General features: G+C 33.9%; 8 protein-coding genes, 2 long non-coding RNA genes and 1 other non-coding gene across 15 annotated transcripts in view; 6 read left to right on the top strand and 5 right to left on the bottom strand.

Moving 5' to 3' along the window:
- Nucleotides 1–26,907: 26,907 nt before the first annotated feature.
- Nucleotides 26,908–35,682, top strand: LOC113724179 (cellulose synthase A catalytic subunit 3 [UDP-forming]-like). Of its 2 annotated transcripts, XM_072075594.1 has the most exons (15): nt 26,908–27,459; nt 27,878–28,025; nt 28,266–28,461; nt 28,892–29,112; nt 29,198–29,315; nt 29,409–29,607; nt 29,968–30,234; nt 30,355–30,700; nt 30,788–30,925; nt 31,316–31,441; nt 31,525–31,737; nt 31,894–32,158; nt 33,070–33,272; nt 33,971–34,321; nt 34,723–35,682. In XM_072075594.1, the coding sequence occupies exons 2-15, from the start codon at nt 28,002–28,004 to the stop codon at nt 35,305–35,307; spliced, it is 3,252 nt and encodes a 1,083-aa protein (XP_071931695.1). In that variant the 5' UTR covers nt 26,908–27,459; nt 27,878–28,001; the 3' UTR covers nt 35,308–35,682. The 2 variants fall into 2 exon arrangements, with proteins under 2 accessions (XP_071931695.1, XP_071931694.1); XM_072075593.1 differs by having other exon boundaries at nt 26,924–27,459; nt 29,198–29,607.
- Nucleotides 35,683–36,124: 442 nt separating this feature from the next.
- Nucleotides 36,125–39,158, top strand: LOC140035283 (chaperonin-like RbcX protein 2, chloroplastic). 2 transcript variants are annotated; one of them, XM_072075596.1, is made up of 6 exons: nt 36,125–36,283; nt 36,395–36,726; nt 37,617–37,708; nt 38,201–38,258; nt 38,498–38,563; nt 38,792–39,158. In XM_072075596.1, the coding sequence occupies exons 2-6, from the start codon at nt 36,409–36,411 to the stop codon at nt 38,912–38,914; spliced, it is 657 nt and encodes a 218-aa protein (XP_071931697.1). In that variant the 5' UTR covers nt 36,125–36,283; nt 36,395–36,408; the 3' UTR covers nt 38,915–39,158. The 2 variants fall into 2 exon arrangements, with proteins under 2 accessions (XP_071931697.1, XP_071931698.1); XM_072075597.1 differs by having other exon boundaries at nt 36,126–36,283; nt 36,408–36,726.
- Nucleotides 39,159–39,956: 798 nt separating this feature from the next.
- LOC140035282 (disease resistance protein RGA2-like) lies at nt 39,957–44,161 on the bottom strand. Its single transcript, XM_072075595.1, has one exon. The coding sequence runs from the start codon at nt 43,156–43,158 to the stop codon at nt 40,342–40,344; it is 2,817 nt and encodes a 938-aa protein (XP_071931696.1). The 5' UTR covers nt 43,159–44,161; the 3' UTR covers nt 39,957–40,341.
- Nucleotides 44,162–55,607: 11,446 nt separating this feature from the next.
- LOC140035281 (NAD(P)H:quinone oxidoreductase-like) lies at nt 55,608–57,227 on the top strand. The gene is made up of 3 exons (XM_072075592.1): nt 55,608–55,828; nt 56,261–56,452; nt 56,781–57,227. Exons 1-3 carry the CDS (start codon nt 55,744–55,746, stop codon nt 57,080–57,082), a joined length of 579 nt encoding a protein of 192 aa, XP_071931693.1. The 5' UTR covers nt 55,608–55,743; the 3' UTR covers nt 57,083–57,227.
- A 1,481-nt stretch (nt 57,228–58,708) lies between these two features.
- LOC140035280 (uncharacterized) lies at nt 58,709–60,695 on the top strand. 2 transcript variants are annotated; one of them, XM_072075591.1, is made up of 3 exons: nt 58,709–58,938; nt 59,089–59,301; nt 60,419–60,695. In XM_072075591.1, the coding sequence occupies exons 1-3, from the start codon at nt 58,885–58,887 to the stop codon at nt 60,566–60,568; spliced, it is 417 nt and encodes a 138-aa protein (XP_071931692.1). In that variant the 5' UTR covers nt 58,709–58,884; the 3' UTR covers nt 60,569–60,695. The 2 variants fall into 2 exon arrangements, with proteins under 2 accessions (XP_071931692.1, XP_071931691.1); XM_072075590.1 differs by having other exon boundaries at nt 60,407–60,695.
- Nucleotides 60,696–88,031: 27,336 nt separating this feature from the next.
- On the top strand, nt 88,032–91,899 carry LOC140035279 (zinc finger CCCH domain-containing protein 30-like). Its single transcript, XM_072075589.1, has 2 exons — nt 88,032–88,553; nt 89,322–91,899. Exon 2 carries the CDS (start codon nt 89,334–89,336, stop codon nt 91,539–91,541), a length of 2,208 nt encoding a protein of 735 aa, XP_071931690.1. The 5' UTR covers nt 88,032–88,553; nt 89,322–89,333; the 3' UTR covers nt 91,542–91,899.
- Nucleotides 91,900–93,504: 1,605 nt separating this feature from the next.
- Nucleotides 93,505–95,658, bottom strand: LOC140035278 (uncharacterized). The gene is made up of 3 exons (XR_011839289.1): nt 95,293–95,658; nt 93,876–93,999; nt 93,505–93,771 (listed from the first exon to the last, which is right to left on the bottom strand). It is a non-coding gene; the product is annotated as an uncharacterized lncRNA (long non-coding RNA).
- A 3,804-nt stretch (nt 95,659–99,462) lies between these two features.
- LOC113728880 (protein DETOXIFICATION 43) lies at nt 99,463–113,767 on the bottom strand. 2 transcript variants are annotated; one of them, XM_072075587.1, is made up of 15 exons: nt 113,670–113,767; nt 112,971–113,105; nt 104,015–104,190; nt 103,671–103,792; nt 103,224–103,496; nt 102,895–103,088; nt 102,633–102,768; nt 102,198–102,294; nt 101,969–102,069; nt 101,099–101,262; nt 100,829–100,900; nt 100,419–100,535; nt 100,207–100,302; nt 99,970–100,091; nt 99,463–99,847 (listed from the first exon to the last, which is right to left on the bottom strand). In XM_072075587.1, exons 3-15 carry the CDS (start codon nt 104,089–104,091, stop codon nt 99,793–99,795), a joined length of 1,626 nt encoding a protein of 541 aa, XP_071931688.1. In that variant the 5' UTR covers nt 104,092–104,190; nt 112,971–113,105; nt 113,670–113,767; the 3' UTR covers nt 99,463–99,792. The 2 variants fall into 2 exon arrangements, with proteins under 2 accessions (XP_071931688.1, XP_071931689.1); XM_072075588.1 differs by having other exon boundaries at nt 104,015–104,157.
- A 7,509-nt stretch (nt 113,768–121,276) lies between these two features.
- On the bottom strand, nt 121,277–126,750 carry LOC140035898 (uncharacterized). The gene is made up of 3 exons (XM_072077269.1): nt 126,133–126,750; nt 122,264–122,449; nt 121,277–121,657 (listed from the first exon to the last, which is right to left on the bottom strand). The coding sequence occupies exons 1-3, from the start codon at nt 126,703–126,705 to the stop codon at nt 121,367–121,369; spliced, it is 1,050 nt and encodes a 349-aa protein (XP_071933370.1). The 5' UTR covers nt 126,706–126,750; the 3' UTR covers nt 121,277–121,366.
- Nucleotides 126,751–130,492: 3,742 nt separating this feature from the next.
- TRNAS-GCU (transfer RNA serine (anticodon GCU)) lies at nt 130,493–130,574 on the top strand. Its single transcript has one exon. It is a non-coding gene; the product is annotated as a tRNA-Ser (tRNA).
- Nucleotides 130,575–130,758: 184 nt separating this feature from the next.
- The window catches only part of LOC140035897 (uncharacterized), a 9,773-nt gene continuing 5,615 nt past the window's right edge, over nt 130,759–134,916 (bottom strand). The window contains exon 3 of the long non-coding RNA XR_011839796.1: nt 130,759–130,954. This is a non-coding gene — a long non-coding RNA (uncharacterized lncRNA). The remainder of the gene's footprint in view (nt 130,955–134,916) is intronic.

Here is a 134,916-nt window from a genome sequence, read left to right as displayed (position 1 = left end):
TTTGATGTTTCCTCCTGGCCCGTTTGCATAAGTTTGGTGAATCTCGTTTGTTTTTACCATTTTTTTATCCCAGAATCTGTTTCCCTCGCCCTTCAAAGTAGAGAGCTTGACTGGTATTCAGTGTTTGTAGAATAATATTTACATGGCCTTTATGTTGTGATATTCATGGGTCTCATGGGAGGAAGAGAGCCAGTTCTGATACTATCGAAAAGGGGCTTTGGATGATTTGATTTTTGTCAAAGTTTTGACCATGCTGCATTTCGTGTCTTTCTCGTTTTTTTTTTTTTTCGCTTGGTTCCTATTAGTTGGGATAGATGAGGGTAGGCATCCATGCTTAAGCTATGTTAAGATTTATGTTTGAAGTTTGTGTGTGCGTTAGTTTGATGAAGGATGAGTTTTTGTACAATGTTTTTCGGCTTTTCATCCATGCGAGTATGAAGCTGCAAAATTTGCAGCAGAGCAAAGGCTGCTGCATCTTCTTTGCTGTTTTGTTCTCCGCGACCACTCACCAAGCTTTGGCCATCCTAATTTGCTAGTTAATCTTGTGTGAAAAGGGGAAGTGGATGAGTGGTGTTGAGTTTGCATATTGGAGTCTCAAAAACACTTGAATCGTGTTCGATGCTTGCTGGAAAATCAACATCAGCTTGCCGAAAGTCTTATTTGGATGCATGTTGTAGTCTGGTTCTATCTCTTTTTGGCTCCAAGATCTAGTACTTTCTGTTTAGTTAAGAAATCAATCATTTCTTTTTTGTTTGCTTGCATGAATGCATTTTATTTAAGGAAATGGCATGAACATATGTTGCTGCTAAGTTTCTTTGCTGCATTCTTGTTATTCTTGTTGTTAGGTCTGAAATTTGCATTTGGAAATGAAAGTCGCAACTGGTTTTGTTGCCAAAAGGCTTCATCAGTTGCCAAAGCTTTCAATTGCAGCAATCTTCTTCCATCTTGCATAAAGGTTTCATAAGTATTTGCATAATTTCCTTCCATGTTTTGCTTGTTGGGATGTGGAATTTGTTTGTTTTGCTGCTTAATACAAAGTTTGGATAGATGAAAGGGTTTTTAGTCAAAGCTGCTTAGAATTTGCTTATGAAATGGAAATGCAACCGGCGGTCTTTTAGTTTCAGAAAGTGTTAATTGCAGAAATTCTTTTCTACGTATGCATGCATGCAAATACTTTTCAAAATTACCTTTTAACCCCCTCAAGTTTTCCCTTATGCCACTATGACCCAGAAAATTGGGAAAACTAATCAATTTGGTCCCTGTCATTTTGCAACAATGCTACAAAGACCTAATTAGGTTCTAATTTCTTGCAAATAGGTCTTAGAATAATTCCAATTTGAACAATTACTTGACCTTTTCTTGACCTTGGACCTTTAAAGTTCCTAAAATGTTTCAATTGGCCTTGATTGATTGATTAATGGTTGCTATTGGGTCTTTAGTCATTTTGCTATTTTAGAAATTTGATCAATGATTCACTTTGGCTTGGAAATTATGCATTATTTGATCATTTTTAAGTTGCAATTGAAGAAGGATTCGATGATTTTGTGGATTCAAATTGGCTTATTTACATTTTACCACTAAATTGGTGCATTAATTCTTTGTTTTGATGGTTTTTAGCCCAAGTTATCCCTTTCTTTGGTGACTTTAGCCCAAGTTAAGTCGTGTTTACTTTACTAACATCATAAACGGGGAGATATTATATTCCATATGGAGTTCAAAGTACCATGGATATTTTGCTGGAGTTTCAAAATTCATCAAGAGCTTGAAAAATCACTTCTAATGTCATTAGTCAGAGAATTCAAAATTAAATGGTGGACAGGATTCAATCAAGAATTCGGAGATCAAGTGAATGTTATCAAATTCCTAACTACCGGAGATAAACTCAAATGGACCAAACCAACATCTACTCCAACAACTTTTGTACCTATTACAACAAAGTCCACACCAACTCCAACCACTACGGCACCAACTCCAACCACTACTCCAATAAGGAAAGAGAAAGATACTCAAATGGTATCCGAGGCAACTTCAAATGACTTTTTGATGAAAAAGATGATACAAGATCCAAAGCTACTCAAAGAATATCTAAATTATTTACAAAAGGCAGAAAAGAAAGAAGAAGCCGACAAAATTGACGAGTCAGCAGAATCATCCGAATCAACTTTTAATCCATTCGAGGGACCATGCGGACAAGATCCAAACGACTTTTGAAAAAGAGATCGATTATTTTTGAAAAAGATGTCGGCCACAAATGAAAAGCAAATGAAACTCAAATGAAGATGAAATGAAATTCAAATGACGAAGTCCCGAACCTCTATAAATTGAAGAAAGATTGCAGAATAAAGGTATCGGCGAAAATTAGCAGACTAGTGCTTGTAAACCCTTAGAAAAATCTCTCAACCACTCTCTCTTATTTTCAACTTCATCTCAACCACTCTCAACCACCCTTGACTTCAAGAAATTGTAAGAAGATTCAATTTGTCAAAGCTTCCATGTGTAACTCAAGTTCAAAATATCATTGTAAGTCCATATCTTTAATTTCAATATAAATCCAACTCTTTTGCTTATTACAAGCTTATATCCTTATTGCAAACTATTGCATGCTTATTGTGTTGCCTGGGTAGAAGTGGTATTAGAGCCACACCCAAATATATATGCACCTGCATATTTAAGATTTTGAACTACTATTATTTGGTTTGAATTACATTTTATTTTGAATTTGCTAATTCATGCATTTATGTTTATATATTTATTGAAATTTTACTGAAAACGTTGGTAAGACCTGATGCCTTGTTAGACCGTTGGTAAGTCCAGGATAGGATGTTCCAGGCATAGTGCTCGGTTGTTCCCGTCTAAGTAAAAATTTAATTAAATATTAAACATGGCTGCATTTCTTAGACAATTTAAAATAGGATCTAATTCAAAACAAGCTAATATAGTACAAAGTCATGAATATCATATGCCTATAAATAATTCAGATTGGACTATTCCAGAAGAAAAAATAGAACATATTTATAGAATAGGCCCTTTAGATTTCAAAACAGCATTATCAGTTAAAACCCATGAAGAAACAATATCTATTCAAGAAGAATATCAATCAATTCCATTACTAAATCATAGTACAATTCAAAAATATTTAAGTAAAGGATATAGATATATTTATATAGGTTTAATACAAATTGCTGTAAAACCTTTATTCCATCTAGGAGTAGATGCTCCTATATATTTAGCATTAAGAGATACTAGACTCAAAAGATATAAAACTTCTTTACTTTCTATGATTCAAACTAATGTCTGTAATGGACCTATATATTTTAACTGTGCTCCAAATTTTTCAATAGATTTAACAGATCCACACATCTTGAATTCAGTCATACTAGATATTCATATGCAAGGAAATGAATTCGAAAAACATACAAAGAATTTTGCAATAATAAACAGAATATATTATAGACCTTTATCTTCACATTTAAATCCAAAATTTATAATGACTCCAACTCTTAAAGAAGAAACAACTTTATTACAAGTAGATGCAGATAGACCTACAACTTATACTCCAAAAAGATTAAAATGGAATGAAATAACCATACCAAGTGAATTTGAAATTAAAAATCCACAAATAGCAAGAAATATAGAACAAACTACTGCTGAAGATATTATAGAAAACCTGATGGAAACACTTTAATAAGATTTGCTTCATTAAGAGAAAGACCTAGTTCAAGTTATTCATGGTTACCAGCTAGACATTCTAATTATGAATCCACTGAAATAAATTTTCCTGTAGAAAATACTTCAACATTTAAATATAAAACTCCTGTTCCAGAAGTTATAAATCAAAATCAATCAGACTATTCCCCTACTCATTCACAAATGAAAGGAGAAATAAATGTAATAGATAGACCATATAAGATAAATCATAAATATTTACAAGAAGATTTTGATGATGAAGAAAATACTGAAAAAAGAATTTGGTTTTTTCAATTAGAATCACAATATAAAGAAAAATTAATTATAGAATGGAAAAATGAAATAGATAAACAAAAGTTTGATTTCCCTTTCTTTACATGGTTAACATTTTATACATCAAAATTAGGAATAAACAATGTATATAATACACCGCAAATAAATGTTCAAACTAATTTGTATAAAAAATGGTAATTAAAAGATGATCAAATATTAACCTCAATACATCCCCCATTACAAGAAGTAAAAATTAATATAGGACAAGGAGATATAATAGCCTCACCTTTTAAAAGGGGTAGAGAAGCTGAATCAAGTACAAATAATAATGTAAATTTAGATGATATTAAAAAAGTTTATCAACAAAATAATTATACAAATCAAATTCTTCATACAATATCTCAACATATGGAAGTACTAAATACTAAGATTGATACAATAAAGAAATCAGATTTAAAATTCCCAAATGATATTTCAGCAACTCATTTTAAACCTAGAAGCCTGACAAGAGAAAAAGAGCAAGATTTAGTACAAAATATTAATAGTCAAAAATAAATACTACAGATAATTTATTAAATAAAATATCTCAAGCCCTACAAAACTTAACCACAGAATCTAAACCTTCCACTCCAAAAATAAATACATTAGACAGAATAATAGAAGAAAACTCAACTGAAGAAATTGAAGATTTATCTGAAAAATCAACAGAATCCGAAAAAGAAGAAGATATAATTTTACCAATAGAAGACCAATTTGAAGAAACAGAAGGAAATCAGATAAATAGAATAAAAGGCAAAAATTATAATAAAAGAAATAATTGGAAAATGGTAAGTTCAAAAAATTATTATCCTAGACCAAGTCCTCCGGATATTCAATATGAGGAAAGATCAAAATTTAGAACTACTAAATATGATGGAGATTCAATATATGAATGGAATATAGATGGCAAAGCTGAATATGAAGTATTAAATAATTTGCAAGAAATGGGAATGGCTAGATTAGCTTACAAAATTAAAAACATTCAAGAAAGAAATATTGCAACATTATTAGTCTCAGATTTACTGGACAATTAAAAAATTGGTGGGATAATGCTTTAACATTACAAGATAAATTATCAATATTAGATCATACACAAGAAGCAGAAGACGATCAAGGAAATATCCAAATACAGTCAGATGCTGCAGAATTTTTAATTGTAACAATAGTCATGTATTTCATAGGAAATCCAAAAGAGGAATTAAATTCAAATAAAACATTCTTAACAAATTTAAGATGTCCAACATTATCAGACTTTAGATGGTATAAAGATATGTTTTTAACAAATGTATTAAGAAAATCAGATTGTAATGCTTCATTCTGGAAAGAAAGATTTATAACCGGATTACCAAACTTATTTTCACAAAGAATAATGGATAATTTACAAAAAGAAATGGGAATAGATGTCATTTCATTCGAGAATATTATTTTTGGATAATTATTTGCTTTTGTGAAAAAAGAAGGATTAATGTTATGTTCAGAATTAAGATTACAAATAAAATATGGATCAAAACAAAAAAAAGTATGATCATTTTGTGATGCATTTGGAATAAAAAGAATTAAATCACCCTCAGCATACAAAAAGAAAATTAAAAAATACTCTAAGAAAATAAAATATAAAAAACCTAAGGAAAATGAACCAACTAAAAGGAAGAAATTTATTAAAAAGAAAATTGTTTGTTATAAATGTGGGAAAATAGGACATAAAGCAAACAAATGTAGATTAAAAGAAAAAATTACAGAAATTTGTTCTAACGAAGAAGAAATTAAAAATAAACTAATAAACTTATTAATAAATGAAAAAGAACAAAGTACAGAAGATGATTATTACAATGATATTTCTAGTTCAGATAGTGAAGAAAATTGTAATTGTACTCCAAAATATATAAATGTTATAACTAAAAAAGAAGACAAAGAATTTTTATTAGATATAATAGATAAAATTGAAGACCCAATAGCTAAAAAGGAATATTTAGAAAGACTAAAAAGCTTAATTATTCAAGAAGATAAAATGCCAAAGATAATAGAACCTTTTAGCATTTCAAAATTAATAGATAAATATCCAAATATAAATATAATGAAAAAAGAAACTACTAAAGATCTTCAATCAGAAATTAATAATCTTAAAACACAAGTAAAACAATTACAACAGGAAATTATAGATTTAAAGACAAAAGACTTGGAAATAGAAGCTAAACTAACATTAATAAATAACAATCAACCTTCAACCTCTAATACCAAAACAAACGAAATATCAATAGCAGAAAACTCAGTAGAAGAAGACCAATATATAAATACTATAGAAAAAATGACTTTTCAAAAATGGTTTGCTTTAGTAACTATCACAGTAGAGGATTTCAAAGAAACATTTGTAGCTCTAATAGACAGTGGAGCTGATACAAGTTGTATTAAAGAAGGAATAATCCCCACTAAATATTGTAAAAGAACAAAAGAAAAACTAATGGCAGCAAATGGAGAAGATTTAAAAGTAAAATATAAATTTACAAAAGGATCAATATGTAATAATGAATATTGTATTAGACATAATTTCTAATTGTAAATAATATAAATCATGATGTAATATTAGGAACACCCTTTTTAATTCAAATATATCCATTTTTAGTAAGTCATGAAGGAATTTCAGTAAACATAATGGGAAAAATTATTACCTTTAAATTCTTAACTCCAATAAGACAGAAGGAATTACAAACATTACAAACATTTTCAATATACAAAACAATAAATACCATTACTAAAGTACAACAACAAATAAACTATATTAAAGAAGAAAAAGCTTATTTAAAAATTGAAGAACAATTAAATGATACTAAAATACAAAAAAGAATATCAGAACTAGAAGAATTATTTCAAAAAGAAATTTGTGCAGATATTCCTAATGCTTTTTGGAATAGAAAACAACATATGATAGAATTACCCTATGAAAAAGATTTTGAAGAAAAGAATATTCCAACAAAAGCTAGACCAATACAAATGAATTCTGAGTTACTAGAATTTTGTAAAAAGGAAATAAAAATATTAATAGATAAAGGATTAATAACCCCTTCAAAATCACCTTGGAGTTGTGCTGCATTTTATGTTATGAATCAAGCTGAAAAAGAAATAGGAGTTCCAAGATTAGTAATAAATTATAAACCTTTAAATAAAGTATTGCAAAGGATCAGATATCCTATTCCTAATAAAAAAGATTTACTCAATAGATTATTTAATGCCAAGATATTTTCAAAGTTTGATATGAAATCCGGATATTGGCAAATAATAATAGATCCAAAAGATAGATATAAAACAGCCTTTACAACACCTTTTGGACATTATGAATGGAAAGTTATGCCATTTGGATTAAAAAATGCACCATCAGAATTTCAAAATATAATGAATGATATTTTTAATCCTTACAGTTCATTTAGTATAGTCTATATAGATGATGTATTAATATTTTCAGAAACGATAGAACAACATTTTAAACATTTAAGTATATTTTTAAAAATAATTAAGAAAAATGGATTAGTTGTTTCTGCTCCAAAAATGAAATTATTTCAAACTAAAATAAGATTTTTAGGACACAATATATATCAAGGAACAATAAAACCAATTAATAGAGTTTTAGAATTTGCTATTAAATTTCCAAATGAAATAAAAAATAAAAATCAACTACAAAGATTTTTAGGATGCTTAAATTATATAGCAGATTTCTTTCCTAAATTAAGACAAGAATGTTCTATATTATATAATAGATTAAAGAAAAATCCAAAATCTTGGACAGAAGAACATACTCAAAAAATAAAATATTTAAAAGAAAAAATCGAATCTTTACCATGTCTATGTTTATCTCATCCTAAAGCATTCATGATAGTTGAAACAGATGCCTCAGAATTAGGATATGGTGGTATATTAAAACAAAGAATAGATAATTCAAAAGAAGAATTAGTTAGATTTCATTCAGGAACATGGTCTGATTCTCAAAAGAATTATTCAACTATTAAAAAAGAAATTTTATCCATCGTTTTGTGTGTATCAAAATTTCAAGATGACTTATACAATAAAAAAATTTTAATTAGAATAGATTGTAAATCTGCCAAAGAAATTTTACAAAAAGATGTTCAAAATATAGTTTCAAAACAAATATTTGCTAGATGGCAAGCTATTTTATCTGTATTTGATTTTGATATAGAATTTATCAAAGGAGAAAATAATTCTTTACCAGATTTTCTTACTAGAGAATTTCTACAAGGACATGGATCGTGAAATGATGGCTCAAAGAGAAGAACGAGAATACACCAATTATTTGAGAACTCAAAGGGATTCTCCCAAACTCCAAAACAAAGAAAAAGATATCCAATCTAGAGGATATCAATATTTTGCCCCAACCAGTTATGGCAAGCAATGTATTCCAACTCATCAAATTCCTAAATATGACACCATACACATTCGAAAAAGCCCTTACACCACCATTATTCCTCAAGAAAGAGCCTTCCTCATTCAAAGAGAGATTCAGAAAAATACCATTCGAATCAAAGTTATGAAAAGAATTGAGAGAAGTGAGGAATTTATTCAATATCACAGAAAGCAAAATAAGCAATTATCTGACCAACTTAAAGATATTGTTTATTAATATTGCAGGATTATGGATTCAAAAGCAGGAAATTCCAGGCCTAAGACTCCTCAAGATTATGAGATGAGTCTAACTCCTGTTACTCAAAACAGATTCCAACTTTTATTAGATTTTCCAGCATTGACTTATAGTCAAGCTGGTTGTACTCCAACTTCTTCTCAAATCCGACCACTTCAACAACTACCAAAATCCCCAGAAAAATCCATCGAAAATACCTATTTTACAAAGCCATTTACTCAACATATTACTTTGACCAAATTCCAAGAAGTACCTCTGTATTCTACACTCAATCAAATTACTCAAAGAATCTTTCCTCCAAAATGTTTTTGGCAACCAGATGATCCCTCAAAAAATTTGGATTATTATGAATTAATTCTTACAGATACTCAATCTGTAGAAATATTTCCAATTCCAGACAGAAAAAATACAAATATCATTAGCCACTCAAAATGTATAATAAAGAAAGTTTGTTCTCCAAATGAATAGACTTCTCTTTATTCTAAAAAATCCTTTTCAGTAAGATTCATTCCAGATGGATTCACTTATCAAGACTACAAAATGGCATGGTATCGTGCTTTCCTTTTTAGACCATTCAACCACTCATGGTTCTTCACATTCAAAGAAAATTGCAGCAGAGAATTTCCAATTTGGTTCAATCACTGGTGGAAATGGTTTGGACCACAATCAGAAATACTACCTCCAAATGTGCTTATGGGATTTCAAACATATCTAAAAAGAGCAAGAGGGGAAGAATATACAAGACCAATTATATTCCATATGGAGTTCAAAGTACCATGGATATTTTGCTGGAGTTTCAAAATTCATCAAGAGCTTGAAAAACCACTTCCAATGTCATTAGTCAGAGAATTCAAAATTAAATGGTGGACAGGATTCAATCAAGAATTCGGAAATCAAGTGAATGTTATCAAATTCCTAACTACCGGAGATAAACTCAAATGGACCAAACCAACATCTACTCCAACAACTTTTGTACCTATTACAACAAAGTCCACACCAACTCCAACCACTACGGCACCAACTCCAACCACTACTCCAATAAAGAAAGAGAAAGATACTGAAATGGTATCCGAGACAACTTCAAATGATTTTTTGATGAAAAAGATGATACAAGATCCAAAGCTACTCAAAGAATATCTAGATTATTTACAAAAGGCAGAAAAGAAAGAAGAAGCCGACAAAATTGACGAGTCAGCAGAATCATCCGAATCAACTTTTGATCCATTCGGGGGACCATGCGGACAAGATCCAAACGACTTTTGAAAAAGAGATCGATTATTTTTGAAAAAGATGTCGGCCACAAATGAAAAGCAAATGAAACTCAAATGAAGATGAAATGAAATTCAAATGACGAAGTCCCAAGCCTCTATAAATTGAAGAAAGATTGCAGAATAAAGGCATCGGCGAAAATTAGCAGACTAGTGCTTGTAAACCCTTAGAAAAATCTCTCAACCACTCTCTCTTATTTTCAACTTCATCTCAACCACTCTCAACCACCCTTGACTTCAAGAAATTGTAAGAAGATTCAATTTGTCAAAGCTTCCGTGTGTAACTCAAGTTCAAAATATCATTGTAAGTCCATATCTTTAATTTCAATATAAGTCCAACTCTTTTGCTTATTACAAGCTTATATCCTTATTGCCAACTATTGCATGCTCTATTGAAAAATTTGGAGCACAGTTAAAATATATAGGTCCATTACAGACATTAGTTTGAATCATAGAAAGTAAAGAAATTTTATATCTTTTGAGTCTAGTATCTTTTAATGCTAAATATATAGGAGCATCTACTCCTAGATGGAATAAAGGTTTTACAGCAATTTGTATTAAACCTATATGAATATATCTATATCCTTTACTTAAATATTTTTGAATTGTACTATGATTTAGTAATGGAATTGATTGATATTCTTCTTGAATAGATATTGTTTCTTCATGGATTTTAACTGATAATGCTGTTTTGAAATCTAAAGGACCTATTCTATAAATATGTTCTATTTTTTCTTCTGGAATAGTCCAATCTGAATTATTTATAGGCATATGATATTCATGACTTTGTACTATATTAGCTTGTTTTGAATTAGATCCTATTTTAAATTGTCTAAGAAATGCAGCCATGTTTAATATTTAATTAAATTTTTACTTAGACGGGAACAACCGAGCACTATGCCTGAAACATCCTATCTTGGACTTACCAACGGTCTAACAAGGCATCAGGTCTTACCAACGTTTTCAGTAAAATTTCAATAAATATATAAACATAAATGCATGAATTAGCAAATTCAAAATAAAATGTAATTCAAACCAAATAATAGTAGTTCAAAATCTTAAATATGCAGGTGCATATAAATTTGGGTGTGGCTCTGATACCACTTCTACCCAAGCAACACAATAAGCATGCAATAGTTGGCAATAAGGATATAAGCTTGTAATAAGCAAAAGAGTTGGACTTATATTGAAATTAAAGATATGGACTTACAATGATATTTTGAACTTGAGTTACACACGGAAGCTTTGACATCTATATTCCATTCATATATTGAATCTCCATCATATTTAGTAGTTCTAAATTTTGATCTTTCCTCATATTGAATATTCGGAGGACTTGGTCTAGGATAATAATTTTTTGAACTTACCATTTTCCAATTATTTCTTTTATTATAATTTTTCCCTTTTATTCTATTTATCTGATTTCCTTCTGTTTCTTCAAATTGGTCTTCTATTGGTAAAATTATATCTTCTTCTTTTTCGGATTCTGTTGATTTTTCAGATAAATCTTCCATTTCTTCAGTTGAGTTTTCTTCTATTATTCTGTCTAATGTATTTATTTTTGGAGTGGAAGGTTTAGATTCTGTGGTTAAGTTTTGTAGGGCTTGAGATATTTTATTTAATAAATTATCTGTAGTATTTATTTTTTGACTATTAATATTTTGTACTAAATCTTGCTCTTTTTCTCTTGTCAGGCTTCTAGGTTTAAAATGAGGTGTTGAAATATCATTTGAAAATTTTAAATCTGATTTCTTTATTGTATCAATCTTAGTATTTAGTACTTCCATATGTTGAGATATTGTATAAAGAATTTGATTTGTATAATTATTTTGTTGATAAACTTTTTTAATATCATCTAAATTTACATTATTATTTGTACTTGATTCAGCTTCTCTACCCCTTTTAAAAGGTGAGGCTATTATATCTCCTTGTCCTATATTAATTTTTACTTCTTGTAATGGGGGATGTATTGAGGTTAATATTTGATCATCTTTTAATTTCCATTATTTATACAAATTAGTTTGAACATTTATTTACGGTGTATTATATACATTGTTTATTCCTAATTTTGATGTATAAAATGTTAACCATGTAAAGAAAGGGAAATCAAACTTTTGTTTATCTATTTCATTTTTCCATTCTATAATTAATTTTTCTTTATATTGTGATTCTAATTGAAAAAATCAAATTCTTTTTTCAGTATTTTCTTCATCATCAAAATCTTCTTGTAAATATTTATGATTTATCTTATATGGTCTATCTATTACATTTATTTCTCCTTTCATTTGTGAATAAGTAGGGGAATAGTCTGATTGATTTTGATTTATAAATTCTGGAACAGGAGTTTTATATTTAAATGTTGAAGTATTTTCTACAGGAAAATTTATTTCAGTGGATTCATAATTACAATGTCTAGCTGGTAACCATGAATAACTTGAACTATGTCTTTCTCTTAATGAAGCAAATCTTATTAAAGTGTTTCCATCAGGTTTTTCTATAATATCTTCAGCAATAGTTTGTTCTATATTTCTTGCTATTTGTGGATTTCTAATTTCAAATTCACTTGGTATGGTTATTTCATTCCATTTTAATCTTTTTGGAGTATAAGTTGTAGGTCTATCTGCATCTACTTGTAATAAAGTTGTTTCTTCTTTAAGAGTTGGAGTCATTATAAATTTTGAATTTAAATGTGAAGATAAAGGTCTATAATATATTCTGTTTATTATTGCAAAATTCTTTGTATGTTTTTCGAATTCATTTCCTTGCATATGAATATCTAGTATGACTGAATTCAAGATGTGTGGATCTGTTAAATTTATTTAAAAATTGAAGAACAATTAAATGATACTAAAATACAAAAAAGAATATCAGAACTAGAAGAATTATTTCAAAAAGAAATTTGTGCAGATATTCCTAATACTTTTTGGAATAGAAAACAACATATGATAGAATTACCCTATGAAAACAACATATGATTTGATTTTTGTCAAAGTTTCGACCATGCTGCATTTCGTGTCTTTCTCGTTTTTTTTTTTTTTTTGGCTTGGTTCCTATCAGTTGGGATAGATGAGGGTAGGCATCCATGCTTAAGCTATGTTAAGATTTATGTTTGAAGTTTGTGTGTGTGTTAGTTTGATGAAAGATGAGTTTTTGTACAATGTTTTTCGGCTTTTCATCCATGCGAGTATGAAGCTGCAAAATTTGCAGCAGTGCAAAGGCTGCTGCATCTTCTTTGCTGTTTTGTTCTCCGCGACCACTCACCAAGATTTGCCCATCCTAATTTGCTAGTTAATCTTGTGTGAAAAGGGGAAGTGGATGAGTGGTGTTGAGTTTGCATATTGGAGTCTCAAAAACACTTGAATCGTGTTCGATGCTTGCTGGAAAATCAACATCAGCTTGCCGAAAGTCTTATTTGGATGCATGTTGTAGTCTGGTTCTATCTCTTTTTGGCTCCAAGATCTAGTACTTTCTGTTTAGTTAAGAAATCAATCATTTCTTTTTTGTTTGCTTGCATGAATGCATTTAATTTAAGGAAATGGCATGAACATATGTTGCTGCTAAGTTTCTTTGCTGCATTCTTGTTATTCTTGTTGTTAGGTCTGAAATTTGCATTTGGAAATGAAAGTCGCAACTGGTTTTGTTGCCAAAAGGCTTCATCAGTTGCCAAAGCTTTCAATTGCAGCAATCTTCTTCCATCTTGCATAAAGGTTTCATAAGTATTTGCATAATTTCCTTCCATGTTTTGCTTGTTGGGATGTGGAATTTGTTTGTTTTGCTGCTTAATACAAAGTTTGGATAGATGAAAGGGTTTTTAGTCAAAGCTGCTTAGAATTTGCTTATGAAATGGAAATGCAACCGGCGGTCTTTTAGTTTCAGAAAGTGTTAATTGCAGAAATTCTTTTCTACGTATGCATGCATGCAAATACTTTTCAAAATTACCTTTTAACCCCCTCAAGTTTTCCCTTATGCCACTATGACCCAGAAAATTGGGAAAACTAATCAATTTGGTCCCTGTCATTTTGCAACAATGCTACAAAGACCTAATTAGGTTCTAATTTCTTGCAAATAGGTCTTAGAATAATTCCAATTTGAACAATTACTTGACCTTTTCTTGACCTTGGACCTTTAAAGTTCCTAAAATGTTTCAATTGGCCTTGATTGATTGATTAATGGTTGCTATTGGGTCTTTAGTCATTTTGCTATTTTAGAAATTTGATCAATGATTCACTTTGGCTTGGAAATTATGCATTATTTGATCATTTTTAAGTTGCAATTGAAGAAGGATTCGATGATTTTGTGGATTCAAATTGGCTTATTTACATTTTACCACTAAATTGGTGCATTAATTCTTTGTTTTGATGGTTTTTAGCCCAAGTTATCCCTTTCTTTGGTGACTTTAGCCCAAGTTAAGTCGTGTTTACTTTACTAACATCATAAACGGGGAGATATAATTCCTTTTATCCCTTTTTTGTCTCTCTCCTATGTGATCCAACGTGCTAAGTGAGAATTGCATGTCTACTTTGCTTTCCTTGCCTTTCTTTAATTTCTCTCACTTATTTCATTTACTTTTATTTTTATTAAGTTATTCTTTTATGGGGTATGTGTACACCTCTTGGCTTGTAATAGATAGGGCTTGGAGAGCAATTTTATCCATTTTTTCCCTTCCCCTTTTGTTTTAGTTAGCAAATGTAATAGGTTCATTAGCTTGATTGCTTGCTTTTGTTGCTACGTGTTAATTTACTTTATTAGGCTCTTGCATTTAGTCGAGTATGCTAAGTGTTATGTGCTACGTGTTTATAGGTGATTGACATGTCTACTTGCTTTCCATAGTCATAGATGAATGTGATAGATGAATGCACGTCACCACACTAGTCCAACGCTAGTTGTGGCTCATTGTCCCGTTTTCCACTAGTCCAACGCTAGCAGGAATTCATAGATAAGGGTTAGTCCAATGCTAGACCCAATAGGCCGTCTCCTCTCGTTAATACATACTTGCATGTTTCACTACATTTCATGCATTTTTCTTAGTTTTCTATCATTTGGCATGCCCCTCCAACCCTTTCCCCTTCATTTTAGGTTTTTGCATTCTCATGCTAGTTATATGGTACATTTGCTTGAGAGTCCCCTTTCGATAAGGGAAACGAGCGAGTGTGGCTACAAAATAGCCTTAGCACGCTAGTCCTTCCTTCTAATCAAAGGAAAAATTAAAGTCGTGAAGTTAGGAGTCATTCCCGTACCCGACTTGATGCATTCCTCTAGATTCATACACTCTCATTTTTATCATATCACTTCCTTACCTTTTTTATCCACATTCTCTCACTACTTATATTTTTTTCAATTCACATGCAAGTTGCACTTATATGCATTTACTACCATTATACTATATTTTCATCCACTTGCACACAAACACCTTTATTTTCTCAATTGGCACACATGCACTTTTCTTACATTTGCACACATGCACTTTTCTTACATTTGCACACTTACACTCATACTTGAGTCTTCATTTGCATTATTCATGACCTCTATGAGGGCTTTCCTTACTGGCCATCACAATTCATGTGGTTGGAACCAAAAAGCCTCATAAGAGACATTTTAGATTTAGGATTGAATCTTTTTTATATCCATTAGTTACATCCAACATGCAACGCATATTTTGGGTAGAAGAATTATGAAAAGTGGGGCTAAGTCACGCAACTAGCTTTGGCTAGGGTAAGGGAGTGCTTTAAGCTTTGCCTTTGCCTTCTCCCTTATCAAATGTGACCCCCGATCCCTTTTTTTTGGTTACGTAGACCTAAAAATTCTTTAAAAAGGATTTTTACTTTTCTTTCCAAAAAACCACTTTTTGGGTGACTTGGTACACCTTAACTCTATACCAAGTGGCGACTCCGTTTTTATCTAAAACCCTTCGTTTGGCCAAACCGTCGCATTTCACAATCCCACGGCCTTTATTTTCACTTTCACACACGTTCACATACATATACCATACACTACTTTCACACCATTTCAAAAGTGGGGCGCGACACCCCAATCAAGAAATGGACTGATGCGCATTCGGCGACGGTAGAAACAAAAAAGTTTAGAGCCTTCCATGGTGAAATGGAAGAACATTGGGAAGGTGACTACAGTTTTGCAATTGAAGAACACCACTTGTTTGATGAAAGTTCAAAGCTTCATTCTTCAGTCATTTCAGTTCAAGGGGGAGTTGAAACATTCAACGTGGGGCAATGAACGAGAATTAGAATTCAAGAATCAACTTCTTGAAACTAAGACAATTAATTTGAATCAAAAGTTGATTGAGAAAAAAGTTAGCATGATTTCTTTTCCACAATTTTCAAGTACTGACTTGGTTATGTCTTCTAAGGGAAATTCTAAACAAGATGGAAATGGTGATGAAATCATCTTAAATCATCAAGTGCTGGATGACATAGAGATTGAAACTCATGGAATTAGTATTCAAGAAAATGTTGAGTGTGTTTGGATAGGCCGTTTTCTTGCTTTTTCCAAATAATGGTACATAAAAATGTTTGGACAGGAACTGAAATAACTCCAAAAATTGAGTTTTGTACGGGTTTAAGATGGTGCCAGGGTGGAAAGCTTACGGGGTCAATTGGGCCCACCGTAACCACGTGGAAAGGCTAACACTGGAAATTGTCGGATCGCATGTGGAGCTCCTATTGAGCTCAGACATCAGTTAGGTGGTTGAACAGTGCATTTTTTTTTTTACTGTTGTCAAGCTTCCTGTGAAGAGTAAAAGTAAAGGTAAAGCTGCATGTCTATCTTCCTCCCTGCACATAATTTATTCCCCTCATTTTCGTCCTCTTCCTCTTGCTTTGTGTCTGTCATCTCCCATCAAGGCAATAGAACCCTCCTTTATCTTCTTTCAAGGGCATACTGGTAGCAACTTATTACCCCAATTGCGTCATATATCTGCTCAATTTCCAGTTGAGGCGATCGTGTATAAATCACTGAACTTAAAGCAAGTGGAAGTTAGGAGCCTTCAATACGGTAGCTAATATTCAGGGTTTTGAGCTCCAAAAATCCAACTGCAGCTAGCTTTGCAGTTGCGTTTGGGAATTGAAGGAAAATCTGGAAGCTCCCTCAGGCCGAAAGGAAGCTTGTATTACTCTCCATATCCAGTGCGGCCAAGGTAACACGGCTATGCTTAATGAGAATGCAATTTCATGATGAGTGAATTCAGTTAGTAATTCACTACTACTATATTGAAGGCCCGAATTTGGTAAGAAATGCACGACCATGATCTCTTTGGTGAGGAATGTCAGGATAATCCGCAATTTAATTTGGTCATCTTAACATTTGTGATCAAATGAAAAAAAACCCTACGCATTTAGGGTATTTGGGTTTTCTTCATTTATGATGCCGTTTTCAAATTAAGTTTAACAAGTCATCCATTTGAGTTGCGGGTTAGTGAGAATCACCTTGTGGTCCACAGGGAGGAAGGTTTTCCTCCATAAATGTTACTGGAGAAGTTTAACAAGCTATGCTCACTTGTTTTCCGCTCGTGTAATTTAATTTGGAGAATTTAAATATTTGTGGTGCTGGTATTTCCAATTTCATCTTTGGTCGTGAAGCATTTGTTATTAGCCAGAATTTATGTGCATGTCTATTGCCATAATTTGCGTCTGTTTGGTCGTTTGATTGCCTAGTTTATTTTGTGGTTTTTTGGCAGAATTTCACTAAATGTTTATTGCGTGAGCTATGTTGGTGATGAATGTGCATAGGAAAGTCTCTTAGCTATGTTAGGTTTTTACAGTTGACAAAGACTAATCTTGTCATGTTTCCGTGTTTCAACTTTGTGTTGAATGTGGACAGTGACTCATTTGTGACCAGGGTTTTCCACAGCTGAACGTACACGAGTTATACGATAATCATAGGCAACCCGAAAGTAAGTAAATGCCCAGTGCCAAAAGGACAAAATTAAGTTCATCATCTGGTAAGAGAATGGCCTATTGGTTTCACCATTCTTGTAGCATATTTCCATCCATTTCAGATATGCATCTCAGTTAGTCAAGTGTAGTAGCTTAACACTTCATTCTGTATTAGAATCCCCGTCTAGCTTGACTACGTCTCTCAGTGCCCAATCTTGCGGTGACTCCAACGACTTTGAAGAAAGCCTAATTAACTACTTTGAGGTGAGCCAACCATTGTTCAAAATCCACTGAAACGCCACCACCCTATGTCTGTTTCCCACTCTAGCTTATCAATGTGATTGATTATCCCTTTGTGCTCATGCATAGATGTCCAAAAAGAAGCACTGGCAAGATTAGGAAGAGGAGCTGTATATGCGGACTTATATTGAATGGCAGAAAAGTGGGAAGTGGGAGGCAACTAGGAGCACACTGGCAAACCACATGACAATGGCAGCATACCTGACTCAAGAATGCGGGGTTGTCTGCACAGGAACTCAATCCCAGTCAAAGTACTATCGAGTGGTGGAGAAATGGAGGTTGTTCACACCAATGTTTTAAAAATCGGACCGTTAATTGAACCGGTGACGTGAAAGGGTCGAAATTCAACCGGTCGGACCGATTCAATATCGGTTCAATGAATTTAAAAAAATAATTTATATAAATATTTATGCACAAAATAAGACATGTAATGGACTAGTTTAATACATTATATGATGAAAAATTTACTATTTTTGAATAACTTGATTTTTTAAAAATAAAAATTTTAAATTATTTCAATTATATCTACCAAAAAAAATTTTAGATCTAACCCAAAAATATCATAATATTTTAAAATTATACAAAATTCATGTCTATGAGAATTTAGATTTTGTGAACTAAAATTTTAATTTACGTTTTGGAATTTAGAGATTGCAATTTAAAAAAGGAATTTTGGAGTTCAAAAGAAGTCAAGAGAATCGAAAATAGAAATGCAAACTTGATAAGAAATAAAAAATGAGATAAAAGTGAGTGGTTGTGGCATTAAATAATTTGGGTTTAAGAAAAATAATTCTTTTTTAACCTTTTTCAATTTAATGGACAAAAATAAAATTAAAAGATGGAAGAAAACATCAATAAATTAAAAATAAAGTGGTTTGATTAAAAAGAGAGTGACAAAAAAAAGAGGAGAGAGAGAGAGAGTGTGTGTGTGTGTGTGTTGAAGATTAAAAAGAAAAATCCATGAGATGATTAGATTTTGTAAAAAAAATGAAAAAAAAATATGAGTTTTTGTTTTATATAAATAAGTTATCAAAACAAAACTAATAAGATGTGATGGTGCAATGGTTACTACATTGGTCTTTTATTACAAAGGTCTTGAGTTTGAATTTTGATGGTTGCATTTTGCAAAACGTAAAAAAAAAAAAAAAAAAGGAAAATCTCGAAAACCGGAAACCGCCGGTTCAATCCGGTTCAGCGGTTTCTACGGTTTAACCGATTTTTGATCGATTTTCTAACCTGGTGAACTATAGCATAGAACCGGACCGGAGCCATGGCCGGTTCACGGTCCAACCGGTCGAACCGGCTGGTCCGATCCGATTTTCAAAACACTGGTTCACACACCTTCGCGGTGATAGTTCCAAGCCAGAGACTGGGATCGGATGGGACGAGGAACACCGATGCTTTGTGGCCGGAGCAGAGCAATGGGGGTATTTGTGGCAGGTATAGTGTGCAGTAATCTCTTCAAGTTTACTTTCGCCAACTCCACCTACTTGCTGCTTATTTACATGATTATCCAGACTCGTGGTTCTTTCCATTTTTTTTTCATAAAGTTGGGCCTGTTTGCTTATGTGTCTGTCTTCATTCAAGTGTTTGTATACGATTTTGAGAAGTCGTTCTGGTTGGATTTAGAGTTTGATCAAGTAACGGTGTTGATTATCTCCTACTAAGGGCCTAGTTCATTATCCCAAAGTGTTAAACATCAAGTAACGGTGTTGATTATTTTTTTAGTTTTCGATTTTCATAAGAAGTGTTTTCCTTTATTACTGTTAGTTTTACTAGAATAGCTTAGCGAAGTGTTGATTATTATTTTTGGATTCTTATCTATTTGGAGCTTTTAGCTAATAAACTATGTCAATTCTGTTGTGAGTGAAAGCTGGATCATCAGTATGCGGACTTTCAATACCCGCATAGTGCTGATTTGTGGATTTTGTGAGATGAGGTGATGGACGGCAAACACGCCACAGGCAATCGCGCCTAATCTTCGGCTCAACCTCCACCCCAATTTGTTCCTTCTCGTGTCCGTAGACGTAGGGCTGATCCGAACACCAAAGGGAAAGGCTTGGCTTCCAGTTCTGTCATCAATCCAACCAATTCGAACAGAACTTCTGATAATGATGGAAGTCCTGTTCCTAGAAATCCTGGCAAACGACCAATTGGTTCAGCTGCCTATAGTGATGAGAAGGAAAGCTCAAGAGGAATCAAGTCCCGAAAGTCGGGTTCGGATAACTACCAAGAGGCACTGAGCAACTTCAACAGATTTTCCTCCATATGTTCTGAAGAAAGAGAAGCGAAGGAGAAGTATTCTCTTCAAGTTGCCAAGAAAGTAGTGCAAGGTCTGAAGTTGGAGAGGACTTTGAGCATGTATCTCTTGAAAGAGTTGTTGGATGACGAGTTTCGTGCCTTATTCCTTAGCTTCAGTGAGGACGAGCAGATGGCATGGATTGAGTTGTTCATTGTGCCGAAGATCGTGCCGAATTGAGGATCCTCTTGGGCAGAACTTGGTTGTGGTTGTCAAATTATCGTATCTCTCTATTTCTGTTATAATAGCTATTTGTAAGACTAAAAGTGTATTTCAAACGTTTGCTTATTATTGACCACCATTAGTGTTTGGTGGCATGTTATTGCGGCTTGTTATTTACCACCAAATTTTGTGAGATGTTACAGTGGTGGTTCTTTATATGTTGTCCCTAAATTGAGTTAACCGAATTAAAGGTATCGTATGCTTTAATAATTGAGAAGGCTTGGAATTGAGAACAGAGTTGATGATTTACATGGCTGTGTGGAGGCTTGTTTTTTGTGTTCTTGTGTCTTTTATCGCTGTAATTTTATATTGGGATTGTAAATAGTCCTTAGCATGCTTGGTTCAGGGATTGCTATTGAATTGAAGATGGATACTGTGTGTTATCCATGACTTTAGGACATTTTACTTGGTTCAGGGACAGGCTAGGAAATCAAATATTCCTTGAACCATTTCTGGTTCATGCATGCTTGATTCTTTCATGTGCATTTTTTATATTTCTCTCCAAGTGTAAGGCATACAATTAAGTAGAAGTAGTGGAACACCTCTCCTAAAAAGATTGACAATTCTATATGAAACAATTTAGGGGATGATAATGGTCAAGGCTCGAATTTAGTTCGTGCGAATCTATTTCAAATATGACTAGCACATGAAAAGCGAAATCTATCTCGTGGGAATCTTGGAATCTACTTTAAATACTAGCACATGACTACTTTAATCAATTGCGTCATAATCTATCTCGTGGGAATCTTGGAATCTAGTTCGTGGGAATCTATTTCAAATATCAAATCACTAGCACATCAATTGCGTCATAATCTATCTCATGGGAATCTTGAAAGTTAGCTCTTTTCATCCCCACTACGTGAACATATGCTTTTGCAGAGAATACAGAGCCAAATGCTATCATTTTTTGTGATCCACCACTACTACTTTTCTTCATTGGATTTTCAAAGATCTCCTCGTTCAACTTACGTCCACATCCTGTTGTCGGTTAAACTTACGTCCACATATCCAAATATGCAGTGGAATGCAAAAGCTAATCACGCCTCCATCAAATAGATTTTAAATATGTCATAGAATCTAATTTGTACACTACTATGTATCATGAAAATTCAAATTAAGTGAAAATGCATAAACATTTCATACCGACTGGTAGTTGGTGCCTACTACCAAAAGGCATTGAGCTCTTCCCCTCTATTTAAAGCCCTGCCCTGTTTTAGTTGTTCATATCCCATCTATACACTCGGATTTCACATTTCCGTCGATTGCCACATTACGACCACTCCAAATTGTTCAATTATTTTCCCCCATTGTCTTTCCCCTAAGTCCTATTCGTCTCTTTGATTAGCTTCAATTATTCCGGAATTCCACAATGGCTAACTTCAATCCGTATTTCGCTTCCTCCTCTTCTACCTCATGCTCTGCAAAAGACGAAGAGGCTATTCTTAACAGTGCCCTATGCTACTTTTTTCACCGGAAGCAGAATTTTACGATGGTCCTCTTATCAAAATATCTTGTCATAATTCTGACATGCCTGGTTGGAAGTGGGTTCAAGAGTTAATAACAGGTCACCCACTCCGTATTTTAGAGAACTGTCGGATTACTGTTGACAATTTCTTGAGGCTTTGTGAAGTTCTGGTAGGCAATAACTATGTCCCGCAAAATCCACACAAACATGTGACGATCGAGGAATCGCTAGCCATGACTTTAGTTATGTTAAGTCATAGCACGCGAACTCGTGTAGTAGCCGAAAGATTCCAACATTCAACGGAAACCATCTATAGAAATGTAGCAGAAGTGCTGTTGGGGTTATGTCGATTTGCACAATGAATTATTCGTCCCAAACAAAGTGATGAAGTGCATCCAAAAATACGGTATAGACAAAGTACCATTCTTGGTTCAAGGTAACACATGTCCCAACTCGCATTTCTCAACTATTTTTGCAATTTTTTCACATTGAACACTTGAATACGAATTTCATCCTAATTACATATGTTCCAATCATTTTTTGTGACTTTTTGATCCATTTGTTGGAAATTCAATCTTTTATCACTTATTTTGAAATATTGAATGCTCCTCGAACCACTCTAGCACATGAACACCTATGTTGAAGGAGGAGCATATTCTTCCAGAGGCAATTTATGTTTCTTATATTTTAATACTTAATGGTCATAAAGATAAACATTTATAAACATCCAATTTGTATTTTAAAAATGCAGGACTGTTTAGGTGCTTTGGACGGCACACATATCCCAGCTTCAGTTCCCTCAATAGAGCAGATGGCCTACACAAATAGGCATGGGACTCAAAGCCAAAACATATTAGCTGTATGTGACCATGATATGCGATTCATTTATGTTTATGTCGGATGGGAAGGTAGCGCACACGATGCACGAGTGTTAGAAAGTGCAATAAGAATGCACACAGACTTCCCATTTCCCCCACAAGGTAAGAACAGAGCTGTGTGTTATTTGTGCGCCATGTCTATCGACATATATATTGAGGTGAAAATTATGACAAGATGGTATACTCTTTTTCTTACTAGAAAATGGAATATATATATACATATACTACTAAATTTCAAAGTGAAATCATGTAGGTAAGTTCTATTTGGTTGACGCGGCTTATAAGATGTAGCCTGGGTTTTTAGCGTCGTTCAAGGGAGGACGTAACACAAGTGTTGGACAAGGACGTGGTTGAGCCCAAGGACCGAAAGAGCTATTTAATACTCGTCACTCTCAACTTCGTAATGTAATTGAACGCTCCTTCGATGTATTGAAGCAACGATTTACCTATTTAAGGGGGCCAGTTCCATATTCATATATGCAAACACAAATCAATGTGGTAATTGCATGTTGTGCACTACACAATTTTCTTAGGAAAAATCAGCCTTCGGATGATCACTTCATGATGTATGAACAAGATGATGTGCTATTCGAAGGCGAAGGTGGAGCTCCTCCATATCCACAAATACAACCGTTGACGTCCCTGCAACAAATTGAAGAATGGAAGGGAATGAGAGAAGAAATGGCCAATGAAATGCATGCTGCGTCGCGAAGATGGAGACATTAGCTGAATCAAAATCTCCATGGCAAATACAAGGAAGGTGAAGTAGTTACTTCCTCCCTGCACATGTAACTGGATATGGGGTGCGGTGGATATATCCAAACGAATGCATATCTCATATTTCTCGTGTGTAATAAGATGCTTTAATTCTAGTAGAAGAAATAATCAAGTGATGTTACAATGGGGTACTTGCACATCATGCGTTTCATGCACGATGTGTAACAACTTGTATTTTTGTACTTGGATTTGTCTTGAAATAAATTCCTTCCTGGGTTTTGTTCGTCGGAAATGGTAAAATTCCATTCATATGCCTTTGCCTTTTAGTACGATATCAAGCTACTTGTATCTATGCACCCACGCTTGTGCTTACCACTGAAAGTGCTCCTGGATATGCACTTACAAAGCCCCGATTGTGCCTTCTGAAACTATTTTCGTTTGTGAATGGGCAAAATGCGGGCCCCACACTTCTCTTATGTCCTGAGCTAGTCCTGATTACAACCAACCTTGCCACGTTGGATTTGCTTTGGAATGGTCAAAACAGAACTTTTGTCCATATTAGCTAGTACTTTCGGTCCAAGATTGAAAGTCCAAAGAAGCCATATCCAAACATTATTTCGGTTATCTGCTCTAATTTGGAGGAGTGTTAAATATTATCTAAAATATTTATTCCAAATAATCACTATCCAAACACACTCGTTGATATTGAGTCACACGACTTGCAATTGATGAAAGGAGAGATTAATATGTCTAAATCTGTTGAGGGTTGTCATAAACTAGAAAGGCAAAGATTGCAAGATGAAGTGGAAGAGCCTAGTGTATTGCAACTATGGGTTGTTGTTCAAAAAAATCACAAAGCTGTTGAAGAATTCAGGTTGTTGATATTGTTAGGAGGTCCTGGAATGATTGGAGATTATGTAATTAGTGCCTCGAAGGCAAACACCAAATTTGTGCTACAGTTTTTGAAGCTAGGAGACCTTAGAGAGGTTATCGCAATGTTTTCCTTCAAGAGCACTTGGCTGGAATCATCGGAAAGGAGTCCAAATTTGTGATTAAAGCATCGGTTGAAATTACTACTGGGTTCAAAGGTGGCACTCTTACAAGAAGTATTAATCAAAGTCCAAGCCAAAATTATAGAATAGCCACTTGGGTAAACTTGAATAATGGTTGCATGTCTCTCCTTGAAGATGTTTCTAATGATCAAGATTCATCCTTTGCTACTGAATCAAATACAAGTTTCACACTTGTTTTTGATGGCCTTAGTGGTTACCAAGCTGGTATGGATGTGGAAATGATTAAATCAGTGGCACTGGATTGAGTATGTGACTACATTTAAGGGTGGCACTGGTAGTTTGAGGGAATTGTTGCTTTCAAGGGTTTCACATTTACTCTTTACGAAATATGTGTAGAATTTAGAAAACTTAAAACTCAAAATTCAGAAATGGAATAGGGTTAGGACCGGCTACAACTAGATGTTGCAAAGGAGTTGTTCCAACTTAAAAAACAACTTTTGATAGAGTTTTGGAAGGGTGAGATCAAAGAGATTTCTCAGTTGCACCCTGTCTTTGAGTAGCACATTGCCATTGGGAAAGCAACTAGTATTAGAAGATTATGAAGCTACATTTTGATTGTCTGAAGTTGACCAAAATAGTTCACAAGATTTCTATGAATGTTGCATTTATCCAGTTTTCAGTTTCAAAACTCAATCCTTGAGGACAAGGATTCTTTTAAGGGGGGAGTATTGTCATGGCCCCAAATGTATTAGATAATCCAAATTCTTAGTTGTTAATATTGTAGTTTAGTGGAGGGCTTTGGATTGAGTAGTAAAGATAAGCATGTATATATATTTGTAAATGGTGAAAAGCCATTAGGCAATATCAGAATTTTCAAGTCAATTTCTCTCTCATATTCCTAGTTCATCTGTCTCTCCTATTTCTTCCTCGATTCCTCCTTTTCCTTCTTCTTCTTCTTCAACTAGTCTTCATTGTATCTTATTCTTGAAGCTCGGTTTTGACAGTCCCCTCCTCCTTTTAGTATAGAGTAGTATAGGTCTATCGTGTTAGGTAAAAAAAATATATAATAATAATAAAATTGAGGAGTTTGACAAATAGTTTAGTATACTTATACATGATACCAGACTAACTGCCATAGTGGCTTTGAATAATTCTTTTCTTTGTGTCTAATAATTTTGTGTGTGTGTGTGTGTGTTTTTTTTTTTTTTTGTTATAAGCAAAATATTGACGATGGACAAACCAGAAAGCATAGAACCCAATTAAACAATTAACTATCCATTCTTTTTAGTTAGCTACAACATTTAGGAGAGAAAAATTACTTGATGAAAGCCCCACTTGATTCTATACTATTGGCGATTCTTTATGCATTATCAAATATCAACCACAAAATAAAAAACAAACAAGTTACATATAAAAAAGGCCGGACAATGAGGGATAAAGAGAAAGAAAAATTGGTAAAATTTTTTGTTTGAATCAAAAAAATATCAAAGTTCAAGTTTTTAAACATTTTTAAAATTTTTAAAATATAGTTAGACCAAAAAGCACCAAACTTAAAAAGCATCTAATATGGATCAACTCTTGTTGTTTAAAATAAAAATAAAAAAAGAAGCCAAAACAAATTCACTTAAATTTACCCCAATAAAAAAGTTTGAATAAAATGAACTAGAAAATAGAGATAATGAAAAGGATTTAGAAAATTTCTCGGTCAGTATTCACTTATTTTTCTCAGTGTGGTTATATTTTAATAAATTTTTTCGTAAAAATTATCAAGAACCATTTACACTTTGCATATAAAACACACCTAGAAAATTTTCTCAAATTTTCAAAAAATCACCAAACTCCTAATAGATAATATCTAAAGGCTTCATATTATGAGTTTTCAAAATAAAATTCCTTGTTTGGACTGCAATTTTCCATCTAAAAATTTTTACGTTCTCAATGGACACATTTTTTAATTATTTTTTTATCTCACATTCATCAATTTATTATATTTTACTGTATATATATTTTTTATATAAAATTTTCAAAAAATAGTAATCCAAACTGGCTATTTTTTCTTCTGCAATTGGCATTTGGTAAAATAAATAGATACAGAAAAAAATTCAAAAACAAGAAATTCAAAAAGGAAGCCTTAGCCATTAGCAAACGGTAAAAAAAAAAAAAAATCAAAAACAAGAAATTAAAAGGAAAGTCTTAGCCATTAGCAGCCAGCAATACGCTGTCGGTGGAGTTCCCGAGTGAGTCTGTCAGTCTCTATCACTCTCGTCTCATCATCTCTCACTCCCAACAACTCCACTAAGTCGTCCTCTTTCTTACTTCTTAGCAGCAGCTCATTTACAGCTCCCCTTTCGCTTTCGTCTCTTCTAAGCCAAAATCAATTCTTTATCAATTATTAGTCCTCATTTTTATCTAATTATTTAATTTGCTGGTGTTGTTTTATAGTTATACCCCACCTTTCCTTTTATATTGCTGGAAAATAGCTGCCCACAGACGCAGACATCTCTCTTGAGTTCAGAGAGAGAAAGGAGAGAGAGAGAGAGACAGAGAGAGAGAGAGTTGATGGGCTGTCGGTTTTGAGGTCTGAACTGAACTGGGTCGATTTCAATTCCGTTAATTCTTGCAGCATTGGAACTCTTTCTGTTATCTCTCAGCTCTGAATTGTGCTGATCGGGTTTGAGATTGAAGGGGTTTTCTGGGCTAGTGATATGCTGTAGTGGATAATTTTGTCGGCGGAGATTGCAAGCCGTAAAGCCTAGATCTTGAGGTTCGTGTCCTCATTTTCTTTGTTTTTTAAGTGATTTGGGATCTGAATTGTGAATGGTTTAATGGGTAAAGATGCATGTGGGTATGGGCATTGTTTTGCTAGCTTCATTTAAGTGGGTTATTAGAGAAAATTATGTCAGTCAATGCCAAAAATATTTTCTGTTTTTGGTAATGGGATCAGTTGAGGTTGACTGTTCGTTTACTTCATTTAAATGTTGAATGGAAGCTAAAGTTTTGTTACAGAAAAATCAGGGATTGAAAATTAGGTTATTTTTATCATTTCAGAAAAAACTTCGTAGATATTGCAGATTTAGTGGAGCGTAATTTTTCTTAAGTTAACTTTTCAGGTCGGTTTTTTGATTTTATATCTGATCTATAATTTGAGGGACTTTGTTTAGTTAAAAGATCTGCTTTTGCAGAGATTATTTTGCTTTAGGGAAGAATTTGAAGGTTCTTGGCATGTGGATTCCGCTCACATTGCGTGAGGATCTGGATTTTTGAGTGCAAATCCAGTGGCTGACATTTGAAGCTATTAAGTCGACCATGGAATCAGAAGGAGAAACTAAGGTTAGTGGTTATTCAACTTAGGAAAAATTGAAACCTTTTTCTTCTGCTGCTCTTAAAAAAATGAAATTGTTTTGTAGGTGCTGCATTTTTTAACATTTTCTTGAATTGGATATGTGTATGTCGTCAAGATCACTTTTTTTTTTTTAATATAATGTGTATGAAAGTTAATTATCAGCTTAGTGAATTGGTAAATTTAATGACCGTATTTGAATGCTGGAAAATGTGATGATCTTATTACAGGGGAAGGTCTTGAAGAATTTATGTGGGCAGGCTTGCCAGATCTGTGGTGATACTGTTGGCAAAACTGTGGATGGGGAGCCATTTGTTGCTTGTGATGTCTGTGCATTCCCTGTATGCAGGCCATGTTATGAATATGAGAGGAAGGATGGAAATCAATCTTGCCCTCAGTGCAAAACCAGATACAAGAGACATAAAGGTATACTTGGCACAAGATTTTTGTGGTTCATGTATGATTGCTGAAAGCTTGATAATGTGACTGAAGGTGTACCTTTACTAGAGAGATGGATGCTTTGAAGTGCATTCACAGGAGAACTAGATTTCATACAGAAATGAGGGAATTCCAAAAGTATTTTAGCAATTGATAAACAACAGATCTTTTTCCATAATTGGCGTTGTTTTTGGCATAATAACACAGTTGAAAAATTGATATTGCACCTTATGTTATAGAATATCAAGCAAGTTGTCATATGTGGGTTTTCTATTGATTTTTGGCATAATACAATTGATTTTGCTAATTTTGTCCATTCCTATTTTGGCTGTGTTCATATGTGGATTGTCTATCAAGATCAAGATATTGACTTTGTCATCATCTGATGTCTGAAATTGCTAAATTTCTCAAACTGCAGGAAGCCCTGCAATTGATGGTGATGGAGAGGAGGATGGTTCTGCTGATGATAATGTAAGTGATGTTCGTTACTCTGCAGAAACTCAAAATGAGAAGCAAAAGGTTGCCGAGCGCATGTTGAGCTGGCATATGACTTACGGACGTGGCGAAGACGTTGGGTTACCAAAATATGATAAAGAAGTATCCAACAATAACATTCCTTTGCTAACAAACGGAACAGATGTATGTTTTTGGATTCTTATTTTGCACTTGGTGCCTGAATTTTTTAGCACGAGCAGACTAATCTTTAGTAACACTTGATTTTTAGGTTTCTGGGGAGTTGTCTCAAGCATCTCCTGGACGCCTGTCTATGGCATCGCCAGGCCATCCTGGTGGTGTTAAACGCATCCATCAACTTCCTTATGGGTCTGATGTGAATCAATCACGTAAGCTCTCTTTGTTTGTTGTGTATCATCTTAGTTTATGCCATGGCCTTTTCTTGTTATTGGAATCTCAAGAATGTATTTTGTTATGTGCAGCTAATATACGGGTTGTGGATCCTGTAAGAGAGTTTGGTTCTCCAGGGTTGGGAAATGTTGCCTGGAAAGAGAGAGTGGATGGATGGAAAATGAAGCAGGAGAAGCACGTTGTTCCGATGACTACTAGCCATCCTCCTTCTGAAAGAGGAGTGGGAGATATTGATGCGAGCACAGATGTGTTGGTGGATGATTCTCTACTGTGAGTTTCTGACCGAAGTAGTTTATCCTACTAGTCCTGCGTCTGTGCAAGTACATAATTAGCATGTCTTTGCTAAACAAAAACAGGATGATCCTTAAGCGTGTTCTTTGGTATCCAAATTGTTATCAATTGTGGGGATGTGTACGGCCTTTTCCTTTATCCTAGTTTATCAATGTGTCTGATAGCGAAAATTAAAGACTGTTTAATTGCATATGATGCTTTTCCATGATCTAAGATATGTTGCACTCTGATTTCATTTTGCCTCTTGCTTTTCCTTCTGAGCAAATTCTGGTCCTTTGATGTTTTGTTATGAAAACAGTTAGCAATTGATTTTTTTCTTGTTACTTCTTGTGATAACAGGAATGATGAAGCTCGTCAGCCTCTTTCGAGAAAGGTTTCTATTCCATCATCCAGGATTAATCCTTACAGGATGGTTATTGTCCTCCGGCTAGCTATTCTTTGCATTTTCTTGCACTACCGAATAACAAATCCTGTGTCCAATGCATATCCTCTTTGGCTGATGTCTGTGATATGTGAGATTTGGTTTGCTATGTCTTGGATTTTGGATCAGTTCCCAAAGTGGCTTCCTGTTAATCGAGAAACATACCTTGACAGGCTTGCACTTAGGTCAGACCATCTCTATTTGTTTGCATCATTTATTCTTTTATAGAATCTTCCAGGTTCAATATTTTCGATCTTGGCCTGTCTCTCAGTTGTTAAAGTGGCAAATTCTGTTATGTGCAACAGATATGATCGTGAAGGGGAGCCATCTCAATTAGCTGCTGTTGATATTTTTGTCAGTACTGTTGATCCTCTGAAGGAGCCTCCTCTTGTTACAGCCAATACTGTCCTGTCCATTCTTGCAGTTGACTATCCAGTTGACAAGGTGTCATGCTATGTCTCCGATGATGGTGCAGCTATGTTGACATTTGAAGCTCTATCAGAAACATCAGAATTTGCAAGAAAATGGGTTCCTTTCTGCAAAAAGTACAGCATTGAACCAAGGGCTCCAGAGTGGTATTTTACCCAGAAGATCGATTATTTGAAAGATAAAGTTCACCCTTCATTTGCGAAAGATCGTAGGGCCATGAAGGTAGGAGCTACACTTGGTAAAATTAAGTTTTTCTTGCTCTTTTGGCGCTTGCTTACTTCAACATTATATTGTCTGCTTGTTCTGTAGAGAGAGTATGAGGAGTTCAAAATACGTGTCAACGCCCTTGTTGCTAAAGCCCAAAAAGTTCCTGAAGAAGGATGGATCATGCAAGATGGTACACCTTGGCCTGGAAATAACACTAGGGATCATCCAGGCATGATTCAGGTATCCTTTTTCTTCCTTTTAATATTTTGTCAGCTCAGTCCATGTAACATGTTAATTAAAAGCTAGTAAGTCAATTTTTCTCTATTTGGCTTTTCTAGTTTGTGGTCTTTTTGTCCTCTATGTTGAGCTTGTTGAGATTTTTTTTTTTTGGTTTTTTTGGTTTTCTGTTTGTGGGGTGAGTGTTTTGGCTTTTGGGGGGGGGGGGAGGAGGAGGAGACAAGTTTAGCCTTTTGGTCAGGCTTCATGGGTTAAGATGGGGGATGGCTTTATGGAATTGGAGCTGTCGATTGCTTGATTTTTATTTATTATGCACCAGGAAGTTGAGTTGTCATTAAGGTTGTCATTGTGTGTTAACTTGCTTCAGTTTCTGTTTTCCTTCATTATTAACAGGTTTTCTTGGGTCAAAGTGGAGGTCTTGACAGTGAGGGTAATGAACTGCCTAGATTAGTCTATGTTTCTCGTGAGAAGCGTCCAGGCTTCCAACATCACAAGAAAGCTGGTGCTATGAATGCTCTTGTAAGCAAATGAGTGATTGTCTGATTCTGCTTATGTCCTTGTCTTGGCACTGCTATTGAGTTATGATCCGCATTTTCCTGTAGGTTCGTGTTTCTGCTGTTCTTACAAATGGACCTTTCTTGTTGAATCTTGATTGTGATCACTATGTAAACAACAGCAAGGCTTTGCGAGAAGCAATGTGCTTTCTGATGGATCCCAACCTTGGAAAATATGTTTGTTATGTTCAATTTCCACAGAGATTTGATGGTATTGATAGGAGTGATCGTTATGCAAATCGAAACACTGTGTTCTTTGATGTGAGTTTTTCATTACTTGTTAACTTTATCTTTTTCTTTTCTCTATGACATCCATTTTTCATATAAAGTTTTATGTTCAATTTCCACAGATTTGATGGTATTGTGAGTGTTTTTTTTCCCATCCACTGAAAATAATTCTTTTTCTATGTTCATTAGATAAACTTGAGAGGTTTGGATGGCATTCAAGGACCAGTTTATGTGGGTACTGGATGCGTCTTTAACAGAACAGCTCTGTATGGTTATGAGCCTCCTCACAAACCTAAGCACAAAAAACCAGGTCTATTTTCTTCTTGCTTCGGTAGATCAAAAAAGAACAGTTCTAAGTCAAGTAAGAAGGGATCAGACAAAAAGAAGTCTAGTAAGCATGTTGATCCTACTGTGCCCATCTTCAGCTTGGAGGATATAGAGGAAGGAGTTGAAGGTACAATGCTGGTTCCTGGATGTGTTATGCTTGTGCTATATGAAAAGATGACTGCTTTATAACATCTGATTTGGTTTCTTACCTTGAATGTATATTTATATAGATGCAGAGACGGAAACTCACGCACATATGCACACACTCCATCTGTTCCCCTCTGCCCCTCTCTGTCTCTCCATACTTATCTAACCCACTGGTGCTGGAGGCTAGTTTCATGCATGAGCATTCTTGATAGAGATTGGAAAGAACTTATATTTTACTATGTTAAATGAAGCTTATCAAGGAAATGTACAAGACCTGATTTGTGGAATAGTTTTCATGATTAAGTCGTGGGGGATGGTGCAGATATGCTTTTCGATATCGTTGTCTTTTTTAAGTGGAGAAACAATACATGCAATGAGCTTAATATATTTGACAAGCTTGTATGGCATTTATGAAGTTACACCTACAGTCAACTTCCTATTTTCCTGCTACCTGTTGTTGTCGTTGTTTTTCTTCTTTTCTTTTCCTTTTCTTTTTCCTCTCTTCTCCAAGGATCGAGAAATTGTAAGATGCCTGTTTAAAGCTGATTACTTTGCTGGTAAGAGCTGGTTTGTGGGCTTGTATGTTCGGATCTCGTGTGTGTATGTTGGAACTAGTTTCGATAGATGTAAGACTGATTTCAGTTTGAATCTTGTTTATTACTATATCACTGTTCGTGTATCTTGGCACAAATCCTTCTCAGATGTCCACTTCACCTTAGCAGTTTTAATACCACTAAATATCTCTTTGCTGACGCATGAAATTTTGGTTCTCTTGAAAGAATTTCATACTCTCTTAAAAGATCTACTTGACGTTATCTAGAGTGCCATCTTTCTTTGAACTTGTTTTTAATATTAAGTTCTTACTCTATGATTCTTTTTCAATGGTAATAGGTGCTGGATTTGATGATGAGAAGTCATTGTTGATGTCACAAATGAGCCTTGAGAAAAGATTTGGTCAGTCTGCTGTTTTTGTTGCTTCAACGCTTATGGAGAATGGTGGTGTCCCTCAGTCTGCTACGCCAGAGACACTTCTCAAAGAGGCAATTCATGTGATTAGTTGTGGATACGAGGATAAAGCAGAATGGGGAAGTGAGGTATTATGAATTTGCTAATTAATGTTGAAACTGTTTGAATTGGTTGTTTTATAAATGTTTCTTTGAATCTGGACAAACATAAGTAGAATAGTTTCACTGAATTAGAATTGTTAATTGCGTTTGCTCATCTATCAACTTAGGTATGTGGTTTCAGTGAGTCTGAAAACAAATTTTAGTTACCTCGTACCGTAGGAAAGTGTTGAGAAGAATAAAAGTTATTTGGAGGAACTCTAAATCGTTCCTGAATATTGAAGGATTCTAGTTCTCATATAGATGTTTACTGGGAATGCAGTTTATATGAGATTTGTTCGTAAACCACACGATAAGCCCAAATCTGTAGTTTATATATGAAATAAATCAGTAAGCCCAAATCTGCTCAATAGATAAATCTAACCAAACCTCAACCTAGGTTATGTGAAATAAAGCCTTTGTTTTTTCTGAATTAAACATACTCTACAGACTATGACAAAGAAACTTTGATCACTTCCACATGGCATTAATCTTTTTTGAATGCACCAATCTGTTTCCATGAGCTTTAGTTACTGATTTTTTATTGTAATATTGAACATGAGAAATTTTGACACCTTTGCCTTCACATGCCCTTCCTGATTATCATGACATCTTTGGTGCAACTTTTGATCAACTTTATGTTCTGCACATGAGATTAATCATTCTTTTTACTCATGCCGTCTCTGCAGATTGGGTGGATTTATGGTTCCGTCACAGAAGATATTCTCACAGGATTCAAGATGCATGCCCGTGGTTGGCGTTCAGTTTACTGCATGCCTCAGAGGCCTGCATTCAAGGGGTCAGCTCCAATCAATCTTTCTGATCGTCTGAACCAGGTGCTTCGATGGGCTTTAGGATCCGTGGAAATTCTTTTCAGCCGGCATTGCCCCATATGGTATGGGTATGGTGGAAGGCTGAAGTGGCTAGAGAGATTTGCATATGTCAATACTACCATTTACCCAGTCACTGCCATTCCTCTCCTTATCTATTGTACTTTGCCTGCTGTCTGTCTACTTACTGGGAAGTTTATTATTCCACAGGTTTGTGCTGTCTACCTTTTTTTGTTGTATTTTTTTTGGCTCTCAATTACTACATAATGTCAGTAGTTATTCTGTTCAGTAATTACTTTTGTACTGTGCTACTAATGGAAAATTCCATAGTCGATTGCATTCAAGTCACTACGTGGTTGCATTTAGCTGGTTGTTATTCTGAAAGTGTTCCATTTATGGATCTTTGCTTTCGATTTCTTCCTCACCGCCTCTCTGTGTGTTATAAAGGAAAAGATATTCCATGTCACCGTTTACCATGCTAGTGTTCAGCATCGCTATTAGCACTTGATTTAAATTGAGAACAGCATTTGATATTGGCATCTTAGGCATCTGAAAAGGAAAGTTCATGAACATTATTTCGTCTAACTTACTGAATCTCATTTTTGTTGCAGATTAGTAACGTTGCCAGCATATGGTTTATATCCCTCTTTCTTTCAATCTTTGCCACTGGTATCCTTGAGATGCGTTGGAGTGGTGTTGGCATTGATGAATGGTGGAGGAATGAACAGTTTTGGGTCATTGGTGGTGTCTCTGCTCATCTTTTTGCTGTCGTCCAAGGGTTGCTCAAGGTGCTTGCTGGAATTGATACCAACTTCACTGTCACATCCAAGGCATCAGATGAGGACGGCGATTTTGCAGAACTCTACATGTTCAAATGGACAACCCTTCTGATACCACCCACAACTCTCCTCATTGTAAACTTGGTTGGTGTTGTTGCAGGCATTTCCTATGCAATCAACAGTGGTTACCAGTCTTGGGGTCCCCTCTTTGGAAAGCTATTCTTTGCCTTCTGGGTGATCGTTCATCTCTATCCTTTCCTCAAAGGTTTGATGGGTCGCCAAAACCGGACACCTACCATTGTGGTCGTGTGGTCAATCCTTCTTGCTTCCATCTTCTCTTTGTTGTGGGTGCGGATCGATCCCTTCACCACCAGAGTTACTGGCCCGGATGTTGAGCAGTGTGGAATTAACTGTTAATAAATCGAGATCTCGATCAACAAACTTCATTCCAGACAAACCCTTTAGTGAATAAGGGGTGGTGGTCTCAGCCATCTGATGCTCGTTGGTTTTTATTGGCCAGGCTTGGCCGTGTACCTGTTTTGTCTGTGAAGTCGTACATTTTGTGCAGAGATTAGTAGTAATATACACTGTTCCAAAGATGTGCTATGAACAGAACGAGTAAATTTTTTTTGGTTAAGCTTTCTTGAAAAGGAGAGATTGCCCAGACCTGTTTACTGTATTTGTTTTTCTAAGCCCACTTCATTTACCCAAATGATAGTAAGCACCCTTGTAATTTAGTGCATGCGCTAGGCAGTTCATTTATTCAGTAATGTAAAATCATTCATTTGTTTAGCAGCTTTTGCTTTATTTTGCTATGTAAAATTGCAATTCTAAAATGTTGTGAGCGGCTTATTTTGTATTTCAGAGTAACCTAAACTTAGCAGCTCAAATAAATAATACAAAACCTAAATTTAGCGAGACATCAACTCACGTAACTAGTACTATATAGTTAACCAGGGCGCGGGCATTGTGCTTCAGGGGGTGAGGTTAAACTCTTGTCAACTGGATTACTGTCAGGTGAACTTCACTTCAGGAATCTTAACAGAATCTCACCCTTGTTTTGCAATAAGCAGTTCTATGCCCATTGAGGAATCTTGGACGTATCAGCATCCATAAAAAGGGTGGTTCCAGTTGGCACACGTGCTCGATTTCAGGATAAGTTTGGCAAAGAAACTACACACACCTGAACACGTTTACTGAAGAGTTTTTATTGAAAAACTGGGACCTCAGAAAATATTAAGAAAGTCGGGATATTTTTTATGTTGGAAATCCGCTCCCCAAGCAGAAGATTTTTTTTTTTCTTTTTCATTTTTGGTGGGGTTATGTGTTAAACAAGGAACAAAAGATTCACCTGTTCCATATTCCACTTTCAGCTCTCCCACTACTTTTTCTGGTATGCTATTATCTCTTTCTAGTGTCATGTATCGGGACACTAGAGAGTTTTCTGTTATATCGTGGTCTTGAATTTGCTCGAGTAGACAAAATTCTTCTAATAGTTCTGCAGTCTTGGGTCACAGGATGGCTGGAGCTGCTGCTGTCAGATCTTTCACCGATGCTCGTGGTTGTGCCTGTCTATGCTTGGACTCCATGGTATCAGGTAGCTTGAGTGTCAAGACTAACGTGGATTTGGTCTTGTCCAAGAACTTGTCAGGGAGAAGGAATATGAAGAAACTGAAGTCTGTGGATTTGGGCAGCTCTTTCTTGGATACCAGGTCCACGAAAAGGCTTTCTTGTGGTACACGAGGTTCTTCAAAAAAGAAAAAGAAGCTTCGTCATCTAAGCATTGTTGATGAGTTTGGAGGACAATACGAGGAAGGTTTTGATGATGTGAAAGATGTAAGGCCCATTTTTTGGTCGCTGTTATAAGTTATAATACTTGTTTTTGCTGTTGAAGATTGCAATGGTGCTGATACATTGATTCATTAGTATCTTCATGATTGTTTTCCAGTGGTGTAGTTTTTCTTGTTGCCTTTTGCCCATCTTTCTAGGGGAACAACCGAAAGAGAGGAAAGGGGGGGGGGGGTTGGTTAGATTTTAATCCTAAAATAACAAGAGGCTGAAGGCCTTTTTTGTGAGTTGACAGTTGATACTTCTTTGAAGCTCAATCTTCATCGATGATATGTTTCCAAATGAAGGCGAAACTATTGAAAACAGAATGTGCTTCCATTTGGTTAAGACTTCCTTCTGGGATGCATTGACTTCTGGTAATAATGGAACATGTAAAGAAGTTGAAGGGAACATTGGTATTTAATTGGTATGCTTGCATCACAGAGCAATCCACTGATTAAAAGAAGCAATTGTTTGATAATCTGTAAAGGTTCAATCCCTTGTGTTTGTTTATTGGATCTTAAACTTCTTTTTGAGTTTGAAACAGAGTTCATTGGTATTGGGTAATTTAAACGAGTACGTTTGTCAGAATTCAGATATTTTTTCTTCCTTGTAGCAATCATGCAGTACCATTTTGATACAGTTAATTGCTTGGATAAATTCAAAAGACCAGATATCTGGACTTTAGTTTGTTTGACATCCCATGGTGATGGTTTTCATCTAAAAGTTGCAGAAGTAGACATATAACCAGTGGACGTAATATGCAAAGGAATGCAGTTCTTGATGTTTTGGTGTTTCAAAAGTCAGTCATGTCTATCTCTATTAGTATGTTCTTTGCCCCTCTTCTCGGGGAATGGCAATCCTCCTCACCTTCACAGAAAAGCTTTTGTGTTTTGCAGGAAATAATCAACTACTTGACATATAAAGCTGTGAGGACTGTTCTTAACCAACTCTATGAGATGAACCCACCAAAATACACTTGGTTTCACAAGTACGTCAACCATAATCTTCATATTCTGCATCTGAGGACACTACAATAGATGGTAGAAGAAGAAAGAGATCGATGTGAATGTTGACAGTTTGAGGAAAATCAGATTCTGATTGTTTCAAGACCTCTGATTCAGAAGTCTGCATACTTTTTTTTGAGTTTTTGAAGCAATCAAATGAAAAATTTTTGTTTGAAATATGCACTTTGACCTACTCTCTGCATAAGTAATATCAATAGCTCTTTATGGACAATTTTGCTGTTTAAAAATGGGAAATCGTAGCTCTGGTGGAATGAAGTTAACACAAATCTTTTTCTTCAGTATATATATCATAAAACCATGAGCTGGCCATATCATTTGATGCATTCTCCATTCTTAACCTTCAAAGCAGTTGTCCCTTTTAGCTCTCTTATAAGAAGATTAGCTTTTATTTAAGTGGGTCTTGCATTCACTTGTTTATTGTAGCATGTATTTCAAGTCATTTTCTATCTGTGCAGCTTTGTTGCAGACAATGTGCCTAACACGGGGAAGGGTTTCCTTCAAAAGCTTGCAAAGGTAAAATTGAGAAGAGCTCAAGTTCTGAATCTTGTTTACATCTCTTCTTTTCTTTTCTTTTATTTTCTTTTATTTTCCCTTTGACCTGAAATCTGAATCCAGGAATTTCTTGAGCCACTGAAAATGGAGAAGTGAAAGCAAGTCTTTACTTTCACAATCGGCGGCAAACTAAAACTGAAAAAAGTTGTTAAAAGTTGCAGAAACTAGCTGATTTGAATCTTCTCTATTACTAACTACAGGAAAGGCAGGATCTTGCTGAAAGAGTGATGATAACACGGCTTCACCTGTATGGGAAATGGATTAAGGTATCCCTTTTTTGGCTGGTATTTCATTATTAGTAATTCCTTTACTAGTTGATACGTGAACAACGTGTTTTGTAAAGAATCTGTTGCAATGCTGGCTATAATGCATGTGGAAAATGGAATGCAAGCTATCAAATTCTCTAGGTAAAATAACTCAGATTTTGTCGGAAGACAACTCAACCGGGGATCATGAAGTTAACTGATGTTATATTGTGCCTGATATTGATATAGGCATGTAATCATGGTGAAATATACAACAAAATTTCGGATCAGAACTTGGAACTGATGCGTGAGCGACTAATGGAAACCATCATATGGCCGTCAGATGAAACAAATACTGAGAAAAGAGACTGAAGGGAGATGTTTCTTCCAGCATTTCAATCCTTTTGCTTCAGCAATCTGCAAATGCTGCTAATCATTCATATAGATGGCTCTAGCCCTGTATATTCTATTTTTAATACATGCATTTAGTACTTTGTCCCCAATGTACCTTTGGAAGAATGATGATCTGTAACGTCGTCTTTAGTTGGAGTGAAACAGTATAATGCTGCTTCACAGAACGTTTAAAATTTCAAATTCGTTATGGCCGTTGCATTCATTCATCCGGAAAATGCTAAACCAGAAAAGCAAAATGCAGTCATAGAAGGTTGTAAGAACAAAGAAATAAGTAACAAGTACTGATTAATTATTCCATGACTGAAGATGTCTTTTTTTTTTTTCCTAAATAATGAGCCAGGCATTTCTGTTCCACGCATTCTGCAAGTCCAGAAAATTCTTTTTGTTTTCAATGACTTTGTTCTATCCTTGTGCATTATGAATCTGGCGGGCAGACTGCAATTCCAGGTTTGCCTTATCAATTCTGACAGAGTTCCCCTTGATAACATGATACATATCCTACATCCCATTGGCCGTACTAATCAGGAATGTGTCACATGACATCTTAAAATACCTATTCTGCAGACTTAGCAGAAAAATGCCATAAGCCATCCTAGATTAGTTGTTGATTGGGATTAATAGCTCTTCCTTCCTTGGAAGCGTGAAGTAAAAGTTGAGCATTTTCTTGTTATCAAGCAACAGCATACCAGAGAATTGTAAAATGATAAGCACCTGTAAATTCAGGAATGAGCTACTGAGTACATTTGGTTGCCTCAAGTACTTCTAACCATACTTGAAAAATTTTTCGACAGCGTAATTAGCTAGCTGGCTTCTATTGAGATGACAATAATTAGCCTTGAATAAATTATCGAACAGCTTGCGGATGATACCAACAGCATTCAGGACTTACAACTGGTTTGTCTTGCAGATGACAAAAACAATAGCCTTGAAAAAAAGTGAACTGCTTGTGGATGATACCGACAGTTTTCAGGACCTACAAGGACGTTTTGCTTACAGAAGATATCACAAGGCCTAAAGTATATATCAGCATATAAAACAAATATAAGATGGTACAGAAGTAATACAACAGGTGCCAGTTCTAATTAATTTCACAGGCATGGCTGTTCATCTATAAACCTATGGTGGACAGTCAAAGCACCTGGAACTGAAATGGACATATAGAATATGCGACAATCATTGCCAACTACAGAACTGTTTCTCAGTTGTAGTTTTGCAGAAGTAGCTTTCAAGTGATTGTACTGTCTGCAAAACTTATGCAACACATTGCTTCTAGCAAAAATAATTAAAATTAGAATGACGACATAACTACAAATATTTATTAAAGAGAAACTAGAATTTCAGCCTTCTCCACTTGAAAGGATTTTGGATCCTCACGAATTACATTTCTATTCAGGAAGACTGGATAAGGATATTGCTTGTACAGAAATTAGTGACCTCTGAAGTTCCTCTGTAATATTGTGGATCACAAGTTCTTCCAAAGATGGAGGGCAGGGCAGTGACATCAACCTTGGGCAGTCTATGATTGTCAACTTGGTGAGGGATGGAAAGCCTTGCATTTCATGCATTGAATTACGCTGCTGGATCTTTTGTGGTTCAATTGTCATCTCCCTCATTTGATTGACTATTGAGTTTCTTGGCCAATCACTCAACAGAGGCAAGTCATACAGTACAAGCTCTTTTAAGGAGGGAAAGTAAGAGGAAGAGGTTGAGTTATGGCAGATGAAATTGAGCTTATTTAAGGAATAAAGTTTGAGAACTCTCAGAAAAGGAAGTTCACCGAATGGTGGGAGTTCTTGGCAGTAAGAGCACCTCTCAATGGAAATATTTACAAGATTTGGAAGCACTGAAGTTATTCTAGCACTCATCCAAGTTGGAAATTTAACATCTCCATATCCAGATATATGCAATTCTCTGAGATTTTTGTGAGGACGAAGACATTCCATCACTACTGCATCATCATACATGTCATCATTAGTTTCTCTGCTCCAATTCAATCTCAAAGAACAGAGGTACTTTTTGTCCTTCATATTTGAAGCTTCACATTCTCTAGTATTCCCCACACGCTCAAGGTTCATAATCGCTAACTCTCCTTTAAGATGGTTTAGTTCATGCAATTCATTCAGCCCTCCAGATTTGGACATGGAAGATTTGCCTATGACAAATCTTGGTAGTGTTCGGAGAGATGTCAATTTCCCAAACCCCAGTGGCATGTGAGTCAGCTTGCTGCATGTACTAATCTCAAGGTGTCTCAGACTAACTATTCTGGTTATCTGGTTTGGTAGTTCTACAAGTTTATAACATCTATCCAGTTTCAAGGTCTGTAGGTTCTGGAGCTTGCTTATAGAATTAGGAAGAGTAGTCAGCGCATTCTTCGAGAGATCAAGGTACCTCAAGTGTTTTAAATTTCCTACGCCTCTTGGCAACTTTTGAATCCTTTGGTTGTGTAGATCCAACACGCGCAAGCGCCTCAAGCATTGATCAAAGGCCACATTGGCAATGCTGCATCCCGTATGGTAATGAAGAGGCAACAGAAGTGTCCTTACCTTTTGAACTCTGAGCAAGGATGGGGGAAGAGTCCACGATGCAGGCAAATAACTTCTAAAAGATACATGGTGAACTCTTTCAGAGATATTGCTTCCATCAGAATCTGCAATGCAGCATTCAGGTTTTGCAACTGAGCATGCAAGATCATGCATGAGGTCATGCATTTTGCAGCTTGTGATGTTGTTGTTGTCATCTCTTTTGACGTCCTGAAAGAAAGATCTCAACTGTAACTCTTCAGAATACTGTAGGCCGATATCCTCCAACTGATCTCCCATTCCTAATTGGTGAATGTAGCCTTGTGCCATCCATAGTTGGATCAGATTCTTGATTTCAAGCACATAGCCTTTTGGGAACAATGAACAGTAAGTAAAGCATTGCTTCAAATTACTAGGCAAGTGGTCATAGCTTAACTTCAATATGTTCATAACATCATGTAATTCCCAAATTTCATTTTCCTGAATGGATAACCACTCATTCTCTTCTCTTTTGCATCTCAGCATGCTTCCTAAAGTTCTTATGGCAAGTGGTACCCCATGGCACTTTTTGACAATATTTTTTCCAATCTGCACAAGGCTAGGATGCTTGTCCTCTGGCCCTTTTCTGAATGCCAGTTGCTTAAACAAATTCCAGCTTGCATCGTCTGGTAAGGCCTGTAACATATACGTATATTCTGCATCCAAAGCAAATGCAACCTTCTGACTACGAGTGGTTACAGCAATCTTACTTCCCCATCTACCACCTTGCAGCAACTCACTCAATTGAATCCATATGTCACGATTTTCACTCCAAACATCATCTACTACCAGCAGATACCTCTTTCCACTAAGTTTCTCTCGAACAAGAATCTGCAACTGTTCCATCTCTAGCTTTTCTGTCACTCGATTTTTTTCTGCCTCCATTTCAAAATTGTCAAACTCTATCCCGCATGCCAAGATTTTTTCCATGATTGACTTTAGATTAAACTGATTATAAACAGAGATCCACATTCTTAGGCCAAAATTTCTCACTATCCTTTCATCATTATAGACTAACTTTGCCAGAGTAGTCTTGCCAAGACCCCCAATACCAACAATTGCAATAGCAGAAACAGGCTGTTGATCACTTGAGCACATCAATAACTTCACTATTTCCTCCTTATCTTCTTCTCTTCCAGTAACACTCGAGGCTAACACATAAGAATGTGTTTGCTCTCTCTCCTTGTTTTCAACTCTAACATTAACTGACCTCACCCTAAAGTTAAACTTGGCCATCTCAAATGCAATCTCATCCAATCTCTCTCTGATCTTTCTTATCTTTTTTGCCATATTATACCGAAAAGCAAGTTGGTTTGAGGAAGAGAAGAACTGAGTTACCTGATTTTTCACTCTTCCAAGCAAGTCAGCTTCAGTTATGGTAGCTTTGGTTGAGAATTCATCCAAGATATCATCAGCATCATACACAACTTCCTTGAGATTCTTGATCCAGTTTTGCACCAAAAGGCTCTTTTCTTGCTGCTCATCTGCATCCGTGAGTACAGCTTCAATGGCTGTTAATGTGTTGGAAAGCTTTCTTACTTCATCCTTAACTCCAGAGATCAAAGCTACATGTTGGAAAGCTGATGAGCCCAACTTCAGCAGCATGCTTTCTGCAATGCCAAATGGGATTGCTTCTGCCATCATCACCTGTTGATGAGTCAACCTATCCAAATTTTTTATTTTTTTTTGCAGGATCCCAAAGCTTAGTTACTAATCAAAAGAGGAGAAGGTTAATGGGAAACTGAGAATATTTTTTGTTTTCCTAAGCCTTGAGGTCAATGAGTCCTATAGATCGAGGAAATTAAGAGGAAACTTCAAGATGCTGACTAGCCATCACCTTCAAGTTTCTTGCTTCACACAAATAAGAGAAAAAAATCAATTTAAATTGAGGATGTTGCTGCGCCATGTTTATTGGTAAAAAAAAAAAAAAAAAAAATTTGTCAAATTGCTCCCTAACATTTTCACAAAAAATTTTTTTAGTTCCTAATATTTAAAATTAACCAGAATAGTACCTAACATATAAATTATGAACTAATTTGATTATAATGCTCGTATTTACTCTTTTTTCCGACTAAAAATAGTACACCGGTATAATTTCAAGGACAAAATTAGAAACATTCGTTAATCCCAAATTTCCCAAGCTCGGATCTGACTGAAATTTCGGGATAAATCCATAATTTCCCAAGCCCGCATTTGACTGCTTCGCCATTTCATCCCTCGTTGCACTTTGCTTTTCAGTCACCTCCTTAGTCATGTTTCTAGCCATTCTCACGTTTAGGTACCAAGAAAAAGATTTTGGCACCAGCTTGCCCAGTAAGCTTTTGCTGGGTTCAACTTCGCTGTTTGTATCCATAGCTTCCATGCTCATCTCATTATGCTCCGGCCACTTTTTTGTGCTCAAAGATAAACTCAAGTTCGCGGCCTTCCCCGTTTATGCAATGACTTGCTTGCCCGTCACCTTGTTTGCTATAGCCCAGTTTCCTTTGTACTTTGACCTTATTTGGGCTATCATTCAGAAAGTTTCCCAGCGTAGCTGCAAAGCCGATTTATGACACAGATTGATGTATTTTCAACTGTATCTTCAACCCAAGCATGTTTATGTAGTACATTTTTTTTTGACAAAAATTTTCTAAAAATACTGGTCCAAATTGAAAACTTATCAAAATTTCAGTTTCCTAGGCCTTTTGGCCTTGGCTGTATTTGCAGATTTATCCCGAAATTTCAGTCAGATCGAGCTTGGGAAATTTGGGATTAACGAATGTTTCTGGATTTGTCCTTGAAATTATGCTGGTGTGCTATTTTTAGCCGAAAAAAGAGTAAATACAAGCATTAGGACCAAACTGACTCATAATTTATATGTTAGGAATTATTCTGACTGATTTTAAATGTTAGGGACTAAAAAAATTTTTTATGAAAATGTTAGGGACCAATTTGGCAAATTTTTCAAAAGAAAAAGAGGTGTGGAAAGGTAGGGGAAAAGAAGGAGCAAGCGATTGTACCCACAAATAATAGAAAATGTGTCTTGGATGGGCACGTGTAAAGATATTTTGTGACCTAGAACTTGAAGAGCCTTTGGGTGTTGAAGTTGAGTGGAAGGGCCATATGAAGAGTTGGGGGGATTTGAAAGCGTAAATGGAAAAGGTGGAGTGCCTAAAATAACCAACTGCCAAAGGCAGAGGGTTGCGAGTGAAACTAAGGGCATTGAAAAGGCGCCAAGGTTGACGGAGTAGCTAAACAATGTACGCATATAAAATGAAGGTTCGCGAAATCGGACAGGAATTACCGTGAAAAGGGTATTCGTTATGGAGTTGGCGGCCGAAATAGATACTTCAAAAATATATATTTATATATATCCTAGCATGCATGTCTATATATATATTTTTGTGAATGGGATAACTTTGTACAAGTTCGGATGAGTGATATTTTCGAAATATCATTGGACTCCACTGAGTATAATTCCATTTCTCGAGACAGTAGTTTAATATGCCAATATCAATGGTGAAAAATTATCTAATAATACCCTCATATTTAAATTTTAAATTTTTTTAATTTACATCTAAATTTCCTACTTTTTTAGAATGTGTATACATACATACATTTTAAAAATATACATTTATACAAATATAGAGATATATGGATATGTATGTCTTTATATAAATATATTGTGAATGGGATAACTTTGTAGAATCTCGGATGACGTTATCTGAAATATCATTGGACTCCCCTGAGTATAATTTCATTTTTCGTGATAGTAGTTTAATATGTCAATATCAAAAGTGAAGAATTCTCAAATATTACCCTCATATTTAAATTTTAAATCTTTCTTTCTTTCTCTAAATTTCTTACTTTTTTTTACAATGTGTATACATACATACATTTTCAAAATATATAATTATATATATACATATTATGTCTATATATATGGTAAATTCATATAAACAATTAGACTTGCAAATGTCAACGCAAACTGCTGTGCACTTGAACCTGGAATAATGGATAACTATGCAATAATATATTTCTAAATTATAATAAATAGAATTTTGTTTTTCTTGTAGTTTTTGTGATTGTGATCAAATGAGGTATGACTATGCAAGTGTATTTGTTTTCAAATATCATTTTTACTTTTCAAATTTACAGTTTTATCCGTGATTGTATAGCATTATGATGTAGTAGTGATACAAAGAAATACCATGTAAATGATGATAGTTTTTTTCAAATGAATAAAGTGGTTTACGAATATTCCTATCTAGCGAGCAAAAGGGTAGTTAGGATATTTAAAAATCTTGCTACACAAACAACAAAAGTAAAGTAGGCGAGTGATATTTTTAAAACTTTAGGGGTGTCAGGCGAAATGAAGAGAAACCTCAGGGGAGGTTTACGATATTGACTTACTGAATACACTTCTTTGTGCCAATTATACTCTTCATACTAATTATATTTTTAAACTAAATTACTAATTACGCATATTTTAAAACTTCAAATTCAATTGCTATTAGCGAAATTATATTGATGTGTTTTTATATGAGTAGTATTTTTTATTTTGGATACTACTTTAATTAGAATTTAGTTTAAAGACATTCACTAGAGTTTGGACGCATTCAGAGAGCACCGATCGAAGTATCTTCACGCGTAAATTGGAATAAATATGGAACTTAATTTTTTTAAAAATAAATTACTACTCTATATCCAAAATTTACTTTTTGGAGAGTAAGTTTAGTTCATACTATTTTTCATAGTATTTTAAAATATATAAGTACAAAAAATTTTTAAATTATACCTATAATCATGTATTATATGAGTATATTATGAATACTTACTAACTAAGGTACTAAGCTTTAATCATTGATAAAGCATCTTATCGATATTTCAAATAAACTTCCTAATACTAGTTTGAGATATGTTTTAAAGTAAAATAGTACATGTGTCCTATAAATCAGTAAATCTTGATTATTAATCAAATTTACCATATTATCAGTAATAATTACTATTTATGTATAAAAACTTACTATTACTTGAATTAAACTTGCTATTACTTGAAGTAAAATAGTACATGCATTTGCTTGCCTTTTGCTTTGGCTAATTATAAAATTAGACATAATTGTAGAAACCTCCTATAGGTTTCTGACGTATTCATACGGCCTTCCCTAACGTTTGCAAAACTATACAAAACTCCAAAAGCTCTAAGGTTTATATTACAAATTTAAGTCCAACGAAGTTTACTAATATTAAACAAAATTACTTTACATGGGGGGAGTGAAGTGAAAAATGGGAGTATAATAATATCCCTTAATTGTTTATTCCATAAATATCCCTTATACATGTATGTGAGTTGAATTTGTTTAATAATAGAAATAATTTTGGTGTAATGGGCCATTTTTGTGTGCAGATGGAGCATATTTTGCCTGAATAAAGCTATTTCTAAGATTTTGCCTGAATACCTAAATTATGTGTGCAGTTGGCGGATTTACCTTTAATATAATAATAATAGTAATAGAATTACTATTATTATTTGTTAGCAAAGCACAACATTATTTCCCTTCCCGTCTACATTCTCTGTTCATGCAGCACTTCCCCTCGACATTTCTCTACTTTTCATTGCTCTCTTATGCACCATGCTAATCCAAATGGATATGCGATTTTATTAGTTTCAAATGGGTAGCTAAATAAAACCAATTAAATAGTGGCTATTAAATGGATAGATTTCGACTACCTATTTATAATTAATTCAATTAGACATAAATTGAAATTCATTAGTAAGCAAATGAATTTGAATTCATAAACACAATAATTATATCAAAGTTTTTGCAAAGCCATATCTATCCAGTGTTTCCTATTCTATAATTTTCATTTATTAAAAGTTTTGGAAACAAAATTGGTTTTCATTTATTAAAAGTTTTGGAAACAAAATTGGTTACAGTAAAACAAACTGCCAACTATTTATTAAGCACTCATGTGAAAGTATTTTCAAGTACCTTTGTCCACTTGACATTTAAACTAATTTTTTATCATAACTTTTATTATTACCACACCCATTCAGTGTGTCAGAACTAGTGCTCATAATAATGAAGTTTTTGCACCAGAATACAATATGTCTAATGTTAATTGTTGGGGTTAAATGCAATAAAATCATGACTAACTATACACCTAGTTGCAGTTTACCCCCTAAACTATAGTAATACGCTTTTCCTCCCTTGAAGTATATGTTTGAACTTTGAACAACACTATCATTTATCGAACAATTTTTTCCTTTTCTTTTAAACTATTCCTTTTTCCTCATTTTTCCTGCTTTCTCCCATTTCTTTGTCGTTTTATTATCTTTTTTTTCCCATTCTCTCATTGAACTAGCCAATGTTCCTTGTCAATGCAAAAATACTTACAAGTAACTTTGTAAAAATACTTACGGTGTTTTAATCCTAGGGCCATTTTATTTACGCCAATTCCATCACACCCCTATACATTGCCACCTTCCGCCGAACGCCTCGTGGTCCTTGGGCCCATCGACATTTTCAAACCGGCAGTGCCTGTCATGGACGCATCAACACTTGCTTTTTTAAAAATCTTTCCTTTATCCTCCGTACATGTGAGTTGCCACGTGCCTGCTTCTATACGATATCTTTTACATTTCCACACCTCTCTTTTATTTGTTGAATACACTTCAGAAATTACCTTTAAATGGATGCCATTTACAGAATTAGATTAATGACTCTATAAATCACTTGGCTTAATGTAGAATGTGTTAACCAAGTTTCAGCAATTTTTACTTACCAAAAAAAAAGTTTCAACAATTTTAGTTGCAATTCATTTTTTTTTTTTTTGTAACATCTCCTTTTTGTGTACCAAAAATGCCCTCAATACGACAGTACCATACGTTCACCGAGCATTACTTGAGCGTTCCGATCCATGAAAAATGTGATGGCAGCCAGTGCTGTTGGGATTTAGTACAGTTTGATTTGGTTGCTATACTTTTTACATTAATTAGTGTATAATTACGTTATATTATTGTAATTAGGGTAAAAACGGTGCACATGTATAAATATTTGATATATATTTAATGCAACATTATGATGTATTTGCATACCAAAAATTTAAATATGTACAAAAACGGGTTGGAATCGCATAAAGCACAATTGTACTGAGTCCTTGTCCAAAAAAACTTCTACACCTTCCTCTGTATCTTTTTTCTTTTTTTTTTAATTTTGAAATTGAATGTAATGAATGACATAATACGTACTTGAACAATATTTATAAACCCGGGGCAAAAAACAATTGTTTTAATGGTAGAATGATTTTAACCTAAAATTCGAAACTACCATGATTCAAGAAAAGAAAATGCAAAATTATCTTCGTGGCACATGACTTTGGCTTGAAAGGGAAAGAATACCAAATAAAGATACTAATCAAAACAAACTGTTTTATGACTCTTTCCAGGAAGGAAAATTTGTTTTAAAAAAGAATAATATATTTTATTCCTTTATTTATTTGAGTATTTAGTAGTAGTAGTATTCTAATGATTCAATTTTCACAAATCATGTTCCCCAGCTTGTAAAAAATTCGTTTCTTTTTGAAGAGAATAATATTTCGAAATGAAATAAACTAAATGATTCATTTTGAAATATTTGAACTATATAATTTCTCACCTCTTGACAAAACAAATGAGTACTTCCTTCTAAATTAAATGATATTCCAAAAAAATGTGTAATTATACATCCAAAAACATAAAAAATAAGTTAAGGAAGGAATATTGGACCCCAATGAAAGCTTTTGCCTTTTTCATATAGGAAAGAAATCTCTTTCCACAGAAAATTTTTAAAATATTTTTTTCTGGTACAACTGACAAATAATTAATATAAGCCAAAATAGGTTTCGTTTTCACTAGAGTGCTAATCAGCTTTATCTTTAATAGCGGGTTTGCTTAATGCTAACACTAGATTGGAGGAGTGGAAACTATTCAAAAGTCAACTAGTATTGTTTATGTCATACATATATATAGATAAAAAAAAAAAGTAGAAAATGTTTGTTTGGATTGTAAGTTATTTGGGATATTTTTACTGTAGCACTTTTTGTGACGTGATGTATGTGAGATAAAAAAGTAATTGGAAAGATAAAAATGTATATTGGAAATTGTGATGATGATGTAAGCAAATAAAATTGGAAAAATAATGCTCAATCCAAACAAGTTATGATGATGATGTACAAGTGTATTGGAAAGATAAAAAGGTGTATTAAAAATTGTGATGATGATGATGTACAAGTGTTTGAGTCTGGTGTAAATATTTTACTCCCACTTTTTATAATTCTGCTTTTACCTTTCTAATTAACTCTCACTCAATAATTTTGTTTCTTATCCAAAGAGAACCGATCATGTTACGCAATTTTTCATCCACAAAGATTACTTGTCCTCATTTGATTTTTTTGACAACTTTATATAATTTTTATGCTTTCCTACTCTCGGATACAATTATACTATTTTCATATTTCTTACTGTTGAATACAATTAGACTAACGCTTAAATTGGATTTTTATCAAGAAACTATATATGGTAACCTCTTGTTACATGTTATATTAAATTCGACTTCGTAAAGCCCATGATGCATACCCTCAAAAAAAAAAAAAAGCAATCATTTTAGGAGTGATGTGTTGCCTTACGTATATTTAAAAAAAAAAAAAAAAAAGACAAACATTCCCTCTACTAAGATGAACTAAAAATTATGATTTGTGGTTAATATTCCCTTCATTGTATTCTTTTATAAATTATTGACTTAAAATGAAAATTTCCTTCTTTTCTTAAAGATATGAAGTAGCAAGGTTTGGGACTGTCAATAGAGTTCAATCAGTCCAAACTAGATTCAGAAAAAAGCTGATAGGCCTCATTATTAGGCTCAAATTAAATGTGAGTCAAGTTTGAGTCTTACTAGATTTAGACATAATTGAGACCCAATCCATTTATAAGTATAATTATAGATATAAAAAATTATACATATAATAATATTTATAATTTATAATTATTTATATTATTAATATAAAATATTACTCCCTCCGTTCCATTATTAACGTCATGTTTCACCTTTTTTATTGTCCCATTATTAACGTCATGTTTCACCCTTCCACAGTTCCATTTTTATCCTTGTTGTGCACATGTAAAAAAGTCCCAAGAAATTTAATAGGACCCACCATTTATTCCCATTTAGAGAAGCTCAAAGAGTGTGCAAGACAACTCCCACTTTATAAGGCTACCATTGATGCGGGGCCTTAATGTACGAAGAGATGCAAAAATTTGATTGAGATGGGACTCATAAAATTATGACTCTTTGAAATGTACAAACTTTAGTTGACTAAAGTACTTGCAGTTGGGTAAATTTGGAAATAAAGCATCGGTTGGCAATAATAGTTTACTGTACATAAAAAGTTGCATTCCCAAGAAACGTCTCTAAATTTGGGACGAAGGGAATAATAATTTATATATAAATTTATAGTAATTCATAATTATTATATTTATTATATGTAGAATTATGTATTTAATCATGAGCCTTGGGTTGAACCGGAAACTTATATAAAAGTGTGAGCTGAACTTGAGCCCGAAACATTTTGCTTAATCCATTTGTAAATATATATAAAACTGCTTTGTCGTTGTTTTCAAAATTTTTTTGAATACCAAGAAACTTTAAATGGGATCAATTTTACACTTTAGCGGATACAATATTCAAAATTAAAGTTTAAGGACTAAGAAAAAAGTGGGCGCACATTTATAATTTAAGAGTCCAAAGTGGAACTTAATGGAATTTAAACTGTCTTACGACATGTTAGATCACTTGAAACTAGTGTAGAATATTTATAAGTTTTACATAGAAATACTAAATATAGTATAGTTAACGGTTTTACTAAATTTAAAAATGAAAAATAAGAGAAAACACTTCTTCAAGATACCAAAGTAGACAGGACTAAATTTCGAGGACCAAGGTTGTAAAGACCCTTAAAATCTTGATCAATAAATTCGTAGGAATAGTCATACTTTTCAAGTTGGTACACAACTAGAGGTGGCAATGGGGTGGGGGACACCTCCCCCAACCCCCGGCCCTGTTGCATTTTAATTCCCCTTGCCCCTGCCCCTGGCTTCCCCCGGCCCGCCCTGCTTCCCCCGTGGCGAGCATCAGTGGGGTTAAAAAAATTTTATTATATAATTTCATTATAATTAAATTTGATCAAATAATCAAGTATTAAAATATCAACACATCACCAAATTATTATTCATTGTAATTTCACAATTGAAACTCATAAAAATAATTAAACAAAGGTTATTTGAATACAATCTAATATGATAAAACAAATATAACTAAAATAATCAAGTTTTTACTTTTGATACAAATACAATCACTAAATTATTATTGTATTTTTTTTTAGAAAAAAGTGTTATTGTATTAAGTGTAGTTAGGAATTTAACATAAATGTATTAATAAATTTAGTATAAATAATTAACAATTTTTATTAATAGACATATATAATTAGTAGTATAATTGATAATATCATTATATATATAATTATGTACATATATATATATATATTTTTTCAAACGGGTGCCCACCCCCTGTCCCAATGACCCCGCGGGCACCCGCTCCCGTTGCCATCCCTGTGCACAATAGCCGTCACATAATTTGACAAAATTCTTAAATTGTGATGAAAAAAAAAGTTATTCTACAAAGGGGGTAATTTGTGAAGTTGGTTCCACAAATGTGATCTTCGCATTTGTGAAATGCGAGTTTAGATATCTCGCATTTCACAAATGCGAGTTTAGATATCTCGCATTTCACAAATGCGAGGTAAGTGTTTCCAAAAAAAAAAAAAAAAAAACAAGCACGCATTTGGCAAATTTGGCAAATTAAGCTCGCATTTGGAGAATGGGAGCTGAGATACCTCGCATTTCTTGAATGCGAGGTACTCAATCTGAACACAAACAGAGTTCCCAATTTCGGCATTCAAGTCTGTCTCACTCTGCCTTCACTCTCTCTGTCCAGCTCACTCCTCACTCTCTCTTCTCTTGGTCGCCACTTTCTCAATCTGAACACAAAAGTTCATGCCTTTTATGCTGTTTGTGAGCTACAAAGCACAGCCACGAATTTGAAAGCCATTTGCGAAGGGAAAAGAAAATGTGCAGCACAATGGGTCACAAAATTGGTTGGGGATGACTGCTGAGGCAGAAATGGCAGCTGGCTGGCGTGCAAATGGCGTCTGGTGGAAACTCAGAAATCTGGTGGAAGGTCAACAATGGCGGACAACAACCGACGAGAAAGAGAGAGAGTGAGGGATTTCGGGCAATTTCCTCTTGGAAGCTTGGACTGGTGTCTAGCTAAGCAAAGACAAGAGAGAGTGAGCTGGATGTGCAAAGTTTCGTTCCAAATTCTGCCGCTCGCTCACGGATTTGAATGCCGAATGTTTGATGTAAAGAACGGAGCTCTGTTTTTGGGTTTAGGTGAAAGAGACGAAGTAATGTCAGGTACTACCTCGCATTTAAAAAATGCGAGGTCTTCGACCTTTTTTTCTTTTTTTTTTTTTGTATGTCGGTTGTTGGAAAATTCAGGGAGAGTTCGCATTTGGTAAATACGAGCTCAAGAAACTCACATTTGACAAATGCGAACAACCCTTTTACAGAATCCCATACACTAAATGCTCCTTTGTAGAATTTTTTTAAAAATCATCATAATATTAGAAATTTCTCCACATAATTTAGCATCTAGAATTGTCTAAATCTGTAATGTAAGTGCATGCAGGCATACCTAACCATCCCATATCCTTGGTGATTATCATTTAGAAAAAAAGGGGAGGTTTTGAATATTCAGAAGTCACGCTAATGCTAATTCGTGCATGAAGTCTTTGTCAAACACTAAAATTGATTATCGAGGTTATCATAATGGTAACTCATGCATGACATCTAAGTGGAATATTAAAATCCCGAATGGCCAATTAAACCCTTTTGTTTATTTTTGACAAATATGTGTCTATGTAGCAAGTCAATGATGCTACGTGTGTCAAATACGAGAGAAATTTAAACTCAGAATTTTTAAGTATTAGAGTTTTATTTTTAGTCACTGAACAAGATAAATATTTCTAATAGACGAAAAATCTTGTAAGAGTCATCTTCAGACAATTGATCTTAGAATGATTCACCACCTTTTTCTTGCTCACGATTCAAACGAGTTTAAGTGTATCTAGTGAATTACTGAACTAACCCTAGTGAACTGAATTATATTATATGGTCTGTTTAATGAGTGTTCATTGAGCACTTATTAAGATATATTTCAAGTGTTATATTTTTAAAAATATAAGATTAATTATGCAAAGTAAATAAATACAAGAAAGGGTAGCTAAAATTAAATAGAAAAAGTATATAAATGTAAGGGAGGTTAATAATTATTAGTATGTATATATACATGAGAAGTCAGGTATATTTTAAATATGTTAATGGGTGCCCAAATAGAAAAACCTGATATTAAATAAATAACTAGAGCTTCGCTTGGATTAGTTGTTTTTTAAGGTGTTTTTAAAATATATTTACTGTACCGGTGTATATGTAAAATTTTTTATTGTGGATGTTTTTCATGATGTTTTTGAAAATGTTTTTGGGATGTATTTTGAGATATTTTTAAAGTTTAAAAATTTTTGTGATATTTTTTTAAAAATTACCATCACCACCCACCACCCCTTCCCTTCTCCTCCCTCCGCTTCTTTCTCATCCTCCCTCCTCCCTCTCCTTCTTCCTTTTCCTCCCCTCCTCCATCTCTTTCCTCCTCTCTTTTTTCATCCCCTCCTCCCTTCCCCTTTCCCCACCATGCCCTACCTCTCCTCTTCCCCTCCCCTAGGGGATCTAGCCGAGGTCACATCGAGGCCTTTGGTCACAACATCGTGACCAGATCGCAGTCCTTTTAGTCGCGATCTGGCTGCAACCAGATCATAGCCTCTAGTCGAGGCCAAATTTAGGAGGGAAGGGGAGTGGCGGAAAAGGGGAGAGAAAGCGGAAGGGAGGAGGGGATGAGGAAGAGAGAGGGGGAGGAAAAAGGAGAAAGAAGGGATGATGGCGGTGGTGGTAGGGATGGTATTGATAAATGGAAGAAAAAAATGGTGTAGATTTTATTTTTTTTTATTTTTTTATATATCATATAGATGTGGTATATTTGGAGTTTTTTTTGTATATTATTATAACATTGTATATGAAAAACTTGTTTTTCAAAAAATGAGAAATCCAAACGGAGCCTAGAATGTACATAAAACAATGGAAGCAGCCTACATGCTGCTATTTTGATGCGAGAGAGAAATATTTTAGTTTGAATGACATAGGCACTTCAACGCTGTATATTGACTCCAAGCCAATCTACCATAGAGGCCATCTTGTTAGTCATCAAAAAGTTTCCACCCTATTAATGGTCAAAATTATAACAATATTTTTGACTGTAAACAAAAATGTCAATTTCATGTAAAAATAGTTTTCTGCAGGCTTTCTCCTTTCTACTCGTCTTTTTTTTTTTCCCATATTGGTCCTCTTCCTTCACCTAACCTGTTATGAATAGTTTTTGGATTTTTTCAATAGATATTTAGTCGGCACTTGTTAAAATATCTAAATTATATTTAATTTATTATGAAAATACCTATAATTATATTATTGCACCCCTACAATTGGATACTTTGCTTTTTCAAATTAACTATAGTTTTTTAAAGAATTAATACATGAAGCCTCTCTTAACCAGTGTTCGCTGGACACCTATTAGCCAAATCAATAATTTTAACATTATGTCTAGAGGGAGTGGTTTTAAATCGATGGTTTTGGCCAATATAATCTTTAATGTGAAAGAATTAACTCTTTAGAAGTAAATTAGCATTCGTAATCAATTACTTTCTCAAAGGAAAAAAATTGTCAAATTTTCACACCTTTTAATTATTGGAAGATTTGGACACTCAAGATTAACAATGAGGCAAAGGAGCAGTACATTTCTCATTTGTCAATAATTGCGTGGTCTAAGACTATTCCAAATGACGGGCCCAAAAAAAAGGAATACAACCATCATTAGGGGCGGTTGAGTTGACTTTGCTTGCTTTCTTCGTTTGCGTGCTCCATCTTGTCCTTTTCGCTCAAAGCTCAATCCTTTTGAGACTATAACTTTTGACATCCTCTCTGGGAAGAAATACAGATTGAGTGTACCTGGACGATTTTTTCTTGTTGGGTTAATAAAATTCAGAGAAGAAATGGCAGCAGCTCAGCCTATGAAGGTGGTCGCCCTCTGCGGTTCTCTCCGCAGAGCCTCCTACAATCGTGGTCTCATTCGTGCAGGTACCCATCCTTTGATCTCTCCCCTTTACTGGATGGTATTCTAACTCTTTGAATTGGTTCAGAGTTAATTCTAACCGAGTTTAGAATTGTTTTGGAGACAACCCTCTTTATAAATAGTAGTGTTAGGTCCCATTTTACCTTTTTTTTTTCTATGAGAAACTCAATCTCCATGTGTATTTATGCTGTGCCTATTCACAAGGATTTGAAACAGAAAAAGGGAACTCATCATCCAGCTTTATACCTTGGCAAAGATGATAGTGATGCAAGAGAAGAATATTGGAAGAGAAAATATGAAAACAATTCTAAGGGGAAAAAGATAAAAAAAGAAGGCTCCCTAATGTTTTTTCTTTTCGTTTCTTTTTTTTTTTGGGTTACTTTGGTTGGTATGGTACAAATGCAAGGCTGATATTTCTTATATATGGTCAATTTTAGCAACTGAGATTTGCAAAGAGTCAATCAAGGATGTGCAGATCGAGTACGTGGATATTTCTCCTTTGCCATTTCTTAACACTGATCTTGAAGTGAATGGAACTTACCCTCCTGAAGTTGAAGGTTTCAGGCAAAAAATTCGCCAAGCTGATAGCATATTCTTTGCCGCACCAGAGAACAATTATTCCGTTTCAGGTACCAAAGCATTTGTATTTACGACCAAATTGCAAGAAATTTTACTCCGTTTGGATTAAACCTTTTTTAAAATTTTTACTGTAGCAGTTATGGATAAAATGTTTTTTAAATTATTATGTATACTGTAGCATTATATTTGAATTTTTTTTTTTTGAAAAAATGGTCAATCCAAACGGTTGCGGTATTTCATGCAAAATATGTTTGAATAGGAGCAGTGATAGTTAGCATAAGGAAGGGGGCAACAAAAAAAAAAAAAAAAAAGAACACGAGGCCGTGCGATTCTCAACAAATCTGCATGATAATTGGTTTTTTATGCTAAATTTTGTAGCACCTCTGAAGAATGCCATTGATTGGGCATCTAGACCTCCCAATGTTTGGGCAGACAAAGCAGCTGCGGTAGTCACCGCAGGAGGAGGCAGCCCAAGAGTGCAATATCATCTTCGCCAAATTGGAGTTTTTCTTGATCTCCATTTCATAAACAAACCTGAATTTTTCCTCAATGCATTCCAACCCCCTCAGAAATTTGACAGCGATGGCAACTTGATTGATGCTGATAGCAAAGAGAGGTTGAAGCAACTTCTTTTCTCCTTGAGAGCTTTTACACTTCGCCTTCAAGGAAAGGCTGAATAATTACCGCATTGTTGGGTTGGGACACTGTGGGTATCAAAAATTTGTTGCAAGTTTTGGTGAACTTTTGGAAGTGTATTTGATCAACTTTACACTTGTCTTTCCTATTTGATAAACATTATGCTCATCAAATTTTCTTTGGCTCAAAGCTTAATTTTCTATTTTAATTTTTTAAACTTTTGGTTTGTGTCAAACAAAATGTTAGTTGGTGTCATAAATTTGCATTTGTTTCAATGGTGGAGGTAAAGGTACTACTGGAACAAATCAACTTGAAGAATCACGTGTTCATAGCAAAAATCATGACAGATTACCACTAAATCAAGAAGCAGAGAATACCAGAAGTCCGCATTGTCAATAACAGAAGTCTTTGCATTTAAATTTGATATAAGAATGCAATTACATGAATGAAAACATAAGGAAATGAACTTGGAATTTAATAGCAATCATAAGTCCTTTTTGGGTTATTGGAAATAAACTCAATTAGTTTTTGTAAGTATATGTCTAACGACAAAAAATAATGATAACATAGTTATGACGACATGAATCAATTATGGTTAGCTTGAACCAATGGTCCTTAATCCGGTCCATATTTTGATTCAATGAACGACATGAGTTTCAAAATCTTACAATGTATATCATGTCTATCAGAATGGATTTTCATCTTTTACTGTGTCAAACAGCATTCTTCTTCAAACTACTGTTAGAACTAGTTTGATCCATAGCTAGGTTTAGGAAATTAGTAGTGTTTAATTGTTTTTCATCACGGATTAAAGAAGGGTGTGTGTATTCGCTTTCTAATTATCAACAAATTAATGTACTAAGTGGTAATGAGATAGATATTTGCATGGATTAGAATAAGAAAAATTCAAAGGCCCAATGTTTAGGTAATAAAATAAGGATTAATATTTCATATACTGACGATGTATACACTTTCATCATTAAATACATGACACATATCTCAAATTTAAATTTGAAACTCAAATCTTATATACGTGTCATGCATCCAATCATGATAATGTGTATACTGTCAGTGTATGACAGATTTACTCACAAAACAATGCAAAAGAAAATAATAATTCGCAACACTTTTGGGTATGATAAGATGCAAAAAAAAAAAAAAAAAAACTATGTCAAGCAATTAATGAGAAAAGAACAAATTTGCATTTACTTAAAAACTTGGATAAGTTTTGAGTGACTTCCTACTGAAAAAAAAAACCTGATCGAAGGATTTAGCCTGCCATTGTGACAGCATGTGGTCAACTTTTTGTTGCGTTTTCTTGAACAATTGTTATTCAAAAATTTCTCCATTTTTCATAAAATCTTTATAGCTTTATCTAAAGTCATTTGGAAGCAATATAACAATTCATGATTTATTGAAATATATATATATATATATATATATATATATATATATATATATATATATTACATGTCCTTAGAATGTTCTAATAGATAGTCCGTGGCACATATCAGGGGGCACGTGTATCTACAAAATCCAGTGCATGAAGCATCGTACGTGTCCCATTTTCGTTACTCATAACATCATTCTTAACTCACAACATATGTACATGCATGCCATGTGTTCTTAGTTCTGAAACTATATAACCAGAACCCTTCACTATTTAACAAGTGTCACGTTTAAGCTAGTGCTGATAAAAACTCCTTAGTCTTGCCATTATCCCTTCAATTCCTACCAAGGAAGGAAAGAGGAGAAATTTAAAGGACCAGTTTTGATTCCCTAGAAAATTCATCTTTTTGTTTTTGGCTGGAAGAAGTTTTGGAGGGACGAAAACCAACCAAAATAAATGGCCACTATGGAAGAACCAGTTCTCTCTAGACTAGACCGCCTGGACAACATTGTAAGTCGATTGATTAATACATACATACATATATATATATGTGTGTGTGTGTGTGTGGGATTTTCACATAAATGAATGAACAAACAAGAAAGAGCTTTCATGTTTGTCTGCTTCATTTGATTCTATACATATATGTATATTTGTATATAGCTGAAACAGTTGGAGGAAATCAGAGGATCAGGTTACCATTCCCCCAAGAGTTCTACTGCATCAACGCGCTCAAGCGGGACTTTGACAAGTGAAGACTTTTCTCCAAGAAGCTTGCAGAAGCATTGTCGCCCTATTGAGGATGTAATATCGGAAATTGGGATCAAAGGCACCCTTTTTGAAAGGATAGTCCATGTGGAAGATCGTTTATTAAAGGTAAGAGTCCAATTCCTCGAATAAAAGTTTTTTTTTTTTTTTTTTTGTGCGTTGTGGGGAGGGGTAGGGGTGTCAACGGGCCGGGTTTATTCCGGACCCGGACCCGAATTATTACTATATCGGACCCGAATCCAACCCGTTTATCCGACAGGTCTTTTATTCTATGTTCCGAATCCGGACCCGGCGGGTCTCGGATCCGGGTCGGGTCTACCCGAACAAATTTGGCAAAATTTATAATTTCTAATAAAAATGAGAAAAAATATATTTGTAAACTAATTTCTAACTAATGCAAAGAAAAAACCAAATAAGAAAAGAAATCAAATTAATTTTACTCAAATACATCATCTTAATCAAATTATATTGATAATATATATTTTTTTAAAATTATTAATTCATTTATATCCGGATCCGGGTCTAATACGGGTCGGAATACTATATTTCGTATCCGACCCGTTTTTTTGTTTGATAAAACGGATCCGGATCCGGGTAACGGAATTAAATCTCTACCCATACCCGCAATAATTTCACAGATCCGATTCGGATCCGGGTCTAGACCCGACCCGTTGACAGGCTTAGGGAGAGGGGTTGTTTAAGAGGCCACAAAAAAAAGGTCTACTTTATTGGATGGGCTGCATGATTTTGGACCTCATGCATCGACTTGTTGGGCTCCTGAGTTGGTGGGTTTTGTAAATTGTGCAGATGGGTTTTTATTTTTCTCAAGTCCTTTTTTTTTTCAAATCTTGCTAGTTGTTAGATTCTATTCTTTTGGGGGGAAAAAAGAATTGGATTCTGAACTTTTATAATCATGAAGACAGGCCTCTTAAAAGTTTTTTTTTAGATCCCTTTTAAGTATTATTCATATAGAAGTTCTTGTGAATCAAGACTTTTTTGTTTTAAAAAAAATACTGAATTGCAAGTTAATAATTTTGCATTTTAGTACACGTACTAGTGAGTGCTTGACTTTTGCTCATATCTTGATAACTAGCAAGTCCATCGCATTTATTATTTCTCCACAACTCAAAGCAGATAATTCAACAATGGCTGCATGATTGAATTGGCCATGTTCTGTCTACATTATGCAATTTAATCTGATTGTGGTTGTCAGTTATGTCTGCAGTTAGAAGAAGAAGAAGAAGCAGAGACTGAGGAGAAGAGGAAGAAGAAAGAAGGGATTTCATCTGCAGAGAAGTCTTCCCCAAGAAAAGGTCTGAAACAATTAGTCAAATCGTGCGTGAAAGGGAAAGGAAGCCATAAAAGCAGACAATGACTTCAAGGCTTTTTGTTGATTTTGCTCACTTTTGGTTCCCCTTTGAAAAAGTTTTGTAAATGTAAAGAAATTGCCTAAGTCTGGTTTAGGTTGTTGGTTCAATAATAATTAATGTTTTCCCTAAGAACCCTGCTTATTATTGATCATTATAACTTTTGTTGTACTAATGAATGTTGAAGGTGTTGGTTGGGAGCTTGGGTGTTTACTGGTTAGTTGCAAAATTGATGTGTGTCTAGATTGACTCAATTAAGAAAGTACATGATTTGTTGTTGATTGCCAACATTTGGTTTGGGGGTTCACTGGTTGGTTAAACTAACGGGTAGGGTACAAATCTATATATATATGTTAGGAGAATATTCGAGGAGTTATGATATGGTCAAAAATTCCTTACGTGTTAGGTATTGTTTGATAATTCAATTCAATATTTAAATTCAGTGGATTCACATCTTAATATATTGATTCAGACACATCTGATAAATAAATAAAATTAGAATATCTGAATTCATCAAGTGACGTTGAATTTTTTTAAATAAAATTCGTTCTAAAAAAATAAGTGATAAGTTATTCGCTTGTCACTTAATGTGATATGCACTCAAATGTATTAAATTTAGCCCTTGATAATTCACTAATTTAATGAATTTAAATTTCAGTTTTTAAATTTCAATTTTAAAATTAGAATATAAAATTCGTTCTGAAAAAATAAGTGATAAGTTATTCGCTTATCACTTAATGTGATATACACTCAAATGTATTAAATTTAGCACTTAATAATTCACTAATTTAATGAATTTAAATTTCAGTTTTCAAATTTCAATTTTATCAGCGCCCTAACTCAAATATAACCAATTCATGATCGTTTTAGCCTTTGGTGTTTAATTTGTTATAAGACCGTATAATAACAATGTTGTCGTCAGCTGGTGCTTGTATTGTGTATCCAAGAATAAGCTTTGGAAAGATTTTGGACCAAAATTTGCACCCAGTTAAAAAAAAAAAAAAACAAAAGATTTTTGCAGTTCTGAATGAGAAGGGGGCATGTAACCGGTTTCAATAATGTGTTCCACATGGAATCATACTAATCCATACGGAACTTTGGGCGCCAAACAAGCATGTTTTCGGGGATGCGTTTTTTATTATTTATTTTTTTTGCAAATTTAAAAGAATAAAACTGGGCCCCGACTTTGAACGACAAATAATCATATCTGCAATAATTCCTTTCAATCCTCCTGTCACCAATTGGCTGGATGGATGTTTCTCGTGGATCCCACCTTAGATTGCTCGTTTGGGCCAGTATATTCGGTGTTACCTCTGCGTGTCTGTTCATTGTTTGGGTGTGTGTGTTTATTTCGCTTCGGCAAAAAAAAAAAAAATTTCCTTTCAATCTGAATACCAATTCAATTGGTGTTCTGTATGAATTAGGTGTTTTTAGATCATATTTTATAAATTTTACTATAACAGTGTATATATATGAAAAAATTGTTACTATAGTTGTTTATTGGAGTGTTTATAAAATTTTAAATATTGGAGTGTTTATAACAGTGTATGAATTTATTGGAGTGTATGATGCAGTATGGCTACGGTAAAAATTTTCGTTCAATACAAGTAAAATTTGATAAAATTGTATAAAGTTTTAGAACAATAACCAAATGATAATTATTTTTTCTACACCAGACAGCAAACTTTTACGTTCATTTTTTTTTTTTTGGATCAAAAGTTTTAAAGTCTTTTTTAAAAAAAAAAAATTTTAACTGGTAATTGGTTTCATTTGCCATCATTATATTAAGTAAGTGATAATTATAGATTTCAAGAACTTAAAGGGAGCAAAGTAAGGGAATATAAGAAATTCCAAAAATTTTAGACAGTGCAAATTGCAAGGCAAGATTAAAAATTAAAAAATTTTCAAGTCAATCCTAAGAGTTTTTCAAAGTTCAGGTTGAGGTGTTTGGGGAGAGGACGGCAATTGCTTCCCCCTACTTCAACGTGGTTCTTGGTGTTCATTTCAGAACCCACAATTGCATCTGTTATTTATCTTAATCTGTTTTTTTTTTTTAAAGAAAATTGACTTAGACCAAATAGTGTATATGACAATGTTGGCATAGCCATAACATAGTGGACCTCCAATTTCTTTAGGTTGTTCTTTTTTCTTTATTGCTAGTTAATCTCTATGGTTTTTGGGTTGTTTACAATGTCTCTTTTTAATTGATAGAAGAAAAAGGGAAGTAGATTCGAGCTTTGAAGATTAATGGTTTCAAATTATTATTGCTTTTTCTTCCCGTTTCATTCTCATAAATTACATATTTAAAGTTGATAGCCTCCATTATAAAAAAAATAATTAAAAAACAACAACAACAATAAAAGTAAAATTTTTAGTCCTCGTGCTTTTGCATTTTTTTTAAAAAGAAAATCATACACTAAACGACATACAACAGGCCTAAATTAAAAAATAATCTACCTCCTACTCTTTAAAAGTTTTCATATTTGTATCTATCGTTTAAACATATAGGATTCTTAAACTTAAATTTTATAAGTGGATTCCTTTTTTTTTTCTTTTCTTTTTTGCCTTCTTCTCTAACGTAAAGAGCTGCAACTCCCCTCTTAGTTTTCAGACACCTATTACTTGTCAATTTTCTGAAGTAGATATGTCTTTTGTCGCACCAAAAACAACAAAACAGAGTAATTCTTTGACACGAAATTGAGGTACTACATTTGTTTGCGGGTTTTAGAATTGCATCTTTGTCAGTGTCTGATAGGTTGCATTTTTGTCATTAATTTTATGATTATTTTTCTCTTTTATTTTATCAAATATTGTGTTAATTAATGGATTCTACTCATATTTGGTTAATGGTGCTAATTGTAGGAAAAAGAGCAAAATGTGATTAAAAGTAGCAATTTTCCAGTTAAATTGATGGTGGCACGTTCGGGACCTGTTTCCAAGTTCGATTCAAACTCTAGACAGCTTTAGAGGAAGATTTGGAAGATTTGAATTCTAATTATTAGTTTCATGGCTGAATTAGGAAATTTGAAATACTTTCTTTTGTGGTTTATTTTTTTATTTAGAAGACTAGTTATATTTGATAGTAGACTTGAATTAGGAAACTAGGAGAGAAAAGGCCAAATTCCTGTTTGATTAGGACTTCGGCCAAAAATAAAAGCATGAGGACTCTTTGCTTTGCAAGGGGGAGGACGGCCGCTTGGCTGGCTCTTCATTAGTTTTAGAGCAAAAAACAATTGCAATCAGATTCAATGGAGTCTTGTGGAATCTCTTCTAAAATGCGTAGCTAAATCTCCGTTTTCTAGTGTCAATTTGAAGATATGGTGTCAAACATATGTGAGATCGAATTAATTTTATTTATTTCTTTTATTTATTGGTATTCGTACGTTTTCTGGTTTAATTTCTTATGATTATTTTGTTATTTGAATGTCAAGGGCCCGATATTCGAATTAACCTAATAATCTACTGACAATTTAACCAGTTAAATCCGTAATTGTTTGATTAGTTAATACCAGTGGCGACTAGCGTAATTGGTCCCATGTTAGGGAAGCGTATGATCTAATTTAAACAAACCCTCGTAACGTGTTTGTTATTTAGGGTTGGCCTTTTCTAATTCTTAATGCAATTGAGAAATTGAATCCTACGGTCATATCTAGGGTTATTTCTTAGTTAGGGAAATAGTCAACGGTCGTACCTTGGCTATCGAAAAAGTAATGAAAGATTGGTTGTTTATCGCGTATATGACAACTATAACCAATCTATTATTGAGTAGTTGAATTATCTTTGCATCGATGATCAGTTGAATGAACCGTGACTGAAAAGTTACACTTTTGGCTAGAGTCATATCTATTGTTGATTAATTTCTATTTATTTTCTTGAGTTGCTTTTATTTAGTTAATTCGTTAATTTTATATTTTTATAAAAACCTCCCAAATTCTGGACTCTAAAAGAAACGAATTTTCCCGATTCCTGTGAATTCGACCCTACTTACCACAAAATCTATACTTTATTTGAGCAGGTATTTATTATTGCACAGGCTCAACACCTGTTAGTGTCCAGATGTTTGTGTTGAAAAGAATATAAAATTCCTTTGTGTGGCAAAAAGAATGGGGAAATCATTTTTTATTATGCAAAATTATGAACATTTGTTAAATATGACACTGTAACAAATAGTATCCTTACAACTTTAAATATTCATAAGAGAAGATAATACACATAATGCCACGGACGCCAACATTTAATATGTTGATTGATTCCTATATAATTCAGAAAAGAATAAAGCTCCAAACTATGTATTATTGAAATCATACCATGAGGTATGAAATCGACCAACTGAAAGGTGAGAATGATCACAGCTGGTCATCAATATTACCAGCAACTTCTGGTGATGGGTCCAGTGATAGATAAGTTGCAAATGGATGGTCTGACAATTTTCTGCATCTGGGCCGTTCTTTAATTGCCTCCAAAACTGATTGATTTATCTCAAGAAAAGTCATCATCTAAAGATTGGAGAATTGTTCAATTTCTGTTGCTTTGTCATTTATCGTAACATTGATGAACAGAAATTTTGAAAATTACAAAAGAAATATACTTCCCTCATTGCTTTTCCCTAACTTATTGATATGAAAAATTAAGGATGGCAATTTCTAGCATAACATGACAACACAACTCCAATACGATACGAAATTAGGGAAAAGCAATGTTAACAATACAAATATAAGCGGATCAGGTTGGATCAACCTGCAGGTTAATGATTATACACCACTAAACCATCCCTCATATTTTTTTTTTTCATATTATTTGTATTGTAACTTTCATGCCTAATTATGTTTGTAGTATTAGACTTTATTAATTGCTACTGAAAACTCTAGATCTTGAAGTTTGTTTTGTGTTTTGAAGACTTAATTTTGCATTATGCCTTCAAAATTTTGAAAACTCTTATGTTATGTGTTTTATTATGTTAAGTAATGACCTTTCCTATTGTTGAAAGCTGCCACTGGAATTTTGAAATTTCTTTTATACTTTGAAGACTTTGTTGTGCAACTTGTCATTGAAATCTCTACAATAACGAGAGTGGATAGGTAAAATTGTATGCTAAACGGATTCATTTGACAAAGATGATTATTGTGCGAAATGTTTAATTAGTTAAATAGGTTTGATCATATCAACTCATTAACAAGCAGGTCATGACGCGACATTGAACAAAAGTATAATAGGTTCAGTCCGAGTTGAGATTTTTCAACATGAACATGAAAAAAACACGATAGGGACACAATACAACACAATCTATTCCCACCCCTACAGTATAAATGGAAATATATTTGAAGGAGGCCGTGCATACAAAATATAAATTGTTAAGAGTTAATGATATTTACTATGTCATTTTTTGTGATCAATTATTTTTTTTTTTTTATGGATTTTGTGATCAACTTTTAACTTCATTTCGTGAGGTTATGCTTAGACCACAAATTCCAACAAAAAAGGGAGAAAAGGAAAAGCAAGAACTATATGTCTTAGCGATGAAGCAACTAATATCTTTGAGCCACTTCCACACATGGTCCCCAAATTTTGGGTACTCAGTCAATGAAAATTTGCCACTAGACATTTCCATCACCGTGAATTGATGAATATCAACCCCATGATGTCGAGAGTTTACCTTGAAACCTTTTCTCCTTCGGATTACAATTTACATCACATCAACCTTGTAATTACACAAGCGTCATGCTTTCAACCATGATATTAATTCGTTTATATGCATGTGTAGGGTGCAAATATTTCGTCACTACCCAATTCAAACATATGTGAGTCTAAAATTATTCTCTAACAATCTTATCAAGAAAGAGATGGGGCACTAATTAACCTAATTAATCGATAGAATTTTATCAAGGATGACAAATTAAGTGTAAAAGATTAGTAAAACTATTATAAAAGTTTGGCAATACTAGAATTTCTTCAAAATTTTATCATGCACTTGTCAATAGCACCATATGGAAAACAAGAATGTTTTGACTAAAATTGTTGCTCTCTATAAAGGTTGGTTTCGTCTTACAAATGAACTTTCTAAAGCAAATTTTGTACTTCAATACAAGCACAATTGATCTCAACAATAGGTTCCATAATTTTGTACCCAGAAAAGGAAGGACCAACAAAAGAAGATGGGATATAGACAAGGAAAGAAGATGAATATCCGCTAACAATTTTCTCCCAAAGGAAGAGCTCAAATTTAAATCATAAGAAAAGCTAAAAGCACTAGTAACTGTTCAAGATTACAGCTATGAAAAACCCTATGAGTTTGTGGCTAAGATGAACCAACTTTTAGGCCTCCATTTGGTTCCCCATTTGGGGAGCTTCTAGCTTCTATAGATAAACTGCCCTCTTCACTGTCATTATCATATAATGAGATGTTTGAAGAAAGTGTCAAACGCTCGAATTGCTTTTCTCCAAAAACTGATTTTTCAAGATTTGGAGTGGGGACCTAGTATTCATGTTAGTTTATCTCTATCACCACTGGACCCCTAAAACTTTATTCGCCAAGGCTTCTAGCTAGTTTATACTATTGAATCTTGAGCTGGTGAGACCTCCCCACATCCAATAACTAGGTGAACGCTACCAAACTCAACCCAACATACAAATTTTTTTCAAAAAAAAAAAAAAAAAGTTGAGATAAGAAAAAGAATATATTTACATTCTGTGGGAATCGACAAGTAAGATGCAGTTTTTTTGTGCAAGAAATGAAGCAAATTTCTTCTTTAACACTTACTTTTGTTTGAAAGCAGGGACGATAAGATAAGAAAAAGAAAATATTTTTTAGCTAATTGTGAGATTTGTGATCATGCTCGTTCTTTTGCATTAGGAAATTCTCTTACTGACATTAATTTAGCATATCAAACGTATTATCTAAGAATGCCAACATTTGTTAGTGCTATTATTGTTAGTTTTGGTTTTTTTTTTTCTCATAGTACTAGTAAATATTATATGGAATTTCCAAGCAAAAAATGTAAAAATCTTTGGTTTGCGCAAACAGCCTTAGGGAACAATCGGTGTAGTATATAATAGTACATGAGTATAATTATGAGAAGGTCCGAAAGGGATAAAACAAGAAAGCTTGTTAATCAAGAAACAATGATGATAATGATGATGTTGTTGCAGATTATTTGAGTTAGCCCTAATTCTGCTTTCTTGTAAACAGCCTTTGGGTTATCTTCACTTTAAAAACTCCTATGAGCTTTTATAAAAGTTGTACGTACCTTTATGCTGGATGCTTGAGCATTTGTAGAAAGAAAACTTAGTATTTGCAGAATTAGGTGGAATTTGACATGAATGCAAGCACATGCTTCCAACATCATTATACAAGAGGGTTACATTAAAACCCAAAAAAAAAAAAAAAATTCTTGCAGTGATAGTGATAATATGATTAAGAAGAAGAAGCTGATCCTGCCTTGGTAAATATGCCAGGATTTGAAGAAAAAAAAATTAAATCACAAGAAATTAGAAAACAAGAAATTGTCAAATCAACTAATTATACTTCTTACATCTTATTATTATGGCATCTTTGACGAGTGAAAGAAAATTAATGAAGTGCTGTTTGCCAACATTAAAATCGAAACAAGGCATGTTCTTCCAGATTGTGATCTCAATTGAGCATTGCTGATTTGACTTATATTTCTTTCGCCCCATTTCAGACGTAGATATTGAACTGCCTGTGTGCCTAGAAACCGTAGATTTGCAGCATTATTGTTATGGCAACTTTATCAAATTGATGGCAACTAATCGTACGTCCACAAAGAAATGCTATGTAAATTAGTTGGAGGACAATATGGAGTGAACCAAAATAAGTTCAGCACGCGCTGTGTGACTGAAGTAAATGCGAAGTTATGAAAATGAGATTATGAGAGTTGTACGTTTCCCTTTCTCGAAGGACATGCATGATATGTAACATCTATATATTTATATTAGGGTTTATTATTGGCTAGTTTTGGATGTAGAAGGCGATGCATGACTTTCATATAAGTTTAACTAGAACCAAGTATCATGCAAGGTGTACAATAAAGTTTAAATACGGGTTTGCATTCGTTATTAAAAAAACGCTACTACGTCTTACTTTACATAACACGGTAACAACTATACAAAATAGTGAGACGAAGTTGAATTTTCACCTCATATATGAATTTCTAGACAATTAAAAAAAAACTTTGCATTGATATTCGATTGTATATGGATAATTCGTGACCATACTTTCTCACCGACTATATATTTCCTTGAGAAGAAGCCGAAATTTATTTTGTAAGATTGTTCAATTTTTGCTTTGGTTCATATGATCATTTTCTTACTGTATACAATTGATGCACAGATCGTACTTAAAAACATCTCCCAATGAAGTAAAATTAATATAACATCTAGGAAGCATTACATATCATAGATGACTTGCACAGCCTTCTTCTAAAAAGTTACATAGAAAAATATATAAAAAGAGATATCTAAAGAAAAGAAATGAAGAAGAGCCCATCCAGTTGGATAATAGGTGTCCTGAGTAGTATAATCATGATATCTAAATGCCCCAATATTGATAGTTATGGAACTGCTTCCTTAGTTTATAAGTCGAATCCGGAGAAAAGATGTGCCGGTTCCAACTGAAATAGATCAGGTCAAGTTAAATAGATTGAAGTGGGGATGTGGACCTCTCCAGTTGAATTCTATCTAGAGAATGTAGGCCTCGTTTGGAAGGTAAGTTTTTTGAGTGTTTGTAAAAAATTTTGTTGTAGATCACGTCACTGTAGAAGTTGTAGAAAAATTTTTGTGAGATGAAAAAACTTTTTCCCTTTTCCTTTTCTTTTTCTTTTTTTCTTTTTCTTTTTTTCTTTTTTCTTTTTTCTTTTCCTTCCTCCCTTCCCCTTCCCCTGTTCACTCTCCCGAAACTACCAATGAAGCAGCAACTTTCTTTCTTTTTTTTTTTTTTTGCTTTTTTTCTCTCCCCCTCTCCTTCCCGCCACCCCTCCCTCTTCCTCCCCTGCCACCCCTCTTCTCCCTCTCCCCTTCCCCTTCCTTCCCCCGTCACCCCTCTTCTACCTCCCCCGCCACTCCTCTCTGCCCGCCATCCCTCCCCCTCCCTCTCCCTCCCCCGCCACCCCTCCCCTCCCCTCTCCCCATCCCCTTTCCCTCACCCGTCTCTGCAAAAGAAGACCGGCACCTGAGTTTTGCAGCACAAGAAACAATTTTTTTTTTCCAATTTTCCCTCTACCTCTCCTCCCCTCTTCTCTCCTTCTCTTGCCTGCAGATGAAGAGGTGGTGGCCGGCGACGGAGGTGGTGGTGGGTTGGGGTGGGAGAGGAAGAAGAAAAAAAGGGGAAGGGAATTTTTTTTTTTGTGTTTTGGATATTTTAAAGTGTGTAGGTTAAAAACTTTGATAAATTTTTGGGATTCCTGTAGCAAAAGTTGTTAAAAAACTAATATCATACAAACTTGCCTAAAAATGAATGTTCCAAACAGGGCAGTAATTCTTATAACATCTAGTATAAACTTGTATGATTTTGATGTATTCATAAAATTTGTCAATTCATCTAGCTAAATTAGAATAAAATTTTATTATTACACAAAATATAAAAATGACATGAATTGGAGTGAATTAGATAAAACTCAATTGCAGAGATCCGGCCGTTTCGATTGAAGTATAGAATTGATCCTCAATGAATTGGAATCAACTGGACACTGAGTTGGTCCTTGAGTTTTTTTTTGTCATTTATAAGTTAAAGCGTAAGTTTTTTATACACTGTTAAAGAACAAATTTTTTTACACTAACATGGTTAGATTATGCTACATAACAAAAATTCAAATTTGAAATTCAAATCATGCTGTTAGTACATAAAAAATTAATTCTAAATTAAATAGTATGTAACTATGTTGGCATATTAAATCAAATCTAAAAAAACAAAAGTTTCTATATTGTTATTTAACAGTGTTTTAGTCAAGTTAAGTTTTAAATAGTTTTATTAGAGTCAAATTTTGATAGTTTTAGTATTTAGAAATTGGTATTTTATTGGGTAATTTATTGTAGTTGTCAAGACTAGTTTACCAAGCCATCTAGTGTCTAAATAAGGAGTCTTATTATAGTCATCAATTGAGAAGAGAGAAGAGTGAAGAGTGAAATTTGATATTTATTCTTATGGTATTATTGATATTATATTATTGATTTATTCCTCTTTTTCCACACATATTTTTATGTGTGTAAATTGTCTTTTCATGTGTGCTGTTTTATAAAATTTATCACCTATATCTTTTTGGTAGAATTTGTTGGGTTTTACATTTTGTATCAAAGCCCTAGGTTTAACAAATTGATCCTAAGATGTCTATGAATACTGAAGAATCATCTCAATTACGAAGTTAGTTTTGGGTGTTTTCTGCTGTTACATTTAGAGCGTAGGGATTAATTACTGTAAAGAAATCACAAGGTTGGTGCTGAAGTATGTAATCAGTGAAGACTGGACTAAAAGATTGGCCCAAAAATTGTCAGATTGATTGTCATTACGAAGACAGCGATCGGTGAAGAATCCTATCAGTTGAATTGTGATTATTAAGATCATGAAATGAGTTGTCAGTCAATTGACATGAAACTATGCACCAAAAATAATCTATCTAGGTGTATGGATTATTGCAACAAGAAAACTGTTTGAATATGAAAAATCAATAGACAAAGTGGTCCAAGCTGAATTTGCAAGAGGAATTATTGATGATGGTTGCGATGAACTTGATGCAAAAGAAAGCTTGATGTAAAGGAGGTAATGCTGGCATATTAAATCAAGTCTAAAAAAAATTAGTAGTCTTATCGGAGTGAAAATAAATCAAGTCTAAATTTTATATACACCGTTAGTGTATACACTATCACAATTGGATATGTGACACATGAGCAAATTGTGGATTTCAAATTCAAAATTTGCACATGTGACATATATCTAATGGTGATAGTGTATATACTGACGGTATATATAAAATTAAATTCTTTTAGTATTTAGAAAATGATATTTTGTTAGGTAATTTATTATGATTGTCAAAACTAGTTTATACATAGAGAGTCTTGTTATAGTCATCGAAGAATGAAGAGTAAAATTTGGTAGGTTTGTTCTTTTGGTTATTGATATTATATCAATATTATATTATTGATTTATTCCTCTTTTTCCACACATATTTTTATGTGTGTAAATTGTCTTTTCATATGTGCTGGTTTTATAAAATTTATCACCTATATCTTTTTGGTAGAATTTGTTGGGTTTTACATTTTGTATCAAAGCCCTAGGTTTAACAAATTGATCCTAAGATGTCTATGAATACTGAAGAATCATCTCAATTACGAAGTTAGTTTTGGGTGTTTTCTGCTGTTACATTTAGAGCATAGGGATTAATTACTGTAAAGAAATCACAAGGTTGGTGCTGAAGTATGTAATCAGTGAAGACTGGACTAAAAGATTGGCCCAAAAATTGTCAGATTGATTGTCATTGCGAAGACAGGGATCGGTGAAGAATCCTATCAGTTGAATTGTGATTATTAAGATCATGAAATGAGTTGTCAATCAATTGACATGAAACTATGCACCAAAAATAATCTATCTAGGTGTATGGATTATTGCAACAAGAAAACTGTTTGAATATGAAAAATCAATATACAAAGTGGTCCAAGCTGAATTTGCAAGAGGAATTATTGATGATGGTTGCGATGAACTTGATGCAAAAGAAAGCTTGATGTAAAGGAGGTAATGCTGGCATATTAAATCAAGTCTAAAAAAAAATTAGTAGTCTTATCGGAGTGAAAATAAATCAAGTCTAAATTTGATATACACCGTCAGTGTATACACTATCACAATTGGATATGTGACACATGAGCAAATTGTGGATTTCAAATTCAAAATTTGCACATGTGACATATATCTAATGGTGATAGTGTATATACTGACGGTATATATAAAATTAAATTCTTTTAGTATTTAGAAAATGATATTTTGTTAGGTAATTTATTATGATTGTCAAAACTAGTTTATACATAGAGAGTCTTGTTATAGTCATCGAAGAATGAAGAGTAAAATTTGGTAGGTTTGTTCTTTTGGTTATTGATATTATATCAATATTATATTATTTATTTATTCCTCTTTTTCCACACATATTTTTATGTGTGTAAATTGTCTTTTCATATGTGCTGGTTTTATAAAATTTATCACTTATATCTTTTTGGTAGAATTTGTTGGGTTTTACATTTTGTATCAAAGCCCTAGGTTTAACAAATTGATCCTAAGATGTCTATGAATACTGAAGAATCATCTCAATTACGAAGTTAGTTTTGGGTGTTTTCTGCTGTTACATTTAGAGCATAGGGATTAATTACTGTAAAGAAATCACAAGGTTGGTGCTGAAGTATGTAATCAGTGAAGACTGGACTAAAAGATTGGCCCAAAAATTGTCAGATTGATTGTCATTGCGAAGACAGGGATCGGTGAAGAATCCTATCAGTTGAATTGTGATTATTAAGATCATGAAATGAGTTGTCAGTCAATTGACATGAAACTATGCACCAAAAATAATCTATCTAGGTGTATGGATTATTGCAACAAGAAAACTGTTTGAATATGAAAAATCAATATACAAAGTGGTCCAAGCTGAATTTGCAAGAGGAATTATTGATGATGGTTGCGATGAACTTGATGCAAAAGAAAGCTTGATGTAAAGGAGGTAATGCTGGCATATTAAATCAAGTCTAAAAAAAATTAGTAGTCTTATCGGAGTGAAAATAAATCAAGTCTAAATTTGATATACACCGTCAGTGTATACACTATCACAATTGGATATGTGACACATGAGCAAATTGTGGATTTCAAATTCAAAATTTGCACATGTGACATATATCTAATGGTGATCGTGTATATACTGACGGTATATATAAAATTAAATCCTTTTAGTATTTAGAAAATGATATTTTGTTAGGTAATTTATTATGATTGTCAAAACTAGTTTATACATAGAGAGTCTTGTTATAGTCATCGAAGAATGAAGAGTAAAATTTGGTAGGTTTGTTCTTTTGGTTATTGATATTATATCAATATTATATTATTGATTTATTCCTCTTTTTCCACACATATTTTTATGTGTGTAAATTGTCTTTTCATATGTGCTGGTTTTATAAAATTTATCACCTATATCTTTTTGGTAGAATTTGTTGGGTTTTACATTTTGTATCAAAGCCCTAGGTTTAACAAATTGATCCTAAGATGTCTATGAATACTGAAGAATCATCTCAATTACGAAGTTAGTTTTGGGTGTTTTCTGCTGTTACATTTAGAGCATAGGGATTAATTACTGTAAAGAAATCACAAGGTTGGTGCTGAAGTATGTAATCAGTGAAGACTGGACTAAAAGATTGGCCCAAAAATTGTCAGATTGATTGTCATTGCGAAGACAGGGATCGGTGAAGAATCCTATCAGTTGAATTGTGATTATTAAGATCATGAAATGAGTTGTCAATCAATTGACATGAAACTATGCACCAAAAATAATCTATCTAGGTGTATGGATTATTGCAACAAGAAAACTGTTTGAATATGAAAAATCAATATACAAAGTGGTCCAAGCTGAATTTGCAAGAGGAATTATTGATGATGGTTGCGATGAACTTGATGCAAAAGAAAGCTTGATGTAAAGGAGGTAATGCTGGCATATTAAATCAAGTCTAAAAAAAAATTAGTAATCTTATCGGAGTGAAAATAAATCAAGTCTAAATTTTATATACACCGTCAGTGTATACAGTATTACAATTGGATATGTGACACATGAGCAAATTGTGGATTTCAAATTCAAAATTTGCACATGTGACATATATCTAATGGTGATAGTGTATATACTGACGGTATATATAAAATTAAATTCTTTTAGTATTTAGAAAATGATATTTTGTTAGGTAATTTATTATGATTGTCAAAACTAGTTTATACATAGAGAGTCTTGTTATAGTCATCGAAGAATGAAGAGTAAAATTTGGTAGGTTTGTTCTTTTGGTTATTGATATTATATCAATATTATATTATTTATTTATTCCTCTTTTTCCACACATATTTTTATGTGTGTAAATTGTCTTTTCATATGTGCTGGTTTTATAAAATTTATCACTTATATCTTTTTGGTAGAATTTGTTGGGTTTTACATTTTGTATCAAAGCCCTAGGTTTAACAAATTGATCCTAAGATGTCTATGAATACTGAAGAATCATCTCAATTACGAAGTTAGTTTTGGGTGTTTTCTGCTGTTACATTTAGAGCATAGGGATTAATTACTGTAAAGAAATCACAAGGTTGGTGCTGAAGTATGTAATCAGTGAAGACTGGACTAAAAGATTGGCCCAAAAATTGTCAGATTGATTGTCATTGCGAAGACAGGGATCGGTGAAGAATCCTATCAGTTGAATTGTGATTATTAAGATCATGAAATGAGTTGTCAGTCAATTGACATGAAACTATGCACCAAAAATAATCTATCTAGGTGTATGGATTATTGCAACAAGAAAACTGTTTGAATATGAAAAATCAATATACAAAGTGGTCCAAGCTGAATTTGCAAGAGGAATTATTGATGATGGTTGTGATGAACTTGATGCAAAAGAAAGCTTGATGTAAAGGAGGTAATGCTGGCATATTAAATCAAGTCTAAAAAAAATTAGTAGTCTTATCGGAGTGAAAATAAATCAAGTCTAAATTTGATATACACCGTCAGTGTATACACTATCACAATTGGATATGTGACACATGAGCAAATTGTGGATTTCAAATTCAAAATTTGCACATGTGACATATATCTAATGGTGATCGTGTATATACTGACGGTATATATAAAATTAAATCCTTTTAGTATTTAGAAAATGATATTTTGTTAGGTAATTTATTATGATTGTCAAAACTAGTTTATACATAGAGAGTCTTGTTATAGTCATCGAAGAATGAAGAGTAAAATTTGGTAGGTTTGTTCTTTTGGTTATTGATATTATATCAATATTATATTATTAATTTATTCCTCTTTTTCCACACATATTTTTATGTGTGTAAATTGTCTTTTCATATGTGCTGGTTTTATAAAATTTATCACCTATATCTTTTTGGTAGAATTTGTTGGGTTTTACATTTTGTATCAAAGCCCTAGGTTTAACAAATTGATCCTAAGATGTCTATGAATACTGAAGAATCATCTCAATTACGAAGTTAGTTTTGGGTGTTTTCTGCTGTTACATTTAGAGCATAGGGATTAATTACTGTAAAGAAATCACAAGGTTGGTGCTGAAGTATGTAATCAGTGAAGACTGGACTAAAAGATTGGCCCAAAAATTGTCAGATTGATTGTCATTGCGAAGACAGGGATCGGTGAAGAATCCTATCAGTTGAATTGTGATTATTAAGATCATGAAATGAGTTGTCAATCAATTGACATGAAACTATGCACCAAAAATAATCTATCTAGGTGTATGGATTATTGCAACAAGAAAACTGTTTGAATATGAAAAATCAATATACAAACTGGTCCAAGCTGAATTTGCAAGAGGAATTATTGATGATGGTTGCGATGAACTTGATGCAAAAGAAAGCTTGATGTAAAGGAGGTAAAGCTGGCATATTAAATCAAGTCTAAAAAAAAATTAGTAATCTTATCGGAGTGAAAATAAATCAAGTCTAAATTTTATATACACCGTCAGTGTATACAGTATTACAATTGGATATGTGACACATGAGCAAATTTTGGATTTCAAATTCAAAATTTGCACATGTGACATATTTCTAATGGTGATCGTGTATATATTGACGGTATATATAAAATATTTAGAAAATGATATTTTGTTAGGTAATTTATTATGGTTGTCAAGACTAGTTTATACACAGAGAGTCTTGTTATAGTCATCGAAGAATGAAGAGTAAAATTTGGTAGGTTTGTTCTTATGGTTATTGATATTATATCATTGATTTCCTTCTCTTCTCCAACACACATATTTTTATGTGTGTAAATTCTCTCCCTATATATATTAGTTTTATAAAATTTATCTCCTGTACCTTTTTGATAGAATTTGTCGATCGGGTTCTACAAACTAGTTAACATTCACAACGAACTAATCCACTTTTTCAATGTATACATTCTTCATCAACAGGAAAAGTAACTATCTTATAATCTCTTCAATTTCTGATTCATTCGAAGTTTGAACTACCCGCTAAGAAAGAATGTTGTTGGTTTATATTTTTTTTGTCATTTTACTGTCCATAACTTTCGGTGTTGGCTATTGAAATTTGACTTTTGTTTGAAATTATTTGAGGGCCAATTGATCTTCGAGAAGGTAGAGTGTAATTGACTAACTATGAATTATTTCAAGAACAACACTCAATTATTACTCTGATAGAATTGAGTTTAAGCATATAATTTGAAGGTTTTATGTCACGGGTCCCTATATTGAGGCCACTGCTTCCCAAGAAAAGACATGCGTAGAAGGGATGTCTTTGTCCAAGAATGGCTGATTAGAACCGAATCTAGGAAACTATCAAACTTCTATTTCATCTAATTATTTGATTAGGTTGGATTATAAGTATCTAGATTGGTTGACTAAGTCATTCAAGGGGTTTGAATTGGTTTTAAGTTTAATTAATTAATGATAAAAAGTGATGTTCCAGTAGACCAACTTGACAGCTAAACGACGTGTTCTTAATTCGTTTTAATTTATGACTGCCTTCAAGTTGCATGAAGATTTCCATATTTCTTCCAAAATAGTAACAAATACAGGATAAACAATTTTTTTGCTGTTTTGTTATGAATATTTTTCATAGATGGAATACTTGAGGGCCTAAGTGAAATGATTCCCAGATAGTTATATATATATATATATTTTTTTGGCAAAAAAACTCCAAATTTGGAGTAGGAATGCCAGCCCCATATTTTATTATTAAAAAATGTGGATACAATACATTAGAAGATGCGACGTAAAAATTTTAGTTTTACTCTATATTTTGTTTCAGAGTACCACTAAAATTTATTCAAACGGCTTTATTAGAGACTCCTTTCCTACTCATTAACAGTTTCCTTGAACTTTAGAGGGTTTTCGCATCATTAATAGCCTTTTAATTGTACTAATGAGCGGCACAAAATATTTTAATTGTTGGAAAAAACAAAGTTCCAGTTTTAGTATTAAATTTTGGATTACCTGTCAAAGAAGTATTTGTAGGACTTATAGGTGATGCTGTCTAGCGACTCTAGCCTGAGCTTCCCCCTCGAGCCTTGCTAGAAATATGCTCCAATTTCACTTGTGTGATTTTTTTTTTTTTATATTAAAGAGTACTTGTACTAATAGTCATTAAGTGTCATTTACTTGACTGATACTTAGGTTGAACTTGAATCTAAATGTTTGGCCTGCTTTAAGTATGAGCTGACTTTGGACCAAATTAATTAAGCATAAATTGATATAAAAAAAAAAGCATGTATCTTTTTTTTTAATTCTTTTAGCAAGAGAATGATAGAATTTAAAAAGTGGAGAAGGGGAAGGGAGACTAAAACTCAGAATCTTTAAATTTGAAAGCCTCAACCGTAGGCAACATTTTGAAAATCGGTCCCGACTGGCCGGTTCAACCGATCGAACCGATCATGCCTCCGATCCGATTCAATTAAAAAAATCAAAGAATTAATTGAACTGGTCAAGAATCGATTGAACCGATAAAAATCGGGAGGTTCAATCGGTTTTTCATTAAATTTTTATTTTATAAAATAAATATTTTAGTTTTATTCAAAATTCTTAATACTAAAATGAATAAAAAATTATTAAACCTTTGAATCGGAATCGAACTGTGAACCGAAAGATTTTTCGGTTCACTCTCCGGTCTAGATTTAAAAACATTGACCTTAGCTTGTATCTACTTCCATCTCAATTATTCTAAAGTTGGTTTCTTCAATTATATTTTCTTACTCAAATACTTTCTTCTTTAATTATATGGAATATATAATTTTGTATCTAATATATTTACTAAAGTGTGAATTATATTAAGTGATAAAAATAAGTATACAGTATCTTCTAAGTGTAAAATATTTGCTGCTTCTTTAATTATATGGAATATGTAACATTGTATGAAATATATTCACTAAAGTGTGGATTAAATCTGAGTGTTAAAAATACCTACACGTATGTCATGAAGTACACAGTATCTGCCAAGAGATCCATTAGTAATATAAATAATCATCTAAATACATTGTGCTAAAACATTTATGAGAAAAATATAATTTTATTCCCCAATGTTTAGCTCCTATGCAGTTTTAGTTCTTAAAATTTTGGCAAAAGCAAATCTAGTCCTCAATGTTTAGCCCTTGTGTAATTTTAGTCCCTAAATTTTTAGCAAGAGTGAATTTGGTATCCAATATATCCAATTTAAAGCAGATGTACATTTGAAAAACTTTTTTAATTACTTATAGAATTTAGTCACATCTAATCACATGTCCATTAAGTTAAATTTGAAAAGAAAGAAGCAAAATAGTGCCTAACTTTAAACAACAAAATTAAGAACTAATGACTCATGTACTAACTAATTAACTAGTGAAAAAAAAAAAGAAAATTTTTTAAACTAAAACTAGTCGGATCACCTAGTTCATCAATATGAAACTCATTTTTTTTCTCTATCTCCACTACCCCAAGCAAAAAGTCGCATTTCTTAATTTCTCATAACGATTAACAAATTTTCTTTTTTTTTTTTGTTTTAGAGATAATTAGTTACTAATGTACCATCATATAAGTTACCTTATTGTTTAAATTCCATCAATATTTGAAAAAAAAAATTCTTTAGGAACTAAAATTGCACATGTGCTAAATCTTGAGGATCAGATTTGCTTTTGCCAAAACTTTAAAAACTAAAACTGCACAAAGATTTTCCCAACATTCATTAACAATACGAATTAATGGAATAAATGGTGATTTTTTGCTATCCAATGAGCACCAAAATAAATGGTATTTGTGTTTCTAAATACATGTACAGAAAACTATTTGGCAAAAAATTAAAAGTTTAACAGAGGAATTAAGAAAGAGGAGATACATTAACCAATGATTAAGAGTTAATACCACTTATACAATCACACATGTTTAAGGAGAGTAGTCTAAATTTGGTACTTTCAGTTAGTCATGGGTCGGTCCAGGGATTCAGATATATTAATAATAATAGCAGAAAATTAACAATCATTACAAACTTATCACATGAATAAGTTAAGTTCTAAGTTCTAATAGAAGAAATTGTAAAGAACCAATAAGAATTTAAAAAAAAAAAAGAAAAAAGAACCATGCCTTGAAACAATGGAGTTTGAGAGAGTCGATAATTGAAATAAGTGCAATTGGTACTTGATCAGAGTCAAAACTTTTGATGCAAATTCAAGTGAATTTAGTATTAACAAAATTGTGCAAGTAATTGAATTTCATTTTTTGAATTTTGTTTCCTACTTGTATGATGTTTCTTTAGATGTCATTTCAAAATAGGTTTGGCTCATGACTGCACCATAGCACTCGTAGAGAGATACTTTCAAGTGTTAATTTTATGTCAATAATGAAACCAATTCTGAAAATTATTTAAATGTAGGAGTTGTAATAAATATGTATGTGTGCATTCACATGCTAAGTAAGGTGTAATTTGGGTGTTTTAATAAGTGTTCCTAGGGCACTCATTAGGCAAAAATCCTTGTCAAATTAGGGTTTGTCTGATATATTAATTAAAATATTGTCAAGATATTAATATTTCAAATAGGGAAAACTTATAAATGTAAGATGTGGTAATAATTGTAAGTGCATGCATTTGTATAGTAGGCTAGGAGTGATTTAAGTGTCTTAATAAGCATCCGTTAGCTATTGTTAGAAAAATCGTTAAATTTATGCTAATTATATTTAATATAGATAACATAGTGTTTTCTTAGTTACTATTTTATATTTAGCAGTTAAACATATACAAATATTAAAATAAGGATTCCTACAAAGAGTTGAATTTCTACAAAATAAAGAGTTGGATTCCTCTTAATGACAGTCTTACAAAGAGAAATTAAAGGGACTGTTATGAAACAATTAAAAGTATGGATGTCCCTTTGTATTTTTAAGAGAATTAATCCATGATTTATGGCTACATTATATATAGAAGTTACAATCCATAAATCTATTCATGTAGTGGAGAAACCGTTTCATAAGTTTTTTCATATTCTTGTAGTTGTGGGTGTTTAATAGAATTGATGTACCTTTAATCTTGTAGTACCTATATATAGAGGTACATTGACACCCTTTGGAAGAACTTTAGTATCTTGTTAGAATATAAGAATATCACTGTTCATTTCTCTACTTCTTCAATTCCGATTATAGTATTTCATTTTATTAGTTTTACAATACGTTATCAGCACGAGTTTCTACTTCTGAGCAAAGGTGAAATAAGAGACTCTATCAAGATTCTGCTAATGTCAAATCAACTGTTGGATATTTTCTCGAGCAACTCTTGACTACCTATTGAGGTAAATCTCTAACTCACAAATTTATTCCAATTTCTTATGACTAACATTTGAATGATAAAAAAATACAAGTGCCTATTGCTAAATAATCATTAAACACAAACATATACTGTTTGACATCTTTGATATAATATTTTTCATTTTAATTCTACTTATTTATCTTTAGAATTATTTGTTATAAATACTTATATTCTAATGCATTGAGTTTTTATAGAAAATCAATTATGTTTGAGGATCCACTTGTCCTTTGAAATGCTTAAAGAAAAAGATTCGACCACCCGAAAATGGTCGTTCTTTAACGAAAAGATTTGGCCACCAGAAGATAGTCATTATTTCAAAAGCCTAGTATGATAAATTTACCTGTAGCTACAAGAACATAATTATACAATTTTCAGAATTATTTCTCAATTGAAATTGAGTCGAGAAAATTTTACTCATAAGATATATTGAAAATAATACTCTCCACAATTGATTTCTCGAATATGCTCATGTAGTAGCAATATTAAGAGAAATTTTGAGAAGTATTTTGTACTTATTGCATGCTAATTCTAGTCTATTCCCAGAAGTAAATGCGACTAAATTTTAATTTATTAGTTATGGTTGTTGCCATGACTATGATTTTGGTAAATATATATTTTACCATAACAAGAGAAAAAAGTTACCACTTGAAGTGGGATACTAATGATAAGGACAAGAAAATAAGGATTCTGAAGATAAATGTCCCAAGTACATTTGACGAATCAAAATTATAATTACATCTTCACATGGCCAATTTCTTTAAACATCCTGAAGGTGTATGATATTTGATTTAATTTATGATAGTAATTAGTTTTTCTTCTTGAAGAAGAAATGGATGTTAAATATTTGGAATCAAAGGATTATGGTGATGATATTTCTCCCATAAGAATTATGGTGACAATGATATGTGTCTCATTAATAAATGCTACTATATACACTAGATTCAAAATAAGAGAGACAAACACAATCAGTGGTAGTGCTTAAGTGATTAAAAACTCTAGAAGAGCCACTGGTATATTTCTCCTCGTAGGAGAAATGTTTATGATAAATAAAGCACTACTTTTTATCATGTCTAGGAAAATTTATTGAATTTGAATATCTGTTGAAATGGATATCAAATTGAGACACTAAATGAGACAATAATAGAGATCATGTTTAGAAATCAAATGAGATAAATGTTAATTATATCATAATAACCATTCGAGAGAGAAATGGTTATCGATATAGTTGTCTTCATTTTCATTTGATTTATAATCATCACCTGCAATAAACCAGAAGTTTACTGATCCCAACGGATATATGATTTGACAAAAGTGAGAATATTTGAGAGTCGACAAGTATTTATACATACCTTTTTATATTATATATGACTCCAAAAGAAATTTAAAATTTATGTTGGGTATGAATAATCTTTTAAGATTAAATATTGTAAAATATTGATAGGTGATCTATTGAATGATTTATTTATTCTGATAAGCTACAATTCTCGACATTAAGAGGAGGAAAAAATCAACCGAAAGGAAATCACCTGAAAATTTGAATTTCCTCGATCCTCATACAAATTAACGTGAACTAGAAGTTCAAGAGATTATTCATTTGCAGAAAGTTGCAAACCAATTATCAGTTATATTTATCGACTCCAAAAGAGTCATTAAATCAACTATTCCAACAGAAAATACTCTGGTTAAAATTGATGTCCCTGAAGGACATGCACAAGTGCTACAAATAAATTTAAAACCGGCCTACCTAAATAAGGTATAAATTGATTTGAAATATCTCCGGAGATTAAATGTCATGACAAAATTCAACCTCTTGAAAAGATTGCTCCTGAAGAGCCAACTCCTGAAGAGAACGAAATCATAGAAAATTTAATTGGAGTCTGATGCAATGTAGCACTGGATATTATAAAAGTTGATGAGAACCACGAATTTAGATCGGTTAATGAATGTCGATATAGAAATGATTGGCCAAAATAGAAAAATACGATCCAATCTGAATTGGACTCACTGGCTAAAAGAAAAGTTTTTGGACCTGTAGTCCAAACACCTAAAGGTGTAAAGTCAGTAGGATATAAATGAATATTTGTGAGAAAAAAAATGAGAAAAATAAAATTGTGAGATATAAAGCAAAACTTGTAGCCCAAGAATTTTCACAAAGATTTGGATTTGATTATGATGAAACGTATTCACCTGTAGTGGATGCTATCACATTTAGATATCTTGTGAGTTTTGCAGTACATGAAAATCTAGATATGCGTCTAATGGACGTTGTTACTGCATATTTATATGAAAATTTTGAAAATGATATTTATATGAGAATTCCCGAAGAATTCAACATGTTTGAAGTATGCAAATCAAATCCTAAAGATATTTATTCTATTAAATTACAAAGATCTCTGTATAGGGTCAAACAATCTGAACGTATGTGGTATAACTGCCTCAATGAATGTCTGATCAAAAAAGGCTATACCAATGATCCAATATGTTCATGTGTTTTTATTAAAAAAAATGGATCAAATTTTGTAATAATTGCTGTATATGTTGATGATCTAAATTTGATTGGAACTCCTGAAGATATTCAAAATAATGTTGAATATTTGAAAAAAGAATTTGAGATCAAAAATTTTGAAAAAACAAAATTCTGTATTGATTTACAAATTAAGCATTTGAAAAGTGAAATTTTTATCCACCAAACTGCATATACTCGGAAGGTATTAAAGCGGTTTTATATGGATAAGACACATATATGAAGTATTCCAATGGTCGTCAGATCATTAGATCATAATAAGGATCCTTTTAGATCGTGAGAGGAAGATGAAGAGATCCTTGGTCCTGAAGTACCATATCTCAGTGCAATTGGCGAAGAATATTGGAATGCGATGATTAAAAGATCTCAAATAATGTTTGTATCAGGGGGAAAAATTAATACACAAGAATAGTGTACTCTTTTTCCTTCACTAGGGTTTTTGTCCCGATGGATTTTTCCCTGATAAAGTTTTAATGAGGCATATTTTTTGTGTAATGGACATCCAAGGGGGAGTGTTATGAAACAATTAAAAGTATGGATGTCCCTTTGTATTCCTAAGAGGATTAATCCATGATTTATGGCTACATTATGTATAGAAGTTACCATCCATAAATCTATTTATGTAGTGGAGAAACCGTTTCATAGGTTTTTTCATATTCTTGTAGTAGTGGGTGTTTAATAGAATTGATGTACCTTTAATCTTGTAGTACCTATATATAGAGGTACATTGACACCCTTTGGAAGAACTTTTGTATCTTGTTAGAATATAAGAATATCACTCTCCATTTCTCTACTTCTTCAATTCCGATTATAGTATTTCATTTTATTAGTTTTATAACAGGGACTCATTTATTGTGATTCAATCTTCTATACATATGATATATAAAGGGAGAGGGAAGGGGTTGGTGTAAATTTTTTGTTTTTTCTAATTCCTATTTTATCCTCTAAATAAAGGGTAAAATGGTAATGTCATCTCTCTAACACAAACACATAAACACACCCCTATTCTTCTAGCCTAATTCAAGTTCCAATAAAGCAATAACTATCAACAAATTCCTATCCAAAAAAAAAAAAGAAAAAAGAAAAACACAATTCTTCTATCCATATTTCTAAAACAAAAACTCCAATAACTACTAAAAAGTTTAATAATTTTTCTTTTAAAAAATTTTCTTCTAAATTTGTACACATGTAGGTGTGCCATTTCTACTAGTACTAAATATTATTCGTGTACTAAAAGTGAAGTTCTGCTAATTGCATACCAAAATAATGAAATTAAGACTTGGATTGCTATGATGTACGTATATAAAAAGAAATTAGAGATGATATGAAATTAGTAATAAGTATGTTGGGACCAAAGCTCGATCAAATTTAATTTAAACTTCACTAGCTTATATATAGATTTTAAGAAACTTTGGAGCTCCTGCCCACCCCTAAATTCGTCCTTGGGTGAATCAAAGAAATGTTATCGAAAGTCAAAACAATTAAAGGTCTTGAGTCATAAAATTCAGTCTAGAAATGGGAATATGTTTTTAATCTAATTTTGGGCTGACTTTATTGCTTTAGCGCTTTTATACGATACAAATTCAGTTTAGATTTCTTCAAACAGTGGCTATTTTATATTTGGTGTAAATATGATGTTGGTTTTTTTTTTTTTTTTTTTTTTGAGTAAGTGACAGGATTTGAACTTAAGATATCTTACTTACAACCCATCTTCCACTTTACCATCCAAACCAACCTTCCTTCCCTTAAGATAATAACATCCTACATGCCTAAATGGATGCAAGTAATCATAATGAGTTTGTTTTGCACAAATTTATTTGATTAGGTCAAAAACATATTTTCTAATCACCTTTGTATCTGGCATACATTAAATAAAAAAAAATTGCTACAGTATTTTTAAAATTAATTTCCTATTTTAAAATGCTTCACTCAATTTTGGCATGCAAATAGAAAACGTAAAGGTTTGATATTCATCTAAAAACAAGTTTTTTGTTTAGTTCAACAATCAAAAGCATTAGTTTGGTTTTGCACTTTGTTTTCTTTTTGGTATAAAAAAATGGAATAAGAAAATGACATCTTTCTATATCCAAACAAAACAAAACATCAACCAAAGAAAAATTTTCAACATATTTCTAGATGTAGAAACATCTTTCTAGATCTAAACAAACAAAACATCAATCAAAGAAAATCTATGATTTCCTATTGATTAAATATTTTTGTAAGTGTTTTTAAATATTACACTATAACATTATATATGAAAATTTGCACTGTAGTCATATGTTGAGGTATTTTTTAAATTTAAAATTTTATTGAAGTGTTTTTAAAAAAAACACACACACACACCACACACCACCATCCACCACTTCTCCCCTCTTCTACCTTTGCCACCATCGCCACATCTCCCCCTTCCTTTCTTCCCCCTCTCCTCTTTCTCGTTCCTTGTTCCTTCTCCTCTCTCTTCCTTTTTTTCCCTTTCTCTTCTTCTTCCTCCTCTCTCCTCTTTGGTTGCGATCTTATGATTGCCACCAAAAGTCAGTAAGGGATAGAAGTGGGAGTCTGATGAGGGCGGCGGAAGGGAGTGGAAAGGTGAGAGGAAAATTGAGAAAGAAGGAGAAATGAGGAAGAGAAGGAGGGAGAAGGGAAGAGGCAATAATAGATGAGGGAATACGATGGGAGCGGTAGTGGTAGGGTGGGAAAAAAACGTGGTAGGACTTTTTTTTATAATTTTGTAAATTATATATGAGATTATGTGTGTTTTTGGAGTTGTTTTGGAGTTTGTTATTGTAAATTGTATAAACACAAATATTTTGTGGAAGAAACATCAAATCCAAATAGAGCCTATGTTTATTTGTACGCATAAATGATAATCATAAGGGCAAAAGGAGGATTGCAAAAAAAATCAAATTATTTGTCTTTCTACTAATTAGTTAGATAAAACTTACCTATACTGATAATATATATATTTGCGTGTTTGCATAAATGTCGCATGCCAAGAATTTATATTTCAAATTCAATATTTACACATGTATCTTATATTGGAAGTCATTAATGTGTACATTATCATCGTTGAAAAAATTAAATCATAATCATATTTATATATATATGATACATACGATCCCTAACTAGTAGCAATTACGTGGCGTGTTTTCAAAGATGGAAGAATAATCAATTTCGCATCTCCACATAGCAATTTCAGTAATGTTGAGTGCTTGCTTTCCTAGAAAATTCAATTGTAAAACTAGTGGTGACAAAATGATATTTTCCAAAGCTTTGAGGATGGTGTAACAATTTCTCATAGCCCCTGCGCCTAATTTGACTAAATGTTTAATTAACCCACAATTTAATCAACCTCAATTCTCAAGTCACGCCTTTTATTCTCTCTCCTCATCCCATTGGCGGACTTCAAACTCCAAATCCAATCCACTTAAATGGTCCACCTCTTTTCACCTTACATTACTTTTAAGAAAATCCCGGTATTTTATTTTTTTTGGAAGTTACTTTAACGCGTACTTAGATAAACCACTTTAGACGCGACCGCCCTCGTTATGCGAACAAATCAAGATTAATACCTTTCCGTATTGTGAGGAGGGCTACAATTGTGTGGCAAAACTGACAATGACAAAATTATCCATTAATGGAAATTGTTTTATGGATTAGAAGAGCATTTAATAATTTTTTTTTAACCACCAGTACAGTGTGCATTCCAATTTGCTTTAAACTTGAATAGTGCTACAATTGAGACGATATATTTGATAAAATTGAAATTTAAAATTTAAAATTTAAAGTCTAAATTCATTGAGTTAGCGAATTATCAAGTATTAAATCTGACGTCACATTAAGAAATAAATAAATTACTTAGCTCTAATTTTTTAGAGCAAATTTTGCTTGAAAGATTCATTGTTATTTAATTAATTTAAATGTTCTTTTTTTTTGTTATTAAATATATTTAAACATAAAATTTTAATTTATTAAATTTAAGTGTTTAATTGAATCATTAAATAAAGTCAAAATTGAGCACAAGTATCTAAGATGAAACTCAGTTCTGAATTCATCTTAAAATCAAACTCACGTTCATTTTTGCTTGAACTTATTTTTTAGCTCGATTATACTCGACAAACTTTCAAACTCAAGTTTCTCAATTTATTCGGGCTTCTCGATCTCAAAATGTAACAGAACATATTTCCAAACCACTTTAATTAAACTCAATTTATTTGCAATCCACTGCGCTTAACTTGACCTAAACCTCAAAAAAAAAAAAAAAAAAAAACAGAAAGAAAGAAGTGAAAGAGAGAGAAAAAAACAAAGAAGAAGAACCGGTCACCCTCCCTTGACCTTCACCTACCCAACCGGTTCCCCCCACCCCAAAACTCACCTCCACTTTCAAATATCTCCCTCCCCCACAATCACCGCCACCGCCACCCGCCCTTCTCCTCTAATCTCAACCAAATTTCATTTCGCGTAAATTACAACGTCATTTCTCTGTCATTTCAATCTGCATTTCCTTTCCATTTCAATTTCAATTTCAATATCCCCTAACCGGGTCCAAAATCTCCCAAAGCCTTTCGCTTTCTCTGGATCTTTCTCTTCACTGCCCTTCACGCTCGCTACTTTCTCTCTCTATACATACAGATCAGTGTATGTATATATACAGTGTTTTCTAGTATTTTTTTCGCATTGACAAAGCCGACCTGAGAACTTGTTCGGAGATGACAACATTTGTAGATAAGGGAGCTTCTTGCTTCCATTTTCTATTCTTAACTAGTTTCCTACTACCACTGCTACTACAACAATTACCTTTGATCATCCAAGATTGAAGTAAATTAATTTCCCTGTTTTGTCTTGGCTTACCATTTGATTTGTTGTAAACGAAGAAAATCATTTGAAGGGACGGAGAGAAAGAGAGATCGCGACGAAGTTGCCGATTTCTTCTTTTAGATCACTGGTAAGTTCTTTTTTTTTCCTCCTTTTTTCTTTTTCTTTTTTGAATCTTGTTTTTCTGTTTGTTTCTGTGAATTTCTTTGAGTATCAGTTGATGCCCGAGAAGCACGTGCTGTTGTGTGTTTGTGTGTGTGTGAGTCTTTCTTTTGTCTGAAAATCTGCTGGATTTGGTTCATTTGAGATCTATGTTTGGGTCAACGGGTTTTCAGTTCGTCGTTGACTTGAATCTTTACCAGGTATTTTGATGATTTTATTTTTATCTTTATGTCACCACGCTTTGATTAGTCCCTTTGTTTTGCGGGAATTTTAATTTATTTTTGCTTCTTCTATTTTCAGAGATTCGTGCTGCCGCTGTTTTAAGTCGATTGTTTCCTATGTAAATAATGCATTTTTGGAATAAATCTTCTTTATGAATAGCTTGGTTAGGGACTAATCTGTGAAATGATGCGAGTTTTAGGTATAGTTTGTAGGTAACGATGTCATCTTTTGGAAGATCCGTCTCTGGTGAATGATTATTTCCCTCAACTTGTATGAATTGCTAAAAATCCTAAACTTGTTTGGTTGTAATGTGTAGGTTAGATGCATATAGTTGACTTTAATTCAAGGTTATTTTTCTTGTTCTTTGTTTATGCCAACCCTTTAGTTTGTTCTTTTTTCCCCGGGGTTTGAAAATTTTTAAAGGCCTTGAGACTCGTCTTTTAGTGAATTTATTCATATGGACTTGTAATTTGGGGTTGATCTGAATTTAATTTAGTGTTGGGTTGACTTGTAGTTTGTCCAAAGCATGTGCGTTGGCCCAGAGAGATCAAATTCATCATCATCATCTGCTGCTGCGCAATCTCCTGTTGATATCAAAACTAACAACACAGAGGAAATGAATAAATTATCTGTTGTAACTGAAGATTGTTTTTCGAGTTTGCTTGAACTTGCTGCTGACAACGATGTTGACGGCTTTAAGCAAATGGTTGAGCGAGACCCCTCAGCGATTGATGAGGTTGGACTTTGGTTGGTGCGTAAGAAGGGGACAAAGCAGATTGTACGCGAGGAAAGAACTCCACTGATGGTTGCTGCTGCATATGGGAGCGTTGATGTCCTGAAGTTGATTGTGTCTCTGCCAGAGGTTGATTTGAATCGAGCATGTGGGCCAGATAAGTGCACTGCCCTTCACTGTGCCACAGCTGGTGGTGCTGTCAATGCTGTCGATGTGGTTAAGGTGCTTTTATCGGCTGGTGCTGATCCCAACATTGAGGATGCCAACGGTCAGAGGCCTGTTGATGTGATTGTTGTTCCTCCAAAGCTTGCAACTGCTAAACTTGCACTGGAGGAGTTGCTAGTGAACAACCCTTCTGATGGATCATTTGGCAACTGCAATTTAAGCATATCAGTGACAACTTCAAATGGTTCCTCGCCAATCCTCTCCTCATCGCCTGAAAATGGGTCTCCATGTTCCCCCTCCGAGTTGGTATCTTCTCCTATCACATCAAAGTTCATTGGTGCTCCAGCAAATTCTGTCTCTGAAAAGAAGGAATATCCTATTGATCCATCCCTTCCTGACATTAAGAATAGCATTTATGCAACTGATGAGTTCAGGATGTTCTCGTTCAAGGTTAGGCCTTGTTCTAGAGCCTATTCTCATGATTGGACAGAGTGCCCATTTGTTCACCCAGGAGAGAATGCTCGCAGAAGAGATCCAAGGAAGTTTCACTACAGCTGTGTTCCTTGTCCTGATTTTCGCAAGGGTGCCTGCAGGCGAGGTGATGCCTGTGAATATGCGCATGGGGTATTTGAGTGCTGGCTACACCCAGCTCAATATCGGACACGGCTATGCAAGGACGGGACCAGCTGTTCAAGAAGAGTGTGCTTTTTTGCCCACACGGCTGAGGAGCTTCGGCCACTGTATGTTTCAACTGGGTCTGCTGTTCCCTCTCCTCGGTCAGCAGCTTCAGCTGCTGGTGTCATGGACATGGCTGCTGCTCTGAATCTTTTGCCTGGTTCACCTTCATCCCATCCTGTGATGTCTCCGTCTGCATTTAATCAGCCTATGTCCCCAACTGCTAATGGAATGTCGCATTCATCTGGGGCATGGACTCAACCAATTGTTCCAGCCCTTCATCTACCCGGAAGCAACCTTCAATCGAGCCGCCTGAGGTCTTCCCTGAGTGCACGGGATATCCCACCTGCGGAATTTAACATGTTGCAGGATTTTGATGCCCAGCAACTAGTACTAAATGACCTGGCTTGTTTTTCACAGTCACGTCCTAATTCTCTCTCTTTGAATCATTCTGGTCGGTCAAAGACACTAACTCCTTCAAATCTGGAAGAGCTATTTTCTGCCGAAATTAATTCTTCTCCTCGATATGCTGATCCGGCAGCGGGTGGAGGAGTATTTTCTCCGTCTCATAAATCAGCTGTTCTCAATCAATTCCAACAGCAGCAAAGCATGCTTTCACCAATCAATACTAATGTGTTTTCTCCCAAAAATGTTGAGCACCCTTTGTTGCAGGCCTCATTTGGCGTTTCATCTCCTGGAAGAATGTCACCAAGAAGTGTGGAGCCCATTTCTCCAATGAGCGCACGCCTCTCTGCCTTTGCTCAGCGTGAGAAGCATTATCAACAACTGCGCAGTCTTAGCTCCCGCGATCTTGGGTCTAAAAATGTTTCTGTTATTGGCTCTCCTGTGAATTCCTGGACCAAATTTGGTGGTTCTCCCAGTGGAAAAGTTGATTGGTCTGTTAATGGAGATGAAATTGGTCAGATGAAAAGGTCTTCATCCTTTGAGGCTAACAACAATGGAGAGGAGCCTGACCTGTCATGGGTGCAATCTCTCGTCAAGGAATCATCACCTGAGATGAAAGACAAGCTTGCAGCACCGCTTTCTGGTGCTGCGCCATCCGGTGAGGGTTTGAAATCCAGTTCCCAAATTGATTCAATTGATCACTCAGTTTTAGGAGCTTGGCTCGAGCAGATGCAACTTGATCAGCTCGTGGTCTAGGGAAAGAGCCCAGATTCATTTTCATTTAAACAAACTAAACTCGTAGAAGTATATATTCTTTTTGAGGTATTTTTTGTTGGCGGAAAGGGCTATTTGGCACCGGTAAAAGCTGGCAAGGTTTTCTCAAAGGGTACGAGGAGGCTAGAAATTTTTATGAAAGTTAATTCAATTTTAATCATTATTTTGTTTGCAGCAGAAGTTCTAAATTGTTATCTGGGCTGCATTTATCAAAACTCAGTCCAGAATGGGTAATATGTTCTTACTGTATTTTATGGTTATAGTAATATTTTTTTTTTTTGGATTAATAAGCTTTGGATCTTCGGACTCCCAATTTACTAAATGCTGTTATACTCCTGTATGTCTGGGATTCTCATTCCGTTTTGCTGTGATTCCTTTTTCATGTTTTGTTCAACCAAAATGGTCTTGCTCAACCAAAGTGGTTCTGATTCTCTTATATGCCGTACCTTCATCTTTTCAGCGTATTGGACTTACCTACCTACCCCAATGTGGTATCCATTAATGATATCGAATCAAATGTGTGAAGGGCATAATGAAGTGGGTGGGTCACTTGGTGGATGTAGTGTTGATTGTTTGGAGGATAAGGTTTTGAAGTTTTTGCGACTGTTTTTTCAAGTCATCATAGTAATAGATGTGTTGGTTGATTGGGGACCTATTGGATAATTTCATTATCGTCTGCTTGGAGTTGGGGAAGTAGTTATGGTTCTTGACTTTCTATGGTAGACAATAACGAGTTGGGGGTGATGTACCTTATTTAATATGGGCCATTAGCTTTAACTGTAGTTGGCAGGACCATGGTGGAATTGAATGTTTAATGTGTCGAGAGAACTGGTTCTGATTTACTGGGGATTTTTACCTTCAGGAATAAGCAGTAAAAATCAGTAGTGGCTTGAGTTAAAGGGACATCTTTCATCTCTAGCCTTGCCAGCGTCTGGTAATTTTTAGAGGTTAAATGTGTGACGGTCAGCTTCAATAGAGAGTTGCAATTAGTATCCATTTATTACCCTTTCGGAAAGCTGAAAGCGAGCAAATTCTTTTGGTCTTAGAAATTTCTCCATTTTAAGTACACATTTGTTGGGGTCGGTTGTGACATTGTGAAGTAGGTGTTCTTTTTGGAATTTGCTCTGAACTCGGGTTGAAAAGTTGGAAGTGAAGCTCTCTGGGGTTGGTGGCTTGGCTAATTGCTACTGTCCCCGGGAAGAATCGAGCAGTAGGACTACGGATTGCTTCAGCAATTTGGATAAATTTTTTGAGGATATTGAGAAAGTTGGGACTTTGTTACCAATTAGATTGCTGACTATTCAACGTTAATTACCGCAAGTATGCAGGAAAAATTAATCTCTATATTTGGTACTTCATTGATCATTATTGATTGGTTAAATTTGGACTTCTTGTGTACGTACTCGTATTGTTACTTGTTAGATGCCTAAGGACGCTGTGCCGGGGAATGCTTAAGCAAAGTGAAAGGATGCTAATCATCCGCTCGGGCAATTATCTCGAGCGAATTACATAAACAAAAATTAAAATGCATTAATAATGTAGTAGTGCAAGTTAAAAACACAGAATATTCAGTTGGTCACCTATCGTAATTGATAAATCGAGAAATGCTAGATTTCCAAAATTTTTGTGGTGGTGGAAGGAACAATGATCAACGATCAATCAGTCACATCATGCGCACATGCACCCTTCCCCGTCGTTCACGGTGCAGCTTTATGACTTCAAGGAGGGAGTCATTCATAAGGCTTTATTTGGAATGTGAGCAGGGTTCCAAACCAAACGAATCGAGCGGTTCGAGTCAATGTTTTCAAATTCGGACCGTCAATCGAATCGGTGAGGTGAAAGGGTCGAGGTTTAACCGGTCGGATCGGTTCAATCGGGGTTCAATAAATAAATAAATAAATAAATATATATATATATATATAGACACACACACCTATGCATAGAATAAAATATAAATGCTGAACCACAATAAATATAAGAGCAATATCCAACAATTAACACACAATTAACATAGTTATGAAACTTACATGTCCAATTGTCTAAATATTAAAATTAACAAAAAACAATACAAGTCTAGAAAACAATCAAAAGGTCCAAACGAGCCCAATTTCTCAAGCTTCTATAATCTTCTTCATAATTCTGGGACAACAAAGCTTCAAAAAAAGCCATCTTGACAAGTCATCATCATCATCCAAGACCATTATGTGAATCACTGACAAGTGATAAAAGTATAAAATCATATTAGTTTCATCACACCAACTGATACAAATCTTAAAAATAAAAATAAAAGAGTACAAATAATTCTATGCCAATTACCATTTGAACATTTAATTCTATATCTGTCTTTTGCCTATGACCTTGGGGCTGACTTGCAGATCCCTCACTATTGAATGGTCCCCCCGGTGAACATTGTGAGTTACTACCGCTACCAGCCTCCATCCTAAAATGAGATATTTAAAAATAACTAGTCTTAACAAATAATTAATATACACAAACTGAAACAAATTATTAAAGCTAACAACCGTTTAGCACGAGTGAAGTTAATTCCCTAAGCCTTGTGCATTTCTTGAGGGTGTTAAGTATCTTCACGGTAACTGGGTTTTGCACAGAGATTTAAAGACATCAAATATACTTTTAAATAATAGCACAGAGATTTAAAGACATCAAATAACTTTCAAAGACATCAAATAACTTTCATCTGTCATGTTACTGTAGATTTTTGTATGGATTTCAAGCTAATTTTCTTCTCTGTGGCCTTAAAGATCATTGTCGTTTTGTTTTGCAGATATTCAAAATTTTTCGTACGCCTAATGACACAATCTGGTCTGGGTTTTCGAAGCTTCCAGGGGTCAGGGTTAACTTTGTCAAGCATCAGTATGTATTAGACTATTATTAGAATGCAATTCTAGTATCCAATTCTGACAGGGGACAAACAGAAGCCAGATACACACACATGCATTTGGCAGCTGAACTGTTGACTGCATAAAGAAAACAATAACAAGGAGAAAATGAATAAATGATTCAAGCAAAGCTAAAAGCCTTCTCTATTGCATTCAGACCGCTGAAATCTTGATCCAGTTGAGGAAATGGGCTTTGATTTGAAATTCTCTACTGGGGAATTTTGCAGATTTCGTCATTTGTAGTTCTGTTGAATGGTAGGACTCTAATGAAAATGAACTGGGCTGACCGAAAATTTTAGTCTCAATAGATCTGAATTCCACTCTTTTTTTAAAAAAAAAAAAAAAAAAAAAAGAAACTCACACTCAAGTTTGATGTTCTTTGTAAAGATCAGTTCCCTCAATCTCGAGTTTCCTATTTATTCTGAAGTAATGCTATTTAGGAAATAAGCTTTCAATAATTTTCCTATTTTCTCTCTTCTTTTAATTTCACATGCAAACTTTTTTTGTTCCATGTACTGCAATCATCAGGGCAAAAATGATCAGGTCCATGCATGGACAGTACAATCCTTCGTCGCTCTTCTTCTGAAAAAAAAAATTGTAGGGCCACAAACCCAATAATATGCTTGAGAACAGAAAGAATCACATGTATATATAGATAGAAGTCAAATCATAGCACAAACTCCACAATTAAAGGAAAAGTATAAACACAGTGATCATTCATTTCAGATGAATCATAGCACAAACTCCACAATCATTGTGAACTTTGTTAAGGAGACAATGAAGAGGTGGAACGTGTTGGCAAGTTAGTTGAAGACTTGAATGGGGAGCCTGACCTTGGAATCGGAGCAGCAGGCGGAAAAACTTCAGGCTTCAAGATTGGAGTTGCACCAGCTCAATCACCCTGCTCAGCCGCACCAGCCGCACCACCTCAATCACCCTGCTCAGCCGCACCAGCCGCACCACCTCAGCCCACAGTCGACAACGAGCACCGCCAACCAGTGGTCATCTACGCCGTTTCCCCAAAATTGATCCACACCAAAACTGATCTACGCCGTTTCCCCAAGACCGAAGCGGCGAAGTGAAGTGCGAACTGCGAACTGCGAAGAGGAAGACTGGAGCAGGAGCGAAGGCTGCGAAGTTCTGCGAAGCGAAGTTGCCGAAGTGAAGAAATGAAGAATGAAGATTAGGGATCGGTCAAAATTGAAGTTTTTGTCAATTTTGACTCAAAATTGGAAAACCGCGGTTCACGGTCCGACCCGATTTTAAAGATTTGAACGATTTTTTACGGTTTTGACCGGTTTCTTATAAAAGTCAACATAACCTATAGACCGGACCGGACACATGTCCGGGTCGCGGTCGAACCGGTCGACCCGGCCGGTCCGGTCCGGGTTTGAAAACATTGGTTCGAGTCCAGCTCGATTCGAGCTCGATCAATATTCAGTTTGAATCGAAATTAAGCTCGAACTCGAGTTTAAAATATTAAGTTCGTTAGATTCGCGAGTTTGAGTATATACATATATTTTTTATTTTAAGTATATGTATATATATTTTTTATTTTATATATATATTTTTATTTTAATAATAAAATTACATATATATTTCTAATATATTATTATTTATAAAAAATTATTTTTTTTATTTTTTTTAAATAAAATAATTATTTTTTATTTTTTTCGAGCTCGAACTCGAGGTCGAGATTTAAATTGTCAGCTCGTCGAGTTCGAGTTCAATAAAATTAAGTCAAGTTTCGACTTGATTAGGTCAAAATTCGACTTGATTCGGCTCGTTTGCAGCCCTAATTGTGAGTTCTCGCGAAAATGAATGTGGATTTTGCAAGCTTTTGTAGAAAGATTTGTTAGATATATTTTTCAATCATTTTTTTAAATTTTAAATATATTATATTATTGAAGGATATATATATATATATTATAAAAACTTTAGAAAACTTACAATTTCAAATGGACCACTGTGCTTTTCTAGTTACTAGATTGTCTAAGGCCATATTTGATAATTCATTTAATAGTTAAATTTAATAGATTCAGATCTTAACATTTCTGACGCGTTTGATAATAAAAAATTGAATATTTGAATTAATTCAGTGGTAATAAATTTTTTAGATAAAATTTACTTTTAAAAAAAAGTTATAAGTTATTAACTTATCACTGAATATAATATATATCAAAATGTGTTAGATTCAATACTTGATAATTTAATAATTTAATGAATTCGGCCTTGTTTGGATTGTTTGTTTCCGTTGGAAAATATTGTCGTTTTTCGTGATCACATTTTCCTATCACATTTTTCCCTCACATATATCAAATCACTACAGTAATTTTTTCATGAAAAATGACAAAAAATGCAATCTAAACACAATTTAGATTTCAGTTTTCATACTTCAATTTTATCAAACGCACTTTAAGTAATATGAAATCTTTTGTATATCATAGGAGAATGTGACTTCTCCTTTTGCAGTATTGGTTCTCATTATTTCATAGGATAACTGGTGGAATATTTTGCTGGGACATATTCTGCTACCCAATTCGTCCTGACATCCACCTTATTTTTCTTTCTCTTTCGAGGTCAAGGATAAGGTGCTGCATGCGAGAATCTGGTTAAAGTTTTTAGATAAAGTGATAATGGGATTTCACCTTTTGCACCAAAATCCTCATTGCCTTTGAACAAAATGCCTTTAGCTTCTACTTTGTCATTATTGCTTCAGTTTTGATCACACCTACTTATCGTAATCAAAAGAGAATACTTCCTTGACATCAGACCTTAGAGTAGATTTATTCAATTGAAATAGGATGGATCCCAGTTCAAGGATTGGAATAATTAGCTTTGACTATTTTTTGGATTATAAATGGAAATTTTTTTTTTTGAAGGTGGTTAGCTTGCACCTCTTTGGAAAGCAATTTTTTCTCCAAAAATTTTTTACATTTTTCATGAATATATTTTTGTTTCATAAACATCAAATCATTACAGTATAATTTTTTCTACAAAAATTCAAAAAATATCAATTCAAATGGGCATGCAAGTCTTTTATTTTAAGTGGGAAGTCTCGAACTTAGCATTTCTCACTTATACTCCATTTTTTTCGTATCACTCAACTCATTCCTCCCCCTACCGCCTGGGCGGAATTGGACTAACCCAAAACGAAATTAGATGGGATTAACAACATAACCGTGATTTCAAGATTCAGATGCTACTTACTAAGCACTAGAAGGAAATGTTTTGGTCTCTATTTTTTTCCTTTTTAGTTATTTTAGAAATTCTTCCGTGAGTAAACTAAAATAAACCTTAAATATTTTTGTGTGACGGAAAGGTGTTGATCTACGTTAGGCGCTTGCTTTCTGGTCATTTAAAAACCCACTCGCAGCCAAACATTACAGAGTGGTTTGGACTTCGGTTTAGGTCATCGGTTGGACCCTTTCAAATGGGCAACCCAAGTTAAAAACGTGTGGTCGTAACTTTACACTAGTTGTAGATTATCCCCTAAACTTATTAAATAGACACTTTGTCCCCTCTCTTTTTGTTTGATGTTTAAAAACAAAAGTGCCCTGATTAAATTATTTCATCATTCTCCTTGTTTATTCATTCTTTTGTTTTTCCTTTTTAACTATGTTCCTTTTTTTTTCTTTTTCACTTATTTGGTGTCACTATTTCCTTCATTTTTCTAGTAGTAGTACTAATTTTATGCTTATTGGAATGCTTATTGTAACAGACCCAATACTTTTCTTGCTTACGATTTTTTTCTTTTAGTTTATTTATTTAATCACAATATTAAGAAATTCATGACAAATTATAGAGCATGAGAAAATAGTATATGTGTCATAGTCAAAAAGCATATAACTAGCAATTTAACTATTTAAACAGGTATTAACCAGCTAAAATTTTTAATTACTTAATATTTAAATTTATGTACCTAATAATCAAAGTAACAAGAATACTTATTAATTTTTTAATTACATATATCTAATTAAACATTATATTATTATGATATCCTTATTTATTACTTTTACTATTAACAATTAATTAATTCTAAACTCTAGATGTATTAACTTAAATATTATACAAAATATTCCATGTGCATAGCTAATATATGTACTTTGAAATAATATAGACTTTGCTAATTATTATTACTCCTAATAACAAAAAAACCATAAGAATAAGATTAAGAAGATTAAAATTAGTCTATATATAATAATAGTAGCCACGAGAAGAAAGTAGTTGGTCACACGAAAGAAGGAGAAAAATTTAAAAAAAATAGAAAAGAGATAAGTAGAAAAAGAAAAAAGGGTGTAAAAGAAATTATAAAAAATTTAACATAGAAGGGCACTTTTGCCCTAACTAAAATATCTAGGAGGGAAAAGTACCTATTTAATAAGTTTAAGGGGGTCAAGTGCGAATGGAGCAAATTTCAAGGGATTTAGAGTTTAGTTCATTTATTCTTTTAATCCATATGTTTTACAAACATGGTTCTGATAAATTAGTCTTTAAAAGTTACACCTTGTAAAATTAATGCGGGTTAACATGAACAAATGGATCATTTTCTATACTTTGTCTTCTGTTATTCGAATTTCTCACTGCTGTGAGTTATTTGTACTCTTACATGTATGTCCAAACCTGGACTCTCATAGATCTAGATATTCAATAAGTACTCGTTGTATTTTTTTTGAACATGCTAAAGTAAAAATATATAGAGTTCAAAAATAATATAAATACTATCCAGTTTTTATTTTTAAATAATAAAATTAATATTCAAGCTGTAGAATGCAATGTCATAAACTCCCAAAAAAAAAAAAAATTACCAACTACTTCTATTTATTTTCAAAATTTCAATTGTATCCGCGTCCAACTCTCTTACAGGTTTTGGATTTGGGTAGAATTTGAATTTGAGAAATTAAAGTCCAAACCCCATCCAAGTAGATTGGGTCTGGAATAGATCCGTGCAAGTGTCGATCTATTGACATGGCTAGAAGTATCTATTTTCTTTCATTGCCCGCTAAAGAGAAAATTGTATGCATTTTTCCATCTCTATTCTTCATCAAAGATTGAACACACAAATGCACATTTTCATCAACCAGTCATGCGGCTCCAATCACAGTCGGGCCGCTCAATATATAAGGCATCTGTTTCATACATTATTATTACATGGTACATTATATAGGTCTAACAAAATCTACGAGAACGGGTAGAAAATCTCACAAACTAATCTCTACCCCATAGTACATACTCAATATTGATACTTGAAAAGAAAGGGAAGAAATGTGATTATTCAATAATAACGTGTTAATGCATAGGTTCTAGATTTAGAGAACTGCTTCCTTTGTGTCCTAGGACAATGCTGTCCCTCGAAGATATCTCCAGGGTCCTGTGCCTGAACCCACCCTGCCAACATTGTAATAAAACATGGTTAACAGAATACGTGGATATGTCCAGTTTGATAAATTTGTCTGTAGAGGCTGCTAGTTGAAGTGATTCATTTGAGTCAAATTATCATATTTGAATACCTCAATAAGCCAGCAAATGCACGCAGGACCATGTAGATGGTTAGAGCAATCCATATTCCAATGAAGCCATGAGTTTTGGAGAGGAGAAACAAGCATCCAATGCTCAGTGCAGCCACCATAACCTTGATCAGTTGAGAATGTGTCATGAAGGATGCTAAAGAAATGTAAGATAAAAATGCTAAGACAGTAGAGAGTTGGATTTTGTATCGTTCTTTTTAGAAGGTGGAGAGAATTTACCATGGAGTATGCAGAGTATGCAAAATCAAATGATCCGTAGTTGATACCGTCGAAAACAAAGGCTACTGAGTTGATTGGTTGTGTGCCTGCAACAAACTGATGAAGGAAGAGAGAAAAAGCTTCAACTGATGATTTTTAAACGAAAAGAGGAAGATGGAGATTATGTGCATCAAATCAAATTATTTGATTAAAATTAATTGTTTGCAACATACCGGCACGCCTATACTTATAATTGCAAGCACGTGCTTGTCCTTTGAAAAGATTCCAGAACCAAAGTATAGGCCAAGTCCAACAACTAGGCCTAGACCAATTCCAAGCACCAACCCCATCTGTGGAATAAAGAGCGAATGTAATCAAGATGGTTTTTATGATCAATCCTTATAAGTAAAAGAAGATTCCATGATAAAGTTTACGTTTTGCGAAACTGCCGTATATGGAGATTAGATGTCATAGTGTTAGTTAAATCCCTTTTCGCGGATAACTAAAACTTCTAAGTCAAAAGGTGAGTTTCATTTCTTGAAGCCTTCAGCAGCTTCTAGTAAGAAGATGACAGTGTATGATCCTTGAGGTTTTTGAAGGGTTGCCTTTTTTCTGGAAGAATAAATGGCAAGCACTTATTTACCTGTAACACTCGTCTTGCTGCTGCTGTTGTCTTTTCATAGTCCTTTTCAGCAAAGGCACAAGCAAGAATGGCCTGAATAAAAAGAAGCAGAATTTGTAAAAGCTTGGAAACATGAAGTGGTAGTAGTTGATAGTTTTTGCTTGCAGGATATATTGAAGGAAGAAAGAATGACTACTTTCTTGATGCATAAAAGAATTTGTCGTGCATGTTAATGGTAAATCTCATTTCTTAGGTCTCCATCAATTGCCAAAAGGAAAAAAAAATTCTTACCTGTCCTGCAACAGCTAAACCATCAGCAAGAAGTGACGATGTCAGCCAGACCTGTAAGCAAACCTGAAATGCAGCCATAGGTGTTGGCCCAAGCCTTGCAGCCATTGATGCACCCAAGGTCACACAAATTGTTGCAGCCAGAACCCTCGTTAATATTAGGGAACCTGTGCTCAAAAGCCAAGGGAAAATCAGTGGAAGGCGTTTGATTCGTTCATTTATACTATTTAAGTTTTCGGATGTGATAGTTGGATAAAGGAAAAAATGTGACTTGGATAAGGTGACAATTTTTTCATACCCTTAGTAATTAGGAGTATTTGAGTAACAAACACCGGGGAAGAAGTAATGAAATCTTTGAGTGTACACCAGCATTTGAAAAAAAGAAACATCAAAGGACTTCCAAGTTGAAATTTGTAAAACTCATTTCAGTAGAATGACAAGCAAAGTTGAATTTGATCGTGTGGATATTTTCACTTTTCCCTATTACCGTCTAATCGAGTTGATAAATGTGCAATGAGAATCAGAACAAGGTTTCTGCAAATACATGGACGGCTTCAAAGCTGCTGTCTTTGTGTTATGGTCCGCTAGTTGGATTTATATTTCATTCTTGTTCATCGTCTAATAGAGTTATACAAAGATTTTAGGTTCTGGGACATGTGATCATGATCAACTATAAAGTAAGTGAACTCTGCTTTTCCACATCAGAAGTCATTTCTGGTTTCTCTAATTTACTTGAAATCTTCATTACAACGTTTATGTATTATCGGGTATATGCAATGCTTTCACAGATATAATGTCATTAGTTTTAGCAATGCTCTGCATAGTAAAGTAGCATCAGTATATATTATACTATCAATCAAGCATGATACCTACCGCTCCTGAGAAATTTGCTGAATTGCATACGTTTAGTAGTTGGAGGCAATAGGTCAACTTGCTTCATTAGCTTGCACAATAGTATAATGGAAATCAAGTACCTGTAAGAAAGTAAAGCTGTCGGTCAAGTGAAAGAAAATTAGGTGATTGATCATTTTTGCAGCGCATTGGGAAGAATAAGGCACTTTGAAATGCATTTAGTGCAGAAAGTTATGGATAAAATACTTACTGGGAAAGAACATGGGCAATGGCTGCACCACTAACACCAAAATGGAAGGCAAATATGAAGATGGGGTCTAAAATGATATTTGTTGTATCTCCTGCAACTGTTGGTACAAAAACACAAGCAGAAATTAGCTGAAGTGTTTTGACTTGTGATTGTGGTATGTCAAGTACTGATATTTTGGTTCCGGACCAGAGAAATAATCTACAATTCTAAACTGCTCTTTGAGCTGGTGATGATGGATACTGTTTTACAAAAAAAAGTTGCAGACTTGGTAAAACTTCTTTTCAATTTGAGTGCCTGGAAACTAATGAAAGCTGTCCTAATGGTGACATCCAAATGTTTCATATAAAGGTGTTGGTTTTATTGCTAAAAGACTAATGCAGACATATAGAAACGTAATAGAAACACAGAAGAAAAGGTAATGAAGGAATGCATTACCAGTGGCGTACAGAGGAGTTTTAGTATCCTTGAAACCTCGAAAGACGCCTTGCATGGCCAAAGAAAGTGCAACAGCAGGAGAACCAAGTGCCCTCAGTGTTAGATACTTCTGTGCTGGGGCCAGCATTGGAGATCCCTATTTGATCCAAAAAAGGACAAATGGCATTAAGATGTTATCACCTTACACAGTGTTGGAAGTGTGAAGCCTGAATCCTAGAGTTCGATGCATTTTTCTGGAGGTGCAAGTACTCCTAATACTCACAGATTTCACTCCCATGAATCCAAGGATGGGTTTTGCCAGAAATATAAGCAACACTGTTTGGAGAAGGCCAAGCACACCACCAACAACCAGCGCAGTTGATGCTGAAGGGATATGTCGCCTCTCAGGTTTGTGTTTTCCCTCAGTAGCAGATTTTTTAGTTACAGGTGAAGATTTGCATGAAGCTGTTTTAAAATCTGATTGAAGAGAGAAAACGAGTTAATATATATATATACCTTTTGATCCTCAGAAGTTATGACACGACCTGCACATATACACTTCACCAAAATAAGCTGCTCATCCATCTGAGCTCTTCAGGTAAGGAAACATACCACATTCCTTCTCGAACTCCTTTGGTTCATTCTCAGGGCCTGAAGTATCCAACTTCTCCACCTTAGCATCTTCTGGCGTCTGTTCTTCTGTTTCATTGATCTTTACTGAACCTTTCTCCAAGTCATCGGCTTGCGATTCATCAGCTATTCTTTTGACTGTGTCTTCCTCAGCAACAAAGGAGGTTGTAATATTAACTATCGGGAATATGGCTACCTTCGACACTTGATTGAAAATAGCAATTGCAACACCAACAGCTGCAATTTCTACTGGACCTGCACAGTTAGGAAAAGTTGATCAGTAACCATTTGTGGTAATCTGTTTCCAATGTATCAGAATCGTCATAGTCTGTAGTTGGACTTAGCCACATAAGGGGGCGTTCTGGACATAATTTAAGCTTATGATAGATAAATGTGCTTAGGGTAATGGAAAGGGATTATAAAGCATACCCAGATGGCCAATAAATGCTGTATCAATCAGAGAAGCAATGGGGTCAGCAGCCAATGCAAGAGCTGCAGGAAATGCAATGCGCAAGATCTCCAAGCCAAGATCATCCAATTTGAAGACACTCCTGAGAAAAGATTCAGTCAAAAAAGCAGTGTCACCTTCAAGCATAGAACCAACTGTCCCTCCAAATCAAAAAATGAGTTTTTGGCTCATTTTTAGGGTCCCAGATTACTTTTCAGGAACCATTCGTTACTAACAGATGGTGTTTGGAGGCAGAGCTGAAACTAAGAGCCACTTGGATTATCTTAACAAGTTGAAAGATTGCAATAGCATCCCGAAAATGTACCTAACATCTTTGAAGAAAACCAAGAGGGGGAAATTCCATTTTCTCTCAGGGGAAGCCAGAACAGCATTATCTGCCATGCCAAAGCTATAGATCTACCACTTGGCTGATTCTTGCCGGGGAGTAGACAGCAATCCTATTGCAGGCTGTGCAACAGTGCCAACCAAACTATTATGTGGCTGCCAGAAATTATAGATACACAGTTTTAGATTATTAGACAGCAGAATCGATGTAGAACCAGTTACTGAATCTTTCAGCTTTAGAAGTGGTTAAGCATCAACTCTATTTGTTAAAGTGACTTGCCTAAATTCACAGTGGAGTGAAAACAGAAAGCACGAACTAGTAAGGTAAACAAATTGCAGCTTTTGGCAGACACGCCAAGCTTAACAATCAGCCACAAGAACTTGCAAGTTAATCTACCAAATGGCGAAAGGAATGCGAGTCTAGTTGATACAAAATGGAGGAATTCAGGCGCTGGGATGGTGACAAAATTGTGTCAATTTATAGCTTATTGCTCTAGAGCTAACTGTTTGAACCTCCACTGGTTGTGGAAGACATGTAATGTCATGGCAGCTTTACCAAAGCTATATGTAATTTTACACGTACGTTGGAATTACTAACACTGATATCAGTAACAAGAAAAAAAGAAAATGTCTCTTCAAATTCAGAGCTAGCATGAGAAAGAATATACAACATCTCAAGCATAACATTCCAAATCTTGACTGAAATCAGCTGGTTGCTAACCTAATCAATCATAGTATTATAAAGTGTGCGATTCGTATTAAACATGTTTCAATGATAGTCATCGGTAGATTTCAGTTATGAACAAAAGTTAGATGAGCAGTATCACTTCTTTCAGATGTGTCTAAAAGTTAGGCCAAAAATCAGCTGATTTTTCAGTCCAGTTTTCCAGCAGGAATAGGCAGGCACTCGTGGCATCATCTAAGGACAGTTTTCTCCCAAGAAAATGGGAAGATGCAGAGAACAATACCAGGGGCGCATCAAGCGCCGAAATATACTGCATTTAGCGATCTATATTAGTGCGTGAAGCAAGATGAAGTAGTCAGCAGTTTGTTAAAATTTAACAGAGCACATGAACATGGAAATGTATAAACCTTCCTCAGGTACTGATCCCCTGATATTACTGCCTAGCTATAGACAAAACCTATCTATCCATCCTGTGAAATCAGTATTTTTAAAGCACTTTCCCTATCAAAACAAACCGACGATTCATGGAAAGTTGGAAAATTGCATACATTTTCACCAATAATGCTTCATAAAATTCATATGGACCCTCACATAATCAACAGGTATGCCACGAAATCCCCAATAAAAAATGCATGAATGAGCAGTGCCACAAAGATGAAGAATAAAAGGGAATCACGGGGAAACTTCCGACAGTACACAAGCAAATCTGTATTCAAAGACCAGCCGTAAATCAGCCGTACTTTTTCCACAACAAATGTTAGGTCCTAGTCAAAAATGTTGACCATTTTTTAGACTTTAGTCTATGACTCAGCATTAAAGTGATGTCTCCAAGAAAACATTAAACAAATTAAAGAACAAAAGATACCTTAAATTCCATCAGCTCCACACAATCTTTTCTTAATCATCTACTCAAAGAGTTCTTAACTGCTGTCAAAACACAACATTAGACAATAATAGAGGGAACCTTCTTCCAGCTATAGAGATATCACCGAATCTGGATCATGCCTGTCTAGTTAAGCTACTGCAAAAATGTAAAGAATGTGGCCAGGGGAAGACATCATAGGACTAGAGAAAAACAAATTGAGAGGTCCAAAGACTTTTCTGAAGTTAAATTAAGAGGTGGCCTAATCCCTTTTCGCCACGAATACACGTAGTACTTCTTGGGTTTAACGTTCAGGCGATTGTTGTTCTTCAGATCTACTTAACATTTACTCAACTGTTGTTGCTCTCTCTTGCTTCTAAAAAATGTGAATCCAATGCAGAACTTTGTTTATTGGGATCTTTTTTTCTCAAGAAAAAAAAACAGAAACACAAAAACCAAATCTATAATCTTGATTTGCATGATGAGTGCAAATATTAGGTAAAGATTCATGCACTTAGTCGGTTATCATCTGTGGTAGGATATCTTGGTTAGACTACATTTTACATGCGATGTCTATATGATTAGAGATACTAATTCTGAGTGGTGCATGGACAAACAACTATATCACCATCCCATCGACATTGGACTGGATATAGGCATTGCTTTGGATCTCATGCAACCGCCTTTGCTTCTTAGAAACTTGGAAAATTTGCTTATGATTGTAAATTTGGTGGCAGCAGTCATTGTACAATTACCAATTCCACTGCATTTCCACCGACCACGAAAAAAAAAAAAAGAAAAGCTTGTCACGTAATTGCTAAAGTTGCCAGAATAATTCAAAATCTTGAAATTCATGAGTTAGGCCAGTAGGGATGATCATCCCTACCTAGAAGCCTTGATCACTTCAGGAAATTAGGAGGCCTACAATAATCCACAGTCTGCACATTGCAACTGTGATATGTTTCTTAGCTTAGCCTTTGTGCAAAAATATACTTGACTCTGCTAAAGCTTTGTACTTCTATTTCTTGGAGCTACTCTTTTTTAGTTATTGGTAAAACGAATAAACAAAAATCTACTGTAGTTCTGTACTTATGTTTTTTAGACAGAAAATAAAATAACACACAATTGAAAACAGATACACCTGAACTGGATCTTAACAATGGCAGATCTTGTCACTTTTTTTTACCTCCAATTTGACTTTATATTGTGAAAGATCCTTGTACAAACTCAACTTCAAGGAGAGAAAAACTGAGTAATTTTCTAGTGAAAGTGACCTCGTTTGGAAAACCAATCTATATTCGGAAAATGCAAAAACAATCAGCAGTAGTTTGTTGTTTTCTTTAATGTGAAGATATCAGACGGTTTTCTTAGCGTCAAAATTTTGTTGCATGTCATTTTCTTTTCCAATTTGAAGAAGAAAAGGGACACAAGAATCAACTACACATATTCTCAGCACAATAAACTATAGAGAAACGACAACAATTCCACCAAACCTTCTCATATATATATAACCATTCAATCTCTTTCCCAGTCCACTTGGTGTGCTGTTTTAGAACAAGACAAAGGAAATGGTGGTAATTCACTCATTTGAGTGGTTACCCTATGCTTAATTGTCAAGTTTTTAAGCACTTTTAAAAGTTTGAGATGCAGATGGGAATATTTCAGAGATCAATAAAATAATGATCATGAAATAGTGGCACGATTTTGTAGGTCAGTCCGTACATTCGCCTTCTTCAAGTATAATGCCATCTTTGACTTCTCCTTTTAAATAGGCACATCAAAAAATTCTGCTTAACATTTGATTCAATCCAGTGTGACACATTCACACACAGTGAATGCGCAGACAGGCACCAAAGATGAAAAATATGTTCTGGTTTAATATATACATATGTAGACATTAAATGTTCACGTTACCAACACAAATTTTTTTTTTGGATTGTAAAATCTGCATATCACATGAAAAAATCATTGAATCCGGAAGACAAGATGCAACTAAGGGAGACAAAGCACATGCAAGATTAAAATTCTAAATCATCAAGAATTGCATAATTCTCTTAATCATCGTTTGACATCGAAAAGCTACTATTAAATTAGAGACATTAGGTCAAGTTTCTGTACAGCAAAGACGTTCTAATTAAATGCTAGTACTTTGTTTCGAGGAAAGGCCATGTAGTAGAAGAAATAGGTGATCATTGGCCAATGAAAGACAAGTTTATAATGAAAGAAAAGTTTGCAGCATTCATGTTAGTGTTGATGTTTGATCCTCAAGTTATCAAAAGGCCCCAAATTTTACCCCCGTTGCTTACCAATATAGTAAATGAAATAAACAAATACAAAACCAAGAAACCAGCTCGATCTTCAATTTGAGATTCTTAAGGACTAATTAATGTTAGTGCATATTTTTGAAAAGAAGGTAAGTTGTGTACATGAGCATTGAGGCGATAAGGGACGAAAATCTAGGCTAAAGGAGTCTCAAATGCAAGGGCTTTGAAATAAAATTTGAGATGATTATGGACTATGAAGCATCCGAAATCAAAAGTAAAGGTATGATCGATTGAGAATTTATAATCACACTAAGGATTAGAAAGTGAAATTAGACCTTTTGATTATTGGATGGAAAGTGAAATTAGACCTTTTGGATGATAATTTACCAGTCAACACCTGCACATACTTCTAGATTTGAACATGCAAAGGATGATTACAACTTAGTTGGCAATTCTAATGTTACCGGTCCTAATAAACACCTTCCCCGGACACAAATGACATAAATGATTCATCTGAAAAATTCTCCTTAGGGTTGGAAAATGATTCATAAATAGGAGAAATGTACTCTCTCTCAAGCTTGTCCTTAATAATCTAAGATAAACCAGTTATGAAGAGAATAGAGGACACCACCACACCTATGCAGTTTAAGAGGTGGGAGATCAAATTTACAATGGTAGATATATGGGAGGGTATTTTTAGGATTTTACTAAATTTATGAAGAGAATAAATGTACATAAATTCACATTAGAGAAGGGTCCAATAGGGGCTTCAAAAACCATCTACTTGGGACATTTTGGGATATGAACACGACTAATGTTTATATTGGACTTGGAGGTGGCAACTCCCTTTTCATCCCTTTACAAGGGGAAGAAATTTGGCCCGAAAACGCAGATTAATTATCAAGGGACAGACAGACCTTTCTAGATTGAGGCTTCCCTTTTGCCCACTTCGACACGTCTTCTCCTTATATATATATATGTATATAGAGGAAACCGAAAATGATTGAAAGAAAACGGAAGGTGACATTTTACAAAGGGCTAGGACTAGTTGTGGCTCTGAGATTTGAGACTATACAGTCAAAGGTGCAAGTATAGAATTAAATTTGCATGCCTTGAGAAATCATTTTGGAGTCTTCTTATAAGCTGCATTTCAGAAGTTGAACAGATGAAACGGAACCTAAATAGTTCTGAAACGACAGATGAAAAAATGCATTGTGACAGCATGCCACAACTTTATTGTTGATGAAGAAATGTCGGATGAGATATTGGGAGATAAACATATTGTTGGTGGACATGAGATAAGCTGAAAAATAATTGATTTTCTAAAAATCAGGAAAACGAAAGTTTTGCATTTTTCTGGTTGTGAGTATTGGACTCCTTGTCAGCACTTTATTCGGTCTGTTTTTCTGACAAAAGTTTAGGTTTACCTTAAAAAAAAAAAAAAAGTTTAAACGGACGGAGTACTCTATCTTTTGCTAGTTAATTTTGACAAGCAAAATGGAGTAATATTCTTGGATAGAATACAGGATGTGTTTGGCAGTCATGTTTTTAGGGGTGCTTTAAATATATATATATATATATATACACATATACATATATATATATATATATATATATATATTAATTTGACTAAAATACCCAAAAAATACTCAAACAAAAGAAAAGAAAAACAAAAATACACACCTACCATCGCCACCTCCTCTCTTCCCCTGACGACCACCCCTCTCTTCCCCTTTCTCCCACCTTGTCCTCCTTCCTCCCACCCGTCACACCCTCCTTTCCCCTCCTTCCCCCTACCTCCTCCCTCTCTTTTTCTTTTCATTTCCGTACCCCTACTCGTCCCCGCTCCTTCCTTCGTGGGATGAAAGAAAGTTTTACCAAAATATTTAAAAAAAATACTATAAATGCTTTGAAAATACTAAATATTTTTTATAAAATAATTCAGTGTAGGAAGTTTTAAACAAATACTTTGAAAACTATTTACACGGTTCACAAGTTCACTTAAACTTTGTGTTCCTTGAGTAGAAAAGTGTTGCTTTCACCTTTTATCAAAGGAGGTAAAACTTAGGTAGCCTCCTTCCAAGTGGACCTAACAAGAAGCTGGTGCACCTGTTTTGTCCTTCGAAGACGGTCGTCGATATATTTCCATACACATGTCACTTTCAAGTAGGAGTGTGCAAAATCGAAAAATTTTAATTTATTGATCAAATTTAAAATTTTTGAAATCAGTAAATCAGAAATTGGAATGGAATTCGGGTTTCCAATTTCGAAATATACAAATTTGGTTCTAATTCGATAATTTTGGTAATGGGGTTTTTCAAATCAGAAATTTCGATTTCGAATTCACAATTTGAAATCGGTGTGAAATTGGAAATCGAATACCAATTTCGATTTCAAATTCATTTATATATATGTATATTAATATATGTAATATAAAATTTATATTATATAATAATACATCTAACTAATAATTATATTGTTTAACAATACAATAATAACTCTTATGAAGTTAGTTTTATATTATGTTATAATCATAAACATATATTATACAAAGTTAGCATTTAGTTTAGCAAAACTTATATATAATTATAATAAAAAATTAGAAATACAAAACAAAACTCCAAAAGAAAGAAAAAGGGTTCTTGAATTCGCTACGAATTCGAATTTGGAATTAGTGAATTCGAAATCGAATTCGATCGGAATTTTTTATGTCAAAATTTCAAAAAAATTCAAATTTAAAGTTCTGAATTATCGATTTCGATGCACACCCCTAATTCGAAGACACCTCAAATGCCATAAATCTAATCAAATACTTCGACAATATTGTCTCAAATTCCAACTTTGGTTCCATATGTTACTCAAATCGGTTTTTGATGTTTTACCTTCAATATTATTTCGTTAGGTCATTTTACAAGATTTTAATCAGTCCATATCTTATAGTAGATTAATTATAAACCCATAAAACACCACATTTGACAAATAAAACTGCAAATATGCATGTTAGACAAGCAATGAGAGGAAATGACAGAAGACATGGAACAGAAAGGGGAAAAAAAAGGAATGATGGTAGATGCAAACTAATAAGCACCGATCTAGTGGGCTGGTGGATGACGGATGGTCAATCAAATCATGCTGGCATTCGAATCCGTTCCCAAACAGTGTATGAAATTAAAGAATAAATATAAAAGAATTTGAGAATGAGTAGAGCCTTTCACCCAACAAGAATTTGATGAATGCTTACATACATATATTTTCACATTTCATAACTGAATATTGTGATTTTGATTTTTATTCAAGTTCAATTTGTCAGGCGGGAATTGCTTGGTTGAACTAGAGGACTCAGGCAGCTGATTTGCAGCAGCTGCATCATCAGCACCGATTTTCATCAACGTTACCACGACAATGAAACTGCATCCACCCTTCCCCTTATTTTAACGTTTTACATCGTTGCCTTGATGTTATTGTCGGAGTTATTATTATTGCTTTGGTTGTATTTTGTGGTCAATGTAATGTAGGTGCAAAACAATGAGACAATGCTACAAACTTTTTTTTTTTTTTTTTTTTCTTCTTGGTGAGACAATGCTACAAACCTGTTAAAATGACAAATATGCATCTAACAACCGAACAAGATAGAGGCTTCAACACTCATTCAAAGGGTCCAAGTGAAAAATTAGTGTGGGTTGTAAAGGCTAAAAAGTACACAAAATAATACTAATAAAAAATTGCACAAAATACCATAGGAAGACTAGAAGTTGAAAAGTAAGCAAATGTGTACGTGTGTTGTAAAGGCCACAAATTGCATAATATAACAATAAAAGCAAAATGCCACGTTTCTGCGCATTCTTGTAAGTACTTTTAAACGGTTTTCATGAAGGAAAAGTGTGTGTTATTAAGTTTCACGAAGTTAGAAGCTATTTCAAATAAATGCACCATAAATAAAATGACAAATAGAAAACTGCATTGCAAGATTCTTATTTACTAACCAGAAAAAAAAAAATTGCATTTCAAGTCTTTTCAATTTGACAGCATGCCACAAATAGGTTTGAAGAAGAAATGTTGGATAAGATTTTGAGAAAATTCGGGAAAATGAAAGCAAAATCGGACTAAATTATCTATCCTAATAATTTCAAAAAGAAAAAAATGGAAAAAATATTTTTGGAAATACAATACAAGTTCAACTGAAACCTTGTACAAGTTGAAAAGTAAAATTTCCTTTTTTTTTTTTTTTCAATCAAAGAGGGTAAAAATTCAGCTAGTTTTCTAAATTATTGATCTGAAGGCCTTCCAACTGGACCTAACAAGTGAAAAAAAAAAAATAAAAGGACCTAAAATAAAGAACTGGTCCACTCGTTATCTCCTTCTATAAGACATGCCGCTGTCCTCGCCATGTTCCATACATATGTCAGTCAGAAGACACCTGAAGTGCTTCCAATTTATCAACAAAAAGCCGTACAATCTTTTTCATGTTAGCTCAAATCAAATAATCCGACTGTGCGAGTTCAAACTTTGGTTCATATGTCACTGAAATTGGTTTTTTGATGTTCCATAATCTTGATACAAGCTCACAAAATGGCTCACAAACTTTAGTTTTGTACTTCAAGTTCATGTTTTCAATCTTGAATCAAGAATTATTTGATCGAACTAGTTAGACGACTCAGATTCAGCACCCACTATCATAGAAGCTATCATGCACTATCGTGGAAATGCATGAACCCTTCTTCTAAATTTTAACGTTTTACATCCACCTTAATAGTATTGTTATTTTGACCATGTTATGAAAAAAATCTACCTTAATGTATGGTAGAGGTGTAAAACACTAAGCAGGCCAGACATGCAATGCTACAAACTTGTGTGCACGATAAACTAGCATCCAACAACCAATCAAGATAAGAGGCTTCAGCACTCAATTCAGCCAGCTTCATCTACTTTACTTTTTAGAAGTGAAACTGATGAATAATGGTCCGAGTAGTAGATTAGGATGAGTTGTAAAGGTTACAAAGTACACAGAATTGCACTAATAAAAAACTGCACAGGGTATACTATAGTAAGACAGAAAGTTAAAAGACAAGAAAATATGTGTTGTAAAGGCCAAAAATAAGAACAATACTAAAATTAAAATGCTCACCTTTTAATATGCAAAATGAGGGTGGTGCTAAAGTGGAGCTCCTGCCTGGCTTCTCACTTGCAGACCTTGGAGACTTGGGCTCAAGACTTGGCTCTTCCCGCCTTCCAAATTAACACTTAAGACTGTTTTTTCTGGCTGGGAGAGGAAGAAAGATCAAATGTTATTTATAGACAGAAAATAAACTGTTATTTTCTCCAAAAATATTGATGCAATATATGGAGAAATTTGGAGAAAATAGTTTTGGCATTCGTCTTCCTTTTGCCTACGTGTGGCTGCTTCTGCCACGTTTCCTGCATGGGCATTCCATAACGTACCGCTTGGCTTGTGAACAAATGACGTAAAACTCTGCTAATCTTTTTAGTACTTTTTCCGTTTTTCATGAATGAAAAGTTTGCTATACAACCATATTGCTTTGTTTTGGTTAGGAGAAATGTAAAATTATGAAGCCATTATTCAGTCACCAAGTATGTGATCCAGCTAGAAACTGTTGCAATAAAAAGTGGTAGAGAAGTAAAGACAGAAGCCATTGTGCTAGATTTACTTTAGATGATGGGAATGGTAAGAAAGACAATGCAAAGAAGAAAAAAGGAAGGCAATTCATATACATGAATTCTTCAATGACCCTTGGATAAAGGGAAGAATAGGTTTTGAAGAGAGAAATCAAGGGAGCTTATAACTGAGAAATTGTTGGTTACTTACCTTTGGAAATTTGGTCTAGAGCAAAGCAGAGCTTACAAGCTTTCCACCACCAACTCCTCTCTTTTTCAGTAGCTTCATGCACAAAAGCAGGACTCAACCTAACTTGGGCGTATAAGAATAAATTCTTGAACCCTTTATACTTGTTAAAAACTCTGTGGCCGTAAAGTCAGAGCCAATCACGCAATTTTTTCCATTCTTAATTTTAAGGTTATATCTAGTGCGATTCGACATCATGAATGGATGCATCACGTACGAAAGAGCCAAAAAAAAAAAAAAAAAAAGAAAGAAGAGCAACGTGTCGAGCGGATGTATTAGTGTGACAACAATTTACGTGAAAGATCTTCTAAATTACGTAATAAAAACAGTAGGATATATCAATATTACATTATTCATGCACTGCAGTGGAGAAGAGCTGAAGAGGTATCTTATAACTATACTCAGACAAATACAAAATATGAGTGCAGGCATTTGATAAGCTGTTTTGCCTATTACTTTATCTACGCCATACGTAATTGTCCTAATTCCTATTCCATGAACAAAAAGAAGTGCATCCTCTTGTTTGTTTCAACCGTTTTTTCTTTTCTTTTTTTTTTTTCAAAAGAATTGTCCTAATGCCCATTGTTCAAAGTTCTTTTTTGCATTCCTTTTTCTTTAGCCTGAAACAAGCCAGAATTAAAACGCTCACCTGAAACATAAAGTTCTCAAAACATTTTTTTTTATTGAAGGTGTTAATGTCTGTGTTATGTCCACATTCATTGTATTAATTTTAAATAATTGATTGGAGATTAATGATATCTTCAAATTGTATAAATGACTTTCAATAGATCAATTTTCTATTTTTACATATTTTGTACACCTATAAATATAGATTTTCGGTACTTTTATGCTAGAACACCATTTTATTAATACACACTGTTTCTTCTCATTTTTTGATCATCATTCTGACATGGTATTAGAGCTTTTAATCCCTTAACGGGTCATCGGTATTCCGTAGTTTGACAATGTTAATTATTCGGATTCCTATCATGGGCGTTCCTTTTCTTTTCTTCTTTTTTTTTTTTTTTTTAAAGTGCTTTCACATCATCCCGTGAGTGTTATTTTTCATGCCGTGAGAGTTATTTTTCATGCCATAAGTGCTATCACCTCATCCCGTGAGGGTTATCTTTCATGCCCTCTTTTGTAGATGCGGCTTTTGCTCCTATTATAGGTTTACACATCTTCATAGTGATTCATCTTTTAGGTATTTATTTCATTTTATAATTTCAGTTTGGATGTTTACTCCCTTCAATAACAACAGGTCCTATTCCCTTTTGAGGGTGTTTTTCATGCCGAAAGTGCTGTCACCCACGCTAAGGGCACAAGCCCTAAACTCAAGCGTTCCAGTGTGCGTTAATATGGAACTTGTGCCTGCATTACTATAAACTATATGCATACAAATTGTCATGGACTAGTGCCTGTTTTCACTCTTCCAAGTGTGTTTCCTCGTCTGTATGCCAACAACTTAGCATCAAAATTCTCCATAATTGTTATTTGCAAACAATTTCAGTGGATACTCTAATCGAAACTAAAGTGGAATCCATAACCTATGTCAGCAATTTGTATAGAGCAATTAAAATTTAAAACTATGTAATCTCTCTTCTATGGTAGTGGTCCAAATGTCAGTGCTTGAAGTTGGTACGATTGGAGGGCTCTAGTGATATGGGGCACGTTGGATTCCCAACATCATCCTTTGCTTGCATGCCACTCCCATAGTTGGGTAACCTAACTTTTCCTGGTTTTAAGCATGCAACATTGAAATTTTGGTTACAGAGGAAAAAAATAGTTGTGAGAAAAGGTAAAGAAAGTGATTTATCAATTGCCTTGTGATCTTGCGTTTAGCATTTTAATAATTAGTATTTAGATCTAAAGATTACACAAGAATGGATCAGCTCTTTGAAATGTGTTTCTGTATTTGATATGTATAAAGCAATTTTTCTGTGTGCTAACAAGAGGAAATATTTTCAGAAAAAGTACTGTATCTCCTTTCCCTTCAAGCAGCCTACGAGAACTGAGTATCACAATGAAATTTTCTTGAAATGTACGTGAAAATATCTAGAACAAGATTCATATTGTCGTTTGATTAATTGGACTGGGGTAGAGTTCGTGGTCCGCATTGAACCAGAAATGATTTGTATGTTTCCGTACATATTGTATGAATTGTGATAAGACATGCACTGATATACATTTTCATAGAACAATGTGTGCAGTGGCTATTTCAGATATGATTGTCAGATTCTAAATTCTTTTGGATGTTGAATCTATTTCGACACATTTCATCATTATTATTAGAATTTAAAACCATCAATTAGCAAATCTAGAGATTGCAACATACACGAAGAGGAACAGTAGTGATAGACATATATATCAGAAGACAATTGTGAAATTTGTATTTTTTCAGATCTATTATATTTATTAAATTGTAAATCTGTAATTTCTAGTGCACGTTTAACCCGCCCATTAGAGTACCGATATAGATCAAATCATGTTGGATGATTCTCAATAATATGTTAACGAAATTTTCTTTTATCAAAAAAAAAAAAAAGAAAGAAAGAAAGTGTGCAGTGGTTAAAATTGTACAAGTTCTATGACATGCTTAACAATTATCGAGGCCGCAGCCAGCTTTTTGACTAATGCAATACTATAACCTTGGCTAAATGGATTGTAAAGAAACTTCTTTTTTTAGGTAAAGAAATATATTTATCCCTTAAATATTTGTAAGACCATCCATTGTTCTTATCCCTCATTTTAAATGATTAAAGAACCAAATTAACTTCGTTTTAAATGATTCATAGCTATATTGAAGAATAGGCCGCACTTGATGCATTAATTTGATTTCTCAAACTTTTTTTAAGCTAAAAAAGCATATTTATCGATGGGGAGCAAAAAGCATCTATTATATTTGTTTTTAGTATAAGTTGAAAGTTTTGAACTCGAGATATCTCACTTATACACCCTCTTCCGCCCTCGTTTGTAATAGTTAATTCTCAAAATCTCAGCAAGTACTTGCTAAAAAATATAGCTACATCAGCTGGAAAAAAAAAAAAAAAAAAAAGCTTTGCAGAAGACTTGACCAATGGACTAAAACTAGCAATTTTTTCATACTTTGGGACTCAACAATTTGTCATGTTTTGGGATCTCAGCAGTCTTCTTGAACGCTTATCAATGTTGTCAAATTATTCAGACTCTATGACTTCTTCTTCCAATATAACCGTGTATTTAGTCAATTGATTGAACGCTTGGTAATGTAATTTACCGCAAACTCAGAAAAACATAAGAGCAGTTAAGACTTGAGTGGACGTAATGAAGCAATTACCAAGTGATCACTTAGCACAATCAACATGGAAGTCCACACCATAATTTACGTGGAAGGCCTTAATCATGAATTGCTTAATGTATCATTTGACACTTAAACAGAAATATTGAGACAAACCAACATAAAATTGACATTGGGAGACAATAATTATGAATTGAGTTATCTACCAAATGGAGATAAGTAAAATTCTAGCATGATTGAGGAAATTTTTTGGCTCTTAGCAAGGAAAAATGTGGTTAGCAAGGATTAGGACAAGAGCACAAGTGGAGTCATCATTGATTTGAAAGTTCCACTATTGGATCATTATTATTATGCTTAAGTGGCGTAGTTGTGTCATCATTTGCTCCATCTTCTCTTAAATAATCTTTTTTTTTTTTTTTTTTTTGCAAAATGGAATCAAATAAAGACATTTAGTTCCCATCTTCTTTTCCTCAGTGTTAAGAAGTGCTTCTAGGCTATAGTTTTGAATTGTACATGGCCCGGATATGAGTTGCTTAAGCTCAGTTGCATATCATGTTTATTAAGCTAAAAGCTACTTTGTACTGATCGATTGGAGTTTGATTGTTCTCCTTTTTCTCTTTTCTTTGTTTGGAGATAATTTTGTTTAGTATCCCTTGACAAGCTTTTATCAAATTTAGTTAGCTTATCAATTCCCAGAGACAAAAATAAAGTGGCAATTTTTCGGACAACTTATCAGCATCGTTATATGATAACCAGTTTTAACAAATATTTTTGGAACTCTTCCTTTTTCTTTATTTGGGAATACGTTTGAAATAAGTTGAAGCTGAAAGATGTTTAATATCAGATCTTCTTGAAGTTTGTTCTAACTTATTTTGATCAACTTGCAACCTTCTTCTTCTTCTTCTTCTTTTTTTTTCAGACACAAGGGGTATCCGGACTTTCGATCCAACTAATCCCCCTAGAGGAAGCCTACCCCTCGAACGTGATAACCCCAGGCAAGACTCGAAACCTGATAAGCATGGCCTGAAGATGCGCTTGTTACCAGAAAAGCTAACTCAGGGAGGGCATGTAAACCTTCTTCAGTAGAACTATACATTGTTTCAGAATAAAGTCATTCTCAAATTAGGGAAGGCAAGTTTAATATTAATTTGAGGGCCAATTGAAATGGTAGAAATTTCGAGACAGAGTCAAATTATCACCAATAAAAATAACCCAAGAAAGAAAGCGACAAGTCCATGATAATTACGCGTAGAAACGTCAAATCAGATATGTTTATAACTTGAAATTAGTGGAAGTGAGAAGAGTGTTTAACCAATTTATCATTAATCGAATATATTGTTTTTTTATCGGATTGCCAATGAATTGGGATTGCGAATGAATGTGCTAGCCTGATCTGTTTGGACAAATTAAGATTAAATTAGTGAGCTACTCTCACTAAACGTCAAATTTGATCTAAATTTGATTAAAATATGATACAATATTACCAATTAGAATTGTGGTCTGATCTAATCAGCAACGAGGTCCATGATGACATGCTTATCACAATCTGGTGACATAAGTCAAGTAATTCAAAGGCATGCACCCAAAATCTATGGGCTCGCTTCCACATTATTATCTATCTATTATTACCGTAACCATGCGTTTTGGCGTTTTGAGGGCAATTGTTGTTGTCTTAGTTTTTCTTATCCCTATTATACCATTAGTAATTGACGATTGAAAGTTCATATTGTGCCCTTATTGTTTAATGATGATTAAAGTCATTAACTCATTATATCATATGTGCTGGTTTAAAACAGTTAATGAGAAGATAAAATGTTAAATTGACAACTAAGATTACTATATTATTAATATATTGATTAAGAAAAAAAAAGAATGGCGAGAATAATTCAAAAACTCTTAAGACAAAAATTCTATAGGTAGTGAAACTGATAAATATTGATTATATTCAAATTTTTAACTACAGTTAACTTTTCAAAATTGTGCTTATATTAACACACATTTTCTCCCATTATCCTCACTTTTTAATGTCTTAAATTATTAGAAAAATACCAAAACATTGCTCGGAAAAGTTCTTCTCAAAATTGTCCAAAATTGTGATTTGAAAATTAGTTTTTTAAGGAATATGTTGGTGGGAAAAGAGGGATCATTACTTAATTTTTGTTAATGAAACTTTATTGCTGTGAGGCATGAAAGCTTGTATATTTATGTAAAAAACATGCAAAATTTATTTGCTTGTATCATCAATAGATTTTTCAATCATCTTTTTATCCCATATATATCACATCAAAAAAGTGCTATAATATTTTTTTTCAAAAAATTATCCCAAATAATCTATTATCCAAACACATTTCAAAGGCAACTGTCATTACAGAAATAAAAAATCAATCCCCATAATCAATCTAATATAATGATCCAACCTGAAACCGTTAATTAATTTTCACTATTGCTAGAGCTCTACAATGTGAAAATGGGGCAATAAATTGATGTTATTAATCATTAATTGATCCATTAATGCCCAATAAAATGGAATAAATCAAGATTTGGTGAAGACTAAAGTTACAAAAAAGATTTTTTTTTCAAGTTGCATGAGAAAGAAAGCTTAATTACAAAGAGGAAAAATATTGCTAGATTGGAATTGGAAATTGGTTCTTAAAGCAAAAGGACTTTTGGATACAGAACTTTAACTTGGACATACTTGAGAATGTTTCTAGAGATTTTAAGGTATTATTTTGACTGTGGCTCAATTTTCTATAGAAATATACAAGTTTAGCCCTAAGATATTCTTAAACTTTTGCATTGATTTTGGAGGCAAGTATTCCAATTGATTCTATTTAGAGTTGGAAGGAGTTAGCCCAAGATCTATTCTGCAATCGCTAAAAATGAGCACGCTTTAGCAAATATTTTTCTAACTTTCATTTATGCACTGGTTTTATAAATTATAAAAAATTTCATCTTTTTTCTATTGCAATTCCAGTAAAATAGACAATAACTCAACTAACTTTCATCTTCAAAGTTTTTATATGGTAGAATGTATCACAAAATTTTAATTTTTTATATGCAATATACATTTTGTATGACTAGCAATTACTAAATTTTGTTAGTCATAGTTTCTTAGAATATATTATATCAACAATCAACATTTAGCAAAGAAATTTAGTATATAAAAAATACTATATCTTCAAAAATATATCCATGGGCAAAGCACATGACATATTACTAGTTATCATTTAAAATCTCAATCTAAAGCTAAGTTTAACATGATCAGAAAAAATGTATTCAAACCAATTACAAGGAAATTGGAGACCAATTAATTAGCAGAATTATGGCCTATAAAAAGATCACAAAAAATATCGGCTGGGGACCAATTACAAGGTAATGTAAAAACCAATTAGGTACTCCTTTAAGGTGATAATGTATTCAAACCATCTTTTAATATTTCTTTATTCTAGCTAAAGGAGATAACAGCAACATAAGATAAACCCTACTTATTCTAATAGGGCATACTTTTACTTAGTACGTAAAACTACATTTTTCTTGTTTGCTAACACCTTGATAGGATGATCTTACTGGTGACAAGCTTAAAGGGTCCCAAAAAATATTGATAAAATTCTATGCACAAGTTGTGTCGATCTTTTTTTATGTCAGCATTATGTTCCATTTGGGTTCGCCACTTTGGCCACTTTCTTGTGAGATTTGTTTGTTTAAAGGGTTGATGTTAACATAACTTTTTGTCATATCAATTTCGTGGTATGGAAAGTCTTTTTGCGTGTGCCAAACACAAGCACCACTGTTCACAATTTGTATAGAAATAAAAAGTTCCTGCACTAGACATTATTATTTTATCTAATCCTAGAACAGTAATGGTACATCAACTAAAATAGCTTTTTTGAAAATGATGCATCAATTGGAAGATGCCTTCTTGTAACAGGTGTTCTATAGTCGAAGAATACCAAATGATAGTGCCTGACTCAAAAAGGTGAAGAAGACTAGAAATATTATAGTATGGTTGCCTCGTTTCATTGCCTTTTCCAACTTTTGGTCCCATTTGAGTCTTAAATTTGGTGGGGCAATGGTATAGGAAAAGAATTGAAGAATGATCTTCCTTCTCATTTGTTCTGCGAAAAGTAAAGGACGTTCAAATCTGAAATGTTTTAGATGGTGAATGTAGAACTTTAATTACGCAAAGGTTGTTGAATTCTGGATTGAAGTTCTCTCTCACGTTTTGTTAAATTTGTTATCCTCTCGTTCTTGAAAATATAACCAAAGAAGACTAGATCTTTTCAATAGACTTCAAAATGGCATGTTCTTCGATTGGAACTTTGATTACTATTTCATTGAGGTGAAAACCCCAATTGAGTTCAATTCGACTGAATAAATGTTTGGGCTATGAAGAAATGGCACACTTGCCAATAAATTCTTGAGTTCTATGTTTCTTGTCATATGCTTTTCGAAGAATAATTAGGCACTGAGCTTCGTGATGAAATTTAGGCTTGATGAGTCCCCAAACTACTTTAAAACTTGATCTTAGGTGCACGCGAATGACGAGAGGCAATCCCTTGTTTGATTCAAGCAAATCTTGCATGCTTCTTCCTGCAGCATACATTGGTTTATTTCTAGTGCCCACAAACAACTTGAACATTTCTGTATCATCAATCCCTGTATGAAACTCTGGAGCCTGCAACATTTTTTAAATCTTGAGTATTAGTTCAAGTGTGCAAAAGATAACCCAAAAATTTTAAGATGTTTTACTTTTCCCCTTTTTTTGGGACAAGAAAAATCTAATCATGATCAGTACCAAAGAAAGAGCAATTATGGTAGGTATATGTATGTATGTACGTATGTCCTGACGAACGACAAAAATACAACTTCAACAATTGGTTGTAAAGTTCTATTGTGCACCTCAAATTTGTTTTTGTTTTTAAACTTGTAAATCAAATCTTCTACCTTATAGTAATTTCATGCAGCTACATAGTATTTTCATGCAGCTAAAATCTTGCGGACATTTAAAAAATATTAAGTCCGCCACTTTGCTTCAAATGGAGAGAATATGAGCTGCTCTTTTACGAGGCCGAATTAAGGCTGCAAACTGAGATCAGATGAAGTTTAAGTCCCAGATTGTTTACTTTTGGCCAAAATAGAATACTGACAAGACTAAAACAGAGAGAGACAATAGAATCCTTGCTGGCAATTGGATAAAGCATGCATGCTTCCTTCTGTCCTTGACGGTACAAGTGACTGTAATGATTAAAGGTTGAAAAATGTATACCACACAAATGCTTACTTCAGTCAATGCAAAAGGGAGATTGCCAAATGACATTGCCAGGAAGGGTGGATGAATGTGTAGCCCAAATAGCTTCGACTTGTTGTCCACCACTAAGTCCACGGTACAATTGCAAGTGAGCAGCTTGGTGGTGACACCAGATGCATCAACTCCTTCAACCAATTCAAACTGGGGAATTCCTGCCATCTTTGCAAATATCGACTTGTTACAAGAGGTACAATATTAAGGAACGGATACGTGAGTTGGAGATCGATTCTGACCTACACAACTATGTCATTTCATGTTGAATTTTGATGCATATTGGAAATCTGATACTGTAACTTTTTGGCTGATGGAAGGAACTGTGGAATCTGAGTTTGCTATACATCGTGTTACATAGAACTTGAATTAAAGTTGAAAAGACATTGGTTAATTTACATGTTTGATGTGTAGATTTTTAACATTTATGATTCTTTGAGTGTCCCAGATTAGAGCGGTCCATTGTAGTTTATCCAAAATATTGAGGTACTATTGCATATTTTTGCCTAACATCAATAATCCAGGGTAAAAAATGATGGAAGATTTTATGTCGCTTTTAAGAACAATTCCCTCAATTTGTATCTCTCAAGAATGATAATTATTTATATTTTTTTGAATAATGACAATTTAAGGGTTAAAATCACTTATGGTAATTTTAATTCGAGGGCATGATATCCAAAAGGAACTGTATCATCTCTCAAAAATGATATTGCTAAATGACAGGAGAGTACCGTTTGACGAAGATAACAAGGCAATCATGACAATCAAGAAGAGGATAACAGACACAGAAGCAATGGTTGAGGATGAAACCACAATCATGCGTGCATTATAAGGTGGGATGACACACTCGTGCTCTTGCTCTTCTCCTCTCATATATGAACGTATTGATGTGATGGAATGATTTGTAAATAATTCAGAATGGCAAAATGAGCTTGAAGCCAAAAATACGACTAAATGCTCCTGATTTGTTCATCCAAAGAATGGAAAACAACAAAATTCTGGTCTGGTGTTATTAGCAACAAACGAACAAGCAAATTATTAAGCGTACGAATTAATTTCCTATCATTGATACCAACCTTCTCATGCAATATATATAGAGTTTATGTGGTTTAATATCAAGTTGAAAACAAGGAAATTGTTCATGTCATTGAAATTAATTAAATGGTCAAGAACAGGTGAGCCACAAAGAGAGACAAGATAGAAGTAAACAATTCTTAGTGGTGGATTTGCCTGAGCCTTTGTATATTGTGGATTTGATGGATAACAGATCCCATGAGAGGTGGAGCTTCCATTTCGATCACAAACATTTGTCCCTTTGAACATGCCACTATACTTCCAATCCCGGAAAAAAATCAAGGACTCTTAATCCATCTAGAAGGATCTTGTACGTACACAAAAATATTCAAAGGTACTAGCAATATATTTTATACTAGGAACAGCAACCTGTAGCAAGCTAATTGAAACAATACACTTATAAGGAATAAAAAATTAAAAATACTTAAAATAGATGGTGCAATGTAAATTAGGTATATTAATTTACAAAGTTTTCTTCCATTTATGTTTCATCTTGAGTTGATTACTATTTCATGAGCTAATAATGGCTATACCAACTTGTGAAATTAATTTGCACTTATCCGAGGAGAATAAACATCTAACTGTGTAATTTTCGTCATTTGGGTGGCCAATTGGGTTCTTAAGAATCTAGATGTGATTGCTCATTTATCAGCTAGGAATGTTAGTTCTATTTCAGACATTCGTACTTGGAGATTTTCTTCACCATCTTTTCTTTCCTCCGCAATTACTGCAGATCTATCTTCAATTTAATAAAATTTTCTAGTTTTTTTTATTAAAAAAAAAGTTTTCATGTGTTCTGAGAACCATTTAAGATAGTCAGGATAATGGCCCTACAAACAAATAGTTAAGATAGCAACATTTGATTTTTCTACTCTTAATTTCTTACTTGACGTTTTTCTCTTCCAACTTCAATGATACCTTTCAGCCTTTAGAATGAGACAAATCTCTTTCTTTAAACAAAAGCAAGTAAAGGCTAGAAAGGGCCTACAAATGGTTAAGGTAAAAGCATGTCTGCTTTGATAACCAAGGGTCACAATTTCTTGAAGTGGATCTGCTTTATTGCTCAAAATGACTAAAATAAGGTCCCTAAAAGTGTTAATAGTTCAATTTCCATGAGGCATGAATTATTGTTGAATTCCTATCGGACGTTTTAATCTTTTCCAGTGATAGGATTGGGCCTTTTAAGCCCAATAGGAAACAATTGTTTTTTTTTTTTTTTGAACAATGATGGGAAGGTGTAGCAGACAAAGCCCAACTACAGCCCAAAAGCAAAATTGCCTTCTTTCAAGAACCAACTTTCTCTAAAGGAGTTGGCTACTACATGGATTGTAGGGTACCCGTCAATGTGCCACTATATGTGATTTTTTTCTAAGTTCATATGCGTGTACGTGGTGCATCCGTTTGGTCAGATAGTGGTTCAGTCTCATTCGATTTTCTCGACCTAGTTAGGCCACCGTTAGACTAAGTTAGATGTGCCGTTATGTAAAAAAAAAAAAAAAGAATAATTCCAGAATAAACTTCCCCGTTTTCATATTTAGAGAATTATGAAAAGTGAAGGTGAAAGATAAACTAAACTATTCGATATTTGAATTAAACTCAGCTCGATAAGAGTTCAAGCAAATTTGGTTCGTCAACTAATCAAACCAAACTTGAACAACATTTTGTACTTGATAAATTTTCAAATTCAGCTCAAGTTTGGTTTAATTAGCATATAAGTGAAATTTACATATAAAAAGTTCAAACTATTCGATCTCGACTCGATTTCGCCTCGACAAAAGTTTATTCAACCTCAATTCGAGAAGAAAACAAGTCAAATTTGAACAAAATTCAATATCATTAAAATAATCAAATAAATCTGAACACTAAGATATTCAGCTTATTTAGGCTAGTTTACACTCCTATGAAAAAGATGATTTCCTTTGCATTAGCTATATATGGCTAAGAAAATGATGGCTAATAGTAATCATTCATACATTTAGTATTAGCGTGCAAGATTTTCAAAAGGCTCTTTAACTTTTCTTTCTAATCTTCTTCCAATGTAACTTTTTTACATCACGTAAACATATAACCAGGTGAATTAGCTATTTATGAAAGGGAAATGTTATTTGCACTTCATATTTTGTTATTTGCACTCTCACCTTTTGTTATATCATATAGTCTAATAAACGAAAACTATATAATAAAAATAGTAGTGGAAGCGCAAATAACAAAAGAGGAGTGTAAATAACATTTATTTACATAAAATTCTATACATTTGTCAGAAACACAATTCTTTGACTCCTGTGAAGATTTCCATATTGAGTCACTCCACAGTTTTACACAAATCTTGGGGTCATTGCATTTGTTTCTTTTGCTTTCTGTTTTCAACATGGTTTGGGAGATTTTACATATTGGCATTGCCCTAGTTGTCGGATTATGCACAACCATAATGTCATATGGCAAAAAATGTTACGAAGAAAGGAATGCCAAAATTGTCATGAAACTCTTTTTATTTTAATTCTAATTAACTTTTCCACTGACGGTTAAGATGCATCTACTGCGGGAAGGGTTGGGTTAAATAGTAAGATACGAGCAATTATAAATAGGAGGTCCTACGTTCAATTACCAAAAAAAAGGAGATGCATCTACTGCACGCCGCACTGATAACCGTTAAAATCAGAAACTAGAAGCACGCACTGACAACAGTCAAAATCAGAAACTAAAAGCAAGTGAAGAAAATCAGTTGAGAATGGGCCGAATCAAATATCTAAAAGGGGAAAAAGGGCTAGAGATTTTACCTTAATAGACATCTTAGGAGCTGGTGGCTTGGTGAGAATGTAGAACACAACTAGTGCAATCACCACACTCAGTATAAACCTCCAAGTCATCTGCAGAAACTTCCACCCTCCAGAAATAGAACCACCGAAAGAAAACATTCTCCACCATTCGGCCTTCTCCTCAAAATATTCCTCATCCTCTTCATACTCATGATCTTCTTCAATGTGATAGCCATTTCTGAGTCTATCAACAACAACCATATTGCCTTCGTGACGATTAATCTCTTCATTGTACGTAACTCCTGTTCCATGGCTTTGAACATCATGATCATAAGGGATTTTCTTCTCATGCAGGAAAAGGTTGGTTGATCCATGAGAGGACGAGTAACGCGATAGAGCAAGCCGATTGGCTGCTTCTTGGCTTGCGTTGTTGGGATTGTTGGCAAAAGTTTCTAATGCAGATTCATTGTTGATGTTACGAATTTCAGCACTGTATGCATGGGAAACTGATGATGGACTCTGTACGTAGTAAACTGCGCAAGGATAGGAGCGGAATAAAGCTTCCTCTTCTGGATCTGTTCTGTAGATAGTCATCGCTAGTGCAGTGAAAGTGTGTGTGTGTGAGTGATCAGAAAGATGGGCTGGGAAGAATGATTTGCTTGACATGGGAAAGGGTTTTTGGAGGGTTTTTAAACAGCGAAAAGGAGAGGTTTGCTTTTGATAGATGGAGGCCATCATGACCAATTCTGAAAATGACCTTAGAATACAATGTTCCCAAAGCCATTCAGGTGAAAATCGATCATATCCATTGGTCCATCAACTTGAAAATTAATGTGAAATCCTTTCATGAATTTCAATTTTCATCCCCAGATAAAATCTTTTTCTCTGGTTGCAAAAGGTCTATGATTGGGACATGTGACGGTTGATTTTAGACAATGAAACCTTCTCTGCGGCCACAATTTGCAAGGCATCCGTCTTAAATCTTTTTTATTTTAAAAGGTGCATGTAAGTATAAATTAATTATGAAGTACCTAGAATTTTATTGTTGCATAATTTGTTTCAATAACATTTGCACATTGATCGGACTAGAATTAATTGGAGATTTTCCCCAACCAAAACCCATAATGCTCAAAAATCAAAGCAAAATTAATTGGTTCTTTGCACTGTTTCCCCCATATCCAAAATCCGCTCATCCCACTGAGCTGCTGCTATTCATCAGGTCTGAAGCCTTGTCGATGTTTCAATTCAACTGTTAGAATCAAACGTAGAAAAATTAACAGGTCGGATTGAGATCTCGTATTACAACATATTTTGACTTCGTTGATCATCAAGTGGCAAAGACATAATGCATGTTTTAGGCGTGCATAGGAAAGAAGATACACTTGATGATTCCCATTACTCAACTATGAATTTTGCTGATATTTCTTGCTTTTGAAGAGATAGAGCGGTGGATTGATATGCAAGATAAAGCATAAGGGGTCATGATTGAAAATAATTTAAGGGGCACTGCTTTTGCTTTTATAGGAAGACATAATGAGTTCAAATTTGGAGTACCAATCTATAGACCTAGATTCCTATTGTTGAACATGTTGAGTACCATGTTTTAGCACCGAACACATTAGGTAAATCTATGTATTAGGGATTTCGGAGAGTAGGATGAATTTTGAATTAAATTCAATATTTCATCTTTTTTTTTTTTTTTGTCAACTAGGAGCCAGGAACGTTCAAAATCTGGAGCACAGCCCAGACAAAGAATGTGCTAATTTTACATGTTGCTGTATTTTTACAGGGCTTGTTTTCCACCAGTTAAATGCTTATGCAGAGGTTGTCTAAAATGTCGCTTGTAAATCATGTAGTATATTTTATAGTCACGTGATGTAAGAAAAGTGATCACGAGTCACGTCTACATGATTTTTTTTTTTATATATAAAACAGAAATCAATATTATTAATAAACGAGTCATATTTATATGATAGTGCAAGAGAGCTTATGTATTATTGCATATATAATATGATTTATAAATGGAATGTTTATAAATTTGCTTAACAGTAAAAGAAAAAAGAAAAAAGAAAAAGGAATTGAATCAAGAATAGTATACTCCACTTCTTTTTCATGCTTTTCTTCATTATTAGGTGAAAACAAACCAAAAAAGGAACAAATGAAGCCAAAATTAAAATTGTATCAATGATTCCCCAAAAATAACTTGCCCTGTGTGTTTTCTCACGTGGGCCAATTGAATGGAAGATTTATTTGGTTCAAAAGGTGGTGTGCATAATGAAATCAATCGTCAATCAAGGTCTCACCTCATTCACTTATTTTGTGGCAGCTTGATAATACGCAATAGATTTAGATACTTTGGAATGTCTTCATAAATTGAGATACGTACCCCATGCTCTATTGAAAACAAATGTATTTACTCCTATAGAAAATTAAAAATTTTTTTAAAAAATATTTGTTAGCAATATAGTTTTTTTTCACTCATAAAAATTTATATATATATATATATATATATGACCAAGGCCCATGCGATGGCTTGATATCCCAAACTGAGGGTGTTAACATTCATCTCTAGAAGTAAATTTTCTTATTTCGTCTATACATTTGAGCACAATAGTCTAACTTTTTTTTTTCTTTATTTAAAAAAAAAGATTTTAATTTACCTCAAGAGGGTGTAATTAGTATTTTCTGGTGGTCTCTGGTTTTTTGCAGTCTATCTTTAAGTTCTTCTTCAATTAAATCAGTCGAAAATCAAGCATTGGAACTTCTACATGATCAGACTGCAACGCGATTGGAGCACTGCATAGTATAGCATCCTCTCTACATGGGTGCATATACATCACTACAGACACTCATATTCTTCAAATTAGAGGGCAAACTTTGGGTAATTTATTTCTATCGATTAATAATTCAAAATTTTGTGAAGAAATCCTCTTGACAATAAAACATTTAACCCCACAAATATCTACGTGGTTTTTCCATTACACCGTACAAATTATATGGCATCATGCATTTTGTCCAAGGTAGACAAGACATGCTCTTTGAATTATTAATCAACGGTTGAGGAATTAAACTTCCTGCTCTAAAAATGAATGTGAATGACAAAATTCACGATTAATAAACCAGATAAATAAAAATGATGAATTGATGATATGTAGAAAATGTCATATGGGGCATGCCATACAGAATTCAAGAGATGCGAAGAAAACCGCCCAATAGTATGGTTGGCAATAGGGCGGGTTTGGGCACTCCCTGCCCCCGTCCTGCCCCGCTATCCCCGTGGATGCCCCGAATTGTCTTGCTACTATTTTTATTTTTCATGTCATTTTTTTTAATATATGTATAACACTAATAATAGATTTACTAATCATTTTTTCAAATTTCACATCAAAAAATTTAACATGAGATAAAGTATAAAAATTATTTTTGACCATGTGATGTGAATCCGCTTCTCTATGTCTGATGTTACATGAATTCTAAATGAATTATCATTATTTTTATAAACAACATGACATAGCAAAAGAAAAAAGGTAAACTAACATAACAAAATTATCATTTTACCACAAAAAATTATAGAAAAATGTTATTTGCATTTCATTGTTTTGGAATTTGCACTCCTACCATTCATTTTATCATATAGTCTAATAAATAAATAAAAATCATATAATTAAAATAATAATGGAAGTGTAATTAACAAAAATGGGAGTACAAATAACATTTTTCAAAATTTTATTATATTATCACAAGAAAATATCATAATATTCATTTCATATTACACACACACACACACACACATATATAACTATATTATATTATGTATTTTATATTATATATATATATTAAATTAAGGCGGATGATGGGATGGGGCCTGCATTTGCCCCCAACCTCATTGAACTTTCGCAGGCACTCGTTCCAATTACCATCCATATCCAATAGCATGTGTCACACTGAACTTAACTACTGAATATCCCTGCAATTAACTATGGAAAAATTGCATTGAATAATATACTATTTCTTATGGGTTGGGCTACCAACTTTTAGATGGTTTTCCCAAATAGTGCTATCAATGTCAACAAATGACAATTCCATAGAAATTTGGTAATGCACTTAAAACCAAAAGTTTCTACTCCTGCAAGTCCCTTCACATACAAATCCATGGAAAAAGTCATCATGACTTGGGCCTGAAATTCAAGAGCCCTTTAACGTGATATTCAGGGCATATTATATGATTCGAACTTCAACTTGATCTACAATAACCATTTGGAAAAGATTCAAAAATTCAGAAACATCTAATTTCTAAAGTAAATACTAATCTCATTCATCATCTGTTCCAACTTGTGGAATATTCCATAAGATAGAAAATAGTTCCCCCCACCTCGAACCAGTCGCTTTGGCCGAGTGGTTAAGGCGTGTGCCTGCTAAGTACATGGGGTTTCCCCGCGAGAGTTCGAATCTCTCAGGCGACGGTTAGTTTTGTTAATTGCATCCTGGACCGCATATACACTTCCCTTCTCCAGGCTTTTCGTTTTTGGCTCATTTTTAGGGTCCCAGATTACTTTTCAGGAACCATTCGTTACTAACAGATGGTGTTTGGAGGCAGAGCTGAAACTAAGAGCCACTTGGATTATCTTAACAAGTTGAAAGATTGCAATAGCATCCCGAAAATGTACCTAACATCTTTGAAGAAAACCAAGAGGGGGAAATTCCATTTTCTCTCAGGGGAAGCCAGAACAGCATTATCTGCCATGCCAAAGCTATAGATCTACCACTTGGCTGATTCTTGCCGGGGAGTAGACAGCAATCCTATTGCAGGCTGTGCAACAGTGCCAACCAAACTATTATGTGGCTGCCAGAAATTATAGATACACAGTTTTAGATTATTAGACAGCAGAATCGATGTAGAACCAGTTACTGAATCTTTCAGCTTTAGAAGTGGTTAAGCATCAACTCTATTTGTTAAAGTGACTTGCCTAAATTCACAGTGGAGTGAAAACAGAAAGCACGAACTAGTAAGGTAAACAAATTGCAGCTTTTGGCAGACACGCCAAGCTTAACAATCAGCCACAAGAACTTGCAAGTTAATCTACCAAATGGCGAAAGGAATGCGAGTCTAGTTGATACAAAATGGAGGAATTCAGGCGCTGGGATGGTGACAAAATTGTGTCAATTTATAGCTTATTGCTCTAGAGCTAACTGTTTGAACCTCCACTGGTTGTGGAAGACATGTAATGTCATGGCAGCTTTACCAAAGCTATATGTAATTTTACACGTACGTTGGAATTACTAACACTGATATCAGTAACAAGAAAAAAAGAAAATGTCTCTTCAAATTCAGAGCTAGCATGAGAAAGAATATACAACATCTCAAGCATAACATTCCAAATCTTGACTGAAATCAGCTGGTTGCTAACCTAATCAATCATAGTATTATAAAGTGTGCGATTCGTATTAAACATGTTTCAATGATAGTCATCGGTAGATTTCAGTTATGAACAAAAGTTAGATGAGCAGTATCACTTCTTTCAGATGTGTCTAAAAGTTAGGCCAAAAATCAGCTGATTTTTCAGTCCAGTTTTCCAGCAGGAATAGGCAGGCACTCGTGGCATCATCTAAGGACAGTTTTCTCCCAAGAAAATGGGAAGATGCAGAGAACAATACCAGGGGCGCATCAAGCGCCGAAATATACTGCATTTAGCGATCTATATTAGTGCGTGAAGCAAGATGAAGTAGTCAGCAGTTTGTTAAAATTTAACAGAGCACATGAACATGGAAATGTATAAACCTTCCTCAGGTACTGATCCCCTGATATTACTGCCTAGCTATAGACAAAACCTATCTATCCATCCTGTGAAATCAGTATTTTTAAAGCACTTTCCCTATCAAAACAAACCGACGATTCATGGAAAGTTGGAAAATTGCATACATTTTCACCAATAATGCTTCATAAAATTCATATGGACCCTCACATAATCAACAGGTATGCCACGAAATCCCCAATAAAAAATGCATGAATGAGCAGTGCCACAAAGATGAAGAATAAAAGGGAATCACGGGGAAACTTCCGACAGTACACAAGCAAATCTGTATTCAAAGACCAGCCGTAAATCAGCCGTACTTTTTCCACAACAAATGTTAGGTCCTAGTCAAAAATGTTGACCATTTTTTAGACTTTAGTCTATGACTCAGCATTAAAGTGATGTCTCCAAGAAAACATTAAACAAATTAAAGAACAAAAGATACCTTAAATTCCATCAGCTCCACACAATCTTTTCTTAATCATCTACTCAAAGAGTTCTTAACTGCTGTCAAAACACAACATTAGACAATAATAGAGGGAACCTTCTTCCAGCTATAGAGATATCACCGAATCTGGATCATGCCTGTCTAGTTAAGCTACTGCAAAAATGTAAAGAATGTGGCCAGGGGAAGACATCATAGGACTAGAGAAAAACAAATTGAGAGGTCCAAAGACTTTTCTGAAGTTAAATTAAGAGGTGGCCTAATCCCTTTTCGCCACGAATACACGTAGTACTTCTTGGGTTTAACGTTCAGGCGATTGTTGTTCTTCAGATCTACTTAACATTTACTCAACTGTTGTTGCTCTCTCTTGCTTCTAAAAAATGTGAATCCAATGCAGAACTTTGTTTATTGGGATCTTTTTTTCTCAAGAAAAAAAAACAGAAACACAAAAACCAAATCTATAATCTTGATTTGCATGATGAGTGCAAATATTAGGTAAAGATTCATGCACTTAGTCGGTTATCATCTGTGGTAGGATATCTTGGTTAGACTACATTTTACATGCGATGTCTATATGATTAGAGATACTAATTCTGAGTGGTGCATGGACAAACAACTATATCACCATCCCATCGACATTGGACTGGATATAGGCATTGCTTTGGATCTCATGCAACCGCCTTTGCTTCTTAGAAACTTGGAAAATTTGCTTATGATTGTAAATTTGGTGGCAGCAGTCATTGTACAATTACCAATTCCACTGCATTTCCACCGACCACGAAAAAAAAAAAAAGAAAAGCTTGTCACGTAATTGCTAAAGTTGCCAGAATAATTCAAAATCTTGAAATTCATGAGTTAGGCCAGTAGGGATGATCATCCCTACCTAGAAGCCTTGATCACTTCAGGAAATTAGGAGGCCTACAATAATCCACAGTCTGCACATTGCAACTGTGATATGTTTCTTAGCTTAGCCTTTGTGCAAAAATATACTTGACTCTGCTAAAGCTTTGTACTTCTATTTCTTGGAGCTACTCTTTTTTAGTTATTGGTAAAACGAATAAACAAAAATCTACTGTAGTTCTGTACTTATGTTTTTTAGACAGAAAATAAAATAACACACAATTGAAAACAGATACACCTGAACTGGATCTTAACAATGGCAGATCTTGTCACTTTTTTTTACCTCCAATTTGACTTTATATTGTGAAAGATCCTTGTACAAACTCAACTTCAAGGAGAGAAAAACTGAGTAATTTTCTAGTGAAAGTGACCTCGTTTGGAAAACCAATCTATATTCGGAAAATGCAAAAACAATCAGCAGTAGTTTGTTGTTTTCTTTAATGTGAAGATATCAGACGGTTTTCTTAGCGTCAAAATTTTGTTGCATGTCATTTTCTTTTCCAATTTGAAGAAGAAAAGGGACACAAGAATCAACTACACATATTCTCAGCACAATAAACTATAGAGAAACGACAACAATTCCACCAAACCTTCTCATATATATATAACCATTCAATCTCTTTCCCAGTCCACTTGGTGTGCTGTTTTAGAACAAGACAAAGGAAATGGTGGTAATTCACTCATTTGAGTGGTTACCCTATGCTTAATTGTCAAGTTTTTAAGCACTTTTAAAAGTTTGAGATGCAGATGGGAATATTTCAGAGATCAATAAAATAATGATCATGAAATAGTGGCACGATTTTGTAGGTCAGTCCGTACATTCGCCTTCTTCAAGTATAATGCCATCTTTGACTTCTCCTTTTAAATAGGCACATCAAAAAATTCTGCTTAACATTTGATTCAATCCAGTGTGACACATTCACACACAGTGAATGCGCAGACAGGCACCAAAGATGAAAAATATGTTCTGGTTTAATATATACATATGTAGACATTAAATGTTCACGTTACCAACACAAATTTTTTTTTTGGATTGTAAAATCTGCATATCACATGAAAAAATCATTGAATCCGGAAGACAAGATGCAACTAAGGGAGACAAAGCACATGCAAGATTAAAATTCTAAATCATCAAGAATTGCATAATTCTCTTAATCATCGTTTGACATCGAAAAGCTACTATTAAATTAGAGACATTAGGTCAAGTTTCTGTACAGCAAAGACGTTCTAATTAAATGCTAGTACTTTGTTTCGAGGAAAGGCCATGTAGTAGAAGAAATAGGTGATCATTGGCCAATGAAAGACAAGTTTATAATGAAAGAAAAGTTTGCAGCATTCATGTTAGTGTTGATGTTTGATCCTCAAGTTATCAAAAGGCCCCAAATTTTACCCCCGTTGCTTACCAATATAGTAAATGAAATAAACAAATACAAAACCAAGAAACCAGCTCGATCTTCAATTTGAGATTCTTAAGGACTAATTAATGTTAGTGCATATTTTTGAAAAGAAGGTAAGTTGTGTACATGAGCATTGAGGCGATAAGGGACGAAAATCTAGGCTAAAGGAGTCTCAAATGCAAGGGCTTTGAAATAAAATTTGAGATGATTATGGACTATGAAGCATCCGAAATCAAAAGTAAAGGTATGATCGATTGAGAATTTATAATCA

This window comes from Coffea arabica, chromosome 2c, assembly GCF_036785885.1.
Source record: "Coffea arabica cultivar ET-39 chromosome 2c, Coffea Arabica ET-39 HiFi, whole genome shotgun sequence".
Taxonomy (NCBI): domain Eukaryota; kingdom Viridiplantae; phylum Streptophyta; class Magnoliopsida; order Gentianales; family Rubiaceae; genus Coffea; species Coffea arabica.
The sequence above is the reverse complement of the archived record's forward strand: the minus strand, read 5'-3'. Positions and strand labels throughout refer to the sequence as shown.

What these genes read in the sequence shown, in the direction of transcription:
- LOC140035280 (XM_072075590.1), top strand. Translation starts at nt 58,885, where the DNA reads ATGGCCACTATGGAAGAACCAGTTCTCTCTAGACTAGACCGCCTGGAC. An exon ending in TAGACCGCCTGGACAACATT is followed by an intron (nt 58,939 to 59,088) that starts GTAAGTCGATTG and finishes ATTTGTATATAG; the next exon opens with CTGAAACAGTTGGAGGAAAT. An exon ending in TGGAAGATCGTTTATTAAAG is followed by an intron (nt 59,302 to 60,406) that starts GTAAGAGTCCAA and finishes TGTGGTTGTCAG; the next exon opens with TTATGTCTGCAGTTAGAAGA.
- LOC140035279 (XM_072075589.1), top strand. Translation starts at nt 89,334, where the DNA reads ATGTGCGTTGGCCCAGAGAGATCAAATTCATCATCATCATCTGCTGCT.
- LOC140035898 (XM_072077269.1), bottom strand. Translation starts at nt 126,705, where the DNA reads ATGACTATCTACAGAACAGATCCAGAAGAGGAAGCTTTATTCCGCTCC. An exon ending in CTCCTAAGATGTCTATTAAG is followed by an intron (nt 122,450 to 126,132) that starts GTAAAATCTCTA and finishes ATATTTGCAAAG; the next exon opens with ATGGCAGGAATTCCCCAGTT. An exon ending in TCCCTTTTGCATTGACTGAA is followed by an intron (nt 121,658 to 122,263) that starts GTAAGCATTTGT and finishes AAAATGTTGCAG; the next exon opens with GCTCCAGAGTTTCATACAGG.
- LOC140035281 (XM_072075592.1), top strand. Translation starts at nt 55,744, where the DNA reads ATGGCAGCAGCTCAGCCTATGAAGGTGGTCGCCCTCTGCGGTTCTCTC. An exon ending in TCGTGGTCTCATTCGTGCAG is followed by an intron (nt 55,829 to 56,260) that starts GTACCCATCCTT and finishes GGTCAATTTTAG; the next exon opens with CAACTGAGATTTGCAAAGAG. An exon ending in GAACAATTATTCCGTTTCAG is followed by an intron (nt 56,453 to 56,780) that starts GTACCAAAGCAT and finishes TAAATTTTGTAG; the next exon opens with CACCTCTGAAGAATGCCATT.
- LOC140035283 (XM_072075596.1), top strand. Translation starts at nt 36,409, where the DNA reads ATGGCTGGAGCTGCTGCTGTCAGATCTTTCACCGATGCTCGTGGTTGT. An exon ending in GTTTTGATGATGTGAAAGAT is followed by an intron (nt 36,727 to 37,616) that starts GTAAGGCCCATT and finishes TGTGTTTTGCAG; the next exon opens with GAAATAATCAACTACTTGAC. An exon ending in TGTATGGGAAATGGATTAAG is followed by an intron (nt 38,564 to 38,791) that starts GTATCCCTTTTT and finishes ATATTGATATAG; the next exon opens with GCATGTAATCATGGTGAAAT.
- LOC113728880 (XM_072075587.1), bottom strand. Translation starts at nt 104,091, where the DNA reads ATGGCAGATAATGCTGTTCTGGCTTCCCCTGAGAGAAAATGGAATTTC. An exon ending in AGCATTTATTGGCCATCTGG is followed by an intron (nt 103,497 to 103,670) that starts GTATGCTTTATA and finishes CTAACTGTGCAG; the next exon opens with GTCCAGTAGAAATTGCAGCT. An exon ending in GCATTTGCTGGCTTATTGAG is followed by an intron (nt 99,848 to 99,969) that starts GTATTCAAATAT and finishes CAATGTTGGCAG; the next exon opens with GGTGGGTTCAGGCACAGGAC.
- LOC140035282 (XM_072075595.1), bottom strand. Translation starts at nt 43,158, where the DNA reads ATGATGGCAGAAGCAATCCCATTTGGCATTGCAGAAAGCATGCTGCTG.
- LOC113724179 (XM_072075593.1), top strand. Translation starts at nt 28,002, where the DNA reads ATGGAATCAGAAGGAGAAACTAAG. An exon ending in TGCTAACAAACGGAACAGAT is followed by an intron (nt 29,113 to 29,197) that starts GTATGTTTTTGG and finishes CTTGATTTTTAG; the next exon opens with GTTTCTGGGGAGTTGTCTCA. An exon ending in GAAACACTGTGTTCTTTGAT is followed by an intron (nt 31,738 to 31,893) that starts GTGAGTTTTTCA and finishes TATGTTCATTAG; the next exon opens with ATAAACTTGAGAGGTTTGGA.